The sequence below is a fragment of the Canis lupus genome, chromosome 38 (genome assembly GCF_011100685.1).
Source record: "Canis lupus familiaris isolate Mischka breed German Shepherd chromosome 38, alternate assembly UU_Cfam_GSD_1.0, whole genome shotgun sequence".
In the NCBI taxonomy this organism is placed as follows: Eukaryota; Metazoa; Chordata; class Mammalia; order Carnivora; family Canidae; genus Canis; species Canis lupus.
Genome location: NC_049259.1, coordinates 2,409,656 through 2,537,788, shown reverse-complemented (window position 1 = coordinate 2,537,788; position 128,133 = coordinate 2,409,656). Strand labels below are relative to the sequence as shown.

At 49.3% G+C, this 128,133-nt stretch overlaps 3 protein-coding genes, 2 long non-coding RNA genes and 1 other non-coding gene across 11 annotated transcripts; 4 read left to right on the top strand and 2 right to left on the bottom strand.

Annotated features, from left to right (window-relative positions):
* Window positions 1-25,743: 25,743 nt before the first annotated feature.
* On the top strand, window positions 25,744-41,250 carry LOC111094510. Its single transcript, XR_005385590.1, has 4 exons — window positions 25,744-25,820; window positions 30,169-30,674; window positions 34,638-39,114; window positions 41,084-41,250. It is a non-coding gene; the product is annotated as an uncharacterized LOC111094510 (long non-coding RNA).
* MIR135B (microRNA mir-135b) lies at window positions 27,306-27,394 on the top strand. Its single transcript, NR_049427.1, has one exon. It is a non-coding gene; the product is annotated as a microRNA mir-135b (primary transcript).
* On the bottom strand, window positions 30,560-55,427 carry LOC111094509. 5 transcript variants are annotated; one of them, XR_005385587.1, is made up of 11 exons: window positions 55,205-55,427; window positions 50,596-50,740; window positions 49,570-49,745; window positions 47,598-47,714; window positions 36,928-39,520; window positions 36,704-36,826; window positions 35,806-35,959; window positions 34,270-34,421; window positions 32,686-32,788; window positions 31,945-32,015; window positions 30,560-31,766 (listed from the first exon to the last, which is right to left on the bottom strand). It is a non-coding gene; the product is annotated as an uncharacterized LOC111094509 (long non-coding RNA). The 5 variants fall into 5 exon arrangements; XR_005385586.1 differs by having other exon boundaries at window positions 30,560-32,015; window positions 54,912-55,427; XR_005385585.1 differs by having other exon boundaries at window positions 30,560-32,015.
* Window positions 41,319-42,983, bottom strand: LOC102156938 (adenylate kinase 2, mitochondrial-like). Its single transcript, XM_038586027.1, is given in 2 exon segments — window positions 41,319-42,360; window positions 42,362-42,983. Coding segments are annotated over 2 exon segments (705 nt in total). The 5' UTR covers window positions 42,917-42,983; the 3' UTR covers window positions 41,319-42,210.
* Window positions 55,428-55,465: 38 nt separating the features above from the next.
* On the top strand, window positions 55,466-81,867 carry LEMD1 (LEM domain containing 1). Of its 2 annotated transcripts, XM_038586028.1 has the most exons (7): window positions 55,466-55,605; window positions 56,980-57,099; window positions 57,716-57,838; window positions 60,438-60,508; window positions 67,902-67,982; window positions 80,223-80,299; window positions 81,256-81,867. In XM_038586028.1, exons 2-7 carry the CDS (start codon window positions 57,018-57,020, stop codon window positions 81,452-81,454), a joined length of 633 nt encoding a protein of 210 aa, XP_038441956.1. In that variant the 5' UTR covers window positions 55,466-55,605; window positions 56,980-57,017; the 3' UTR covers window positions 81,455-81,867. The 2 variants fall into 2 exon arrangements, with proteins under 2 accessions (XP_038441956.1, XP_038441957.1); XM_038586029.1 differs by lacking the exon at window positions 67,902-67,982 and having other exon boundaries at window positions 55,467-55,605.
* A 33,151-nt stretch (window positions 81,868-115,018) lies between these two features.
* Window positions 115,019-121,331, top strand: KLHDC8A (kelch domain containing 8A). Its single transcript, XM_038586025.1, has 5 exons — window positions 115,019-115,394; window positions 118,141-118,305; window positions 118,509-118,724; window positions 119,327-119,428; window positions 120,354-121,331. The coding sequence occupies exons 1-5, from the start codon at window positions 115,019-115,021 to the stop codon at window positions 120,545-120,547; spliced, it is 1,053 nt and encodes a 350-aa protein (XP_038441953.1). The 3' UTR covers window positions 120,548-121,331.
* Window positions 121,332-128,133: the final 6,802 nt, after the last annotated feature.

Genomic DNA, 128,133 nt, shown 5'->3' with positions numbered 1-128,133 from the left:
GCTCGATCCTGGAGACCCGGGATCGAATCCCACGTCGAGCTCCCGGTGCATGGAGCCTGCTTCTCCCTCTGCCTGTGTCTCTGCCTCTCTCTCTCTCTCTCTCTGTGACTATCATGGAATAAATAAATAAAATCTTTAAAAAAAAAAAAAGAACTGGTCTTATTGCTAATGGACAAGAAAAAGTCTGAAATATTGGATATAGGTGTGGAAGGGTCCCTCTGCTCTGTCAGTGTGCTCAGAATTGGGCTCCTTTTCTCCTCTCAGCCCTCTACCCCTGTGTGGGGGACCAGCCCAGCAATGAACCACTAAGAATGTTGGCCAAGCCTTTGCAGGTAGGACCATCCTGCAAAAGTGACAGTGGTCTGCTTCATGGGCTCAGAGGAGACATGAAGGAGCAAGGAGGCACTCACTGGCTCTCAGCTTTTAGGAGGTGGTCCTCTCTGCTCAGAGCCTTCCGTCACCAAGGACCAGTGATTCCACTGTTAGATTCCTTTTTTTTAAAGATTTATTTATTTATTTATTTATTCATGATAGACAGAGAGAGAGAGGCAGAGGGAGAAGCAGGCTCCATGCCGGGAGCCCGACACAGGACTCGATCCCGGGACTCCAGGACCATGCCCTGGGCCAAAGGCAGGCGCCAAACCGCTGAGCCACCCAGGGATCCCCTCACTGTTAGATTCCTGATGGCTCTTCCATCACAACACACACACACACACACACACACACACTGTGCATACCTACATGCAAACACACACATGCATGCTTCCACACTCACACATGAGCACACCCTCACATGCATACATACTTGCACACACTTGCAAATACACACACCTTTCCCACCCTCAGCATCTTGTGGACACACATATACCATTCTGTTCCTTTCTCACGCTGAGATAAGTCCAAACAGATGTGCCTGTAAGATTTGCCATGATTTGTTCCCAGTGACACATGAGGGGATGGCTGAGGATGAGCTGGGCAGGGCGGGGGGTGGGGGGCAGTTGTAGCTCTGAAGTTGTTTGTGCGATTGTCATCAAGCCTTCCTTTGCAGCTGTTTCTTATTCATCATTCACGTGTATTTCTATATTTATCAAACACCTGTTGTGTGCAGGCACAATCGTAGGTTCTGATGACCTTATGCCAGGTTCCTTAAGAAGTGGCCCTTGAGGAAAGAGCTTTAAAAACATTAAAAAGCTTTATCGGGATAGCATTCATTTACCATACAATTCACCCATTTGCAGTATGTGATTTGGCAATTTTTAGAATATATATGTTTTTCAAGATTTTATTTATTTATTCATGAGAGTCACAGAGAGAGGCAAAGACATAGGCAGAGGAAAAGGCAAGCTCCCTGCAGACAGCCCAACGTAGAACTTGATCCCAGGACCCCGGGATCATGCCCTGAGCCAAAGGCAGATGCTCTACCACTGAGCCACCCAGGTGCCCCTATTTTTAGTATATTTACAGAGTTGTGCAACCATCACTGCACTCAATTTTAGAACATTTTCATCGCCCCCTAAAGAAGTTCCACATCCCTTAGCAGTTTTCCCCCATTGTCCTCTCTCCTTGCACCCCCCGCCCCTGGCAGCCACAAATGTGCTTTATCTAAAGATACACCTATTCTGAACATTTAATATAAATGGAATCATACACTATATGGCCTTTCATGACTGGCTTCTTCCAGTGAGCACAGTGTTTGCAGATCCACCCACGCTATGGCACATGCCAGTATTTCCTTCGTGTTTCCAGGCAAATACTATTCCACTGTATGGATCTACCACATTTTGCTTATCCATTCATCAATTAATGGACACTTAGGTTGTTTCCTGGTCTGACTATTACGGATTATGCTGCTATGAATATGTGTGTACAAGCTTTTGTGTAGACATGTTTTCAATTCTTTTGGAGTCTATACCTAGGAATGGGATTGCTGTGTAATATGGTAACTCACTCCATGTTTGACATTTTGAGAAACTGCCAAACTGTTTTTTTCTAAAGCAGCTGGGCCATTTTACATCCCCACCAGCAGTGTCTGAGTGATCCAATTCGAGATAAGACTTTAACTGTAGGATTCTATCTGGGAAGTGATCCCAGGAAACACCAGTAGGAGACTAGAGGAGGGAGAAAGAGAAGGGAAGGCAGCCAATAAAGGATTATTATCAAGCAAATTACCACGGAGAGTAATTGAAGCTTAAGGCCACTGCCTAACTCTGGGAGTCCGTAAAGAACTTGTACTTCAGAGTCCTCCCATCAGAGGGGAAGGAGGCAAGGGGATGTATAAACCAATTCCCAGCAGCCTTGTTGGAGGGCTTGTGTGTGTGTCTGCGTCTCTGTGTTAATTTCCTGTTAATTCCCTTTTGCCTGGTGCAGATGCAAGCAAAGCCGGCACAGCGGGAGGAAGCCATCATGCAAAGAAATGCAGATGCTCGCAGCTGGAGTCAAATCTGCTGTGCACTGACTGTGGTGGGGCAAAGGAGATGAGCTAGGGTACCAACAACACCTGCTGCCTTGGGGGAACTGAAATTCCTGCCCTCTTGGAGCTTACAGTTCAATGAGACAAATATAAACAAATATATGTAGTACACAGCCAGGTAGTGGCTGCGTAAGGGGTGGAGGGGGATGAGGGCTGCCGCATTAGCTCCGGTGGTCAGGGCAGGCATCTCTCGGAGGAGATGACATTTCAGCTGAGACCTGAACGAAGTGAGACACAGACCATCTGAGTCTGGTTGAATGGGGAATGGGGAACAGCACTGGAATCAGGGCTGTGGGAACAGCAAGTGCTAAGAGGCCGACTGGGAATAACCTTGGGAAGCTAGAGGACCTGCGGGAGGTCTTGGGTAGCTGTGGCACTGCAAACAAGGCAGAGAGTAGGAAAGGACAGAAATACAGCCGGAAGTCGCTCACACCTTGTGTCTGGGCATCAAACCCAGCCCCCAAACATCCGTTCATTCCACTTATCAGTTCTAGCACTGGTCTGGCTCGGGTGCTGGGTGTGCAACAGTGAACCGTGCAATGAAAGCCCTGAGCTCACAGGGCGTTCATTCTGATAGGGGATGAGTAAGCAGCGTAAATACGTACTATAGGTTATTAATATGTAACTTGTTTTAGAAAATGATCGATGCTTTAGACTAGAGAAAAGTGAAGTAGGCACACAGAGTCCAAGAGGGCAAGGAGGCGCTTAGAAATTTCAAGGAGAGGAGTGAGGATGGCTTCTTGAAGGGGCTGACAACACTCAGCACCTCTCAGCCTGGCTGGCTCCCAAAGCCCCCTTCACACCCCCACAGCATGTACCCAGGGATCCTGCAGCCTGGGAAGGAGGGCACGACTGGATCTCCAAAGGACAGAAAAGAGAGCAGGGATCCCGGAGTGGAGGGCTGGGCTTTGTGGGCATCAGCTGGTCCAGACCCATAACCTGGGAAGAGAAGGAGTCAGGGTGGGGGCAGGGGAGGGAGGGGGGCTGGGTCTGCCGAGTCACGGGGGATATTGATGAGTTTTCTGGCAAGAAGTGATGGAACCGGTAGGGATGGTGTAATGAAGACGGATGATCTCAGGCCAGCTCTGCTCATCTTCCTGCTGGAGGAGGGAGAGTCACAACCGGGTGCGTGGTGGGGGACGGCTTGCCCAGAGCCTGGGCGCCCTCTACTCTGGTACCCCCATGTCTGGCCTTCTCCCCTGCCATCTGTCCCTCCTCCATGCTGCTATCATAGGACCCCAGAGGAAAAGGAATGAAATCCCCCCCCCCATTGTATCTTTCTTCCTAATTGTGGTAAAATATACATCACATAAAATTTATCACTAGTGACATTTAGTATACTCACAAGATTGTGCACCGTTGCTACTATTTAGTTCCAGAAATTTCATCTCTGCAGAAGGAAGCTCCATACTCATTAACAGTTACTTCCCCCTCTCCCTCAGACCCTGGCAAGGGTTAATCTGCTTTCTCTGTCTATGGATTTGCCTATCCTGAACATTTCCGCTAAGTGAAAGCATACAATATTTGACTTCTTATGTCTGGCTTCTTTCACTGAACAATGGTTTCAAGGTTCATATGTGTTATCGTATGTATTTGTGCCTCATCCCGTTTTCTGGCTGAATAATATTCCACTGCATGGTTATACCACATTTTGTTCATCCATTCATCCGTTGACGGACACTTGGGTGGTTTAGGCACTGAATTTTTAAGAAGATTTTATTTATTTATTCATGAGAGACAGAGAGAGAGGGGCAGAGACACAGGCAGAGGGAGAAGCAGACTCTACGCAGGGAGCCTGATGCAGAACTCCATCCCCGGACCCCAGGATCATGACCTGAGCCGAAAGCAGACGCTCAACCGCTGAGCCACCCAGGTGTCCCGAGGCACTGAATTCTGAAACAGAAGTCCATCATTGCACCCCATGCCACTTCCACCTCCGTGGCCATTGGCCCCATGTAATGTCTTTGAGCCTTGACAATTCTACCCCTGTACAGTGAAATCATCATCTTTAGTGCCCTTTCAGAGCATAAGAAAAATTGGAAACTGCCTCTCATCTCTCTCTTTCTGTACTCTACTCTCTTCCCATTTGCTATTGAATTTGGGATAGATGCCTGGGTGGCTCAGCAGTTGAGCATACGCCTTTGGCTCAGGGCGTGATCCCGGAATTCCAGGATCCAGTCCGCATTGGGCTCCCCGCAGGGAGCCTGCTTCTCCCTCTGCCTCTCTCTCTCTCTCTCCTCTGTGTGTGTCTCTCATGAACAAATAAATAAAATCTTAAGAAAAAGTGACAGACACTGAGGAGGGCACTTGATGGGATGAGCACTGGGTGTTATACTATATGTTGGCAAATCGAACTTCAATAAAAAAATGAATTTGGACAAATACCCACCATTTGCTTCAACGTGGATGGAACTGGAGGGTTTTATGCTGAGTGAAGTAAGTCAATCGGAGAAGGACAAACATTATATGGGCTCATTCATTTGGGGAATATAAATAATAGTGAAAGGGAATAGAAGGGAAGGGAGAAGAAATGGGTAGGAAATATCAGAAAAGGAGACAGAACATGAAGACTCCTAACTCTGGGAAACGAACTAGGGGTGGTGGAAGGGGAGGAGGGCGGGGGGTGGGGGTGAATGGGTGACGGGCACTGAGGGGGGCACTTGACGGGATGAGCACTGGGTGTTATTCTGTATGTTGGCAAATTGAACACCAATAAAAAATAAATTTATTATTTAAAAAAATGAATTTGGGATAAACATTCAATAAAAAGATTCGTATGCCAAAGCCAGGTGGACTGACGTGTGGTGTTGTGTTCTCTGTCATTTACACCATCTCGTTGATTTTAATATGCATTATTTTTCAAACTTTAGTATCTTTGAAATCTGAAACCAGTGGTTGCATAGTAATTGGCAAAGCTCTTTATTTTCTTGGTGGTTTGTAAAAATAATTGTGCTTTTATTGTATGGTCCAAGGTTTGTGTAGTATGCTAGGCAAGGTTAGTGACTATTACCACGAACACTAGGACAAGTAAAAATTGATTCCCAGGCACCTGGGTGACTCAGTGGTTGAGCGTCTGCGTTTGGCTCAGGTCATGACCCAGGATCCTGGGATCAAGTCCAGCATTGAGTTCCCGGCAGGAAGCTTGCTTCTCCCTCTGCCTATGTCTCTGCCTCTCTTTGTGTGTCTCTCATGAATAAATAAATAAAATTTTTATAAAGAAAACTGATTCCGGGGATCCCTGGGTGGTGCAGCGGTTTGGCGCCTGCCTTTGGCCCAGGGCGTGATCCTGGAAACCCGGGATCGAATCCCACGTCGGGCTCTCGGTGCATGGAGCCTGCTTCTCCCTCTGCCTGTGTCTCTGCCTCTCTGTGTGTGTGTGTGTGTGTGTGTGTGTGACTATCATAAATATTTTTTTTTATTTTTTTATTTTTTATTTTTTTTAAAATTTTTAAAAATTAAAAAAAAAGAAAGTTAATGAAACATTTAAAAAAAAAAGAAAAAAGAAAACTGATTCCCTATTGAAACATTTGTGATGGTAGGATGAGTTAACCCATATCCTGGTATGTGAACTCCCAGCTAAATGAGTCAGTTGAAATGAAAATACAGATTTACTTGAACCGACATAGTGTAAAATCATCATAAAGCCATGGAGGCACACCTTGCTGGCACAAACAGTTCTAAAATGCAGGGCCCTGGTGATAGGACAGCAGAGTTGCTGAGAATGGAGAGGCTTGTGGAAGTGAGCAGTGAGGTTATTACTCTTCCATTCTCCCAAAGAACCGCCTCCCTGCCCTGCCTTTTCCAACCCTCTCCAACACAGAAGAAGCCACATACAAAAACTGAATATGTTTGCCTTCATTAAAACAGGCCAGAGAGTGTAATTATGTCCCACAGAGCAGAGGGCTCCATCTGGAGGGAGGAGGATGGGGGTGGATGAAAGCCAGTTTAGCTGGGCAGGATTCATGAGTGTGGCGAATTGAGCACCTCCACGATGGAGCGTATCTTTGCTCCTTGGGGAGGAAAACAGTACCTGACTGTCCCAGCCCTGCTTGAACCTTGCCTCTTTCCCAGAGCTTTCTCTGACTGAGCCAGCCCTTTACTGGATTCTCACAGCACCATGACATCTGTCAGGACCTTAGCACTAATTGCTCCTGTGGGTGTCTTCTTTTTTTTTTTAATATTTTATTTATTTATTCATGAGAGAGAGAGAAAGAGAGGCAGAGACACAGGCAGAGGGAGAAGCAGGCTCCATGCAGGGAGCCTGACCTGGGACTCAATCCTGGAACTCCAGGATCAGGCCCTGGGCCAAAGGCAGCACTAAACTGCTGAGACACCCAGGCTGCCCCTGTGGGTGTCTTCTTTCTCCTGCTGGACTATGAACTCTTTGTGGGTGGGGAATTTTGTAAATTCTTTATTAGGATTTTATTTTGTAATTAGTCTCTACACCCAATGTGGGACTCAAACTCCCAACCCCCAGATCAAGAGCCATATGTTCCACCGACTGAGTCAACAAGTTGCCCCGAGGGTGGAGCATTTTGTAAGCTTCCTATGTTTAGCCCATAGGTCCAGGTATACAATAGGAATACAGGCAGGAATCCCCAATCAAAGCAGTGTTTCTCAAAACGTCTGCCATACATACACCATATGTATCCACGCATACACCACCACTGGCTGGAGCTGGTTATAAACGACAATTCCAGCTATGCATCCAAGAGAATGTATTTCAACTGGACTGGGGTTGGGCCTGGGAATCTGAATTTTAACTAGCTCCCCAAGTAATTCTATGCTCAGTAAAATAAAGTTCTATTTATTTGTTTTAGAAAGAGAGAGATCGCAAGTGGAGGGACAGGCAGAGGGGGGGGAGAGAGAGAGAGAATCCCAAGCAGACTCTTTGCTGAGTGTGGAGCCCAATGTGAGGCTCAGTCTCATGACCCTGAGATCATAACCTGACCCGAAATCAAGAGGCAAACACAGCCCACTGAGCCACCCAGGCGCTCCTATGCTCGATATTTTTAGAAAAACCACTGATGCTAAGGATTAAACATGCAGTCTCCACCCTCCTTTTTGTTGAAATCCAACCCTGTGTCTTGATGTTGCCTGTGTAGGAGACTGATGCTCAGCTTGGGCTCAGGGAAAGAGCCAAAGAGGAGACTAGCATCCGTGTGCCTGCTCCCACAGAGAGAGCAGGGATGGTGGGGGAAGGGGCAAGATAGGGCAATGAACTGGGGAGGAGGAGACAGAAGACAGAGGGGCTGAGTAGGCAAGCACGGGGTGCACCTAGACCTGGCAGTCTCAGGGCCCCTGCTGGTCCCCTGCCGTCTGCTGCCCTACCACTCAACCAGCCTGCCAGCAGAGCGGGGAGCGATGTCATCTAGACACCTTTCTGCTTTAATCATCAAAAAGGGCCTGCCAGGCCACCAAGAATGGGTGTTGAGTTTTCATAAGACTAAGGTCAAAGGACAAGGAACAAGACCCAGAGCCAGCCCCCAAAGCTAATGAGTCTGGACAGACAGATGACACAGAGAGCCCTGTCCTTGGCCTCCACTGTGCCTCTGAAGGCTGCCCTTGTCTAGGGTGAACAAGCTCAGTGTGGAAGAGCAGCGAGTCCGGCTGGCAGGTGTGTGTCAGGCCCTGGGCTGAGCACTGTGCACGCATCACCTTGCGGATGCCATGTATGCCAATTCTACTATCAAACCCCTTTGACAGACGAGAAAACAGAATCTGTCCTATGCGACAGAACCCACCCAGGTTCACTCAGCTCTTCCTTTCAGCTAGTGAGTGTTTCACCTCTTCCCAAATGGTCATCTTGGTCCCAGACGCTCTCCTCTGAGCCCTGCCCTGCCTGGTGCACATCCAGGGGGCATGGAACAATCCAGAAGGGTGTTCCGGGGAGTTTCCACCTCTTTGGTTTAAGACTCTGCCCTTCTGTTGATGCTGCTCTGTGGTGGCCTCATTTGGATGCCTCACTGGTGACTCAACTTGAGCTTGCTGTCAGGTCAAACTCTTAATTTACTGCTTTTTGGTAAATTAATGCCCTCCCCTCATTCTTTTCTTTTCCTTTTTTTTTTTTTTTTAAGATTTTATTCATTTATGCATGAGAGACAGAGAGAGAGAGAGGCAGAGACACAGGCAGAGGGAGAAGCAGGTTCTATGCAAGGAGCCCGATGTGGGACTCAATCTGGCGACTCCAGGATCAAGCCCTGGGCCAAAGGCAGGCGCCAAACTGCTGAGCCACCCAGGGACCCCATCATTCTTTTCTTTTTAAAAAGATCTTTTTTTTTTTTTTTTTTTAAAGATCTTATTTATTTAAGAGAGAGAGAGAGAGAGACAGGCAAAATCAGGGAGGGGGGCAAAGGCAGAGGGAAAAGCAGGCTCCCTGCCAATCAGGGAGCACAATGCAGGGCTCAAATCCAGGACCCTGAGAACATGACCTGAGCCTAAGGCAAACACTTAAACAACTGAGCCACCCAGTCACCTGTCTTCCCATTCTTATATAATAAGGATTCTGTGTCCTGCATATAACAGTTTACACTCATTCCGGGACACCTGGGTGGCTCATCGGTTGAGCATCTGCCTTAGGCCCAGGGCGTGATCCTGGAATCCTGGGATTGAGTCCCACATTGGGCTCCCTGCAGGGAGCCTGCTTCTCCCTCTGCCTGTGTCTCTGCCTCTCTTTCTGTATGTCTCATTAATAAATAAATAAAATCTTTAAAAAGAAAAAGAGTTTACACTCACTCCTATTGAATATTTTCACCTATATGCTCTGTGATTCTGTCTGCCACATTGTACATCCCCTAGAGACAGACAGACGAACATGCACACACACCTCTCCTCTGGAAGACAGGCATGCATTTTAGACAGTTCAGTCCTTGGGGATCATCTGTCTTCTATTCCCTTCCTTTAAAGTGGAGAAGCGCTGTGTACATGCTTCTTCCAGGGTTCTGGTCACAGCGCATACACAGGCCAGATGGCTTTGTGCCCAAGAAGGCAAGCTCTGGGCCGAATGGCTGGGCTGGAATCCCAGCTTGAGCTGGGACCTTGGGACATTAATTCAGCCCCTGTGCCTCAGTGTTCTTCCCTGCAGAATGGGGAAAACTATATCTACCTTACTTGTTATTTTAAGGATTAAATGTGATAGCACTCGGTCAGTAAATACTTCCTCTTCCTCCTTGCTTCTGGCTTCTCTGAGTCCCCAAGTTCTGCTTTCTTGCCCTGATATCTCCCATATCTGCGTGATCGCGCTTGACCTTAGTTACAAAGTAGACCACAGAATTTCAGTGATGAAAGGGCTCTGGGTACAGTATAATCCAGCCCCTTTGTTGTACAGATGAAAAAAAAAGCACAGTCTCTCCTGCCATTCCTCTGTTGTTTCATTTTGTTCCAAAGTGGTTGTATTTCCAGCACTCCAGTTACCACCTTTTCTCTCTCCGGCTCACATAGCAATCAGATCGGCCACTTTTCCCCCAGTGCAATCAGTGAGCTCCCAGCTCCAGCTTGCCGGATTTATGGTTCTCTGCCGTCCCGCAGGGTCCTTCGGGGTCTGGGAGGCTCAGGAGTTATGGGCGCACAGAGACAAGGCTTTCAATGCACTTGGCCCAACTTGTCAGTCACCTCCTCGGGGCCCGCTGCATGGAAAAAAAAAATTACCAGGGCCAATATGCTGACCACATGTTTATACTCCTCCTTCAAATCCCAAAATTTCCCTGTGAGATATGCTGGGAACTATTTAGAGTGAAAAGGCAGAGACTATTCTCTAACTGGCTGGGGAAGGACCACATGGGGACGGTGTGCAGGAGGGATGCAGCCTGTCTGAGCGCTTTGGTGTTATTTCTCAGAAGATGGGATGCAGTGTGCTTCAGTGACTGGGGGTGGATGGGTGGGGCTCTAATTTCTCTGATATCTCTGTGAATTCTTCCAAACCAAGGTGAATAGTTAAGCAACCAGGTTCAAGGCAATTCATGCCCCTCCTCCTTCCAACCAAACCAACTTTTGCCCCTCTAATGCAAAGGTCCTGGGGCCAGCTCTCTGCCAAAAGGACCTGAGTGGCGGCCTACATAGGGATATTTGAGGCAGTTTTATAATAGCAGAGATAGATGTTGTTTAGCTAGCTTTGTTTCCAAGTAAGGAAAAAAATATGTCATTTTTTCAGATAAAGGACATTCTAACACTAAAGGAGAGAGAAAGAGGACGAAATGCCAGACTGAAGGACAATCCTTTAAACTGAATTAATTTGGCCTTATTAAAAAGTCAGTAGACTGTCTTTATGTTTGCTTTTCCCTGCAATGCAAAGAGCCCTGGGCCTGGAGTCAGAGATCTGGGATTTAATTTGGGGTCTGCCACTTAACAGGGTGTGACTTTGTGTGAATTAACCAATAGACTCAAACATCAATAGACTTGCCTTCAGCTTCTCCATTGTAAACCAGAATGAAACATTTTTCTTGGGGGGTAGGCAGCAGGGGTGGGGGTAGGCTGGGGAGAGAAGGGAATGAAACATTTAATTTTTTAAAGATTTTATTTTATTTATTCGTAAAAGACACAGAGGGAGGCACAGGAAGCAAGCTCCCTGCCACCAGGCCGATGTGGGACTCGATTCCAGGAATCTGGGATCACAATCTGAGCCAAAGGCAGGTGCTCAACTGCTGAGCCACTCAAGTGCCCCGGGAATAAAACATCTCGTGAGTATCTACGAAAAGGCAGGTATGTGACAGAGGATGTTCATTTCTCAGGACAGGGACACCTGGGTGGCTCGGCAGTTGAGCGCCTGCCTTTGGTCCAGAGTGTGATCCTGGGGTCCTGGGATCAAGTCCTGCATTGGGCTCCCTGCATGGAGCCTGCTTCTCTCTCTGCCTATGTCTCTGCCTCTCTCTCTCTCTGTCTCTCATGAGCAAATAAAATCTTTAAAAAATAATCATAATTCTCAGGACAACCTAATGAGGCTGGTGTTATCATGACCATTTTACAGAGGAAGAAACTGAGACTCAGAGGTTAAGTAATTTGATATATCTCCCTGAACACAAAGCCCACGCTCTTTCCAGAAGGGCAGACAGGAGGAAGAGACAAAAAGGAAATAAAAGGTAGGCTCAGGAGTTCCTGGTCTAGACCTTAATTTTCTCTGTGAAATAGAAAACAAGATCATCTCCTGAGATGAGGAGGCAGGGAAATGTCAAGAGTGGTCTACACCACTCGACTTGTCACTAGTTGTCGAATCCCCAGACCCTGGTACTATGCCCGGCACCTAGTAATAAGTTTATTTATTTAATAAACATTATGGTACGTTTATTTTTTTTAAAGACTTTATTTATTCATGAAAGACACACAGAGAGAGGCAGAGACACAGGCAGAGGGAAAAGCAGGCTCCTCCAGGGGAGCCTGATGCAGGACTCAATCCCAGGACCCCGGAATCACACCCTGAGCCAAAGGCAGAAGCTCAACCACTGAGCCACCCAGGTGCCCCTGTTATGCAGCATTTATGATGTACTGGCTCTGTTGTAGATGCTGGGGATTCAGTAGTGGCAAAAGCAGATTAGAGGCACCTGGCTGGTTCAGTCAGTACAACACATGACTCTCGATCTCAAGGGTCATGAGTTCAAGCCCCATGTTGGGCGTAGAGCTTACATAAAAAAGCTAAATAAATAAAAATGAAATTGAAAAAAAAAAAAGAGACAGATGATGGCATTATGGCATTTGCAGTCTGATACGAGCCTGACAGTAAACACAAGAACTAACACACAGTAATAAAGTTATGAATATAAAAAAATAGAATAATAAGAGAGACAGTGCCTGTCACAGTGGGGGCATCTTCTCAGGAGGTGGCATTTGAGATATGACTGGAATGAGAGAAGAAGTTGTTCCTGCCAAGATGGGGGAAGGGTGTTCTGGACCAAAGGAACAGCAAATGCAAAGCCCTGAGGCAGGAACAAGCTTGGAATGTTCCGGGGAGACAGAAGGAAGACTGTTGCAGTTGGAGAGGAGGCGAGAGTGGGAGAGAGTGGCAGGAAATGAGAGAAGAGGGGTCAGATCCTATAAAACCTCATAAGCCAAGTTAAGAAGCTTGGATTTTATGCTAATTCCAGTAAGAAGTCTTTGGAAGGTTTTAAGCAGTGGGAGGGATGTGATCTGATTTATGTTCTGAAACAATCACTCTGGCTTTTCGATAGAAAGTGGACTGTGGCGGGGGGGGGGGGTGCTGGAGGGCAATGAGTGGAACAGGAGGCTAGAGCAGCAGCCCAGGAGAGAGGGGACATTCCTAGACTCATGTGGTAGCAGGGAAGATGGAGAAGGACTTCGATTTGAGCAGTGGGTTTTGCTGGTAAGTGTAGGAAGTGAGGAAAAGAAAGGAAGTAAGCCTGTTCTCTAGGCTTTTGGGGAGAGCTGATGGTGCTGTAAATTGATGGGAGAAAGCAGAGGAGGAATCAGGCTGGGGACAAGAGGTAAAGAAATCAAGAATTCCACTGGGGACATGTTAAGTTAGAAATATCTAGTCACCTATTATGAGTTGACTTATGTCCCCCCAAAAACATACATTGAAATCCCAATCCCCAAAACCATTGAAAATATTGGATATAGGGTCTTTGCAGATGTAATCAAGTTAAGATGAAGTCATTAGGGTGGCCCTAACCCAATATGACTAGTGTCCTTAAAGGAAAAAGAAAGGGGCACCTGGCTGGCTCTGTCAGTAAAGCAAAGCACGCGACTCCTGATCCCGAGGTCGTGAGTTTGAGCCCCCACGATGGGTGTAGAGATTACCTAAAAAAATAAGATCCTAAAAAAAGTAAAATAAGAGGAAAATTTGGGACTCACACATAAAGAATACTGTGACATGGAGGGAGGATGGCCATGTGAGGATGGAGGTAGAGATTGGAGTAGTGCTGCCACAAGCCAAAGAACATCTGGGGTTCCCAGAAGCTAGAAGAAGCAAAAAAAGGATCTTCCCTTAGAGTCCTCACAAGGAGGGTGGCCCTGCAGGCAAATTGATTGGGAATTTCTGGTCTCTGCAACTGTGAGACGATAAATTCCTGTTGTTTTAAGCCATCCAGCTTGTGGTCCTTCGTTACAGAAGTCCTAGGAGACAAATACAGCATCCAGGTGGAGAGGTCAGGTTTGGATATGCAGGCCTAGAACTCAGGGGAGAGGCTGGTCTTTAGAGCCACAGGACTGGACGAGATTGCCTAGAAAGAAAGTTAGAGAATATTGAGAGGAGAGAGCCCTTCTATTTCAAGGGAAGAGTATTTCAAGGGAAGAGTGTTTCAAGGAGGAAATAATAGTCAATTCTGTCAAACACTGATGATAAGTAAGTCAGACTGACTTTGGCCCTTGGATTTGGTAAGAGAGAAGCTGTTAAAAAAAAGAGGGAGGTTGCTGATGATCTTGGCAGGAGGTGTCAGCAGGTGGTGGAGAGAGAAGTCAAAGTGGAGCGAGTTGAGGAGAGACTGTAGGTCAGGAAGTAAAGAATAATTATAGAGAACTGTTTTGAGGCTCAGTACATAACAGCAAAGAAATGGAAACTTACCTGGAAAAAGATGCAGGGGTCAAGGGAAGGTTTTTTAAAAGGTGGGCAATGTGAAGGCATATTTTTTTATGTTAGTGGGTATATCTAAGGAGAGACCAATGACTCAGGAGAGAGGGGGGTTAATTGCAAGGAGCAAAGTCATGAAAGAAGTAGGAACCGATGGGGTCCAGTGCACAAATGGGGGTACTGGCCCCAGAGAAGAACGGAGCCTCTTCATCTGCAGGGAGGGCAGAGGATATGAATAGAGATCATGCAGATGGGCTGGTGGGAAGATGAAATAACTCTCATTCGTTTGCATTTCTTTGTATTTATTGTATCAGTGAAGCAGGAGGAGGGATGATGCTGGAGGGTTGAAAAGAGAAGGAGGAGAGAGGAAGCATGAAATAGTCCTTTGAGAGGGAAGAAAGGGGAATCCACCACAAAGTGTAGAGGGTTGTTAGGTAGAGCTCAGTGCTCTCATGAGATTTAAAGTTGCAAGTTTAGAACGAGACCAGTGGATGAGCTTGGTTGTAAGATCTGAGTCCTGGGACCAAGCCTCATGTTGGGCTCTGCACTCAGTGGGGAGTCTGCTTGAGATTTTCACTCTCCCTCTCCTTCTGCCCCTCCCCTCTGCTCCACTGCAATCTCTTTCTCTCAAATTAATAAATAAATTGGGATGCCTGGGTGGCTCAGTGGTTGAGCATCTGCCTTCGGTCCAGAGCATGATCCTGGAGTCCTGGGATTGAGTCCCACATTGGGCTCCTTGTGGGGAGCCTGATTCTCCCTCTCCCTATGTCTCTCTCTCTCTGTGTCTCTCATGAATAAATAAACAACATCTAAAAAAATTAATAAATAAATCTTTGAAAAAACTGCATATAGTTGATGCTCTGGTGATTGTAATAGGGCAGGTAATAACCTAGTGCACTGCATACAACAGGTACTCAGAATCCTGGGGGTGATGAAAATCTCTACGTACCTTTTATTGCTTCATATATAAATAGCTTGCACTTTGTCCCTTCCGATCAAAATCATTCTTGTGTTCAAGACTGAGCAGGGATGGGACTGTGGCTGTGTTCTGCCTTAATTAGGAAGAGATGGACAAGAGGCAAAGGTGGGGACCAGAAAAGTGACCTGTTTAAGTCCTCTGTGCCCTACCTCAGATGCTCAGCCCAGGCCCTTCTCTGGAAACTCACAGCAGAAAAGAGAACAGCCACATCCTTCCCTTGGGCCAAAAGATGGCTATTCTAGCCCTGAGTCTTCCTTTTCTTCCTTACCTGTTGTTCCTCCAGAAGTGATCTCTGTTTCTTTTGACTCTAATTTTTCTAGCTTTTTCTGATTCCGTTTGCTCCCCCTTTGTTTCACTCAGGCTAGGGCTACTTTTTCTTTCCCTCTCCAGAATCTCCCATGACATGCTTCCTTCCTGTCCTAATCCCTCCCCCAATACTACTAGATGTGGGAGTACAAAGCTTTTTTATAGAGGCCTCTAAGGTTCCCACTGATGTTATGCCCCAGTGTCTGAGGTGACCTGGCCTGGTCTCCGTGCAGCTGAGAAAGTATCTCTTTGTGTTGGCTGATGAATGGCTGCCCTGTCCTGCCCCAGGACCTCAATACCTGGAGGGTAACAGGAGAAAGCCCACTCCCCTCCTTAGGCTCTGCACCTGCTGCTCTCAGCTTTCCTTGGGGGCCACAGGTTACCTGGGTAGGTAGCTTGGTTGCTAAGCCCTGGAAGAGCAACTCTAAAGTGGCAGGTCCAGGATCCCTTCCTGGCCTAGCGTCTCTGGACAGCACAGTGCCTGCTGAGGAGCTGCCCACACCCATAGCTTTTCCTTCGGCATCACCTCTGCTCCATCCCGTTCCATCTCCTGTTACTTCCTGGAGTTGGGCCTCAGAATAGAACAATGAGACTTCTAGGATGCTGTTTTCTTCTGTGACTAAAGGTTCAAACTGTAAAATTTCTGGGCTGGAAAATACCTCACCTGGTTAGACATCTTTGCCTTTGCCTGTAGACAGGGCAATGTGCAAATCTTCAGGCCAGAGTCATCCTGGCGTTTCAAACGGCAAAACTGAGTTCAGTTCAACAAATGCGTACAGAGTGTTGTTTTTATTGTTGTTGTTATGTTGCTGTGTATATTACCCATTAAAATATTTTATTACTCACTTTAGTTCCTCAGGTAATACAGGCACATGGTACATCCCAAGTACTAGAGGGTAAATCATGGGAAGTGGGTTTCTCTATATATCCCTGTGCCACATCCACTTGGCTCCTCCTTCCAGAAGTCATTGCGGTGACTGATGTCTTGGGTATTTTTCCAGAGATATTCCACACATACATAATTTCACTTACTCTTCATAGGGGCCTTCTTGGGTGGGTTTTGTAAATCCGTTTGAAAGACAGGGGAACTGTGGCCCAGAAAGGCTAAATAAAGTGCATGCACCGTGTGTTAGTATGTTAGCAACCGTGGCGATTCCAACGGAGGTATGTGTAAGTCCAAAACGGATACGGTTTCTTTCTTTTTTTTTTTTTTCTGATACAGTTTCTGCTATAATTTGTTTCCAGTCGGCTGTGTCAGCATCCCCCCCCCGCCCCGCCCCCCCCCCCCCCCCATCCCACAGGCACTCCCTTAGCACTCCAGGGCCTAGGAGTGCGGGCCCTGTCCTAGGTGCTGAAGGGCCTTGTGGAGGCAGGGGATCACTGAGCCCCGACCCTTGTGGGGCTCACCAAAGAGCTGGGAGACTGGCAAATCCTGAAGTCTGGTAGAGAGGAGGCAGGGAGCCACAAACTGCTTGGCCACAGCATTTGTAAGTGGCACCAGGCAGGACACTCTCTTTTTTTGACTCTCAGTTTCCTCATCTGTCTGATGGAGATAAACTTAACTCACGGGGCCATCGTGAAAATCTAGGAATTATTAATGCAGAACTGCTTGGGAAGCATCCAATCCCAGCATATGGAAAGGAGTCTAGACCAGTCCTGTGGACAGCCTCCCCGTGTGAGGAAGCCAGGGTCACTGAATCACTGAATGACAGAGGAAACAGTGGTCCAAGCTTCTGGGAAGTGATACATTGAGGCAGGATTACCCTCCTCTATGATCTCTGTTTTCGGGTTGTCTTTTGAAGGCACAGAATTGGTCTGGTTGCAAAAGACAGGGATTAGAAGTAAAATGGGGGTGGAGTATGGGGTTGGCCTAGAATAAGACCCAACACACAAGTGATTCTCTTCCAGAACATTAGGCTATAGGACATGGAGAAGTCTGCCCTGTAAATACTACTTTGGGCAGCTCCCCTAGTTCTTTTTTTTTTTTTTTTATTTTTTTATGATTGTCACACACACAGAGAGAGAGAGAGAGGCAGAGACACAGGCAGAGGGAGAAGCAGGCTCCATGCACTGGGAGCCTGACGTGGGATTCGATCCCAGGTCTCCAGGATCGCGCCCTAGGCCAAAGGCAGGCGCTAAACCGCTGCGCCACCCAGGGATCCCTGATCCCCTAGTTCTTCCCAGGCCACCTCCCTCTCTGCAAAGTGGCCAATAACTTGCCATCTAATGAACCAGCTACCAGCAGCTCAAGGGCCTTTCTAAAAAGGCCCTTTCCTTCTGCCCAGAACTCTTCCCTTGCCCCTCCCCATTCCAGCTTCACTTAGCTATCTCTTTTCTTTTTTTTCTAATTTTTTATTTATGATAGTCAGAGAGAGGGAGAGAGAGGCAGAGACACAGGCAGAGGGAGAAGCAGGCTCCATGCACCGGGAGCCTGACGTGGGATTTGATCCCAGGTCTCCAGGATTGCGCCCTGGGCCAAAGGCAGGCGCTAAACCGCTGCGCCACCCAGGGATCCCTAGCTATCTCTTTTCCATCTTCGAGGGCTTGACTTAGATCTCCTTTCCTCAGAGAAGCCTTTCTGGGCTCCCCAAAGTAGATTAAGAGCCTCTACTATTTGCTCCACGCCCATAGCTCTGATTAGCTCCTCCGACCACCAGTCAGTGCCCATCTTGTCCAGCAGACTGTCTGCTCCAGGGGGGTGGGCACCAAGCCCAGCAGCTCAGCACAGAGCCTGGCACTTAAGGCATGCTAAGCTATGCGTTGAATGAATGGCTGAAGTTAGTCGCTCCAGCCTCTGGGTTCAAAGTTGCCTGCGTATTGATATAGCACCTCTTGGACCGTTGCTATTTTACTTTTACTGGGCTGTGTCACCTGAATCCTTTCCCTTTGTAATCCTGGTGCCTGGCCCTTGCACAACACAGGGGTGGTTCTGCATATTGCTGGATGGATGGATGGATGGATGGATGGATGGATGGATGGATGAATTCTTGGCAGGAAGCTCCTTTGAACTAGAGAGCACTTCCTTTGCCGGCAGGGCAGTCCGTGGACTATCTTCCGGGGTGGGCCACGGAAAGGCTGGGGAGCAAGACTGTGCTGGAGCTAGAGGGGCTGGAGGGAGGAGAAAGCAAAAGAGCCTGAGTGCCATCTCTTTGTCGTTGCTGCCACGCAGAGGGCAGGAGATGACCCCAGAGGAGGGGACTTGGTCCCGGGAGGGTGGGGGGGGATCCTCTCCGAGGTTCTCAAAGTCACAGAGGCGTGAGTGAGGTAGGCTTGGCTCAGGTAGACCGACCCCGGCTGCTTCCCGCTCCGCCCCCCGCCCCCCGCCCCGTCATTCTCCTTGGAAAAGGGGTGAAACGAGCCGGGGGTGTGCGGGAGAGAGGGAGGGACTCTGAGATTGCCATCCTCGGGCTTCTCTCGGTCCCCAGGGCAGCGGGCCGGGCGGGAGGGGGCGCGGGCAGGGGCAGGGGCAGGCGGGGCCGGGCGGCGGGGGAGGGGCGGGCGGCGAGTGTCCTCCGGCGTCTGCAGGCGCGGCCCGGAGCTCGCGGCCCCCGCGGCCCCCGCGAAGCGAGGCGAGGCGAGCCGGCGCTGTGCGGTGCATGCAAAGAGCCGGGCGAGCTCCCAGCCCCGCGCCGCCGACGGCGTCCTCAGCCGCAGCCCAATGAGAAGAGAGCAGATAATTTATTCTCTAATCCCGGTCCGGGGGCCCGGCGCTGGCGAGCGGCGGGGCCCGGGAGGGGGTGGGTCTCGCGCCCCCTCCCCCCTCCCCTCCCCTCCCCCCCGCCCCGCCCCGCCCCGCCCCCGCGGGCTCCCGGCGCGCACACACACAGTTCCTGACAATTAGCGAGCACACCTTGGCCGCGCGGCCTCCGGCGGCGCCGCAGCTTTTGTCTCCCGCCCGCCGGGGCTGCGAGGCGCGGGCGCCCGGGCGCGAAGTTGCGGCCCCGACGCGCTGCCCCGGAGCGCCGGCCGCCGCCGCCGTCGGGCGGCCGCGGAGGGCGGGGGGGGCCGGGCACGCCGGCCCGGGGCTGGGGGGCTGCCAAAGAGAGCAGAAGAGAGAGAAAAGTAAGGCAGCGCTGGCCCCTCTTCCTTTGTTGCAGCCCTGAGTGTGAGCGCGCGCGGGAGTGCCTGTGTGTGCACCTGCGAGAGCGTGCCTGCGTGTGCGCGCGCGTGTGCAAACGGTGCCTGTGTGTGCGGCGCGGGCGGCGGGGGCGGCGTGGCCGGGGCGCGAGGAGAGCGGCGTCCCGGGCCCGGGCGTGCGGGCAGGTGGCCGTCCCGCTGGAGTTTGTGCGCCGACGGCGCGTGCTGGGGGGCGCGGGGCGGCGCGGCGGCCTGCGGGTCGGGGAGGGCCGGGCGCCCGCCCCAGGTCTGCCCCGGCCGCACGGGGCGCACGAGGGGGGGCTCCCTGCCGCGGCTACGCGGCCCGCTTCCACCCGGGTAGGAGCCCGCTAGGGCCCCTGCGAGCCCGGGAGGGCGCAAGGCGGTGGAGGTGGCTCGCGCGGCCCTGGAGGGAGCGGGGGGCGGGCGGGGGGGCGGCGAGACGAAGTCTGTCTAAATGCCAATTCCCTGAAGTTCAGCGCATCGGTTGTCATTTCATACCTTAATGCATATTTATGCTGCGCCGAAATAGGCTTCATAATTAACTCCCGGAGTCATCCGCAGAGGTTAAAGGGACCCCGAAGATTTGTGCATTGATTGGGTACCACGGCCGTGTGTGTGTGCGCGCGCGTGTGTGCGTGCGCCCCGTGCGAACCCATTGAGAAGAATAATTATTTTTCTCCACTGGAAGCTACAGCAGAGAATCAGACAAGGAGGGAAGAGAGAGAGAGAGAGAGAGAGAGAGAGAGAGAGGTTGGAGAGGGAGAGAGAGAAAGAGACAAAGGAAGTGAGTGCGAGAGGAGACGGCTCAGCATCCGAACTGTGAGTACTGAGCGAGACCACATAGGCAGAAAGTGCTGCGAGTCGGGGACCCCTCGGCCGGGTTGACGGCCAGGAGCTGCTGAGGAGGACTCGCCTCGTCGCCAGGGGGGTTGGCGGGGCGATGAAGGGTCCTGGAGGCAGGGGCAGACTCCGGGATGCGGGTTCAGGCGCTCACCTGAAAGCCAGCGGTGACCGGCCGCGGGCTGCGTCAACCGCAGCTCCAGGTCCGCCACAGGGAAGCCCCCCTCCCCGCCCCCATTGCCTTTGTTCCTTTTAGAGGGTTTTGCAGCTGGTAGGATTCAGGGGGGAGTAGGAGAGGGAGCTGGAGAGAAACCCGCATTAGGTGCCTCTCCCCCTCTCCCTTATCTCCCCCCCCCATGATGTGGGGTGGGTGGGGGAAGGGGCTATAAATGAGACAGGGATCAGGACTTTGTGACACCTGTGCATTTGTTTAGCACTAAGAAGGGAAAAGCGGAGGTGTCCGTGCTCCTGGGACAGTGGTCTTCAGGAGCCCCCAGCTTAGAAGGCCGAGAGAAGCCATTTCTATGAGCAAAAGCACCAACTCTTGGCCCTGGGTCCTCCGCCCACTTCTCTCCTCAACCCTTGGGCCCTTGCACACCTGACACTGGCTCGGGCTGGAGGCCTGCCAGGGAGCTGGAGCCTTGGATGGGTGGGGGTGGGGGTGGGGGTGGGGGAGGCAACTCTGGAAAGGATAGCTGCTCCCTTTTCTGAGAAAGGGTCGGTGACAGGGTGCCCACCAGCCCCTGGCTCTACCAAACCTGTCAGGAGAGGGCGCCTGGGTGCCCGAGGGAGAGCCCGCCCTTCCTGACCGACATTCCTGCAGCCTCCCTTTGAAAGCATAGTCTCCTGCCCTCCTCCCCTCAACCCTCATTAACAAATTCCTCTTCAGGTCTGATTTTACTCTTTCCTGGGTGGTTTTTAAAATTTTTTATTTATTTATTCATGAGAGACACAAAGAGAGAGGCAGAGACACAGGCAGACGGAGAAGCAGGCTCCGTGCAGGGAGCTTGATGCAGGACTCGATCCCAGGACCCCGGGATCATGCCCTGAGCCAAAGGCAGACACTCACCACTGAGCTACCCAGGTGCTCCTCTCCTGGTGATTTTTCAATGTACCTTCATCTGCCAGTGAACAACTTGGCCCACCTTAAGCGTTAAGAAGGGCTAATCTCGGAGGGAAATTCAGTTCTTCTGAGGCTGGGTTGGGAGCCCTAGGATCACAGAGCTCCGAATTGGTTGTCCTCTAAGAAGCCCCCATGGGGGATGGTTTTGGTGGCCCTAAAGCCCTGCTGGCATCCTCCAGGAGAACAAAGCTGAGGCTTGGGACTGGGAACAGCTCCTGTGTGTTTACTCAATTCCAGCTATCCATCACCCCCCCCCCCCCGGGGGGGCCTATCACAATTAGGAAAAAGAGGAAGATTGCTCTTGCACACACCCATACACACATACAGAAGAGTATATCCAGCTAGGGCCAATCCTAAAGGCATTAAGAGGAAGGAGGAATCCTCAAATGGGAGAACCAAGTTTAGTGTAACCCCCAGGAGATGGTGCAACGGCTCTAGGTGGTGGGGGAGACAGGGATTAGGGTGGTAGGACTTTGCCTCTGAATGCAATCATATGCATAGGGGCTTGTCTTCCCTCTGGACGGCCTGCTGTGGCCGCACCTCACTGAGTGCTGTCTGCCAGTGCCTAGCACAGTGCCTGTCCCATTGTATGAGCTCGGTGCACGGTTGCTAGATGAGCGGCTGCCCCTGCGGACCTTCTCCCCATCCCTGATTTCTGCCTGCCTCTTCCTCTGAGAGGTACTCCTTTAGGGCTTGGGAGAGCCCAGCTGTGTAGTTCTTTAGACTGAGCTGCCATTGCCTACCCTGTGTGGGCTTAGGGGGGCAGGGGAGGCAAGGAATGGGAGAGGAATCAGGCCTGGACAGAACATCAGAATATTGTGGTATTCATGAATTGCTCAGGTTGAAATGCATCGAGTTTGTGAATGACCTGTTATTGTATTTTTCTTTAACAGCATAACTGCTCAGAGGCAAAACTGTGGCCCCTGTTTGGGGAGGCTGGATTCTGGTGACACAAGCACTTCCCTGGGTTCTCCTTCCCACAGCCCAGTCCTGGAGCTTATTAGAAATGCAGCGGCAGGAAGTGTCAAGGCTGGAGGGACCCCCCCCCCCCATCCCCACCCCATCTCCCCAGCTCCTGTCTTTGCATTTTCCTTCCCCTTAGACTTCCTCTGCCTTAATCACCTGAGGCATTGTTAGGCCTCTCTTCTCTCCCCTCCCCTAAGAGTCCAGGGACCCTGCCAGGCTGGAGCTCCTTGGTGGTCTGGGAGGGCTCAGAGCTGAGCCCTCTTGAGACAATGAGAGAAAGCCCTGGGAAAAAGAAAATTCATGCCTGACCTCTCTGTGCTTTCTTGCTTAGTGGAGCCAGTGACTGAGGGAGCCTGAGCTGGTCAAGCTCTGGAGTAGAGATGGAGCCAGGAGCAGTGGGAGTTCCAGCCATGGGGAAGGCTACCAAGGGGTCCAGAAATAGGGCGTTCGTGCTGTTTCAGCAACACGCACACTGCTAGCTTGGTTCAGGTCTGGAAGACCACGTGTGGGAGACTGGCAGATCCATCTGGAACTAGTCCTCTCCTGGGTCAGTTCTGGGCCAGGAACTGTACCCATTGATCCATCCTAATTACAACTCCAAATCTAGACATCTGTTTGGGACAGAAGCAGCAGAGCCAAATCCCCGAGGCTCAGACGTGCCTCCCTTCTCACGGTGAGTGGAGTCGGGTGCCAGGGTGTGTTCTGCACCCTCATTCGTAACCTGCTGCAGCACAGGGACCAGAAAGTGTAGGCATGAGAGAGCTCCAGACGCACCTAGCCTGGAATATGGGAGAACCTAGATCTCTTGTCCTTGTTTCCAGGTTCATCAGCCATTCATTCATTCATTCAGCAAATGCATACCTATATCATTCAGCTAACATCCTTAGAATAATGTACTTCCAATTTAATCTCCTCCAGGTTAGTGTGGGCTGGTGAGAGCCTCCTATTCAGAATCTTCCTAATAGCCTGGTTTCCTGCCCCTGTGGGCAAAGATGCAGGGTTGCTGGACTCCAAGCTTCCCCTAAAGGGACATAAGTATGAAAAGCTCTGAGAGGAGAAGTCAGCTCCAAAGCACTCATAAAATCTTGAAGTTGATGGGACTTTGGATTTGATCTCTCTAACTTCCTTCCGGGTGCAATGATCCCTTCTACACTAGTAGACCATTTGGGGGCACCTACTGTGTGCCTGGTAGTGGGTCTGAGACGTGGTCGTGTATCCTGTGTTTCACTTCTGGGGGCAGGAAGCGTACTGGCTCCTTTCAGAGCAGTGCTAGGGCTTCAGTTCTTTCTGGAGCTGAGCCCAGTCTGTGCCCCTGGCCCCCTCCATCTGTGGGTCCCTCTCCTCCTCCATCTGTGGCTTGCTCTCCTCTGAAGGGCAAGGCCAATGGCTCGCTACCCCTCCCCACTCCTCTTCTTGCAGAGGAGTGCTCCCCCTCCTGGCTTAGCCTCAGCTCCAACCATCTCCAGCCCCAGTGGTGACTTAGGCCGACTAAGGCTGAGGTTCAGGGTGACTGTGTGCCCTCAGAGGGAATGGGGGGCACCGGAGGCTCCTAGAAAGGGAGTTGCTGCAGCCTGTTCCCCAGTGGAAGAGGCTTCAGTGTCCAGGCTGGCCCCCCATTCTCCGGAAGGTGTGGGCACGGAGGAGAGGGACGGCACCCAGTAGTGTCTGCTGATCTCTGGTCGGCCTGCAGGCAGACCCCCAGGAGGGTGGCAGGAGTCAGGGATACCTCTTTAAGAGCAATGCTGCCCACCGGCCTCCGTAAGCCTCTGTTTTCTCATCTACTAAATGGGAATAAGAATGAGAGGGTTTGCGTTCCTGAATGGTCAGAATTAACGGGGCCTCATGCGTGCATGACACACAGTTTTCGCTCAAATATTCATCCCTGTCCCTTTCTCCTCTGTAATTTCCTCTTACTGTGTCCATCTGCTGTCATCTCCTTGCCCCGTTCGGGTTTCTTTCGGCGTCTGGGCCGGTCCCTGCCAGTTCCTGCCCAGCCTCCGTTTGGTCCCGGCTTCCTTTCCCCGCCTCCTGGTGGCCCCGCCCCTCCCGCTGCTGGCGGAGCCCGGGCTGCCCCGACCACGGGACAGGGCGGGAAGGTGGCAGTCTCAGCTTCTCATTAGAGGCCCAGGAATGTGTGGAGTCATGAGGGACAATGAGAGCCAGCGACAGGAAGAATGGGGCCTCTGTCGGGGCAAGAGAACTTTCCCCCATCCTCAGCCCAGGTGAATGGGAGCACCTGAGGGCGGGAGGGGTGGGGAGGAGGCCACAGGTGGTAGGCATGGGGGAGCAGCAGAGCTCCCTGGAGCCGGCCACCATGGGAATGCTTAGCATCTGTCGGCTTTTCTCGGGAGAGCTCAGACCTCAAAGGTGACCGCCTGTCTCCCTGGGGACAGGGTCAGGGAAGCTATAGAGAGAATGTGCCAGTGGGCCGCCCTGGGCCCCAGCAGAGCTGCAGAAGATTCAGGGGTGAGCACAGAGGAGACAGGAATAGTGGGGCCCCAGCTTGAGGGTGAGTCCTGAGGGTCCCCACCAAGTGGTGAATTTTCACTAGAAAGCGGATGCTTAATACTGGAGGAAGCAGAGAAGGAGGCCAGGGGAGCTGACCTGCTTCTCCTTCTCCACATTCCAACGAGGTCTGGATGGGCCACCGCCTGAGACCTGACAGATGTTCTTTCCCCTCACCGCCCCTCACCCCACGTCTCTGGCCCCAGAAATACCTTGGAGACACATTGCCCTTTCTGGAGCTTACTTGGGGCTTGTCGGGTGGGCTGGGCTGGCCAGAGCTGAGGCTTTCATGTGCCCAGGGCCAGGAATCTGAGGGGATGGCCAGGTGAGGGTGGACCGCGGGGCCAGATCTAGCTGCTGTGTGGATCTTCCAACTACATGGACAGGCAAGTGCAGGAGCGGAGGAGGTGGAGGGACACAGGGTGGGGGCCGCAGAGATGGGGAGGGGCAGCCAAGCAGGAGAGGGGGCCTCTAGGGAGCCGCCTCAGGTCTCCTGCCAAAAATTGAACCATAAAAAAGCTGGAGGGGAGCAGCAGGGGAAGGAAGGAGAGAAAGGAGATGGGGAGGCAGGGAGGGAGGAACAGCCCCTCCACACCAATAGCCCGGCAGGGGGACGTGAGTAATACATGGCTGGTTCAGAGGGAGTGAGATCAAAAGCGAGTAGATACAAGAGGTTTGTGCTTCACCGACCAGACAGCCAGAGGCTCAATGAGACCTTTGTTACCCAGGCCCAAGTCAGGGTTGAAGGAATACCTGACCTCCCCCGCCCGCCCGGCCCACCCCCACCCCTACCCCACTGGCCACCGGGCTGGGGGAGGGGCGGGCCAGGCCTTCTCAGTGAGTCAAGTTGAGTTGGGCACAGCTCAGGCCGGGCTGGTGGGCGGGAAGAGGGAGGAGGCCTGCCCTAGCTGGGCGTGGAGCTTCTGGGGTAAGTGGGGGAGTGAGTGGCTGCCTGGAAGGCAGGAAGTGGCTCTGCAGGAATTCTGAGGGAGACTTCCAGGGCGAGGGGGCCTGCCAGGTGAGCCATCCCTTGGACCCCAGCCCCTGGCCCCGGTGTCACTTGGGAGGGGACTGAGGGTATTCTGCTTGGAGTCCATGGGTTCTTTTACAGGTCCTGAGTCTGGGAGGTGGGGACCCATGGGAAGGAAGGCAAGGAGAACCAGAGGTTTCTGGGGTTGGGGCAAATGCCCAGAAGTTCATGTGGGAAGTTAAAGGATGTCCAGCAGTTTGGCTCCCAGGTTGGTTAAGATGTGTGTGTCTCTGTGTGTGTGTGTGTGCGCGCGTGTGTGTGCGCGCGTGCATGCCCTGTGGCTGCTGGAGTGTGGGAAGCCCAGTTAAAGGGGGTCAGTCCAGCCAGGGTCCTGAAGAGAACCAGTGAGCTTGTCCCCTGAGGTGACCGTGGCAGCTACTCCTTGGCAGATGGTCAGGGTCTTGCCTGGTCCTAAGGCCTCTTACTTTCCTGTTGGAGTCTGAATTCCCTGAGGTTTCCCTAAACATGGAGTTCCTATCCTCGGAGGCTGATGCTTGCCCACAAGTGACCCATCACGGGAGAGGAGATGAGGAGATAGTCCTGTGTTTAGAACACATCTTTTCCAAGGTTTGAGACCTTGGTTCCTCCCTGTCTCCCCCAGCTCTTCTTGAGTCCTGGAGTTGCATGTGCCAACCACTGTGTCTTACGAGAGAGAGAGAGAGAGAGAGAGAGAGAGAGAGAGAGAGAGAGAACCAAGCACAGCATCACCCAGGGATGGGTCTGAAGCTAGCTGCCCTCAGCTGCTGGGGATTTCAAGCTCAGGCTCTCTTTTTTGCCTCCACCTGGGTCTGGAAACAAGCCCCACTTTCCTCTAAACCACATAAGAAGGAGTATAGCTGGTAGGCAGCCCAACTTGTCTGGGAATTGTGGGCCAGCCCCCAACCTTGGGGGTGCTCAAGCCACACGACACTTGTTCACTCCTCTAAAGAATAGAACCTCTGGTTCTTCCTTGCCTTCCATCCCACACTCAGGTCCTTCTCTCAGCCTTCCTTTACCCAGACCCTCCCTGGCCCTCTCTGTGTCATGTGGCTGGACTCCGAAGGGTTAAGTGTAGTAAGGAGAGCATCTAATATGGGGCCAGCCCTGGGCGCTGGCAGCAGTGCCATTGAAAAGATCCGGCCTTGCTCTGTCCGGGAGGGGGTGGTTAAGGACGCAGAGCAGGGGGCTGGAGACTAATTATAGGAATTTGAGGAGGTCCTTTATGGCCAGGAAGCCACCCCTCCTCATACCCCGGAGTGCAGCCCATTGTGTGGGGGACTTTGTGGGGCCAGAACTGGAAACTCATTACTGGGAAGGCTTTCATGCTGGAGCCAGGGCAGGTGGTGGGGGATGGTGAGAGAATGTAACCTGGAGGCCCAGTACCTGGAGGGTGGAAGGGTGGGTGGGGAGGGTGGGTGGGAAAGGGGAGTGAGGACTCCCAGGCACCCCCAGCTCCCCACATCCTTTTGAGATTCCCACCGCTGGACCCCCTCAGCTCTGCTGTGGCCTATGGCTTTTCATTCCTATGTGATTGCTGTTTCTAATTCATGTAGGGCTAAAAGCCATGGGCTACAGTGAGGGGCGTGCTCCTTCTCCTGAGATCTGCACCTCCCTCCCCACAGGACCATGCTGGAAGCCAGGCACAAAGGGGGCACCAGGAGGGGTTTCCATTTGGGGATGGGGCGTGTGGGGGACCTGGTAACGGAGGGCCTGGGGCCAGGCTCTGTGACCTTGGCCAAGTCACTTCCCCTCTCTGGGCTTGGTCCCTCACTCTGAAATGAAGAGGCTGGACTGATGATTTCCAAGGGAGATTCCCTCTGAGAATGAAGACACATTCAGAGGGTGTTGAGGTCTGTAAGTCGGTGCCTCGCTGCACCCCCTTTTGCCAAGTTACTGAGGACTGGCAGGACTGAGCAGAGATTTGGGGGCTGGAGTCAGGGTCATGGGGTTACACAGCACTCAGGCCTTCACACAGTGTTCTCAGGACATCCCATGCTTCCCGGCCTCACTCACTCACTCTGTGGTCGGCTAGGAATCCACAGCCTTCTCTGCCTAGAGAGACCTCAGGGTCTCTGTCAGTGGCAGAAATGGGCATGCTCAGGCTGGCCACTTAGGGAGAGAGGGTTCAGCAGGGGGTAATGAGGACGGCATCTCTCCCTAGGGGCTGCAAGGTGGGCTAGGGAGGGGGCTTCCTAGCCCCCTGTCTGCTACCCTGTCCTCCCAGTCTGTGACTAGTATCCATTCTCCCTGCTTCCTGCTGCCTGCAACTGATCTTGCCTGACTCCCCATGCCCCTTCCTACTCTCACATTCCTGCCCTAGCCCTCAACCCCCATGCAAATCTGCCTAACTCCATCCTAGGCATCCTGGAATGTTCCAGCAGTTGGAAATAAGGCAGGGCAGTCTGGCTGGAGCAGTAGAGGAAGCAGCCTCCCCTTCCCTCCCTTTCCAGCCCCCAATCTGTCTAAGACAGACCACCACTAAAGAATCAGAGAGTACTGTATTTGGTATTGAGAATCAGAAGGCAAGTTACGTATAATGTCTGGGAGCTCTTAATCTCCCTGACCAACATCTATCTTGCTAGGTACCAGACAAGATTCTATCCATCTTACCTGTACTCATTTCATCCTGGAAACAAACCTAAGAAAAAAGTACTATTATTATCCCATTTTACTTTGGGAAGTCTGAGGCACAAGGGAGCTAAGGAACTGGCCCAAGTTTATACGGCTAGTAAGGGACAGAGCTGGGATTTGAACCTGGGCTCTCCCTACCCCACCATGCTGGATACGGAAGAAAGTTAACAAGCCAGCACATGGGAAAGCACTCTGGAAGATGGAAATTGCGGGATGCATATCCACAAACTGGCCCCATGGCCCAGCTCTAACCACCTTGCCCCTCACTGGTTTTCCTTTTCCAGCAAGAGCACAGGGGGAAAACATCAAAACAATAGAAGAAGCAAAGAAAGTGCAAGCCGTTGGGTTTTTGCTGGGACTGCTCCAGACACTTCCCCACTTGCTCTGGCTTGGGTGGTGCAAGGCACAGGGATGAGATCTGCTAGGCTTTGTCACTTTCCGTCTGGGTCCTCTTTTCCAGAGATCAGAGGTGGCTAGAACCTTCGCCCACCTTCCTCCTTGTCCAGCTGCCCCCAGCTCAGAACAAGCCTATCCTGTATTCCTTCCTCGGCTCAGTGGACATCCAGGCACCTAATTTACTCCCTTGGGCTCCCCGATCTGTTCTAATCGCCAGGTCAGGTTGGAGCGGCGCCCCCTTCCTGCTGCTGCAGCTGGGTCCCTAACAGGAATCCCAGTGCACAGTTTGCCTAGAAGTCCCCCATCCCCCCACCCCACACACAACCTGGAGCCTGGGAGGGGCCTGGACGAGGGGTGCAGATGACCAAGCCAGTTTCTGCCTCTATAAAGCTCCAGCAAGCCAAGGCTCTGAGGAGGGCTTGCTGGGTAGGTAGTCGGTTGAATGAATTGTGAACTGGGAGGAAAGAGCAGCGGGGGTAAAAGCAGCGAGTTGCCATAAACAGGAACCCAGAGCAAGCCCACCCTCGCTGGGCCCCGGGCCTAGGGCGCTTCTGGGGCTACCAGGTTGCAGCTTCTCTCGGGGCTTTGTCTCTTGGCCACTGCCAGTGTTGCAGGCCTGGAGGAGATATGTAATTATTTATTTCACATAATTGTTCAACTGAATTGAATAGGCAAGCTGGCCTCATGCCCTTGGTCTCTGGAGGATTCACGGATCAGAGGGCTGCGTCTATCCTGGTCCCTGCCTGCAGACGACTGAAACCTCAAAACTGTTCTGAACCTCCGTCTTTGTCACGGTCTGCAGAGATACCCAGCATCTGACCTCCCTTGAGAGAGCGGCCCCGTGTTTAACAACACAGAGTTTCAAGTGGATCTCTGGTTGTGTGTGTCCCATTTTTTAGTGGAAGTGGAGTTTCACTGCTAAAACTCTGCTCCTTTCAAATGCAAAGACTATTTAAAACAAAACAAAAAGCCCTTCCCATTGTTAGAAGGGGTTGGCACTAACGTTTGACCTCTGGAAGCCCTTCTGGCACCACCAGTCTGGACCACTGTGTTTGTTCCCAGCTCCTGCTGCATGTCAAGCTGACAACCCTAGTCACACTTAGGAGGACTCTTAGGATGGGCCAGCCTCAGCCAAGCGGTAGACCTCCTGGGAGGCCCCGGAGGTCAGGGTCTAATGACATCTCAAGACTGCTAGTGGTCTGACCTTGCAGTTCCTGTGGCCCCCAAGTCTCTCAGAACCTCTGGCCAATGCTTGTTTGTCCTCAGTAGTCTTGAAAGGTGGGAGGAGCTTCCTCTCTCTCTCTCTCTCTCTCTCTCTCTCTCTCTTTAGGTGGGCAAGCAAGAAATAAGCGGGGCTGGAAGCCATCAAAGGCAGAGAGGACCTTGGCTCCAGATCCCAAGGAGCTCAGTAAGCCAGAGGCTGGAAGTCAGTCTCAAGCAGGCCAAGAAGGAGTTAATCTCCAAGGAGAATGAGGGCTTCTCCCAGACTGGAGGCCGATGCCCAGCTTTGCTGCTGCCAACTCTGGGAAGAAGTCCTGGGATCTGTAGTTTGTGTCACCACCCACCTCTGGCCTGCCTGTTTATCAACACAGTCTTGGAGACTACAGTTCCCAGAAACCTGCAGAGGCCAGGCTTTGGGGGAAGGGGTGGGGTGTGAGGCTTGGTGGCAGCAGGAGGGAGAGGGAGGAGGTGGGGAGAGAAAACCCAATTCACCCCCTTCCTTTTTAATTCTTTCTCCTGGTGTGTCTGCTCCACCGCCCGAGCTAATCCCCCAAATCCGGTCTTCTAAGCCGCAGCTGCTTCCCTTCGCAGTGATGAATGGCTCGGGGAGGGAAGGTGAATTCATATTTTAATTACTGAGGCGCGGTGCTAAGGGGAGCTGGGGAGGGGGCGGAGGGCTCAGCATTGTTCTGGAGGCGTGAGGCTCCCCTCCTCACTGGGTCACTTCTCTTTTGCCCTTTACCTGGGGTGGGGGGGTGCAGAGTGAGGCTGGCAGTGGGGGGGTGGGGGGGACGCCTCCTTGGAAGCTACTCTGCTGCTTTGCGAGGTGAGGGGATGGGGGTGGGTGTGAGGGGAAATCTCCTTTTTTTTTTTGTTTGCTTGTCAAAGGATTCCGGGCATGTCCCAACACTTATGAATATCTCCCTACCCTTCCAAGCCCCCTACCGCCATCCACTTTGGTGGAGGACACTGCCAAAATTTGAGGCACCTAGGAGTTTGTGGTCCGCCAGCAGTGAAGCCCTGGCTGTCTCCTCTCTTAGTTTCTAGCCCTCTCTGAGACCCTCTTCCTCTTGATCCCACCATGTGTCCAAGCGGTCTCTAGCCCACTGCTCCCTTTTGGCTGGAGGTACTAGGGCTGGGGAACCCTTAGAGGGTACCTGGTATAGAGAGAAGATGCGGGGTGGAGGGCCAGGGGAAGGAGTCAACAGGGAGCCCAGGAACCCCCTGATGGTTGGGGATGATGAGCTGTGGGTTGGCAGCTCCTCTGCTTGGGCTCCCACAACGCTGGCCAAGCTGAGGATCCTTCTCGCCCCCATACCCTAGATCATCTCAGACCTGAGCTGGGCAAAGGCCAGAGAGGAGGATGGGGAAGAAATCTGGGCCACCAGCTTGCAGTCCCATGCAGCCAACTGTGAGCTAACAGAGGTTGGTCCAGTGGCCGCCTTCTTTCCCTTCCTATTCTGAGTTGATGGGGCTGATCTTTCCATCCCTTGGCCCCTTGGGGTAGAGGCACGAAAGCTGAGGGCAGAGGGTAAGTTTCCATCACCAACGCAGATTAAGTGGGGGGCCCCTCCAGGCGCTGGTCCACTTGCTGCATGGAAACCCTGACTCCGTCATTTCCAACATTCAAACACCTTCCTCCTCAAGTAGACCTAGCAAGAGGAGGACCTGACTCCCAGGGAGCCCCCGAGTTGGTGCTGGAACACTCTGCAAAGTATAAAGGGATAAAGGCAGGGTGAGCACAGCGTGGAGGAGCAGAGGCGTGGCTCTAGCCGAGGGGCATCCCAAGGCGGTGCAGAGGCATGCTGACGATGAGTGGGACCCAGCGAGGGCAGGAGGGACACGGAGATTGGGGGAGGGGGGGCTCTCTTCCAGGGCTCCTCACTTCAAGGGCTGGCCCAGGGACCTGCATCGCACACAGGGCCCAGACTGCTTCCAGGCCTGGGAGTCGTGCACCTAACAGTGAAGAAACCCGTGTCAGGCCCCACTAGGGAAGGGGGAGGACAACCAGAGCCCTTTATATGAAGACCTGAGCAGGATAACCAGACTCTCATGCCACCTCTGCCTGAGGAGAAAGGCTCCAGGAATCTCCCTGAGATGTCCGCTTCCAGGACAGCTCTCAGGGGCCGGGTTGTAGGCTCTCTAGCCTAGCGTCAGTTCACTTCAACCCTCCTAAGTTGGATGTGCAGGTCCTGGTTCCTCCACTCTCTGCCCCCAAACACTCTACAGTGGGCAAAAAAGCCAGGATTTTCTCCTCTTTGCCAAAGGAGCTTGGGGAGGAACAGTCCCTTCACAGGTACACTTTGCTATTTTTTTTTTAGAACAAGCAGACATCAGAGGGGAGGTAGGGTGGCAAGGGAAGAGGATCTGTGCACCATGGGATCAGAGGACCCAGAGCTGCTCCTAGACCCAGGCTTGGGGTGGGAGGGGCATGGTCAGAGCCACTTGGCTGGCTTGTTTTAATTATGAATTCCTTCCGCAGATGAGCCTTGTCGTGCCTACCGATTTCTCCCCACAGTTCATTTTTCCTGTGATCATGGAAATGCTTTGTTGATAGTTCCCTTGGTGTACATCCCCCGGCAGAGAAAGTGTATGTGTCACCATGACTGATTACAAGGAAACCCACCTGTTCTCCCGCCCTTCTTCCTCATCAGACAGGATCCCTGGTGCCCTTCCAGCCCCTTGGGTTTGGAGGCTACGTGTTAAACTTCGATTCACCTCTTGGTACGCTGAAATGAGGAAATGAAAGCCCAGAGAGGTACAGCCACTCCGCCAGGGTGACACAGCATGCCAGCGTCAAAGCCCAGAATAGAACCCAGGCCATCTAAGCCCCAGTTTAGATCCCCGTCTCTCTAGGTTTGTCACGGGAGGAATCCAGAGATAGCTGCTGTAGATAGATCTAGAAATATAGTAGTTGTGTCTCGGCTCTGTCTATATATATCCTGGAGATTGCTCTCCGCTCTCTATATATACGCCAGGAGAGTGGGTGTGTGGAGATGCCGCAAAGTGGGTGATTAAATAACCAGTCTACCTACCCATGCTGACTCAAGCTGGGCCTCCTGCCCACCCAGCTGGCCATTGGAAATGCATTGCACCTATTAATTACAGTCATCAGCTGTGTTTACCAGGACACTTGGAGGGTACAGGAGGGGAGGATCCTGACAGGACCCGGCTCCACTGTGGCTACTGTGCTGGGTGAGGGCCTGCCAGCCGGGCCCCCAGTCTGCCTGGAGAACCATGAAGCTTGTCCAAAAGAGCAAGGTTGGCCAGACCTGCAGAACTGTCCAGAGAGCCAGCACCTGGGCTTGGCCGGGTTCCTCAAATACAGTGGAACCGCTCGCAGGTGTGTTTGGCCTGGGGACCCAGGCCATCTGATGCAATCTCTCACCCAGGAGGCTAGGCCGGGGACATGCCTCACACTTCCTTATTCCAGACTTCAGCGTTACCCCACACCTCCTTCCTCTGCATTTGGGCTGCCCTCGACCTTCTTTCTAGAGGGAGAAGTGATTCAAATTGGCCTAAGATGTGGGCCTGACCTCCAGGCAAGATGCCCTCCTTGAGTCCAGCTGCTCTGCCCAAGCCGACCTGCATGTACGACCTGCATGTACGTGTGCTCCCTCCAGGGCAGGCCAGGGCAGAGGCAGGGCAGAGAAGTGAGCCAGAGGAATCCGCCAACTGCCCATTTCCCAAAGCCCCTCCCACCCTCAGCCGGCCTGCCCCAGCTATACCACAGGGGCCCCTGCCTCCAGGCACCCAGGGCCGCCATCAGCAAGAAGGGTGCTGGATGACACACCCAGCTGGGGCAAATCCAGCTTTAGCTTCTGTCTCAGACTTAGTTTTTTTCTCTGGCACAAAAATTATCTTTGCCCTCTACCTCCCAACCCCTTTGCCCAAGCATAGGTGCTCAATAAAATAGCCTGTTGGCTGAAAGAACTCTCTGTCTGTTCTCTGCATGAGGAGCACTGGGATTCATGTGGCTCTGAGCAGTCAAAGTCCACTCTGTTCTCTATAGATTCCCATAAGGGTCTCAGGCAAACTGGGCCTGCTAGGGAAGTGGGGGGGGGGGGGCACGACCCAGTTCTAGAGGTCAAGGTCAAGGCTGTGTCGGATGCAGGCCCACAAAGCCCTGCATTGGGGTCATTGGACTGTGTGACCTAAAGGGGTGGATAGAAACCCCCACCTCTAGCCCGCGTAGGGTGGCAGAGCTTACTGTGAGACAGCTTGCTTCCTGGTCCCCAGCCACAGGTGCACAGTGGTGAGCTGAGGTGGAGGGGGCAGGAGGGGAACAAAGGCAAGAAGCTGTGGCTTTGTCGTGCCTATCCTGGACTCACCCAGGCTCCAGTTTGAGGGATGACATCAGCTCTACAGAGATCAGGAAACAGTGAGCTCTCACAGAGGCTGTTGTGTGAGGACCCCCCCCCCCCCCCCCCCCAGCCTGTGTGAGAGGTTTGGCAGGGCCTGGGCAACCTCAGGGAGTGACGGTGACTGGGCAGCCCCCGAGGGCTCTGGGAATGTTAACCCCAGCTTCTCTCTCCTGCCTTCCCCCTGCCCCTCTGCCTCCCCCGCCTCTCCCTGCAGATCTTCTCTGGTGAGCGTCCCCCCAGCCTGGCCTAGGGCATGCCCCAGTTCACTTTCGCCTGCTTCTGTGGCCTCCACGGCTTCTGCAAGATGAAGAGGAAGAAGGACGAAGTTCACAGAGAGCGGGAAACGGCAGTGTGAGCAGGACCAGGGCCCTTTCTTGGCCGCCAGCAGGTTCCAGGCCTGAGGGCACCCACTTCTGGCAGGACCTGCCCGGCCCTCCAGAGACCAAGAAGCCCTGCAGCGGCCTCAGGAGACAAACTTCTTTCCTGCCCTGAGGGCTCCGGGCACCCTGCTCAGGGGAACTCCCCGCCTCCAAGGGATGTGCCGCCTTGAGCAGGGAGCATTGCTCCGGGACAGGAAACTGGCTACGCAGCCAGAGGACCCGCCAGCCACCCTGGTCCCCGGGGACATCTCGGGCAGCCCGGACAGGGTGGAAGTGTAAGACGAGCCTCCTCCAAACCCAGGATGGAGTCTTTCCTGGGACCCCAGGGCCTGAGGCAGGAGCCTCTACAGAGCAGCATCCCCAAGAGGGGAGTCCTTTCCTGTCCCCTCCCCGCATTCTCCTGGTCCAGGTGCAGCCAGGCCCCAGGTGGGCAGCCTGGTCATGAGTCAGACGGCAGAGTGGGGACAGTGAGGGACAGGCGATGTCCTTGTGGCAGGAGGCCAGCCATGAGTCCCCTCGGCACCTCCGCTCTTCCTTGCACACCAGTAGGCAGCTTTCCCTCCAGCCCTGGCCCCGTGGACCCTCTCCCACCATACCTCCTTGTGGCAGCCAGATATGGGGGCCTGTTTCCCAGGCCCTGACTCCCCTTCTCAGGAACTGCCTTCCCGGGCCAGACTGTGCGACCCCCCTCCTGGACTAGACCGACTAGACTGTGTCCTCCCTCTATTCTCCTGTCTTCCTGCTTCACCCACCTGCCTTTTCTTTCTCTTCTCAGAACCCATAGAGAGGGAAAGGCTTGCATGTTGTGCCTTTAGGGGACACTGGGCAGAAGGGGCCCTCTAGGACTTGCCTTGACTGTTCCCCTAATCTTCTTGCCCCCCCCCCCCCCCCCGGTCTTCCAGGGTCAGTCTCAGCCCCTCTCTCAGCCTATTTCCAGCTGGTAGGAAGCAAACAAAAACACATTTCCTTCCTTCTTCCCTCCTCCCATTTGCTATAACATACCTTCTGTCACTGTGCCTGAACCTCTCAGGAGCTAGAGGGTCCCACGGACAGCAAGGCCAGTGGCAGAGACACTTCAGGCGGATTCTGTAGCTTTAGCAAGTCTGCCGTCTACATCACTACAGAGCAAGTCAGCCCAGGAACGAAGTCAGATCCCCTGCAACACCCAGGGCCAGAATAACCTTTCTGACAGTTAACAGGTGGCCTGGGTAGAGGAGATGAGGGTCCCTGGACAGAAGGAGGGGCTGTGTGCCCCCTTTCCTTGGAATGTGCCTCTCTGGGCAGTCGGGAGGGCAGAAGATGGCCTCTGCTGGTTCATCCAGAGCCAGGGAGAGGCAAAGGCACATTCCATCCTGGCAACCTTTGCCTGCCCAGTTCATGCCCCGTGCTCAGGGACATTTCCTGAGCTTTCGGCAGGTTTGGTGGGATCCAGGTCCTATTTGTGAAGCCAGAGTGCAGCTTATAATTTCTTTCCTCCCGTCCTGCAACCCCCCTCCTTTGCCCCTACCACCCAGCCCCAGCCTTGTACACAATCTGTTATCTCCTTTTATATCCAAAGAATTATAAACAGAAGTCTTTCCCTCGAGGAAACAGCAATAAAGGCCGGTGGGGTCACAAGGGATGACCGCTTAGACAGTAGCAGCCTTGGATGAGGCTCAGAGATGCGCAGAAACGCTTTCAAGGGTACCTTGATCCCGCGCAGTAGAGCCAGCCTGGAGGGCATGTGTGTCCCTAGCGGTTCCCTGCGAGGCTGCAGCCCCAGAAAAGTTACTCTTGCAGTGGAGGATGAAATTGCATCCCCCGGAGCCTCAGAGGTGTTGGGTGTTAGGTCCTGACCACAGAGGCTTACCCAGAGGAAAGGTCAGGAGGGGTGGTAAAGGAGAGTTTTGCCCCTGCGCACCTCTCAGGCCTTGGCAGGAATTTCAGCTGCAAGGGTTTGGCACTGAGCCTGTTCAGAGAGCTTCTTGCCCGGAGGAGAGAACTCCTTTGGCTCCAAAGGGATACTGGATCTCTGGAGCCCCTGCTGTGGGGACACGGGAGAGGTCCCAAGGTCAAGGCATCTCTGAGCGGAGGCCCAGCTACGCCTGTAGACAGCGGCCGTGGCCCCCAAGCCAGTGGCCCCACCTTCATCAGGGTGAAGGGGGGGGCCGTGCTGATGGGTGGGCGTAGGCCAGGCACGGCCCACGTTCTCTGTCCCTCCGCTTCCTCCTCAGGGAAATGCTGACTTTGCTCCTCTCAGAAGCTCGAGAACCAGTCTGGAGACCTGTGCCCCCCTTCGGCCCCTAGGAGAGCCCAGAGGAGAGGTTTCATTCAAAAAGGCAGAAGCAGCCCCAGTGTCCAGCCCACGCCCCCCCGGCCGCTGACTTGTAGTCCAGGCTTCTCTTCCTTCTGTTCTTTTTTTGAGGGAGAGAGGTCTGGCCACTTCATTTCCTACCCGGCCCTGAGGCGCCCTCGCAGAGGACAGCTTGGACCATTTTGCCCTGCCTGTTTCTAGTTCCCTCCACTCTGGGATTTTCTCCCAAACTCCCCCTTGAGGAAGGGGCTGGGAGCCCCCAGGGGAGGCACAAGTAGATGACTCTGGGAGGGGGCGGGCCGCTGGGTGGCACTGAGTCCTTGTGCCAGAGGCCAGAAGAGGCCAGTCCTTGGGCCAGAGGCCTCGAAGCTGTGGGAGGCCCCGCGCATGCTGCAGGTCACTGAGTGAGGGGATCAAGAAATGTGAGGGGGGCTTGAGGTTCTTGTGCCTCAAATACTGTCTGAGGGCCTGGCCCTCAGGACACCGGCCGGCTTCTTGTCTCAGGGCCAAGTCTTTTTTTTTTTTTTTTAATGTCCTTTCCTTCTCCATTCCCAGGGAAGGGCTTTCTGGATGTTGCGTGTGAGTTGATAGAAATATATAGGAAGATCGTTATTTTTGAAAAAAATAAAAAGAGCAATAATTTAACTGAAATATCGTGAGGCAGCACAGCAAGATGCAAAGCGCACTGAGCTGGGAGCCAGATCTCCTGGGTCCTAGCCCTGATCAGACACTGATGACGGTGTGACCTCAAGTTAATATCATCACATCTTACTTCTGGGACTCAGTCTCTTCCCTGATAATGTCCTCTAAGAACCCCCCTCCAGACGCCAGCACTCTGCGCCCCTGGGAAGTTGAGCCTCAGTGGGGCTCAAGGCCGAAGAAGCAGAGGGGAGGGCAGATGGCAGCAATAATGGTAGATCTAAGAAGGGGTGGGGGCAATGAGATGGAAAGCCAAGGCTCCCAGACCTTCTGCTGGAATCCTGCCTCAGTGCTCTGTGCAGTTCTGCTTCTCCTGCTTCCTATAGCCAGGGACCAGAGAGGCTGCCACAGGTGCCACTGTGCGCTCTCTCTCTCTCTCTCTCTCTCTCTCTCTCATACACACACACACACACACACCACCCCCTGGTGTGCAGATGGGATCTCAGAGCACCAGGTCCCAGCCCCGGTTCTGTAACCCAGGAGCGTTCCTTGGGCCAGCAGGTGCCAAGCCCACCTCATTCCCGGTGGTCACAGGGACATGCCTCGAGCTGCCAGCTGCCCTTGTCTCCTGCGTGAACATGCGTTGCACCCAGTGGTTTGGGATGTGCCATCTCTGGATGGAGAACTGCAGCCCGCAGGGCCCCAGGCTCTGGCACGGCTGCCTCCCAACCTCAGCAACTTGCTTCCTCTCTCCCAGACTCTATAGAAGGTGGTGACAAGACCCATTTCCTCCCTACCTCACAGGAACATGTTATAAGGGGACTTCATATCAGACGTGCTGAGACGTGGCTTGTACTTTTCGAGACAAATACTTGGTTTACAACTGTGAAGAGGGGCTTTCACCAGAGGAGGAACTCTCACTGCTGCATTTGGTGGGCTCCTCTAGGCTGGTGCAGAAAGCCTGGTGTTCACCCTGAAGGTGGCCGCCCTGCCCAACAGGTGATGGGGCTGACAACACCAGCAGAGCCAAGAACCGGAATCTGTTCCCACAGAATGAACACTTCATCCCTCTGGCACAAAAGCAAGAGCATGAGGTAGCTCTCACCATCGTCCCCCCTGTTCCTAACGCAAACAGGCAAACAGCATCGTAAGCCTCTGTGGCTAAACAATGTAGGTGCAGGGAGGCTGGCGGTCCCTGTGAATCCTCTTTCCCCCACGCCACACCCCCAAGTCAGTGCCAACTGCACTGGGCTGTTGTGGCCAGTCCAGCCTGGACTCCTGTAACTTCCCATGGGATCAGAGCCACACATGACAAAGAGGAAACAGCAACCGTGGCTATCCACAGGGGACCCAGGAAGTCAGGACCATCCAGCAGGAGGGTGAGTTTGGGGAGCTCCCCAGGGCATCCCTGGAGAAACTTGTTATACCGAGGAAGGAAATCCAAAAGCCCAAAACCCCCCAAAACTGGGCACCCCGGCTCCGACCAGAACTAGAGGCTCTGAAGTGCAAAGGTTTCCTTGTGGGCTACTGGTCTGTCTCCCTGTCCTTCCGTCCTCACTCAGCTCGTTCTGTGTTCCAGGGGAGAAGAGAGGCAGCAGAAAGGCTGCAGGGGGAGATGGCAGGACCCAGCCAGATCCTCAGGACTCTCCCAGCCTTCGTTGCTATGGCAACACTGCTATTTTTATCTCGTTGTTCATGATGCTCAAAGCTCTGACTTTCTCAGTTCCAGAGAGGCCAGGCGGGCTTCTGCCCTCATCCTTCAATGCAGCACCTTCTCCCAGAGGCCTGAGAAGGAAAAAGAGTTATGGAGGGAAGAGGGAACCCACCGGGTCTTGCCTCAACTAGAGGAACTGCCTGGCGGTGGTTCGCCTCTGCACTTTCGAGCCTTTGGTTTTTCAAGCTGGCTTAGGTGCTCTGTTTCATATTTCCAAGGAGATCAAAACTCCCCATGGTCTCCCAGAGAGGCCACTCCAGAGAAGAAAAAGGAAGAGCTGCCACTCTAGATGAGTTTTTCCCCACACAGCTATGACACTGGTGGTGGTTGGGGGGATGGGGAAGCTGCAGCTCCTCTTGGGAAAATCAGACCTCATTCTGAAGAAAGTCCTATTGGTACAAGTCAACCCCTGGCCCCTTGAAAGAGGGTGGAGGGCTAGGTTTGATTAGTGAGCAATCAGATACACCTAACATCCCTGGAAAACGTAAAGCAATGCCTCCCTTTCCTCTATTCTCCACCAAAGAACCAGAGTGATTGGGCTGCATGTCTTCATCCAGTCTTGATGCCCAAAGCAAGTTAGCATACACCCTCCAGGCTGGAAAGTAGACCCCTGAGTTCCTCTTCTTCCCACCCAGCCGTCCACCCCCCCACACCCCCACCCCCGACCTCCCGCCACCTCCATACAGACGCATTGCTCTCCAGGGGCTTGAGGTCTTAACTTTTGACAATGCCCTTGAAGTCAAGGTTTAAGGAAAGGATTTCTTAGAGCCAATTATACTCTGTCCCTTTTCCCTAGCCCAGCCTCTGGTCCTCTTCCGATATCCCCACTTGCACCGCAGTGGTACCCTGAGAGTCAATGGTGCTAACGTTTCCCACCTACATGCTCTGATGATGAGATTTGCACCTAGGAGCTGGGGTGGTTGGGTTGGGGGGAGCATTTCATGCACATCCTCAAGATCATGACCCTGGAGAGACGGGTCCATGTCTTAACCCAGCCAAGCAGCAATCATACCGTGTTAGATTCCTGCAGTGAGGTTCTACCTCAGCTGAACTGACTTGTGGATGGCTAAGTTTTCTAGGGTGGCTGGGATGCATTTACTAAGCCTCTAATTGGTTTCATTTTGGCTCAAGTTGCACAGTTTCCCGAATCTATGCACCTGGAGTAAGCACTTTTCTGGTTGCCTCTGAAAAGCATGCCGGCAAACTCTGCTCTGTTAATTGCTGTAATAAACAGACTTTATTATATCCCTTTGCAGTAAATGAATTATGCTGTCAGGGTAGATGGGGCATCCGTGTTTATTTCGCACTGTGATATGCTCCAGCAGCAGAAGCTAAACATTTATTTCTACCAACTCTGCTGGGGAGACGAGGGGGAATGGAAACCGGGAGGAAGTCGGGAGTGAGGTGAGGTGATAGGGCTTAGAAGGAGGCTCTGGGAGGCACACTGAGCTCCTAGAGTATGAGCTTCTCTTGTGCTACCTATACATTGAGGGAAGGCAGGCCTCTTGCCTTCTGCAATCCCAGAGAAATAGTAGGATCAAGCTGGCTGGAGGAGGTGGGCTGGGGAACTGGGAAGGTGCTTTAGGATTATAATATGACCCCATAGACTGAAAAGTGCTTTTTATTTTTTACAGAAAGAATAAAGACCTTTAAGTCGGGCTTCTCAGGACTATTGACAGAACAAATGGGAATTTTCAGGCTTACAAGGAGAGCAAGATGCTACAAGACAGCATAATATTAAGAATAAGAAATATTATATAGTATGTGAATTACATATCAATAAAAGTATTTTTTGAAAGAATTCTTTGGGGTGCCTGCTGGCTTCGTCGGTAGACCATGAGACTCTTTTTTTTTATTTTTTATTTTTTACAAATTTTTAACATACTTTATTGATTTAGGGGCCAAACAAGGCAGCATTTGGTCGGTTAAGAAAGGCACCTCATTGAAAATAATACATCACAGTGCTGACGAGTGATCCCACTCACAGGATTTGAGGATGGAAAGGACAATCTTTGGATGATGTTGCTTAGGACGCTTGCTCTTACTAACAAGGGTCCCTTCCCACATCGTGGATGGAAGATGGCAAGAGCGCAGGGATGCTGAGTGGCTGCTGAGAACTGACCCATGAGAACAGGTGGACCAGTACATAATGGTGCATCATTAAGGAGGGAAACCAGCCCCACTTTCCCCACAACTCGAGGAAATTTAATTAGCTGAGCCACTGCCTCCATGAATACGCCCCTCCCCCTCCAATTTCTTTCCAATGTGGAGACAATCTTTTGATCTCATGGTGCAGGGAACTAGGGCCAGGAGTTGAACTCTCCCTGTTCCAAGCTTTAAGAAGGTCAGGACAACAGTTTGATTTCCTGCATTTTTAGGCTGGCAATCCATGAGGCTCTGAGATAAAAACTGAGGTCTTAGGGCATTTGGCTTTAAAAAATATTGTCACCAATCCACAGTAAATGAAACGTGGATCCTTTAGAAACAATACTACACCTCCTTATTTCTATTTACGGCCTCTAATCAGTTTTTTTTTTAATTAATTTCCCCCTTCCTCTGTACTTTTTCAGACTCCTCTATTATGTATAAAAGAGATGGCCTCACTACCACATTGCTGTTCTTTGTTACTCCTTTTGGATCCTCACCACTCCTCCCTCTCCATCCTCACCGTGACCACCCCTCCTCTCTGCCCAGCACCTAAGAGCAGGGATCACGCCGCGGGGTGATGAGCAGTGGTGAGGTCTCGCCTGGCCTTCTGTTACTAGGATGTGGCTTTGGAGAAGGCTGCTAGGATGCTGGCAAACACGACGTCGGGGGTCTGGGTGGCGTCAATGACAGAGTGGATCCCTCGTTTCCTGTAGTAGTCCACCAGTGGGGTGGTCTGAGTGTGGTAGGCCTCCAGGCGGATTTTTTAAGGCCTTCTCATTATCATCTGACCGTCGGACCAAGGGCTCCCCAGTGATATCATCTTTCATGGGTTCCTTTGGAGGATTGAACTCCTCATGGTAGGAACGGCCACTCAGAGGGTGAATCAGCCTTCCTGTGATTCTTTGGATCAGCAGAGAGTCTGGGATGCTGAATTCAATCACAGAGTCAAGCTTCTCTTTCCTCTTCTCCATGAGGTCATCAAGCATTTCTGCCTGCCTCACAGTCCGAGGGAAGCCATCTAGAAGAAAACCATTCTTGCATTGAGGGGTCTCCAAATTCTTCTCAATGAGCTCCACTACCATTTCATCACTCACCAATTTCCCAGCATCCATAGTGGCCTTCAGCTTTTTCCCCAGTTCTGAGCCAGAAGCCACCATGGCCCTCAGCATGTCCCCCGTAGCCAAATGGCAGACACAGAAGTTTTCAGCCAATTTGGGTGCCTGGGTACCCTTGCCCGCCCCGGGAGGCCCCAGCAGCACAGCCCGGATGCCTTTAGGACTCTCTGGGGCCGGTTCAGCCGCGGGGACGTTGGGAGCCATGGCCACCAAGCCTCTCGCCGCTCAACCCGCCAGCGCACACACACACCTCGCAGGTCCAGCGCTTAGACCATGAGACTCTTAATCTCAGGGTTGTGAGTTGGAGCCTCACGTTGGGTGTAGGGATTCCTTGAACATAAAATCTTAAAAAAAAAAAAAAAAAAGAATTCTTGTACCATGACTCTACTTTGATCGGAGGGACAGAGATTGGCTCAGGGAGCTAGAGCCATAATGTCTAAACCCAAAGCCAGCATCCCGTAGGCATGGAGAACGGTTTTGGGCAGGATGAAGCTAATCTATAGTTGAGAGCAGTAGATTTACTGCTCTTGAAAGGGGTGGCTGCCCCTTCTCCTGGTTCGCCACCATGCTGCCTAGCACAGAAGCACTCAATAAGTGTTTTTAAATGGTCTGAGGCAGGGCTCCTGGGTGACTCAGTCAGTTAAGGTCTGCCTTTGGCTCAGGTCATGATCCCAGGGTCCAGGGGTCCTGGGGTCCAAGGATCCTGTGATCAAGCCCCACATCAGGCTACCCACTCCACAAGGAGTCTGCTTCTCCCTCCCCTCTCTGCCCCTCCCCCAGCTCATGCTCTCTCTTTCTCTCAAATAAATAAATAAAAATCTAAAAAAAAAAAAAGAAAAGAAAGAAAGAAATGGTCTGGGGCAGGTAAGTGCCCCATACCCTCTAGTCTTCAGGAATCAGCAGGACACCTGCCCCTAACCCTCCTGCTATCGGCATCGTCCTTACTTCCTTGTGTGGGGAAAGTGCACTGTACTGCTGTCAACTCAAGCCTTCCAATCAAGATCGAGTCCTGACTCTGTGCAAAGTCCTCTGGGAGGAGCTGCAGGAGAAACAAGGAAATAAGACATTGCTCTGCCCCTTGAGGAATTCACAATTTAATAAAAGGCAACATGCCAAGGCTTGAAGGACGCAGGATGCGTTAGGTCGAATATATAGCAAAGTGCCTTAAGGCCGCAGGGGTCTGAGACCGCAGAACTGTTTGGAAGGTGGAGAGGGATCAGGGAAGACTTCACAGAGGAGGAGAATTTCCAGCTGAGCCTTGAAGGATGAAGAGGAAAGAACCTTCAAAGCATGGATCCTGAGGGCCCCTCTCTCCTTGCCAACACCTACAGACATCTGCCTGTGGTCATATGTACAGACACAGCCAGCCTTGACCTTGCAAGCAGATGCCGTACATGGCTTCTTCTGTTGCAGTTAGGCCCTATTGCTCCCAAATTGCTCTCCTCTCCAAGAGTCTGATACCTGAAATTTCATTAGTGCTTCCTCTCTTTTGCGTTAAGCTTTGATCTCCTTGGATTTGTAATCCAGGAAGGAGGCACACTCTGACCAGTTGTCAGGCATTTGCTCTACAGCATCAGTGACTACAGCAGATGCCCTCCTGAGACAGGTTTCTTGTTTGTTTTTGTAATGAAGATTTTATTTATTTATTCATGAGAGACACAGAGAGAGAGGCAGAGACGCAGGCAGAGGGAGATGCTAGCTCCCCAAGGAGAGCCCCATGCAGGACTCAATCCTGGGACTCACGCCCTGAGCCAAAGGCAGATGCTCAACCGCCTGAGCCATCCAGGTGTCTCTGAGGCAGGTTTCATTAGGATTGGGGGAAAATGCATAATAGCACCAATGGGCAACTGGCTGGGGATGACCTGGTGGGAAAAAGGGGACAAAGAAAAGTGTAGCTGGGCAGTCTGACAAGGAACTACCTCTATCTCACAGCTCTGCCCAGCCAGGCTAAGCATGCCTGTGCCTGCTTCTACTCCTTTATTCTCCAGACTTCCTCCCTCCTCTTCCCTTCCCCTTCTTTCTCTCTCCAACTACTTTTTCCTCTATCCTCCTTCCAAGGCTACAGTCAGAAAACCTCACAGACATCATATGATGTCCCATCAAGTCCCAGCGCACTGCTGGGTCCAGAAGGTTGAGGACAGGGGCATGGGCTGGCAGTCCCGAAGCTCCTGTTTTTGTCCTGGCTCTGCTCCAGCTCAGATGCTTGTTGGTGGTCAGACAAACCCATGTCTTTGTCTGTCTGGACCTCGGTTTCCCTACTTCTATGGGTGGATGGAGACCTTCCCTCCTCTGAACTGTCTATAGGGGAAATAGCACCAGACCTGTGTTCTGTTTGTTTTAAAGATTTTATTTATTTATTCATGAGACAGAGAGAGAAAGGCAGAGACATAGACAGAGGGAGAAGGAGGCTCCCCACGGGGAGCCCGATGTGGGACCCAGATCCCAGGACCCCAGGATCACAGACCTGAGCCAAAAGCAGACGCTCAACCACTGAGCCACCCCAGGCATCCCCCCAGTCTCGTGTTCTGATCTCAGTCCTCTCCACTAGCTGTGGCAGTCTGGAGAACTCCCTTAATCTCCCCAAACCTCTGTTTTGCATATGTAAAATGCAGATGATTTTTGTTTTTGTGAGGATCAGATAAGAGGGCATGTGCTGAAGGGCTCACTTAGCTCAGGGGTTAAGGACGAGTTAACCAAAAGGGTCAGCTGAAAGAAGATTTACAGATGGCAAAAGATTTTGCAAATCGCACATCTCCCATCGCCTCCAGCACAGCGTTGGCTGCGGAACAGAGTCAGTAAACACAGGTCAGACTGAATTGGAGACGCACTCGGAGGGGTCAGGAGCTACAAGGTGAGCTCACCTGTATCCTAGGTGGCTTCTCCTTTCTCCAGCGATAGACAAGAAACGGTACATGGATGCGCTTGCCCCTAAATGCAGTGTAGGGGCGGGGCGCGGTGGGAGCGAGCTGGGGATCTTCCACCTGCCGAGGCTCTCCTCCTCCACCCCCACCCCCCACCCCCCCAAGCCGAGCGTTCTCGGACCAGTCTCTTCCCGCCGCTGCGGGCTGGGGCGCGTGCTGCAGGCGGCGCTCTCCCACCACCTCGGCCTCGGCGGAGTAGGGGCTGGGGTAGGGAGCGAGGGAGAGGGGAAGTGTGGAGGAGCAGCAGCCCCACGCGTCGCTCACATATTTACATCTGAACTGTCAAAATAGTTATTTTTAAGTCGAGTTCCGTCTGCTGCGGCTCGGGGAGCGGGGCGGGCGCGGGGGCTGCGGGCCGCGGGGGCCTGTGCGCGGTGGAGCCGCGGCCGCTTGGTGCTGGGGTCCCCCGCCCTCAGCCCTCAGCCCCCCTGGGCCTCCTCCGTAGCTCTTAGCTGCCTCGTGGCCCATTCCAGATCCAGGTCGCGTTTTGCGGCCCAGCCCGCACCTGCACAGCATCCCCACCATCAGCCCTTCCCGCGGGGACAGGAGTTGAAGGGCTCGAACTTCGGGAGTCGGTGCGCATGGGTGGGGGGGGGACGGTGCCTGAAGATCAGGACCCTTGGGGGTTCCCGAAGTGGAGACGATGACTTCGCCCTGAATGTCCGGAGTGGCAGGCATTAATTGTTCTCTGCAAAGTGAGGGACCTGTGGCTTTGACACTCCTGACGCTTCTTTCTGGCTCTCTCGCTCTCTCGGGGGCAGTGGGGTTTGAGACAGACGCTGGCTGGCCCTGCTGCCATCAATATGTGTCCCAGCCCTGTCCAATGTCTGCTCCGTAATGAGTAGTGTTTCGGAATGTCACCTCTGTTAATGGGGAAGCGCCACCTGTGCACAGCCGGAACCACCTCTCCGTCTTCATTAGGCAGTCCGCGGCCTGGCTGCCGGCGGCCCTCGCTGGGTGACAGATGATGGGGACGAGGAGTGAACGCAGTAGCCTCCTGCTGTCCAGGATTCATTCCCAGACAATGACTCTGAATGCCCGTCCCAGCCCTCTCCCCTCCCCCCCAAAAAAGAGCTGAAAAAAATGCCCTTCTAGGGCAAAATGGATAATCGGGTGAAGGAGAGTTGCTGTCATTTCCAGAAACAGACACCTGCCTGGTCACTGTGGTATCCTGTCTAGATTGCATTTGGGGCATCTTCCTCCTCCCCACCCCAGCTATCTTCACAGACCACCTTTTATATCCTTTCTAATTGGTGCACCGTGCAGAAGTCACAGGATTGAAATTCTAATGCCAGGCTTCCCTCTAGCCAGACCTACATACGGCCTCCCAGCAAAATCCTGCTCCTTTTGAATCTCAGCTATCATAACCACCCGAGACAGGGGACATTGAGATAAGCCCCAAAATGGCATGAGGCACAGACATGGTTTCAGAGGACTCCTGCTATGATGATAAAAACATCACCATGGAGACCATATTCCTCTGATTCAGATTAATGTTCCCACCCTCCCCCAGAGGCTGTGGCATCTCCTTCATCTCCTCCACTGCCCAACCAAATTAAGCTGGACCCAGAAGCATCCATCCATATGCTCTATGTGATTGGAAGTGGAGGTGGGTTAGTGTCCCTTTGGAGGGTTAGGGGTGAGGGTAGTGATGGTTTGGATTTTCTCAAGGCAACTGTCTGGTCCACAAGCTACATAGATAGTTGGTTTCTTGACTGGAGCTGGTGGTAGAAGTAGCTTCACTTCGAACAGCTGTGAGGGGCCCCCTGGGAGCCTGAGTTCTACACATGTCTCTTCTCTGTCTCAGTAAAGGTCACCCTTGTCCACCCAGATACTTGAGCCAGAAATCATCCTTCATTTCAAGCCGGAGAGTCATTCTTGACACCCACACTCTCCACCCTACGTTTGACCCATCACCAAATCCTGTTGGCTCTCCCTCCTAAATCTCCCTCAAACATGCTTACCTGCACCTCCGCCGCCAACACCTTCATCGGAGCCATCACCTCTTCTCACCTTGCCTCTCTGGTCTCATCTCTCCCACCCTCTTGCTGATGCTGTTGCAGCCACCTGGCTTTCTTGTTCTGGGCATACAAGCATGACCCTCCCTGACCACCCAATCTGAATTAGCCCCCTGCGCCCCCCCCCCCAAGTCCTTATCTCATTATCACACTCTGAAATGTTCTTGTTCACTTCATGAATTGAAGGGAATTCCTAGGACATGAGCTCTAGGAGGGCAGGAACCCCATTACTTTATTTACTCTTTTTTTTTTAAAGATTTATTTATTTAACACAAAGAAAGTGAGAGAGAGGCAGAGACACAGGCAGAGGGAGAAGCAGGCTCCATGCAGGGAGCCCGTGGGACTCGATCCCAGATCTCCAGGATCACGCCCTGGACTGCAGGCGGCGCCAAACCGCTGCGCCACCGGGGCTGCCCACTTGATTTACTCTTAAATCCAGAACAGTGTCAGGCACGTTCCTGAGGTAGACCTCAGGAATTATTTGTTCAATGAATGAATGATTTGCTGCAACCTAATGATACCCCTGTGTGCAATCCTGCGCCACTCCTACCATCCTCTCTACAGCATCTAAAGGCATCTCTTCTAGACACAAACGTCATCATGTCACTCCCCTGCTCAAAGCCCTGTGCTGACAGGCAAAATGTTCACAACCGTTGAAGCAGAGTGAAGGGTGTGTGTGTGTTTCATTAAACTTTCACTTTACTTGCTTATAATTTCCTTCTGCCTGAAACTGTTTAAAATTAACTGAGTTTAAAAGTTATGGCTGGCTCAGTCAGTGGAGCATGAGACCCCTGATCTTGGGGTTGTGAGTTTGAGCCCCATGTTAGGTATAGAGATTCCTTAAAAAAAAATTTTTTTTTAATCCTAAAAACGTTGTGGAAATTTAAAAAAAATGGCTCCCACTGTCCTCAGGACAGAGCCGAGAGCTCCTTGTGCTCCCTAATTCCTCCCTCACCCCCACTGCCGCCAGTCGTCAGCCTTGCACCTTAGCTGTCACCTCATTGCTCTACACACTCAGGAGATCCCCAGGAAACATCAACATTCCTTAGTACCAGGAACAGGTAGAATTCTCTGGAACAGTTTTGTTTTTATTTTGTGAGTATGGAATGGGCTAGATTTTTGTGTGGCTGTGGAAAGCTAGGTCAAATTGGAAATCCTCCTGCATGCACAGTAACCATATATATGGGCTATTAGGGTTTCCTTCTCTTTTAGCCTTGTTCTTGGTTCCGTTTGCTGCTTCTACTTGTTCTTTTTTATTTTGCTTCCACCTTGATTCTCTTTCCGTGATTGTCCTAAACTCTTGCATAGTTTCTTTTAAATCGCGAGAATTGACCTCTCCTGGGTTTTAAGGGCAGGTCTGGATCTCCCACCATGCCCTCTCCATCTGGGTTGTCTAGCCTTTTTTTTTTTTTTTAAGACTTGATTTTTATTTATGAGAAAGGGGGGGAGGAGTAGAAGGAGGGGGATAAACAGACTCTTAGCTGAACTGGGAGTCTGACTTGGTGCTCCATCCCACAACCTGAGATCATGACCTGAGCCAAAACCAAGAGTCAGATATTTAACCAACTGAGCCACCCAGGCACCGCATGTCTAGTCTTTTATTAAATGTGGCTGCTCCTTAGTGAGTGTTCTGAGTGTTCCTCTCACTGAATGAATACCCTCCCTTTACTGCACTGGAAGTCCGTTCCCTCTCTCTGGAATGTTCCTTGGAGGAAAAGCAGATCCCTGACTGTTCTTTACAGAAGGACAGTTTCCCTGGCCTCAGGACAAAAGGTGGGCTATGATACTGGATGAGGTTGGAAGATGTCCCTGTCATCTCCATGTCCGTCCTCTCCCCATTGAGAGCCCTGGGATATGTCCCTAATGCCATGGCATAGTAATGAGGCTTTACTCACAACTCACACTTTTGAGCACTTACTTGTGGGCACTTATTGAAAATAGTGTTTCGGGATCCCTGGGTGGTGCAGCGGTTTGGCGCCTGCCTTCAGCCCAGGGCGCGATCCTGGAGACCCGGGATTGAATCCCACGTCGGGCTCCCGGTGCATGGAACCTGCTTCTCCCTCTGCCTGTGTCTCTGCCTCTCTCTCTCTGTAACTATCATAAATAAATAAAAATTAAAAAAAAAAAAAGAAAATAGTGTTTCAAACACCTGAGATGCAGTAATTCAGTCCTCAGTAATTCCATGAAACATGTACCGTTATTATATTTCCATTCTGAAGTTGTGAAAGCCAGGGCCCAGGGTAAGAGAGCTTCCAGTATGTCGCAGGTCCAGGATACAAGCAGAGGCAGACAGTCAGGAGATAGTCCTAACCCCTCTGCATTTGCCTCTCAAGGTCCTCTGGTGGCTTTCGAGCTCCTGGCTGGGACTCTGGCAGTCCAAAGCCTCTTTGTGTTCCTCCACTACCATTCATGACCATTTCATGGGGACACTAGGGCCAGGAGCCCATGACATCTCCCTGCTGGTGTCTCTTCCCCTGAAATGCATCTTGCCCTGCACTGTCAGGACAGTCTTCCTGTTGGCCTTGCTGTCAGACTGAGCACCCCATCAGCCGCATGAAGGGGCGACCTAATATTCTCATCAGAGGGCCCCAGAATGGGAGGATCCTGGAGGCAGAGCGGTGCTGGGGGCCTAGACCTAGCCAGGAAATCCTAGGGCTCTTTGGTTCCACCGTATCCATCCACTTCTCTAAGCAAGTGCTTTGCTGAAGCCAGCCTACTCCATTCCTTTGTTCGTGACGTGTCCTCGCCTAGAATGCCCATCCTCCTGCTTCCTGCCTGCCCGGACCTTGCCTGTGCTTTAGCTCCCACTCTGAATTCCTCCTCCTCCAGGAAGCTTTCCCTGAACACTTGCCACTCCCAACCAGCGGGGATGCTTTTCTCTACTTCTGAACCTCTGTGGCACTCACGGGTACTGCTGTGTTGGCGATTATGAACTTTGATTTACCTTTTCCCTTGTGTGTGGTTTGGTTTCTCCATTTAGAACATCGTCCCTTTGAGGACAAAACGCACGTTTCTCGTTATCTGTCACCCATGGATTATACAGAATTTCTTGCAGGCTTATGCACAATGAATCTCCGTATGCAGGACTTCTAGGACACCAGGAAGGAAGACCTCAGGATCAGAACTTGTCAGTATCCTAAGGTTTGATTTGTGCTCATAACAGGACTAGAGGTCATTTTGGTTTTAGGAAGCAGTATAGGGAACAGTCTAGATGAGTAGCTTCCTAACTTTGTGTGGCACTCAAATTTTTCCTTTAAGGGCACCTGGGTGGCTCAGTCAGTTAAGCATCTGCCTTTGGCTCAGGTCATGATCTCAGGGTCCTGGGATCGAGGCTCTGCTCAGCTGGGAGTCTGCTTCTCCCTCTGCCCCCTGCTCTCTCTCTCTCTCTCTCTCAAATAAAATCTTTAAAACTTTTTTTCCTTTAAAGCAGTCTTCTGGGGCACCTGGGGCACTCTTTCAGTTAAACATCCTACTCTTGATTTGCGCTTAGTCATAATCCCAGTATCAGGAGTTTGAGCCCCACATCGGGCTTCACTTTGGTATGGAGTCTGCTTAAAGATTCTCTCTCCCCGTTCCTTCTGCCCCCTGCCCTCGACCCCCTAGTACTCTGAAAGAAAGAAAGAAAGAAAGAAAGAAAGAAAGAAGAAAGAAAGAAAGAAAGAAAGAAAGACAGTCTTCATAGGAGCTCCATATGTAAAGCAGTCAGGGTTGGGCTTGCTCTGGGCCCTCAGCCCTCCATGGCAGCTAAGAGGAAATCTTGGGGCCGAAGTATTATAGCTTAAAAATCACTAGGGAGGATCATGTCTTACTTCACAGAAGAGGAATTTACAAATTTGAGCCACTGAAAGAAGAAACTATATGCACTCATTTTAGTAAAAGCATATTTGCTGGTGTGTTTATAAAACAGCAATTAAGCGACTTTCTCCCTTTGTTTAATACAAATTTGTTTTTGTTTTTTTTCTCCATTAACCTTGTTCATACCTTATTCTCTTGAGAAGATGCTTCTGCCAGAGGCCTGCCTGCATTTGATTAAACGATCTGTTTACTCCTCCGTTGTCCCCAAGAAACAGGCAGCTCCTTGACAGCAGAGACACTGCTGTGTTCTTACCTTCAGGCTGAGCCAGGTGCTCAGCGCATAGTGGGTGCTCAGGGACGAAACTCCCAAGGGATCTGAGTCCCTCTCCATGAGCTAGACCCAGCTCATGCCCACTCCCCACCCCACCTCACCCCCAGCAGATGATTCACCCCGAATTTTAATGTGAAGTGTCTTTCTCCTGCTGCTCAGCCTAAGTCTGAGCAGCTACCCTGCCCTCCCCTTCACTGCTCTCCCCCTCCCCTGCCCAGCTGTTACAGGCTCAGAGAATATTAGTTAATTTTAATATTAGCCTAAGAAAGATTAATTAGGAAGGCAAATTTGCTCTAAAAGGTGTAATTAATTCCAAAGCCAAATAGAAGAGCATTATGGATTATCTGCATCACTGCTGCCTTCAAGTAGTGTTGGATAATCAAGGACTGACTAGACAATACAGAATCATTGCAGTGTCGGTGCAGTGTAGACCAAACCCCATATGGTTCCTTCTGGAAGTGGGCTCATGACGGAAACAAAAGATTTAGATGGAGCTCATGCCTGTGACAGTGAAGTCAAGAGGAAACATCCAATCAGACATCCTGTCCTGACTATTCCAGCTCCTAAATCCTTCAAGAATCAGTCCTCCCTCCACACTGGCCTGGTCCAAGTCTGAATCAACTCTTCTCTGGACTGTTGGAACAGCTCCCCTGAGTATAGCCTCCAGACTCTGCACAACCAGCTTAGTCTCCACACAGAACCAAACTTAGGTTGTATCAAATGCACAAACACAGGAAGCCCCCAGCCAGTGTCAAACAGAAATTTAATCTTGCCAAGTCCCATCTCCAAACTTGCAAATGTGCCCAGAGGTGAAGAGTGAATTCTTTTAACGCGGCCCACAGGCACCTTCCCAAATTAGCCCCAGACTATCCCCCAGCTCATTTCTCTCATTGGTCTTCTATCACCGCACTCCTAGAATGACGGTCCCTAGCCCCCCTTGTTATAGGGCACACTGCTCATTCTGGAAGTCTCAGCCTAAACACATCAACACTTGGGGTTGGGGGTTTCCAAATCTGGGTTCCTTGTAGCACTGTGTTAACAGCTTACCTTATTTTCCTGCCATTATTCTCTTTTTCTTGAAGGAGAAAATGAGCGCCTTACAAGGAGAACTGTATCTTTGTATTCTCCTCTCTACCACTTTATAATTTAGGCCAAGCATGAGTCTGTCTCGTAGGAGATGATCAATAAATATTTGTTGAAAGGGGGATGCCTGAGTGGCTCAGCGATTGAGCATCTACCTTTGGCTCAGGGCGTGATCCCGGGGTCCTGGGATCAAGTCCTGCATCGGGCTCCCTGTGTGGAGCCTGCTTCTCCCTCTCCCTGTGCCCTTACCCCCACTTGTGTGCGTGCTCTCTCTCTCTTTCAATGAATAAATAAATAAAATCTTTAAAAAAAAAAAAAAGAAAAGAAGGGCAGCCCGGGTGTCCCAGCAGTTTAGCACTGCCTTCGGCCCAGGGTGTGATCCTGGAGACCGGGGATCGAGTCCCACGTCGGGCTCCCTGCATGGAGCCTGCTTCTCCCTCTGCCTGTGTCTCTGCCTCTGTCTTCGTGTCTCTCATGAATAAATAAAACCTTTAAAAAATATTTGTTGAAAGGGATGGGTCAGTTAATGACTCCAACGATGATAGCAACAGACTTTGCCCAGGTGAAACCCAAACTTCCTCTTTTCTCCCCTAGTCAATAGTAAATTCAGTTTGAAATATCTGGGGAAAATGCCTCGGTTCTCTGCTTCCTTTTGCTCGCGTCGCTGAGGCTCAGAGACAGGTGCCTTCAGGAGGGAAGTCGAGGATAATGGCAAGTGATGCAGACTTCAGCCTGACAGCTGCTGATCTTTGCTTTAGTTGATTCCCCCCTTTGCAAACGGTTATTGGCAATTGAAACTGCAAATCTACTATCTGCTCCCCTATGTAAATTGCATTTACATTTAAATTGTGCATTCTTCCAGAGGACCGGGTTAGTAAATAACAGCAGATTAAACTTGAGGAGAGGAAATTGTGCCCACGTCAAACCTGAGACCGAAGTGGCATCTGGCTTTTACTATTTCCGTTATTTCGGTTTAATAACAGCATGTGGCATTAAGGGAAAAGAAATTGGATCTACATTTTAATGAAAAGAGGAAGCTCTCAGGGTTTAGATACCTTATCATGTTGAATACCTCCTCGATTGGCAATTAAAACTTACTTCCCTCAAGAAATGGAATAAAATATCTTTGCAGCCATGGAGGGAATAATAAACAAAAAGACTAGTGAATGCCCAGGACTTCACAGATAAAACCGAGGGAAAGGGATGCTGCAAACATCAAAACCAAGTATTTCCAGATCCTGCAGAGTATAGGAATACTTAAACAGAATAACGCTGAGAACAGAATCATGGATATGCTGGTGGGATCTTCAAGAGAATAATTTCAGATAGAATAGTTCGCACATAATAGGAGGCTCAACCCAATCAGATCATCTGATTGAATCCTTTGTCAACCTAGCTTCCTTTAAACTGCAGAGGTCTAAGAAAATATTCTAGAAATGCCTGTTTCATCCTAATAGTCTAACTGTTTAAATGCAAGCAGTTCCACCTGCTGGCTGCTTTTTGTTGAAAGCAATTCTGGGAAATGTAAACAAAATGCTTATGCATCCTAATAACCCAAGCCTATCATTTATTTGCTTTGATTGAAACAAATGTGTCAATTTTCCAAGTCTTTGTTTGGTGAATCCAATGTTTGGGTGTTGGCAAATGTTTGCATTACATGTTTGTTTGGAAACTGATGCTCTATTCAGAAACTCTAGAGCTATAGCCCTCGGAACCACAGCCTGGAATCATTCAATGAGCCTCCCTGAGGATGCGCACAAAGATGCTTAATCTTTTCCCAGAATCTGGGTGGTGATGAAATGGTAGAGTCTTATGGGCAGGTATAAGTGGGATGGGGCCTGTTAGGGAAGAGACTAGATACACCGACTTTGAGGACATGGCTCATGCATAATGAGAATAATGGGAAATATTTATATAGTGCTTACTAGGTGCCAAGTGTTTGATGTATATCATAAACTCATTGCCTCTGAGGAACAGCCCTATGAGGTAGGTCCCATAGTCATCCCAGGTACAGATGAGGAAAAGGAGACCCAGTGAGGTTACTAACTTACCTTACCCGATGTCCCCCAGCTGGTAAGAGATAGAGCTGGGATGTGACTCCAGGCAGGCTGGCTCCCTATCCCCCGAAGCCCTCTGGGTGACTCCCTCCTATCCCTTAATTAAGACAGCGTGTTCTTCCATATTTATATCTCATCTTGTGTAATTTTTTCTCAGGTCTTGGCCTCCTTTTAAAAAGACTCAAGCTAATAGACTGAAGGATCTTCTTATTCTTAGATGAGCAATTCTCTGAGGGAGGTTAATATAGCCTCCCACTCTGCCTAGAGTTCATGGCCAAATTACCCACCTCCTACTGTAGATCTTTTGAGGATGGCCAAGACGCTTGGGTTTGATTTTTTTTCCTTTACCTTCCCCTTTTCCTGGCTCTGCTAGGTTCGGTAGTATCTCTTTCCCCTCGCTTCTTGTGCATAATGATAATGTCTCTGCATCTCTTGACATTTTATCATGGCAGGCTGCCTCTAAAGTCAACCAGTGCCTCCTCCTGTCTGAACTTAGGTTAAATTAATCATCTGGCTTTCACCTCAGTCTGTTGCTATGGGGTTTACTGATGTCACACTGTCCGTATTGTGATTACCATAATATGTAACAGGCAAAAAGGGACTAGTTGCTACTAAAACCCTTAGGTGAAACTCCCCCAGCTTTAGTAACCAATTCAACTGCGTAGACTTTAGACAACCATGTAAAGGGGTAAGTGGATTAATCATCCAGTTGGATTCCATTTGAATATTTTTCTTCCATATGTGTGTTCCCTCTAGGCAATTGTCTAGTGTCACTTGAAATTGATGAGGGTTCTTTTGGAGGTTATTCTGGGGAAGGTGGTGAAACAACAGACAGCTGTTCTCGAGAACAAATGTCACAGGATCTGTCTTAGCCAGCCTCTAATGATAATAGTACTAAAAAAAAATCTGAGGCGCATTGTCTTCTTCCTTTCTATATTAGGTTGTTTACTAGGGGCCAAGAATGGTAATTCAGCTTCCCCCACATAGAAAAGAAGGAAACTTCCATTTACTAAACCCCAACCGTGTGCCAGAATGTGATTCTGGTCCAAGTGTAGCTTTATGGAGGAAAACTGTAAAGCGACGCATTCTCCAACAACCCTGTTATACATGACAACTCACAGCTTCTTCTAGCTTGTATACAATGTTCTTTCTAATTGGACATTGATTGATCACCAATAAAGGCAAAGTCATTACTTAAAAATGGTCCAGATCCTCTTATGCTGAGCGATCGTCTTGTGGTAGTTTTCACCGCAATATTAAAAAGCCTGGAAACATGAGAGAAGTGAGGTACAATAAACTCCTAAATTACAAATCTCCGTTGAAAGATTTGACAAACGCGTCTTTTTTCAAGATTTTTGTTAAGTAGGTAGTGGAGTCCTTTTGAGAGGATAAAGGGATCAAGTGAATAAACCTGATTGAACTTGAGGCTGGTATAGGGCTAGAAAGCCAATCAAGACTTGTGTAAGCCTATATAAATCAATTTATGTGCCAGAGAATGAATAGCTTTTTTTCAAATGCCAATTCAGCAATTACGAAGTCTGCTGGCGGTTAATTAAAAACTACCATCTCGTTATGTTCTGAGTTAAATTACAAGTGTGAAAACTACTAGTGTTTGCAATAACTGAATGCTCTGGACTCTCTGTACTCTCATCAAAAGGAGGGCAGGGATAAATAACTTTTATTTAACTCACTAGAAAATCTCTCTCAGCTCTTTCATATTTAATTAACTTCTTATCTTCTCAGAGTCTGAGTCTTAGAGTTCCTAAGCAGTGATAGAAATATTTGTTCATGTGTTCATTTGGTGCGGAAGACTTTTCTCACATTAGCTGTGTAGAAAAGTTAGAAATAATTCAACCCCAGAGACACTGGGGAATGTGACACCCACCCAAAGCTTTGCATCAAGACAACCTAAACCCAAGAAAGATTTATGGCAGGGAATGGTGATTTGGGGATTAGTCCTCCAAAAATGGAGAGGTGGGGTTGTAAGCACATTTGTGGACTTTTGGGAAAGTTCTTATTTGCAAGGCTACCTTAATGAATTTAATGTTTTTCTCTTTCAAAGATTCCACTGTCTGAAAGAGACCAAACCCCTATCACACCATGGTGGATGTGAAGAGTCTGAGTGATTATGAATTACAGAATGAACTTAATAAGCTTGGATTTTCACCTGGCCCAATATTACGTATGTATGCAGCAAATATTAGAGACGGGTCATTTCTCACTTACAAACTACCTGCAAAGATTTAAAATTATTTACAGTGGAAGGAACATATGCAATAAAAAAAGAAAAACCATCAAAATGGAAATAGAAAAAAAATTCTTTAAACACAGAAAACCATAAAGAGAAAAGAAGTGATAAATATACCTAGATGCTACACACAAATTACTAAGTATGGTGCCATAGAGAAAGGATTTTTTTTTTCCCAACAAGGAAAACCCAGTTACTTTTGATTATATCACCCTGTTGCTTTTTTTTCGTTCCTAGTATATGCACTGTTAACTATTTATGTCCTTACTGTTTATACTCTCAATAGATAGGATGTGCAACTTTGTCAGTCTTACTGTCAGATGTATCCAATGCCCGCCTCCTTGGCTAACCCAAGGAGGCCTCACCTTAAGTGTTTGTGGAAGGAAAGGAATACGTTGAGTAGCTGTGGGGTGGACCTGATTGTCAAAGCCGTAATTAACCAACAATGTAAGGTGCAAGAATAAGGATCTGGGTGGTGAAATACGGCGGAGGCGGAGAGATGGCATTCACAGACGGAATACCTTACTCTGTTCTCCACATTCTTCTTCAGCTTCCACCAGAAAAGTGTATGAAAAAAAGTTAGTGCAATTGTTGGTCTCGCCTCCCTGTGCATCAACTGTGATGAATGGACCCTGCGAGCTGGACAGAGCTCAGGATGATGACGACAGTGAAGGTACCGTCAGATAGTCACTGCGCGCTTATTCATATCTTGTCTGGGATGATCTATGCAGCTTGAAATGCTATGCGGGGTGACCTGTGTAATGTCTGAATGGCCTGTTTGCCCACAAACAGCCTGGAGAATAGGCTCCTGGCCTGCAAAAGGAATCTGTGACTCCATGTCCATATTCATGTCAGTGACTCCCCTGGGCTGTGGGGAGTGGGGGGTCAATTTGCATGTCCTCTTATTAACCAGGTCCAAATCTGTGTTTGATTTCTAAAACCAGAAGTTCCTGCAGGGAATTTCCACATCTCCTTTGAGGCACCAACCTCTGCTTTACCTCTATCAATAAATTTGACAATTATTTTCTTCAGATTAAATGTTTTCAAATCCGTTCAGAAAGATGAGCCAAACTGTACCTCTCTGAACTCCTCTATGCCTCCTGCCCTCCTGGCTCCATGGGAGCTGACCACAACTGGTCTCCTCTGGGCCCCAGGGTAGTTGCAGAGCTGGGGTCTCTGGGATCCAGGAGCTTCTGGTCCAATGGCCTCTGCCCCCTTTATATACACCATTCTCCTGTACAAAGTGGGCTTGAAGATTCCTGCAATCCATCCCAAGGCTGTTTCATTAAATAAATTTTTATTAGGAGTCCTCTATGAGTCACAGTAAAATAACAGGAATTACCATGCATTGATAGTCACCAATGCATTTCCTGCCTAATGTGCAATATCTCATTTAACCCTCACAACACTTTTAGCTGAAGTTCAGAGAGGTCAAGTGACTGGTCCAACATCCAATAGCTAGGAAGCGGGCCCAGAATGTGTCCAGAATGTGCTATGAAGAGCAAGGTCCATTGTCTCTGTCACCACTACATGGCCAACTCCTTGCACAGTACCAGGCATGGAGCGGGAATTCAGGATATGTTTATTGAAAGAAGGTGCCAAAACTGAGATTTGAACCCAGGTCTAGTTCTCATAATTGTGCTCTTCCCATCACATGTCTTAAACTTTTCTCACAATTTCTGTGAGGATGAACACATTAACTTTCTGCCTCTGTTTGACCTGCAAAAAAAAAAAAAAAAAAGACAAAAATGGCAATTTCATACAGTTCAAGTGAATAGTTCAACAAATAAGATAAGTGCCTAGGGCCCTCTGAAAAATCCCCCGTGGTGCCTGGTATTGGAGGGTAGTACAAGTTCTGAGAGCTTTCCCTAAGTCACGCATGGCCGACCTCATTTGAAAGAGCAGCAGGGCTGGGGATGGACCCTACCATCCCCTAAGACCAGACCCTTTCTGGTTGGGGGCTATCTATCTTCAGAGTCCTGTCCCAGACCTGGACTGCATGTGATCCCATGTGATCAGGGACTAGACCAGTCCTCTGATGAAATGAAGTGCCAGGTTGGAAGATTCGAGAGACGAAGGTTTATGTACGTACTGCTCACAGCTGCCCAGGACTGCGAGTCAAAGCTGTACAGCCAAGCTGTTGTGGTCACAGGTCGAGTCCTCCCACTTCCCAGCACGTAGCCCTCCAGAGGGGAAGTTATACCCAGGCTGGGAGAAAATGGGCCCTTCAGTTTGTAAGCTTTGCCATTGCTTTACAGACTGTGTCCACCTGATGTTAGCTCATTCAGGTCAGAGGTGGAAGCTCTGGTTCAGTCGCTGCCTTGTAGTGCAATTCTGCGGTGTCAGTGGATGGTGGTTAGGTCAAGTAGGAAAGGACAGCTTTCTCTGGGTCAGGTCTGAATCATCAGACATTTGAATCTGCTCAGTGGAGGAGCCTCCTAGACCCTGGTGCCATTAGAATGAAGGGATTGCCATAGAACTGATAAGGTCCTGGGGAGATTCAGTGCTGAGCATTTCACAGAAACACCTGGTCCTGGAGTGGGGTCGTGATGGGGACCGTGTGGCCAGGGCCAGTTCAGACCCAAGGCTAAGCTTTAGGTTATTCAGACAATGGGTAGGTTTGATTTTTCTCATTTTCACTCATTGTTTTGGCACCAACTGGACATAGCTTTAATGATTGAACCTCTTTTCAAGCTTCCCAAGTATTTTTGAATCAGAGAGCTCATTTAAAATCCCCTCCTAACATCTCTGCTGAATGTGCAACAGCGCATGATTGCTCCAAGTTTATCAAAATGCTTCTCCACAGGCTGAAGCCAAGGGCTGATGAGCAACCACCTCTCTTGTCCTTGGCATTTGCCTGATTTTAAAGCCTTTTAGCGCAACTCTGGCCTTCCCTCCTCTGGGGGCTTCTTCAGACACAGAAGGAGAAAATCCTCCTGCCCTATCTTGACATTCAGAGGTGCTTGAGGCTTGCGGCTGGTGCAAAGGGGCAAGGACCAGGCTGAAAACAGCCTCCCAGAGGAGCAGCCAGCTTGGGCTCAGCTATGTATTTCTTTCAGAGCCATACCAATACAACAGTCCTCCTGTCGGGGAGCCCTCACAGGTCCCCAGAGGTAGGCCTCAGTACATTGCACAAAGGCCACTGCAGAGATGCCCTCACAAAATTCTTCTGCCCCGCAATGGGGAGAAGTGCCCCCCAAGATTGGTGATGACTTCCTTTTCTAGCTCTTACGTTCTCATGGCCTATTTTCCTTTTGTTTTCCATGATCCAGAGCTTAATGTCACTATCATTTTGAAAGGAAATATCATTCTCTCATCAGAAAAAAACAAGGCACTCAAAAAAGTATGTACAATTCTAATGCATGAATACTTTTACCCATAATATATTAAATATAGGAAATAGTGCTCCTCCTGTGTATTTTTTTTCCTCCTGTGTATTAAGAAAGGAACTAGCAAGTCACTACATTCTGTTCTAGGGGTAAAATCCTAGTTTAAAGCAGCTAATTTTAATGCAGGTTTCTGTTTTGTGGAGCTATTTCCACATTCTGGTCATGACCCAGAGTAACAGGGTCCTCCCAGCCAGCCCTGAAATTGCAGCTACCCCCCAGATGCCATTCCCTTCCCATTTCCCCGACCCAGGGTTTGCATCATAGGGAGCACTGAGCAGTGGAGAATGAACAGCAGCTCCTGTTTCCTTTGTTTTCCCCGACCCTGAGTCCTGGCTTCCACCCTCACTGCCATGTTGAAGCAAGTGGCCAAGTGTGTGAGGGTCACAGGTTTTGCCGTGAGGCCTCGCTGGCTGAGAGACCCTGTCCTTCCCCGTGCTTAGTGCTGGGGCTTTGGGGGAAGTCACTTAACAGACGTAAACTCCTACTGCAACTTAGTAGCAGTACCTACCTTACAGGGTGGCTGCCAGGTGAAAGGCCACCAAGGGAAAGCTCTAGAATGAGGCACATTAGTTCACGTCAACCCCAGGGATTTTTTCTCAGCCTTCTGACCACTGTCCCTCTGTATTTAGAGATGCCTGGGTCTCCTTCCATGGCAACAATACTGTCCTCGCTCAGTTCCTGGTTCTGCACCTCTCACGGTTTTCACTCTGACTCTGTCTTTTGGCTCCTGTGTGAGAGCTGTCTCCAGCCCCAACTCCTGCTCTGCATCATTTCCATTGCCTGCCCCATTCCCTTTACCTCATGTCATCTTCCCACACTGAATCCTCCACATGGGCCCCCTCCCCTGAGGCAGAGGCCTATACATCCAGCCACCTTCTGGAAAGCTCTTTCCTTTTCCTTGTCTTCCCTTCCTCCCCTCCTTCCTGCCATAGCACACAGGGTTACTTATAATGGTGAACATTTCTTAGATTGCCTAAGGGTGTTTATCCTTCTCCCCATGGCAGTCTCTACCTCCCAGCTCCTCACACAGAGGACCTCTAGGACCACGCTCATTTTTGCTTACCCCAAACCTGCCATTTGTGGCTTCTGTCTCCCTTGATGGTTTCACCATTTTCCCACTGCCCCGGCTCATGGCCTCACAAATAAAGAGTTGCCAATGGATTTGAATTATGATTTTTAAAAATCCATTGCTCCTTTCTGCTATCCTAGCTTGCACCCATATCACTTTTTTTTTTTTTTTTAAAGTAGGCTCCACACTGGATAACATGGAGCTTGAACTCAGGACCCTGAGATCAAAGACCTGAGCTGAGGTCATGTCTCACCCTTAACCGACTGAGCCACCCAGGAGCCCCCATATAAGTCTTTATTTTTTTTACTGGAATGATTGTAATATCCTCCTGACCAACCTCCACCTCTAACCTTTCCCAATTCCAGTTCAGATGTACAAGCAGAGTTTGAGTCGCATCATTCCTCTGCCTGGAAACAAGGTGCAAACTTAGCACACACCACGAAGAGACTCCCTCATCATCCTAGAAATTTCTTTCCTGGTTTCCCACTTCTCTCATTTCCTTCCCTGTGTCTTTGCCTCAGTGGTTCCTTATGCCTGGAGTTCTTTTCCTCCCGCCCTCCCTCCCGCAGCCCATTTCTCTTCTGGTTAAAATCCTCTGATTATTTAAGGACTGACTCCAGGGCCATGCCTGTGCATCCCCTTCAGTAGCTGTCATAGGCTCTTGCACAGAGCAGGAGCCCAGAGCTCACCTCATCAAACCACCAAACAGCTCTAGCAACAAACAGGTTAGTTTGCCAATATGGTCTAGTATTTCAACTACTCACTGAGTTTCAAGAAATGAAAAGGAAACCCCAAGTACGCGGTCCTGTAGTAGACTGTAGCTTTAGCTTCCCATTTGAACACAATTCAAATCTGATGAAGTAATTCTGATATCTTATAAAATTTTCTAAAGGAATTTAAAAAATCTTCCAAAGGGCTAATCAAAGGAATCCTCTGCCATTCAGAAAGCCTCATTTTGGCAGAACACCTCTTTGTCTAGTTCCTGCAGACACAGAAGGGGAGAAGAAGCAACCTGAGTATTTAAAATGTATGGGGTGGGACCGATGCCCTTCAGTCTTTGCTTTACATAAACCTGAAATAAAACCACATCAATATTTTGAATTGGCAATAGAATTAAATAGAAAGTTTGTGATGGCCTGAAATGGTTTGATCTGAAGGATTTATATAAGCCATTCTGATTCTCAGAAGGGCCTCAAGACATCTGTTCAACTTTAAATTCTGAAGTAAATGTAAATAAGCATTTAAATTTCCATGTAAAAGGTGCTAAAAGGGGTGTTTAGGAGACACTTGTCTAACACCATAGACTTTAATTACCTAAGAGCAGTGGTGTGTACCTAACTGTCCTCTGAGTACCTGGAGAGGCAGTATTTACATTTCTTTGAAACACCAAGGAACACCCATTTCCCTCTTATCCTAGTAGGGTTTCCAGTGAAATACAGACCACTTTGAGATTTGGATTACATCTATTTCTGGACGCTTTCTCATCCTGCTATGTGTGTCTTTTATCAGATCACATATGCAGCCCACTGCTTTGGAGATTAAGGCCACTTAGAAAGTCAAGCCAATATTTTTTTTTTAATTGGGGATTTATTTTTCATCAGATGGACTCCAGGCACAGCATGTGCTTCCAGTGATGAAGTAGGCAGGAAAGCCAATGTGTGTATCTCAGGCTCAAAGTCCCTTCTACCAAAGAGGGGGAAATGGGACTTGGGGCGTTGGGGAAGCAAAATGATCTGCAATGTCAGGTTGCATAGAGTGACCTCTGAGTAAGGCAAGGCGATCATGTCATTTACACCCCTAACAGGATGTTTTTGAGAATGAAAGGGGACACTCCTGGAAGGGATGCTGGAATCAAACAGGACTGTCTGGCAAACCAGGGCATCTGGGCACCCTGGGCTGTAGAGTGGTTCTGGGGTGGAGGTGTTTGCACGTGCACTCCTGTCTGCACAGGGCTTCCGGCCGTGGGAGCTGTGTGCTCCTGAGTGCTCCTGAGTGCTCCCGGCCCTTTTGGTGTCTCCTTGTTCCCTCCCAGAACATACATGCTCCTCTCTGCCAGAAGCCCGGGCAACTCGCTCATCTCGCCACCTAGTCTACACATTCCGCTAGGAGCTCCTAAAAGTGTGTTCTGTGGGTCTGAGCCTAGCAATCTGCTCCTTCAATCTGCCCCAACTCCCACCCTCTGCCTAAGAGCTTTTGCTGATTCAGGTTGTAAACCTTTGAGGGTGGGCAGCCGGGTGGCTCAGCGGTTTAGGGCCACCTTCAGCCCAGGACCTGATCCTGGAGACCTGGGATCGAGTCCCACATCGGGCTCCCTGCATGGAGCCTGTCTCTCTCTCTTGCTCTCTTTCTCTTTCTCTCTCTCTCTGTGTCTCTTATGAATAAATAAATAAAATCTCTCTAAAAAAAGAAATAAACCTTAGAGGGTGAAAACCTGCAGCTTTGAATCCTCTGCATTGAATTCAGTGCCAGGTGTATGGAGGGAGTTACAGTCATTCAGTCTTTGTTGGTGGAACTGAAGGGAGCCGTTGTCATATATCATGCAGATGACCGCCCCCCCCCCCCCCCCCCGACTTCTTATTCTGTACCATCTCTTTTGTCTCTTAGACATACCTTACCCTATTCTCCCAAGAGACAATGCTTAGGGCACAGCGAATTGATGACCACCCAGGGAATGGTTGCAACAGAGCTTCTACCTCGGGTCTCAGCCTGTGAGCTCACAACTGTTTTATCTCTACTGGGCATTGTTCTAGACCTTTTTTTTTTTAAGAAAATAGATGCGAAAGGAGTCCTAGTTCCTGCCCTGAAGAAATTTAAAAAGGAAGTCTGGAAACAAAGAGAATAGATGTATCAAAAATATGGACTCTAGAGCCAGGCTGCCTAGGTTCAAATCCCAGCTCTGCCACGACTTGGACAAGACACTTGACCTCTCCATGTTTTAGTTTCCTATCTACAAATCAGGATAATAATGGGCCTGACATCACAGATCATTTGGAGGATTAAGTTAAAAAACATGCAAGACGGAGTAGTGATGGCATGTCATAAGGGCCGTACGAGTACAATACGAACTACTATCATCAATACTATCACGTAAAAAAGCATGATACTTAGTTATCTACAAAACAAAGCAAAAATACTTAGTGAAAAATAATACGATGGCAACTGAATCTTCAGTATTGAACTCCTAAGTACTGCAGAGGATTTATCAGCGTGCCCACAAGTATATGTCTATAATTAAATAAACAGATATAATTAAAGACTCTTCTCTGTAAGTGCTATGTGTTGAAGGAGGCAGACCAGCCTTTAAAAAGAAAAAACATCATATATGACTGCCTACTATATAGGACTCCTTCTTAATCTTATGCTAAATCCTTCCCCTGCCTTTTGAAACATTGAAAAAATAATTTATTTTGAAATAACCTCAAACTTAGGGACAGTGGTAAGATTAGCATAAAGAACTCCCAGGGATCCCTGTGTGGCTCAGCGGTTAAGCACCTGCCTTCAGCCCAGGGCGTGATCCTGGAGACCCAGAACCGAATCCCACATCGGACTCCTTGCATGGAGCCTGCTTCTCCCTCTGGTTCTCTCTCTCCCTGTGTCTCTCATGAATAAATAAATAAAATCTTTAAAAAAAAATAAAGAACTCCCATATTACTTTTCACCCAGATTATCCAGCGGTTAGCTTTTACCACATTTGCTCTGCGTGTGTGTGTGTGTGTGTGTGTGTGTGTGCCCCCACACGCACCCTATCATTGTATCTTTGAACCAATTGAGGGCCAACTATAGACAGGAAGTCCCCCAGCTCCCCTGCATGTCTTCTGTCTACCCCCACAGGACACTTTCCTCCATAACTACCATGTGATGATCCAAATAAGGACATTCACATTGATTCAGTGCTACTGCCTAATATTCAGACCCCATTCAAATTTCACCAATTGTCCCCAAAATGTCTTTCTGCTCTCTGGTCCACAACCAATCCAGGAATGCACTTGGCCTCTCCCGCAGCCTTCTTTGGTCTGAAGCAGTGGTGCCTCCATCTTTCCCTGTCATTCATGTCCTTGACTATTTAAAAAAGTACAGGCTTTCATTTTGTAGGGTGATTTTTCCTTTTGACTATTCATAGAGGCCTTGAATTCTGGGCAGAAATTTCTCAGACACAGTGCTATGCTCTTCTCAGAGCATCACACCAGGGAACAATGTCATCCTGTTCCACTGGTGGTGATGGTAACCTAAATCACCTGGAAAAGTTGGTGTCTGTCAGATTTCTCCATAAAACCATCACTTTTCCTTTTGTAACTGAATGATATTTCGTAGGGAATTATTCTGAAATGATACCAACATAGTGTTCCTCATCAAGCCTCATCCATTAGCCCAAGCACCCACAGATGACTGATGGATTCCACTTCCATTATGACGGTGGCCCATTAAGATTTTTTTATATTTAAGGGTACCTGGCTCAGTTGGTAGGGCATGTGACTCTAGATCTCGGGGTTGTGAGTTCAAGCCCCACACTGGGCAGAGAGATTACTTAAAAAATAAATAAAAAGATTTTCTATTTTATTCTTCTTTATTAGTTGACATTCTACTGTAAGGAAGATCTCCCTTTCCCATTTATTCATTCGTTCATATGTGTTAGCGTGGACTTACTGATTCTTTATGATTCAGGAGATTGTATTCATTGATATTATTTTAATGCACAAATTGTTCCAGATTTGGCCAGTAGGAGCTCCTTCAGAATGGATAGTGTGTCCTTTTAACATGTCCTCATTACTCCTTAGGGATTTTCTTAACTTTTGACCCAAGATGTTTAAGCCCCTTCTTGTGCTTTACCTGCCGCAGGAGCATTGGTTTCTTTTATTGGAGATTTGGAAACCAAAGTCAAGGCCTTTAGGGAGCTCATTGCTGCTGGGCAGTCATTGCTTCCAAGGCCCTCTCAATGAATAGAGCTAAAAAATAAACGTCGGTATATGTACACATACGCATAGATGTCTGTAACTATTTTTATCTCTTTCTCTCTATATATGAAGTTAAAAGCCATGAGTCCATGTTCATCTCCATCTCCAGCCCAATATTTCAGTGTTCCTCCTAACCTTTCCCCTTCCTGTGACACTGAGAAACCTGGCTTCCATTATCTTCAGTATATGTACATTTTTGCTCAATTTTTAAATTTTTCTCACTGTAACCAATCTCCCATCGTAATAGCCACCACCTCTTCTGCATAAGCCCCATCACCTCCTCCTTGGCCACTGGACATGCCAACCCCTCCATGTGGCCGTCCCCTCATTGTCTCTCATCCTTGGACACAGGGCATGCTAATGCCTTCATGCTGGCTCCTCTCCTACCGCTCCCATTCTTCAACCACCAGGCACCCCAGTACCCCCTCCATACACGCAGCCTTCTGCACTCCATCTCTTTGGCCTCTGGGCATGCTGACACTCTGCCCCATTTCCAGTACAGGAGACACTGACAACCCAGGGGAGGGAAGGAAGGGAAGGAAAGCTTCATGTCTCTTTTTCCCTTCCAATTCTGAGATCGGTTTCCATATCTGCCAAAACTTTTTTAATTTTTATTTATTTATTTATTTATTTATTTATTTATTTATTTATTTATTTATTTATTTTTATGATAGTCACACACACAGAGAGAGAGAGAGAGAGAGGCAGAGACACAGGCAGAGGGAGAAGCAGGCTCCATGCACCGGGAGCCTGACGTGGGATTCGATCCCAGGTCTCCAGGATCACGCCCTGGGCCAAAGGCAGGCGCCAAACCGCTGTGCCACCCAGGGATCCCCATATCTGCCAAAACTTAATAGGGTTTCACTCTCCTATTATTGCTGATAAGATACCCTGTACACCTAATATTAGCATCTGCATTGCCTACCCCAAGTGCTGCCATCGGAAGGCCCAAGGTGCCAAGGGAATATATATTAAAGGACTACTTAAGTGTGCAGTTTGAGTTGAGTTGTGCTTAGGAGACCTGATGTTAAACATCGCTATAATAGTTTCTTAATCAATTGAAAAACATCCTTATTCCCAGTAGGAGTTGTATATTCCACTTGGGTCAAAGTGAAGAGTAAATTACATATTCTATAACTACTTAATAAGCCCTCTGTTCTTACCTGTAACATGTGCTAATGGGAGCTAAATGCTGTCTTTACAAGGAATATAATTTAACATTCTCCCTATAAAAATACTGACTTCCTGGTAGATGTGCTTAAATATGCTTAATAATCAATGTATCTTTATCTTATTGACTACTTGCTGATTCTTTCTGTGTAATAGAACCCAGTTTTTGAAATACAAGAGCAGCAGGAAGAGATAATGAAATCAAACTCTGATTATAGTGATAACATGATAATAAAGGTAAACTTATTTTCATAGAACTGAATTATGAGCAGTGGTGTTCTCTTTCTATAGGAAAATATGAATTTATTTAGAAAATTCAGCTTCTCTTTTTCACCTCCAAATATAACCATACTGGACTTCAGCTAATTTATCATTTGCATTATGGGTATATAGCTATATGTACCCATTTTAGGGAGAGGAGGTTCCCATTGTACCTCCCATGTGAGAGCCCCAGATTATGTTAGTATGTTGGGATTTGCTCAGGTTTCATAAGCACCAGGCAATATTCGTCTTCATGAGCCCAGGCTTGATTTATTGTAATTACTGACCACGGAATTCCCTATTTCAAAGGCATCTTGAAGGAGGCTGTATGGCTTATTTTACAGATGAGGAAACCGACCGAGAGGGATTATGACTCGCCCAAGACCACACAGATAGGTTGCAGAAAAATAGGGAGTGGACTTCCCAGTCTTCTAATTTCCATTCTACTGCCCTTTCCATTAGATCAGGCTGCCAAAAGGGGAGGAAAAGCAACCAGGCACCTGAGCAGTGAAACAGCTCCTCCCAGTGTCTCTCCCTGGTATCGCAGAAGGACTCCTGGACATCTGTTCTCCCATGGAAGCCAAGGCTTCTTTTTGATGATTGCTTTGTAGTTGGAGCCCACATGAGTCACTCTTTGGTGACCCTTCCACTCACACGTAAAAGCCCTGGTACAGAGCCCAGCGCGGTTCAAATGGGCTGATATAAATGCAGGAGGGTACCTGGAATTTGCCCAAGGGGATGGAAAAAAATTCAAACCTGAAAATATTTTTTGACGACTTATGATAATATATCTTATGCATCTAAAAAGGTATAAAGAATTCCACAATAAGCAGTTAGATTCCCACCCCAGAGATTAAAAAAAATAAATCAATTTCATTGGAGACCAATGTAGACTTCCCTGATCATATTCCCATTCCTTCCTTTCCCCCAAGGTAAACACTATCCTGAATTTTCTTTTCATTCTTTTCCTTTCCTTTATAGTATCCACAAGCTTTAGTTTCTCCTGATTTTAGATTTTATTTAAATGACATCACCATGGGGTGCCTGGGTGGTTCAGGTGATTACACATCCCACTCTTGATTTTCAGCTAGGGTCGTGATCTCTGGGTCGTGAGATTGAGCCCTGCATCAGGTTCTATACAGGGCATGGAGTCTGCTTGGGATTCTCTCTCTCCCTCTCTCCCTCTGCCCCTCCTCCAGCTAAATAAATAAATAATAAATAAATAAATAATAAATAAAATCATGTAAGTAATCTTCTATAACTTCCCTTTATCATTCAGCATTATGCCATGCGTTTCTCCCAATATTTTTGTGCTGGTTCATTCATTTGCATGGCTATATAATTATTGCAAAAATATATTGATCCATTCCTTATTTATTGGACATTTGTATTCTTTCCAAGTTTTTCTAATATGAACAATGCTGCTACAAACATCGTGGTATGTGACCCATTGCATACATGTGCAATAATTTTTTTCTGTTTGAGTGAATACACCTAGGAGTGGAATTGCTAGAAAATCAAGGATACAGACCTCTTCCACGTTAGATATCATGTTAAACTGCCCTACAAAGTGACTGAACCATCTGACAGTCCTACCAGCAGTATAAAGAGCTCCATCACAATCTTCTTCAAAATTTAGTATTGCCATACTTAATGTTTGTCCAAGTAGTAAGTATAAGGTTGTATTTCATTATAATAATTTGCTTATAAGGGTGAGCATCTTCTTATATGTTTGTTGGTCATTTGTGTTTTCTCATCTGTGAAGTGCTGGTTCATGTCTTTTGCCCATTTTTTCTATTAGGTTATCTTTTTCTTGTTAACTTACAGGATCTCTTTATATATTTTGGATACTAATCCTTTGTTGGTCATAAGTTCAGTACATATCTTCTAGTAGTCTGGGCTTTTTTTTAATAGCAGTTTTGGGTTCACAGCAAAATTGAGAGGAAGGTGCAGAGATTTCTTATCTATTCCCTGCACCCACACATGCATAATCTCCCCCATTACCATCCCGCAGTGGGCCTATCTTTTCACTCTTTCCTTGATGCCTTTAAAAAATAGTAATGAGGGTGCCTGGGTGTTCATTCGGTTAGGTATCTGCCTTTGGCTGGGGTCATGATCCCAGGGTCTCGATATCAAGCCCCGCAGTGGGCTCCCTGCTCCATGAGGAGTCTGCTTATCACTTGGCCTCTGCCTCTCCCAGCTCATTCTCTCTCTCTCTCTAATAAATCAATAAAATCTTTTTTAAAAAATTCTGCTAAGATTAAATTCACATACAATTTACTATTTTAAAATGCATGATTCACTGGCATTTAGGACATTCAGAGTGCCAGAAAACCACCACGTCTATCTAGTTTCAAAACATTTTCAGTACCTCAAAATAAAACTCAGTATTCATTAAGCAGTTAGTCCTCAAACCCTTCTTGACAACAACTAATCTCCTTTCTGTTTCAGTGGATCTACCTCTTCTGGATATTTCATATAAATGGAACATTCAGGATGTGATACTTTGTGACTGGCTCCTTCCACCCAGCTGACTGTTTGCAAGCTTCACCCACATCACAGCATGTATTTGTACTAGTGCTTGAGTGAATAACATTCCATTGTATGCATAGACCACAGTTTGCTTATTCATTCATTTGCTGCTGAACATTTAGATTGTTTTCCACCTCTTGCATATTGGGAAAAGTAATACTGTAAAAAATTCAAGGACAAGTATTCCAATACCTGTTTTCAGTTCTTTCAGATATATACTTGGGAGTGGAATGGCTGGATGATATGGTATTTCTGTGTTTGACATTTTTAGTAATGGCTAACCCATTTTCCACAATAACTGCAGCATTGTACATTCACACTAGTGTCCAAGGGATCCGGTATTACCATACCTTGACAACACTTGTCGTTCTACACCAACTTGTTCTTAGTAACCATCTTGGAAGATGTGAAATGGTATCTCAGCGTGGTTTTAATTTGCATTTTCCTAATGACTAATGATACTGAGCATCTTTTCATGATTTACTGGCCATTTGTATATCTTCTTTGAGGAAATGTCTAACCCAGCCCTTTGTCCATTTTTTAACTGGGTTGCTTGTCTTTCTATTGTTGAGTTGTAAGAGTCTTATGTATTCTGAAAGCTACACTGTTATATAAGATTTGCAATTTTTTTTTTCATTCTGTGGATTGCCTTTTCACTTCCTTGGTGATGTCTCTTGATGCACAAAGGTCTTGAGAAGTTTGATTATGATGTATATTTGGCATGGATTTCCTTGCATTTGTCCTGTTTGGAATTCACTCAGTTTCTTCAATCTGTTCATTTATGTCTTTTGCCAAATTTGGGGAATTTTCAGCCATTGTTTCTTCAAATATCTTTTTCAGCCTGACCTCATTCTCGTCTCCTTTAGGGACTCTGATGACACAAATGTTAGATCTTCTATTGTAATTCCCCAAGACTCTGTTTATCTGTATTTTATGCTTCTCCTCCACCTCCATTTTCTCTCTGTGCTTTGTTGTGGGTGATTTATACAGTTCTATCTTCAAGTAGATTGATTCTTTCCTCTGTGTTTCCTATTCTTCTGTCAAGCCCATCTAGTGAGTTTTTACTTTGATGGTTGGATATGTTTTTTTCACTTCTCAACTTACACAGGGCCCTTCTGTATATATTCTACTTCTCTGCAAAGTTAATAATTTTTTCATTTGTTACATACCTTTTTGTATTGTTCCTTGAAGCATTTGATGATGGCTGCTTTAAAATCCTCGTCAGATAATTCCAACATTTGTGTTATCTCAGTTTATTGACATTTATGAGACTCTGGATCTTATTTATTTATTTATTTATTTATTTATTTATTTATTTATTTATATTTGAGAGACAGAGAAAGAGCATGAGTAGTGGAAAGGGAGAAGCCGACTCCTCACTGAGCTAGGAGCCTGATGCGGGGGGGCTTGATCCCAGGACCCAGAGATCATGACCTGAGCTGAAGGCAGACACTTAACCAACTGAGCCACCCAAGGGCTCCTCTGGATCTTATTTAATTTTGCTTTTGCTTAAGCAGGCCTCCTCAGACTCCACACTAGTGCTTTCTCTTTGCTGTCAAGTGGGGCTAGAAGTCCAGGTCCCCCACTGGTCCGCTATCACCACCCTGGTCTGTGCACCCTGTGGGCTCCCAAGTAGCCTCCACTGGTGACCACACCTGGGGGTGGTAGTCCAGGCTTCCCCTGCACCCGGGCCGGTGGGCATAGGGTAGGCTGTCTGGCCAGAGTAGAGTAGCTACTGTCAAAAAGTCTTCTTCTTTTTTTTTCTTTTTAAAGATTTTATTTATTTATTCATGAGAGACACATAGAGAGAGAGGCAGAGGAAGAGGCAGAGGGAGAGCAGGCTCCATGCAGGGAGCCCGACATGGGACTCGATCCCGGGTCTCCAGGATCAGGCCCTGGGTCTAAGGCAGCACTAAACCGCTGAGCCCCCCGGGCTGCCCCAAAAAAGCCTTCTGTCTCACTTGGCTGCCACCTTCTCCTTTCCCATCTTTGACTTTTCTGGGGGCTTTTTTCATTTGCACCCGTTCCCATTTTCAGGTTGCTAGCTTGTCCAGGACTCCCATCTGGGATGTGCGAGGTCAAAAGAAGACCCAAGGCACTCACCATGTGTCATTCCTCGGGTGCCCAGGTCCCTCATCCCTCTGCTTCTTACCACCTTGCAGCGTCGTCTTCTGTCTGCTTGATATATATACTGTCCAGGTTTTGGAGCAATACTCAGCAGGATTGCGAGAAGCATATCTATCCCGTCTTGTTCCCAGTCCCATTTTTGAAGTCTGTCCTTTGGATCTGCAGCGTTAGCCCTTGCCATATGTCAGATTTCCATAATACACGAATGTTTTGAAATGTCCCCAGGATTTGTTTTATTCAGGTATAGTAAGTTGACAGACGTGGAGACTACTATTGAAAGAATTCATGGCATCCAGCACCATGTGGGGGAACTACAGAGTCAGGCAGGGGGCGAGAGTGAGGAGAAAGTATGGGCATCCCACTTTATTGTGGGTTTTGCAGGAAGAAATTGGTCAGGCAAGGTAAGCATTTTAGGATTGGCTCATTTGAACAATTCCAATGAGCTCCAGGCTACAGGGGTGGTTGCTAGTTGGCCAATCTGGCCCTAGGCTGAATTACAGCAGGGGAAATATTGACTCGGTATGGTAGAGACAAAGGAGGTAGTTGGGGATATGGATTTGGGGTTAGTTGACTTGCCTCTGAAAGGCTTGCTCATGTGCATTCTCTCTAGGACTAGCAAGGCTCCAAGATGTCAAAGCATCATAAACCAGAAAACAAGAGCCATGATTGATATGACGGGGTCTCTACTCTGATCAGTTTGTCCAGCCTATGCCCAGAGCAGAATGTTGTAATTACCAGAGCAAGTCCCCATCCTCCTTGTTGTTTTAAAGTAATGTCTCAATTTTACTTGTCCTTTTGTCCTTCCACATAAATTTTTGAATAAGCTTATCGAGTTCCATGAAAAATTCAGATAGGAATTTTGATTGAAATTTTATTGACTTTAAGAATTAATTTGGAAAGAGCTAAATCTTTATTCTGTTGAGTCTTCCTGTTCATGTTCTTTACATTAATTTAAATTTTCTTGTCCTTCAGTAAGATTTTATAATATTTTCAGTGTAGGTCATGTTAATTTTTTGTTAGCTTTAGTAGGTGGCTGTGTTAGGTTTTTAATTTTTGTTCTTATCGGGAACAGTATCTTTTAAAAAATCTGTTTAAATGGTTTGTTGCTAGTATAGAGAAACACAATTGACTTTTTCATATTGACCTTATAACAGTGACTCTTGCGACGCCTGGGTGGCTCAGCAGTTGAGCTTCCACCTTCTTTTTTTTTTTTTAAGATTTTATTTATTTATTCATGAGAGACACACAGAGGCAGAGACACAGGCAGAGGGAGAAGCAGGCTCCCTGTGGGGAGGCCGATGCAGGACTCGATCCCAGGACCCCGGGATCATGACCTGAGCCGAAAGCAGACACTCTAGACACCTGGGTGGCTCAGTGGTTGAGCGCCTGCCTTTGGCTCAGGACATGATCCCAGGGTCCTGGGATCAAGTCGTGCATCAGGGTCCCCGCAGGGAGCCTGCTTCTCCCTCTGCCTGTGTCTCTGCCTCTCTGTTTCTTGTAATGGATGAATAAAATCTTTTTTTTGGATGAATAAAATCTTTAAAAATAATAATAATAATAATAATAATAATAATAATAATTTTTCTGTAAATTTTTTAGTCCAGTTTGTATACTTTTCATTTTTTCTGTTTTGTTTTGTTTTGTTTTGTTTTGTTTCACTGGACTAAGACCCCTATATTACAGTATTAAGTAAGAGTGATAATAAGACTTCTTCCCTTGGTTCTAATTTTAAAAGGAATTCATTTAGCATTTTACCTTTAAGTATGATTTTTGGTATAGGTGTTGGAAGACACTTTTTGTCAAGTTAAAGACGTTCCCATTCTATTCCTGGTTTGCTAGAGGATTCCCTTTATTTTATATATTTTTTAAGATTTTTATTTATTTATTCATGAGACACACAGAGAGGCAGAGACACAGCCAGAGGGAGAAGCAGGCTCCATGCAAGGAGCCGGATATGGGACTCGATCCCAGGACCCCGGGATCATGACATGTGCCAAAGGCAGATGCTCAACCACTGAGCTACCCAGGCGCCCCAAAGATTCCCTTTAACACACACACACACACACACACACACACACAGAAATGGTGATGATCTTCAACCTTTCCTTTGTTAATGTGGTAGAGATTATTTTAGAAGGCTTTTAATTAATTCAAAATCATAACTTAGGTTAACAGAGCACAATGTTGAAAATGAGAGCTTTATTAAATCAAGGATGAGGTAAAAACAATGAAGTAAGAGTCTGAAATTACTGTAGAATCTTTTATTAACTGAATCCTTTTTAGTCAATAAAGGGATTTGAAGTTAATTCAATTTTAAAGAGATCTAAATCAAAAGGTTTTTCCTGCCTGGGAGCAGGTTCACAACTACCAGTTTGTCCAGCCATTGGTAAAAGAATATCTGGTTCTGTAATATAAGCTGCTATTTGAAAAACTGCATCCACCAAATAGAGTGATTAGGAAAGTGTAACACATTGCAGTTAGGAGAGGATTTTGTCCTCTCCCCCAGGAACAGCATTGCCTCCTGCCTCCCCAGAGGCCAACAGTAAGAAATCCTGGGAGAGTAAGAGAAAGGAGTGGGGCAGAAGTCAGACAGCAGGGCACACAGCCCACCGCACAGCCTGGCACCGCTGCTCTGATTGCCTGCAACTGCAGGTGTCAGGCTGTGACATCTCTGGCTAGGTTTGGGTTGACCTTGTAAAACATACACCTTGTGGAAATGCAAACAAACGTATTTCCTCGTGCACAAAAATGAATGGCTTTAGTCAAGGTGGATCATTTTCAAAAACCAAATACATTTTTTTGATGAGTAATGATTGAATGAGAAAACAAAATGATTCTTACTCGTCTGGTTCTGGATATAGCCCAAGGTTTTGTAGTTCACTGTAATACAATAGGACATAATATCTCACACACGCTCCATTTTTGGATTCAATGGATATAATAAGTAGGCCAGAATTAGCACAAAATTAGTCTACCTAGAGAAATCTTGGGAAAAAAAAAACAACTCATCTCAAATATTTAAGAAGAGATCAGATGGCTACAAGTGTTACTCCCACAGGAAATTAATTAATGATTTGATCATTTATTAATGACTGAAAACCGTTTTTAAGATTTTTCTTAAAGATTTTGTTTATTTGAGAAAGAGGGAGAGAGAGAGAATGAGAGAGAGAGAGCATGCGTACAAGCAGGGGGAGGGGCAGAGGAAGAGGGAGAAGCAAACTCCCCACTGAGCAGGGAGCCTGATGTGGGGCTTGATCCCAGGACCCCGGGATCATGACCTGAGCCAAAGCCAGATGCTTAACTTACTGAGCCACCCAGGTGCCCTAGAAATATGTTTTCACTATATTTTTCATGATGAGTTTCCCCAATAGAAATATTACAAGACAAAAATACAGGTCACTGGAGCCAGAAAATGGGGGTTTTAAGTCGTAATTGTGCCTTTTCTGATCGCATAACCTGCACAGATAGTTTTACTCCCATTAAACCTCTATTTTTGGGACTCCCTGGTGGCTCAGCAGTTTAGTGTCTGCCTTTGGCCCAGGGCCTGATCCTGGAGTCCCAGGATCAAGTCCCACATCAGGCTCCCTGCATGGAGCCTGCTTCTCCCTCTGCCTGTGTCTCTGCCTCTGTGTGTGTGTGTGTGTGTGTGTCTCATGAATAAATAAATAGAAATCTTTTAAAAAATAATAAAATAAAAGTTAAAAAAAATAAAATAAACCTCTATTTTCTCATCTAGAAAATGGTTACTACAGAGCTGTTAGAAAGATTACATGGATCCGGGGCATGTTGAATGCCCAAGACAACAGACACTCAGAACTCGGTATTTCTTTTTTTTTTTTTTTTTTTTTTTTTTTAAAGATTTTTTATTTATTTATTCATGATAGTCACAGAGAGAGAGAGAGAGAGAGGCAGAGACACAGGCAGAGGGAGAAGCAGGCTCCATGCACCGGGGGCCCGATGTGGGATTCGATCCCGGGTCTCCAGGATCGCGCCCTGGGCCAAAGGCAGGCGCCAAACCGCTGCGCCACCCAGGGATCCCAGAACTCGGTATTTCTAATTCTCTTCTAGTTAAAGCTGCATTATCCACCCTCTGCAGGACAGCAGGGTGATCAAGAGCAGGGACTCTGAGACTACACTACCTGGTTTGGATTCTGGCTCCACCATCTCACCTGCTGTGTGACCAAGGGCACGTGACTTAAACTCTCCAAGCCTCAGTTTTTGTCATCTGTGAATTAGGCGTAAAAAAAGCACCTTGCTCATAGGGTGGTATCAAGAATTAAATGAGTTGATGTAAAATGCCTAGAGTGGTGCCTGGAAATACTATATAAGTGTCAGCTAGGATAGTATTAACACACTCATTGTTTACTGCATTAGCATATCTCAGAATTATTATGACTACAGCTGTGATCAAAATATGTGGATGGGTGTCATTATCTGACTTGAATGCCAGCGGTGTAGTGAGGAGGGTGGGGAAGCAGAGGCGGCCACATATCCCTCCCACCCCCAGCCGTGAATGCTTTGAAACAGCCAGCTTTGCAGATTCTAGCTCTAGCTAGGAATAGGGAGAAAGGAGCATTATGCTCCCCCATGGGTGCAATTCTTTTTTTTTTTTTAAGATTTTTTATTTATTTATTCATAGAGACAGAGAGAGAGAGAGAAGCAGAGACACAGGCAGAGGGAGAAGCAGGCATCATACAGAGAGCCTGATGTGGGACTCGATCCAGGGTCTCCAGGATCACACCCTGGGCTGCAGGCGGCCCTAAACCGCTGCGCCACCAGGGCTGCCCCCATGGGTGCAATTCACCCCCACTAAGCCATTGCTTTAATGAACACCAATATTTTTTAGTTCCATTGTAAATGGTGTTTATAATGAAAACCATATTTAACAACTTTAAGGGAATTTTTTTAATGAAAAATGAATCAACTACAAACATGCCACCTGACAACAAAAACTGATTTCATTGTTTATATTTCTCCCTAGATCCTGTTTGTGTGTGTGTGGTATGAGTTTAGCCAGTTGCCACCACTGTGTACATGCAATTTCATGCTGTTTACTGTGATCGATAACCCTTTCCCCAACCTTATAATTATAATTATTATTGATGGCTGCACAGTCAAGTTGATAGGCCATGATTACTCTTTTTTTGAAAATCTAAATGTCCACATTTTACATGCTGTAGGAGAACTTTACATGTGGATGATAGTAAAGGAAAGAAATTCTGAAAGAAAAGGCAATCAGAGACCTAAACCTTATGGCAAGAGAGAAGAGAAGGGAGGGAGCATTTGATTGCCTAAGAGCTGTGAAATCCTATAATTTGATTTTGCAAAAGACTTCTACCCCAAATGTTTTATTTAACAGACCTATTTTTACATTTAAGAGAATTAAAAAGAATTTGCATGTGACGGGTACGTGGAGGCTCATTATACTGTTGTCTACTTTTGTATATGCTTGAAACTTTCTGTAATTAAAAAGGTTGAAAAAAAGAATGTGCTTATAAAAGATTTTAACTACGCCCTTGAAAATAGTTTGAAGGGGATCCCTGGGTGGCTCAGCGGTTTGGCGCCTGCCTTCAGCCCAGGGCACAATCCTGGAGTCCTGGGATCAAGTTCTGTGTCGGGCTTCCGGCATGGAGCCTGCTTCTCCCTCTGCCTGTGTCTCTGCCTCTCTCTCTCTCTATGTCTATCATGAATACATAAATAAATAAATCTTAAAAAAAAAAAAAAAGAAAATAGTTTGGAGCATCTCTCAGTAAGCAAACCACCAGTAGCCCACATGCCATCTTGGTGGGAATTTTCAAGAGTCCCCCTCTTCCAGGAAATCGTAGAGGTATGTAATCTGTGACCTCTGCTCTGGGCACAGTGCTTCCTTGGATGGCACCTTGTGCTGTGCACAGCTTCCCACCATCAGCAGAGGCCCTGCTCGGGTATCACTAAAACACTGTTAAGAACATCTTCTTTAAGAAGGCAAGGCCGTAGCTGCTTTGACGCCCATAGCCTATATTGGGAAGCGGGTGACCAGCCTTAAATGACGGTACACCAGGCCATGCCCTCCTCACCCACCGTGGGCTGACATCATCAGACCTGCCGACACAATACACCCAGCCTGGACACTGCAGACATTTGAGGATGCTGAGGCCTGAATCATAAACACAAATGGACAATCAAGGAAAACCAGATGCGGGAGGAAAAACAGCAACACACAATTCATAATAATGACTATGGTCATAATCTTTATTGCTAGCATTCACTGAATGCTGACTATGTGCCAGGAGATCTTTTAATCGTTTTTCATGTGTTAAGTCACTTAATCTTTACAACTCTATTTCATGGGGAGAAACCAAGGCATAGAGAGCTATCCTTTTTTTTACTATATTGGAAATATAACCACACAAAAGAAAGTTTTGGGAAAAGAAAATAAAACGTGATTGGTCCAGATTTCTATCCCTCTTATGAGATGACATTTTCATTTTCAGAAATTACTTTCTTGTTTTTGTCCATAGCCAACTTGCTTTTTATTTTAATTTTATTTTTTAAAAGATTTATTTATTGGGCAGCCCCGGTGGCGCAGCGGTTTGGCGCCGCCTGCAACCTGGGGTGTGATCCTGGAGACCCAGGATCGAGACCCACATCGGGCTTCCTGCACGGAGCCTGCTTCTCCCTCCACCTGTGTCTGCCTCTCTCTTCGCTCTCTCTGAATGAATAAATAAATCTTTAAAAAAAAAAAGATTTATTTATTTATTTATTTATTTATTTATTTATTTGAGAGAGAGCGAGCTTGCAGGGGTGGGAGGAGAGGGAGAGGGATAGAGAGAATCTTTTTTTTTTTTTTTTGGATAGAGAGAATCTTAAGCAGATTCCTTGCTCAGCACAGAGCCCCCTATGGGGCTCAATCTTACAACCCTGAGGTCATGGCCTGAGCTGAAACCAAGAGTCAGTCGTTCAACTGACGGAGCCACCAGGTGCAACTTTTTTTTTTTTAAGATTTTATTGATTTATTCCTGAGAGACACAGAGAAAGAGAGAGAGGCAGAGACACAGGCAGAGGGAGAAGCAGGCTCCATGCAGGAAGCCGGATGTGGGACTCGATCCCGGGTCTCCAGGATCAGGCCCTGGGCCGAAGGCAGATGCTCAACCTCTAAGCCACCTAGACGTCCCGCCAACTTGTTTTTTAAAATATCTTTATTCTTTGTAAATGATGCCTGGTCATAAAAAAAAAATTAAAAAAAAAAACCCTCAAATAAGAGCAAAACAGAGAGTTGATATTTAAGACCAGAATGCTACTCACATCATGTGACCCTAGCTACCAATGTGCCTATTGTTAATGTATGAGTCACTGAAGTAAAATATTACTCCATGGCACTTGAACATTTTTGCTAATTATTGAGTAAAGGAAGCTTAAAGTTTGTGTTATGAGGTGGCTAAATACCTAATGTACCAAAAACTTCCATATCAACCCTCAGATTATATGATTTTTTCTAGAATAAAAAAAATAATAAAGTCTTTTGTACAAGACATTGGAAAAATAAATTCTTCTTGATATTTTCTTTCTGTTCATTAGAGACTCGAGGCTTCCAACACTAACCCAGAAGCCCTAGATATCTACTACCTGGCTTATAAGCATCCTGAGGGAATAAGGTAATGCTTTTCCTAGCATATGAGAGGATGTTGTTGTCTTATATAATTCCTGGGGAAATTTTTGTTATTCAGATTTCTGTGAAGGGCTTACGGCTGAAAAGAATCTGTTGAGAAAGAAGTTTGTTTTTTTTTTTTAAAGATTGTATTTATTTATTCATGAGAGACAGAGAGAGAAGCAGAAATATAGGCAGAAGGAGAAGCAGGCTCCATGCAGGGAGCCCAATGTGGGACTATCGCAGGACTCCAGGATCAGGCCTGAGCCAAGACAGACACCCAACCCCTGAGCCGCCCAGGTGTCCCATGGAGACATTTATTCCTATGTGTGTCCTGGGAAATAGGGAAAGAGGGGGGAAAAAAGGGAAAAGGTAGTTGATAAAAGAGCTCAAGACAGACCATTTTATTTGTTGTTCAGAAAGTAAAGTCTCCTGGAAAGTTCGGTAACTTCTGAATAAAGTTAGGCAGATTTCCAGGATTAGACAAGTGGGTACATAAAAGTCTCCCTAAGAGAGTTCAGAAAGTACCACCTTTTAAACCAACATTAGCAGATTTTAAAAGCACTTCTCATCTCACCCCTGAAGGGCACTCCTTAGTCACATTGGTGAAGAGAGGAAGGAGAGGCTGTGTGTACTGGTATCCCCTATCCACCTGCACCCATTCCCAATGGGGATCAAAGTTTCTGCAGCTCCCTGAATCAGACCTTGGGCCAGCATTGAAAGATGCTATGCAAGTGGGTGGTAATACTAAATAAATGCTTTTTTTGGGTTTTAGGGATCTCATATCCCTGTGATACCTCATTAATCTCACTTGTCGAAATCAGCATAAATTTTAAACAAGTAGAGGGCTGTTCCCTAAAAGCCCCACCATGGTTGCTCCCCGGGGGTGAAGGGTCACATTCTTTAAGGAGGTGCTTGAGTCATCGCTGTACACAACCCTAAGAGCCACTAATGTTTTCACAGGTTTCCTAACAGAGCATCAAACACCAGATTCGAAGGATGGAGTTGCATCAGAGAAACAGACTACTGCCCGGTGAACAGGAGTGTTGAGTTCGGGAACCTAGAAATTCTTCCAGTGGGCCTGAAGCTTGCTGTGTTTGGCATCTTCATCATTGTGATATTTGTCTACATAACAGTGGAAAAGGAGCCGTTCTTTGGCTAAGTGCTTTAGGAACAGAGCAATGAGTGAGCACCTGAGCATGCCTCTAAGCCGTCCTGCTGCAGGGAAGGACAGAAAGGCTGCTTGAAAAAGGGATGCCCAGCCCCATAGCCAGGTAGCTTTCCTCTCTGCTGCTCTCACAAAACCCTACCCAGGCTCATGATTTCAAAGCCAATGGGGCCTTACATACTGTCTAGTTCACCACTTATGTTTCGAGATAAGGGAACAGGCCAGGGAGGTTGAAGGAAATGCCAAAAGTCACAATGAACTGAATCCAGAATCCAAGGTGCAAAGAAACAAGGTAAAGAAGCAGACACTCTCATCAAAGAGCTTGAGGATAAGGAATTCCCCACATGACGGCATGCTGGCCATCATTAAAAGCGCTGCCACATCTGAAGCATACTTCGAAAAGAAAACCATGCCTGGTGTTTTTCTTTTGAACTATGGTGGTGAGCCATAGGTCCTGCCTCGCCTCACGCTTCCAATGATAGAGTGAACTATGGGAAAGGCCCCCAATAGGTGTTGACAAAAAAAGGAATGCATATGGTTTGGCAAACACAAAGCCTTATCCGGCATCACAGGTCATGAAAGGAAAACAATTTAGAACAAGACAGCATTTTCGCCATTGAAATGTAGCAAAGTTTGAAAAAATTAATGCCCAGTGAGGGAATGTTATAGGAACTTGGCCTCTGGGATCATGCAGAGCTGGGGAGGCATCCAGCTCCTCTGTTTCTTAGCTCTGTGACCCTGGGTGAGTTAGTTGTCATTCTCTGTGCTTCAGTTTCAACTTCTGAAAATAGGGGTGGAATAGATCTCTTAGGGGGTGAAGAATTTGAAGAAATAATCCATACAAAGTACTTACTGTGGTCCACACCTGATTGGTAGTAAGCCTTCAAAAAGTACTCAAGCAATGTTATGCTTCAGCACAATATTTCTACTTCTTGAAGGAGCTAATGCTAGATACAGAGAAGTCTCTCCCCACCCCTGCTTTTTAAAGTTTTTATTTAAGTTCCAGGTGGTTAACATACAGTGTAATATTAGTGTCAGATGTACAATAATACAGTGATTCAGCACTTCATACAACACCTGGTGCTCATCACTAGTGCACTCCTTAATCTCCATCACCTTTTTAACCCATCACCCCACTCCCCTCTAGTAACCATCAGTTCATTCTCTCTTTTTTTTTTTTTTTAATTTATTTATTCATGAGAGACACAGAGAGAGAGGCAGAGACACAGGCAGAGGGAGAAGCAGGCTCCACGCAGGGAGCCCGACGTGGGTCCTGATTCCGGGCCTCCAGGATCACACCCCAGGCTGCAGGACGCGCTAAACCACTGCGCCACAGGGGCCGCCCCAGTTCATTCTCTATAGTAAAGAGTGAGAAGTTTTTTTGTTTTTTGTTTTGTTTTGTTTTTTTTAAGTAAACTCTACATGCAACGTGGGGCTTGATGAACTTACGGCCCCAAGATCAAGTTTCATGCTCCTCTGACTGAGCCAGCCATGTGCCCCAAGAGAACTCTTAACTACCAAGAAGTTGACTGTAGCGATTTTTATGGTAACCAAAATGTAAAACCAACCCAAATATCCAACAATAAGGTAGGGAATAGTTTAATAAATTGAAATATAGCCTCTTAATAGATTATACAATTAAAATACTAACTGAATTTATCATAACAGAAAATGCCTATTTATAAACATGTAATAACAGCTTTATTGAGATATAATTTACAAGTCATACAATTCACCTAAAGTGTACATACAATTCAATGATTTTTAGCATATTCATAGAGTTGTACAACCATCACCACAATCAATTTTAGAACATTTCGTCACACCCAATATACTTTTTTTTAAAAGAAAACTCTACATACATATGGGGCTTGAACTCATGACCCCAAGATCCAGAGTTGCACACTCTACTGACTGAGCCAGCCAAGTGCCCCACCCCTAATTTACTTTAAAAAAGTTTTTTTAACGTTTTTTCTAATGGTACACAAAAGACACGGGTTTATCCCAGCTATACAAAACACACCAGAAGAAAATACACAAAAATGTTAACAGTACTTCAGTGATAAGATTCTCCCATTTTATTTTCCCCATTCCTACTTTTCCACATTTTTTTAAAATTTATTTATTCATGAGAGACAAAGAGGCAGAGACACAGGCAGAGGGAGAAGCAGGCTCCATGCAGGGAGCCCGACGTGGGACTCGATCCCTGGTCTCCAGGATCACGCCCTGGGCCAAAGGCAGGCGTTAAACCACTAAGCCACCCAGGGATACCCCTCCATATTTTTCTATAAGCAGGGGGTGTTAATTTGCTAATGAGAGAGAATAAATTTTAATATTTACAAATGGTAATACTGCAAGGAACATAAAACTCTGGTAAGGGGGCTTGAACAAATAAGAATTTATTTTTATCTCATAAAAAGAAATTTGGAGCTTAAGACCTATAACATTGTTAAAAATAACCAAACATAACATGATTCTGATTCAAATAAACCAGCTGTAGAAAAAATTATGATAAAAAAATCTGAAACTGGGGCACCTGGCTCAGTTGGTTAAGCATCTGCCTTCGGCTCAGGAATGGTCCCAGGGTCTTGGGATTCAGTCCCTCATCGGGCTCCCTGCTCAGTGGGGAGTCTGCTTCTCCCTCTCCCTCTGCACCTCCCCCTGCTTGTGCTCTCTCTCTCTCTCACACACACACACACACACTCTCTCTCTCTTTCTCAAATAAATAGAATCTTTAAAAGGAAAGAGATATTTGCTCTTATTGAGCAGCAGCATCTATTTGGTGACCATAAGGTAAAAAGCATATGAGAAAGGCTGAGAATCACAAAGACGTTAGCCTGCTATCTTTGAACTGCTGAAATCAGTTTTGCAGCTTATGCCAGTGCATTAGCATTTTAGGCAGAACACAAGAACCACATCCCATCCGTGTTCTGTGTTTCATCTAGAACAGTAAGGGAGGCTAGAAGAGTGAGCATTTGAGCTTTGGCAGCTTCTGTATGAGACAGACAAGGGAGAAGGGGATTATATATAAGAATAAAAGGAACCAACCTACACTGATAGTCACATGTTCTTTAAAAAGGACACTTCTGTTCTTAATATAATTAAGCATTAAAAAAAAATAAAAATAAAAGCCAAATTTCTTCTAGAAAGACCACTTCAGTACTTTCCTTTTTTGCCAATTGATTTTTATAAGTCAGAATCCTGGAATTTAAGAGATTGCACAAGGCACCTGGTTAGTGCCTTTCCACTCAAGGGGTGGGTCCCTGACCAGCAGCATTAGCACCTCTGGACCTACCCTCACCTACTATGCTGGAACCTGCATTTTCATGGGATCCCAGGATTCGCACACGTATTAAGGTTTCAAGAGCACTGCTATGTCAGAAGAGTCCTGGCTTAAGCCTCAGCGAAGCTGACCCTAAGAGTCAGGTGAGAGGACCAGTGGGGTAGGCCTATCCGGGATCTATGCACTCTGGGGACTGGTTTTCCCTTTGGGAAAAACTTGCCTAAAAGGAAAATATTCAGGCATACAGGTTTGATTTCAGGAAATATTTCCTCATTCATTCATTCAAGAATTTTTTTTAATTTTTTTTTTATTTATTTATGATAGTCACACAGAGAGAGAGAGAGGCAGAGACATAGGCAGAGGGAGAAGCAGGCTCCATGCACTGGGAGCCCCACGTAGATCCCGGGTCCCCAGGATCACGCCCTGGGCCAAAGGCAGGCGCTAAACCACTGTGCCACCCAGGGATCCCTATTCAAGAATTTATTTAACACCTCCTGCATACTCTCAATAAAAAGACAAATAAAAGGGCTCCTGGGTGACTCAGTAGGTTAAGCATCTGCCTCAGGTCATGATCCCAGGACCCTGGGTCCTGGGATTGTGAAGCCCCTCTGAGCACGGAGCCTGCTTCTCCTTCTCCCTCTGCCTGTTGCTCCACCTATTTATGTGCTCTCTCTCCATCTATCAAATAAAATATTTTTAGGGATGCCTGGGTGACTCAGTGGTTGAGTGTCTGCCTTCGGCTCAGGGTGTGATCCTGGGTCCAGGGATTGAGTCCGCATCGGGCTCCCTTTGAGGAACCTGCTTCTCCTTCTATGTCTCTGCCTCTCTCTCTCTCTCTCTCTCTCTGTCTCTCATGAATAAATAAAATAAAAACCTTTAAGCATAAATAAATTCTTTTTTAAAAAATGACAAATAAATCAATATGAAGTATAGTCTTTATTCTCAAGTAATATGCACTTGATATGCAATCTGATAGGAAGACAGGGATGCCAGTAGATATCACAGTGTTAAGCGGTATCTTTGAGATGGTAGGACAAGGTGCCCTGGGAGCTACTAGGAGGGCAACTTTCACAGATGTGGGGAGCACACATGGGTATCTCCTTGGGGAAATATCATTGCTGAATCCTGCATGATGAGCGGAAGATAGTCAAAAGAAGGGGTAGTAAAGGGAGTGAGGCCGAAGAAAACATCTTCAGGCCAAAAGCACAGTATTTACGGAGATGAGGGTTTGGGGAACCACAAGGAAAAGGAAAGGGGGATTGGTGAGAAATGGGGCCAGAAGGAAGGCAGGATTCAGATCACGGTCTTCAGGACCAGATTAAGGAGTCTGAACTTGACTCACAGGCTAACGTGTGAGGACGGCCTCTAAGAATTCCTGCCTCCCTAATTGTCATCTATGTTGGTTCCCATGGCTTCTCTGGTGCTTCTTAAAGAGGCGTCAAACCAAAGAAGCCATTTGTCAAAACCCCCAGGGATGTGGGGAGGGCAGTTCTCAGTGTGTGTTGGGCCCTGGCAGCAACAGGAATGGCGAGTGGGGAGCCCAGCCTTGGTGAGAGGCAGCACCCTGTGACATGCATTCCACCTGTGTGTGCCTGCGGCAAGGGCAGCAAATGTAGCAGTGCTGCTGGAGCAAGAGCGGCAGAGAAGACATCGGGAGAACAGACATGGGGCACCCTCATGGATGCCCAGGGAGAAAAGGGGTGGCCATGGTTGCACATAGGGTGGGGGATGAAAGGGAACAGTTCAAACCCCTAAAAATGCACCTGCCCTATTGTGTGAATATTTGTGATGTGACCCAAGTATTTCATGACCCCTTCGAGGCTCACTTTCCCCTGGTAATGTGGGGGAAGTGTGTTGGGGACTGGGGCTGACTGTCCTCCCAGGACCGGTGTCCTCGGCAGGAAATGCTGTCACCACGCTTACCTCAGCGGGGGCAGGAGCAGAGAAGGCCACTTTTTAAAAAAATATTTTATTTATTTATTTATTCATGAGAGACACACACACACAGAGAGAGAGAGAGAGAGAGAGAGAGAGAGAGGCAGAGACACAGGCACAGGGAGAAGCAGGCTCCATGCAAGGAGCCCGACGTGGGACTCGATCCCGGGCCTCCAGGATCAGGCCCTGGGCTGACCGCGGCGCTAAACCGCTGAGCCATCGGGGCTGCCTGGAAGGCCACTTTCCCTGCTACTGCCCTGCGCCCAAATTGCTCGCAGTACTATAACATGAGCTGTGTAGCGGGCTTGTCTGAAATTTCAGACATAACAAGGAAGCTAAAATGTGGGCAGGAAACAACCGAGCCCATTCGGGTGCTTTCCCAACAGTCACCTACCCACCACCCGCCCTGCCTCAGGCTCCACACAGATCCAGCAGAAGCCACTGACACTGAGGTTTTCTTACCTTGGGCCAAATCAAATTCCGGGGCCGGGCTCCCTCTCCCACCAGTCTCAGGAACAGAAAAGGAATCAGTATAGAGATTTATTCTCCTCTCATCAAGAGCAAACTCCCAGCCATCAGGATGTTGTGTTTTTCCAGTGCTAACTACACGTCTGCCTTCCCTGCAAATCCTGGGGCTCCTTGGGTTGGGAGCTGTATCTTCATCAGCTCTGGATCTCTTCTCAAATTGCCAGCTTCCCTCTATCCAGAACGAGCCCACTTCCTTTTTAAGCCGTTTCCAACCCAAATAGACAAGTGAAACCACAAAACCAATATCCCAGATTTTGCCTCCTTTTTATCCCTGTGAGAAGTTCCTAAAATGAGCAAGCCCCTGCCGTAAGGCATTCCTCATCAACCTCATTATGCAGTGTTTACCCTTATAACAGGCTGTCAGTCCCAGAGCAGCACAGAGCTCATTCCTGCAAATGTCACTGCCTACCTCCGGGGAAGACCTGCCGCCCAGAAAGGGGGCTCTCTCCCCCGATTGCCAAACAGTTCAGCTGGGCGCTGGCTGGCGAAGCAGAATTCAGCTAATTGCGTGTCACAGAGGGCCGCTGGGTTTCATGGGCTTGTGTTCTACATATGGGGTGAGGAGGCCCATTCTAACACATGTGTGCTGTTAAAATCCCTACCCAGCCAACATCCAGGCTGGCAGATGGAAGAAATTCGTAAAGGCTCTATTTCTGGTTTTCAACATTCAAAGAAACACTATGTTACCACCTCTTAAAAATAATTGGTTAAGTACCAAGTTATTTTCATTGCCACAGTCATAAATAAAAGAAGTGCTAGACCACATTATTCATATCTATAGTAGCTGATGATAATTCTTCATGCAAGGAGAAGGATTATTGATGTTTGGGAGGTTGCCTTTTTTTTCTCTCTCTCTCCCCAAACCTCACCTCCACCCCCAGCCAAGAAGTCTTGTCGATTAGAGTAATGTGAAGCGGCTGATGGTTGGGAGTAAAATTAAACTCTACTCTTTCCTGAAGCAAGAAATGATGTCAAGATGAAAATGAGAAAGTGCCTAAGCACCGTAGCATTTACTTGGGAGGAAGGCTCCCCGCAGAAACCTGCGTGGCAGAAAACGAGAGGGAAGCCAATTAGCTTGGGTGAAGCCCCACTGACTTTTAACAAGCTTGCTCAAGAAGGAATGAGCCTGTTAAGAGAGTAGAGAAGGGCAGCGCTGCCGTCACCCCGGCCGCCCAGGGTGGCACCATCCTCCCACTTCCCGCCCTCGGCAGGTGTGTTCTGGCAAAGCAGGTTTGCGCGGGGCAGGTGGTGCGGTGGGAGAGCCCAGGCGTGCTAACCTGCATTGTTACCACGAGCTTCCTCTCCTTCCTCTCCCAGTTAGAGGACCACAGTCTGCAAAATAATGGTTCCTGAGAATGTTCTCCTGTGCGTGGGGGTGGGGGTGGGGGGATGTAACCTCGTAAATCAATCTCCAGAGAGCCAGAAGAGGGTTATTCTAGAAACCCTCAGAATGAATGAGGGTGGCTCTTCTCATTTCCCGGCAATGAGAATGGTGTGACAGCTACAATTTCCTAGAGAGCCATTGTTAAAATCCTCTTTGGAGTTCAAGGATTCACTTGAAAAAAGCATGTGGAGGGGACAGGAGGAGTTTGTCTTTATTTTATTTTTTTTTTTTGGTTGCAACTGTGTTTTGGCCCTTAGGAGGGGAATAGGTTATTAATGTCTATCACCGTCCCGGTTAGAGGGCACTTCTCTCTCCCTTCACAAGACTGATGTTGGAGAAGGGCAGGTTCACCACCCGTATGAACAAGGATGGCTCTGCTGCTGTGAAGAATACATCTTTCCTACTTATTCTACTGAGAAGTTGACATCAGGTCTCATCAGAAGAGCAAAATGGGGCACCTGGGCCACTCAGTTGGCTAAGCATCTGCCTCTGGCTCAGGTCATGATCCCAGGGTCCTGGAATCTAGTCCTGAGTCAGGTTCGTGCTCAGCAGGGAATCTGCCTCTCCCTCTCCCTCTCCCCCTCCCTCCTTTGTGTACCTGCGCTCACTCTCTCTCAAATAAATAAAATATTTTTTAAAAAGAAGGAGAAGGTGAAGGAGAAAAAGAAGAAGGAGGAGGAGGAGAGCAATGTGGAGGAAAGTGCCTTGAGCAGGGTCTGAGAGGATCCAGGTTCCAACCCCAGGTGGGCCCCCAGCTGCTTGTAGGAACAGAGGACTTTCCTGGCTTCAGTTTGATCTGTAAACTGAGCACCAGAATTCTGAGTCAGAAACTAAGCCATGAGGAGTCTTGTAGACGTTGTGCTAAGTGAAGGGAGCCCGCCAGAGAAGGACACACACTACGGGACTTCTTTCTACAAGGCCCCCAGAAGAATCAAATTTATAGAAACGGAAAGTAGAGTGGTGGTTGCCAGGGCGGGCGATGGAGGGGGGTTGTGGTGTGGACAGTTGCTGAACAGGCATAGAGGTTCCATTTTGGAGGATGAAAAATATTTTGGATGTTTTTGGATGGTGGTGATGGTGGCACAGTAGTGTGGGTGTGCTTCGTCACAGAACCATACACTGAAAAACGGTTAAAATGGTAGATTTGGTGTATAGTTTACTACAGTGAAAAAGAAAAAGAAAAAGAAAAAAGAAACAAAGCAATTATCTACAGCATTTGCTCACAGTATCCGGGGTCTCAAACTCACACACCCACAAGGGCCACACAAGGTGTATAAAGGGAAGTGTGAGCCCAGTGACTTGCAGAGCGCACATTGTGCGGGGGAGCAGAGGGGGCAGTGGGTCCCCAACCCAGCCAAGATTTGCCTCGTAGCCAGCTGGGTAGATTTCTCAAGAAAAGAGAAAATTCTGGATATTTAGGTGAAATCTCTGAATTCTTCATTTGGCAACTCATTCAAAATTTGTAAGATAGGGGCACCTGAGGGCTCAGTGGTTGAGCGTCTGCCTTCGGCTCAGGTCGTGATCCCAGGGTCCTGGGATCGAGTCCAGCATCAGTCCCTCCCCTGCAGGGAGCCTGCTTCTCTGTCTCTGTCTCTGCCTCTCTCTGTCTCTCGTGAATAAATAACTAAAATCTTTTTTAAAAATTTGTAAAACAACAACAAAACTGTGAGTCAAACAAAATACATCTGCAGTTTACATTCTACTTACAGACCCTCTAGTTTTCTCCCTTTGAGTAAATGTCAGTCTGTATCACCTGGTGTCCTTTTCTTCTTTCTTTGCCAGCATCTTACCCTAGACAAGCTGTATTTGGGTGAGTCCCTCAACTTCCCACATTGTGACCATGAGTATACACAAGCAAGGTATGCTCAGGTCCTGTAACAGGTTGGGTACCCGGGCATTAACCTTGTGGTGGTTCTAGAAGAGCCCATTTGAGATCTGAGGTACTTGTGTGCATTTTCTAGCCCCCAAATCACTTTCACCACCTGCCAATTCCACTAATTCTTACCATTATTTTGTTTTGTTTTAATGGAGACCTCATGAAATAGCCCATAATAGTCCCATCTCACTTGATGCCTTCCACCTCTTGATTTTTGTTTTGAAACCAATCAACTCCCCCACTGTATGTGGTGCCCATTCTTCTTCTCTTCTTCTTCTTCTTCTTCTTCTTCTTCTTCTTCTTCTTCTTCTTCTTCTTCTTCTTCTTCTTCTTCTTCTTCTTCTCCTTCTTTTTCTTCTTCTTCTTCCTTTTTTTGGAGCCACTTTTATAACAATACTCAGAGGCCAGCCACTATCATGCATCTTTCTTGATTTTTAACAAGTGTGGAAAAGTGAAAGTACATTCCAGTATGTGAGATCCCAGGGTCAAGGGATTTTTCTTTATCAGAGTAGTAGCAGCCATGCAGATTCTAGAGGTCTCCTGTATTTCACTTATAGCTCCAATACTGCAGCTTGGCAAAAGAACGCAGGCAGCTTTCTGTATTTGCTAGCAGCTTTATTTAAAGGTGGGATGTTGCCTGCAAAAGTAGGCCATTTGGAGAGGTGTAGAGAACACATCACTAATCATCTGCCAGTCTACTTCTTGCTTATACCAAATCTGGTAGCAAAAAAGGAGAAAATTGGGCATTTCCTTAGGCTAGGCTTTCTACAATTAATTCTCAGTGACAGCACATATGTCTCCTGCTTGTGAGAAGCCATCAAAAGGTTCTTTTTGATGTGATATGCTCTCCCAAAGTGGAGAAACAGGATTGCTTAGATGAATAGATCTGCATTCTCAGCAAACCCCGCTGGTGATGGAAGTTTGTGGCCTCATATTCAGTAAGTCTTTCTGCCTATCCTCTCCTGAGCTCCAGTGTGGCCCTAAGCCCAGTGATACCTCACTTAACTGGCAATTTTTTCCAGATGACTATAGTTTGCCTCTTTGAAAGCAGTGGCAATTTTCCTCCTGTGAATCATTCTGCTGATATTTACAGAGAGCCTATTATGTGCCAAGCCCTGTGCTAGGAACTGAGATATAATGACATGGAAGCTCACGCTCCAGTGGAGAAAGTAAAGACACAGACAGAGGATTACAACTTGTCCAGAGTATACCATGGATGCTGTTCTGGTGCTCTGCCCAGATTTCCTTCCCTGGCTCAGTGTAACCAGCCCTGTCGTGTGGGTTGGCTGCTAAAAGCTCATGGATGACCCCTCAGCTGCTCAGGGCCTTCTCCTACTCAGATTATACCCACCCTGGGCAGCCCATAGTCAAAGATGAACTGATACAGGAAAATGAAAGGGTAGCCCCCTTGGCATCAAGGTGGGAAGAAGACAACTCTGTGATTTTGTTTATGATCCAGAGGACCCTGCCCACCCACCCACCTAGTGTAAACCTGGCCAGGGTTGCATTTTGCCTCTGACCAAAGCTCCATGTGGTTCTTTCCCTTTGTCCTGTTTCAGAGCCTTATAGATTTTTCTGAAGAACACTTTTTTTTTTTTTTTAAGAAGAGAGGGCAGGGGTAGGGGGTGGGCAGAGGGGAGGTAGAGAGAGTATCTTTTTTTTTTTAAGATTTTATTTATTTATTTGAGAGAGAGAAAGTGAGTGGTGGGGGCCGGGGGAACAGAGGGGAGAGTGATAAGCAGACTTGGCACTGAGCCCAGAGCCCAACGCAGGGCTCAATCCCACAACCCTGAGATCACAACCTGAGCTGAAATCAAGAGTCAGCCAGTCAACCAGCTGAGCCACCCAGGCACCCCAGAGGAACACTTCTTAACAAGTTACAGATCCTAAATGCCTATCTCAGGTTCTGTGCCTGGGGAACCCATCCCATGACGGTGTTATGGGGACAATATTTGGCAGAAGTCTTCCTGACATGTTATACCCTTCTTTGCTTTCTTAAGCAAGGAATCTTAATAAATAAAATGTTGTATATTTGGAATGACTTTTCCTTTTGTTTCCTCCTCAAATGAGGAGGCCTCATTTGATGTCAAATGAGGGCCTCCCTGCCAACTCTTACATGCCTTCGACTTCATAACCGTAAACATCACTTTGGGGACGGGTGGAAAGAAAGATGGACCTGGGTTCAAATTCTGACTTACCCCTGACAGCCGAGGGGCCTTCAGGCTGCAGGGCTGGGCTTCTGTCCTCTGTCTGCCAAGCAGGGAACTGATCATCACACCAGGTTGCTCTGATGGCTAACTAATGCCCTCTAGACCTGAGCAGGTGCTACGGCATCTAGCAATAAGTCATAGCTATTATTTTCACTCATATTTTACTGCCGTATTAAAATAGGGGTGCCCACAGAGGCCTATAAGACAGCTTGCCCTGCAGTAAATGGTCCCAGACTGCGTGCTTTCTGAGTTGTTGGGGTTTTTTTTTTTCTGAGTTGTTGGTTTTGTTTGTTTGTTTGTTTGTTTGTTTGTTTCTCTTCTTTCAGGCTATCAACTACCTGTCACAGTTCTTCCCTATATTTGAATTATCTGACCATAATCTTCTGGAAGTTGGAATGTCGTGGAAGGTCATCAGGAAGATGTGACTCCCAGCTGACGGGTGAACTAGACCCAGGCACTCAGAGGCACCTCACCCTCTCCCTTGTCCCCTTGCCTTTTCTGCTCCCAGAGCCTGCTCCAGGGACGTAGCCATGAGGTGGTGATGTGGTGTTGAGAACACTGGACAGGATACTTGCCTGAACCCAGTTAAGGCCTCTCTACAGATTTCAGATGTGGGGGGTGGCTACGGGGATCTATTCAACTTGCCACTACCCAAGACAAGTCTCCTGTATAGTAAGTTCCCTTCACTTGTTAAAACTGCCACCTGCCAACAGTGGCCTGCCTCTGTCTTGGTCTCTCCCTAAAATCTGAGAGTACAGGATGTGCTTAGTGGGGAGGCTTTGGATTTTACCAGGGAAGCTCCAGAGGAGGTTACAAACATGGAGAAACCCTCTAACCAAACTTATTAGAATTGATTAGGGTATTAATTTTTTAAAGATTTTATTTATTTATTCATGAGACACAGAGAGAGGCAGAGACATAGGCAGAGGGAGAAGCAGGTTCCCCACAGGGAGCCTGATGTGGGACTCGATCCCAGGACTCTGGGATCACACCCTGAGCCAAAGGCAGACGCTCAACCACTGAAGCCACCCAGGTGCCTTATTATTATTATTATTATTATTATTATTATTATTATTATTAATCTTAGTCTCATCTGACTCAATACCTGGTAAGGGCAGATGTGTAACTTTCAAATAGATTGTGAACTCAGAGCCCACGGGCCATGTCTGGATCCTTGATGAATCTCTGATAGAGAGTAACAAGGACATCATGAATAAATAAATAAAATCTTTAAAAAGTCACCAGTATGTGGCTTACAAACAAAAGAGAAATCCCCAGGAAAAGCCACATGGGCTTTTGACTCCCATAGCTTCTGATTATCCTCCTGACCTCCCTGGATGTCTGCCTCCTGTGTTTCCCAAAATGACACAGATTCTCCCAACCTGTGTAGGGGCCAAGTCATCCCTTGCTCTTGGAGGGTTGGAGAGAAGCCAGATGAGAGAGGTAGGATGCTTAATCTGCTTTCCTGTCCAGGCTACCAGGCAGGTGGGGGAGGAGAGCCTGTTTTCCTTGCATCAAATTCCACAAACTGCTGCAGTGGTACATTTTGTTCACACAACTATCAAACTGGTTAAGCAACTGCCTGACCCCGGGATTGCTGGCTCAGAGCCCAGGGTTTAGTCTTCTTATCTAACAGGAGCCTACAGAGCAAGAGTCTTGGCCAGGGTGCCTTTAAGCCTAGTAAGGGAGTATTTTTCTTCTTTATCTTAAAGGCCCAGCAGCTTCTGGGCAAATCTGATCTGGCCACGCGAGTGGAGATGGGGCATCTCCTCAGAGTCCTTCACGATGCAGGTTTGGACGGAAGGCTCAGAATCATGACCACACAGATTCCCCTGATCCAGTGGTCCTCAGCCTGGCTGCCCATTAGAATCACTTGGGAACTTTTTTTTTTTTTTTAAGATTTTATTTATGGTGGGACGCCTGAGTGGCTCAGCAGCTGAACATTTGCCCTCTACTCAGGGCATGATCCTGGAGTCCCAGGATCAAGTCCTGCATTGGGCTCCATGTGGGGAAACTGTTTCTCCCTCTGCCTGTGTCTCTGCCTCTCTGTCTCTCTCATAAATAAATAAATCTTTTTTAAAAAGATTTTATTTATGTATTTATTTGAGAGAGAGAGAGAGAAAGCAAGTGGTGGCAGGGGAGGAGCAGAGGGATTAGGACAAGCAGACTCTAAACTGAGTGCAGAGCCTGATATGGGGCTCGATCCCACGACACCCTCCCCAAATCATGACCAGAGCCAAAACCAAGAGTTGGATGCTCAACCAACTGAACCACACAGGTGCCACACCTGGGGACCTTTTAAGTGCTCTCTGACCCCTGGTTGTACCCTAGACCGATTCCATCAGATTCTCTGGGGGAGGGACACAGGCATGGATGCAGCCAAGTTTGGAAATGAGTTGCCTTAGAAGAAGGCCACTGTGGGGAAGGTTAAAAGGTTTCAAATGATCCAAGCTCAGAGAAGAGGAGGGGGTGTGGCTTTAAGACTCTTCTTTACTGGAGAGCCAGGCCAAGAATATGAGAGGCCCACTGATCGGTGGTAGAAAGCAGAGGAGCTTCTGTATAGTATCAGACTCATGGGGCTCAAGTTTGGTGCAACCACCTCCTACCTCTGTGATCTTGGGAAATTCACTCTCGGCTTCCGTTTTCTCATCTATGAAATGGGAGTTAAAATAATCCCCCCTCCAGGGTTTTGTGCAGTAGATAATAAATGAAAAATCTTTGTACATAGCAGGTATTCAGAAAGCAGTATTTCTGGGGCGACTGGGTGGCTTAGTCGGTTAAGCGTCTGCCTTCAGCTCAGGTCATGATCCCAGGGTCCTGGGATTGAGTCCCACCTCAGACTCCTTGGGTTCCGTGCTCAAGGGGGAGTCTGCTTCTCTCCCTCCCTCTGTTCCTCCTCCTGCTTGTTCTCTTTCATGTGCTTTTGATAGAGCTTTTACTCTATCAAATAAATAAATAAAATCTTAAAATTTAAAAAAGACAGTATTTCTTATTAATGCGGGCAGTGTTTCTTTGCCCCAGGTGAGAGCCTTTTGGTTGCCTGTCTTCTCTACACTTGTAAGCCTTTCCCCATGTAAGTGGGACAAGAGGATGAGAAGAAATTTAAACTGTTTAAGTTGCTACTCCAAATGATTTCTTTTTCGCTCTATGCCTTTTTAAGAAAGATTTATTTTATGTATTCATGAGAGACACAGAGAGAGGGGCAGAGACACAGGCAGAGAGAGAAGCAGGCTCCCTCTGGGGAGCCCGATGCGGACTCGAGACTCGATCCTAGGACTCCAGGATCACACCCCCGGCTGAAGGCAGCGCTAAACCACTGGGCCACCGGGCTGCCCTCACCGTTCACATTTAAATGACGGAAACATAAATGCACGTGGAGGCTAAAGAAACTGTGGTAGAACTTTTCCTTCTGTTCTGGACCTGACTATTACTCTTTTAGCCAATCACATATCTACCAACGAGGTCTTCACTGAATTCCACTCAAAGGTGTGACGTTAACATAAATACCCCTTGCTGAGTTTGCTGTGAAACTCTTTTTTTTTTTTTTTTTAAGATTTTATTGATTTATTTGAGAAAGAGAGGAAATGAGTGGTGGGGAGGGGCAAAGGGAGAGGGAGAAGCAGACTCCCCGCTGAGCACAGAACTCAGGGAGTCTGAGGTGGGACTCGATCCCAGGACTCTGAGATCATGACCTGAGCTGAAGGCAGATGCTTAATCCACTGAGCCAACCTACGTGCCCCTGCTGTGAAACCTTTAACCAAAGTTAAACCATGGGTGTTTTCTGTTTTTGTTTTGTCTTTAAATTTTGAAGATTGTATCTCAGTAATTGAGAAGTATACTTCCTCATTTTGAAATACTACATTGAATGACACAGTCGTGACTTCCTTAAACGTATACACAGGCCCATGAAATTTCCAGAGCATACTTCTATATTAGTTAAGGTCCTAGAATTAAGTGCGGTCTGTAGTCACGCAGAGGTGGTACTCACCCAAACTTAGCGGCATAGGTAACGTTAATTCAAAGCTTATTGTATGCCTGGAATGTGTAAATGATTTACATGCATTATTTCATTTACTTCTCTCAGCAATGCTGTGAAATAGGTACTATAATAATTCTGATTTTACAGATGAAGAAAAATTAAGACCCAGAAAGTTTATTTATTTAAGATAAAGTGGAAAACTGGGATACAAACCCATATCTACATGATGCCAACAGCTTTGTTCTTAAAAAACAATAACTGGGGCATCTGGGCAGCTCGGTAGGTTAAGCCTCTGCCTTTCAGTCAGGTCACGATCTCAGGGTCCTAGGATTGAGCCCCACGATGGGCTCCCTGCTCAGTGGGGAGTCTGCTTCTCCCTCTCCCTCTGCTACTCCCCCTACTAGTGCTCTCTCTCTCTCTCTCTCTCTCTGTCAAATAAATAAATAAAATCTTAACAACAACAAAAGGGCACCTGGGTATCTCAGTGGGTTAACTGTCTGCCTCTTGATTTTGGCTCAGGTCATGGTCTCAGGGTCATGGGATTTAGCCCTGCAATGGGCTTTATGCTCAGCAAGGAGTCTGCTTAAAATTCCCTCTCTAAAAAAAAAAAAAAAAAAATTCCCTCTCTATCTCCCATGCACTGCCCCCACTCCTATTCGTGCCCACACATCACATGTGCATTCTCCGAAATAAATCTTAAAAATAGATAAACAACAAAACCTCACAAACTTTAGAGATATAATTAACATCCCATACAATTCATCTATTTAAAGTGTACGATTCATGGCTTTTACCAAAGTTGTGCAACCATCCCCACAATCAATTTTATTTTTTTTTCACAATCAATTTTAGAACATTTTTACCACCGCCCTCCAAAGAAATCCTATCAACTGATGAATAGATAAAAAGATGTGTCATGTCCATACAATGGAATACTACACCAAAAAAAAAAAGGAAAAGAAAGAAAGAAAAAGAAAAAAGAAATAAAGTATTGATACCAAAGATTTTTTTCTTTTGTTGCTTTTTTTTATAAAGATTTTATTTATTTATTCATAGAGACACAGAGAGAGAGAGGCAGAGACACAGGCAGAGGGAGAAGCAGGCTCCATGCAGGGAGCCTGACACGGGACTCCATCCCAGGTCTCCAGGATCACACCTCGGGCTGCAGGCGGCGCTAAACCACCGGGGCTAAGCCACCGGGGCTGCCCAGTTGCTTCTGTTTCTGATGTTATAGCTAAGAAACCATTGCCTGACTAGTTAACAGTACTGTATTATATACTTGAAAGTTGTTAAGAGAATATATCTTAAGGGATCACTGGGTGACTCAGCGGTTTAGCACCTGCCAAACCATCCGTTTCAGCCCAGGGTGTGATCCTGGAGTCCTAAGATCGAGTCCCACATCGGGCTTCCTGCATGGAGCCTGCTTCTCCCTCTGCCTGTGTCTCTGCCTCTCTCTCTGTGTCTGTCATGAGTGAATAAATAAAATCTTTAAAAAAAGAAAGAATATATCTTAAATGTTATCACCACCAAAAAAAAAAAAATGGTAATTACGTGAGGTGATGGAGGTGTTAACTAACCCTACTGTGGTGATACTTTTGCAATATATACATGTATCAATTATATCATCACTTATACCTCTGACACTTACATATGTTATATGTCAATTATATCTCAGTAAAACTGAAAAAAATTGCCTGCTCCAAGGTCATGAAGATTTATGCCTCTATTTTCTTTTAAGAGTTTATGGTTGCAGCTCTTATATTTAGATCTTTGGAGGTTTCAGATAATTATGATTCCCTCTTTGTCTCCACTCCCAAAGAGCAGACTGATCATATGCCATTCAACACATGTCTCCTTCCACTCTGCAGATATGTGTCCTGTGTTTTATGCCCTCTGAAGCCACAGGCCATACCTGATATGCCACCTCGTGCTTTGTGCTCAGAAGGTACCCTGTTTGTTAAGTGAAAAAAGTGAGACTTGCTTGTCCTAAATCAAAGCTATTTTCTATTTTCATTTACAGAGTGGATCTCCCCTCACACACACACACAGTTAAATCCTGGAATCAGTGGCACACGGGCATCCCTGACAAACGTGGCTTTTAAGAGACTTAAGCTGAAATCTTCCAATTTGGGAGGAAGGGGAGAAATGTTCATCTCTTCCTTCTCTGGACAAACCAACACGAGTTTATGAAAAGGAAAAAAAAAAAAAAAAAAAAGACCGGACATTGGCAAACACCTTACAAAATAAAATAATTATTATAACATTAAATGAAAACATCTCACTGAGAATGAAGTTCTCTTTTCTTGCATGTGCAGACAGACAGATGTATTTCTGCATCTGTTTGGGTAGGTTTGGACTGAAAATGAACAAATGAAATCTCCCAGGTACTATTTGCCAGAAGATTTGCTCCCTTCCTTTGTCTGTTGTGTGAACCCTGGAGTGGCTGAAAACCACCTATTTTGTCTCTGGGTTCACGGAGAAGGGAGAAATCTTTTCCAAAATAGCCCATAAGATGGCTGGGCTCCCTGAGACAGGATTTGGGGGAAGACAAAGGCATCATGTGGGCATTTTAGGAAGGGTGTCTGGATCGGGGGGCTCTGTCGCTTGGAAGGCATCTATCTGCTCTTGCCATTTGCACATCTTAGGGTAATCCTCTCCGGCTGCCTGCCTTGTCTGGTGCTCCCTCTGCCCACTCCGACTGGCCCTCCCCGCCATGCCCTCTGATGTCAGGCCCCGTCTCTTGCTGCTCTAATTCGATGCCTTCTAATTGGATGCTCTGCCTGGCTAATGGCTCCTACCCAACTGCAAGGCTGACATTTACTTACTTGATTTCTACCCCTCCCTGTGCTCTCTGGCCTTCTTTGTGAGCAGAGCTTAAATTAGGCAGGATTTCAGATCCAGCACTTTTTTATATTTCAGCTTGGGCTTCTTTTTGGGAGGGGGCAGGGCTGAGGAGAGAAGAGCCTTGGAAATAGACCCTGGACTGATCATTCCTGACACCTATAGATAAAGCCAGCTTTGTGACTTATCTGTATCCCAGAATCCCATCTGACTCCAGGCTGCTTTCCTTTGTTTGCTTTTTAACCTGGACGCCAGCCTGCTAATTTCAACTGGAGCACGTTTTCTTTACTTCATCACTTAATATCAGATCACAGCCAAGAGTCGTTTTCATCATTGGAAAGGTTCTGGGCTGCACATCAGACCCTCCGGTCCCCAGGATTTCACGTTCAGAACTGTCATTTAGGGCGGCCGTCATCCTAATGCCTACCGTTGCTGTCACGGTCTCGCTTCCTTCCCTTCTCTTCCCTGCCCCTGAATGTGAGCGTCACTGGAGACATGAGGGAAATTATCCTGAAAGGATTTCACATTTGAAACATCTTCATCTATCACCGTCTTTACGTTTGTCTCTCATTCAGTCTTGTAATCCCGAACAAAACGGAGAAGAAATAGGAGCCAGAGCCTCCAAATATTTGCTTAGAATGGACCATCACCAATTGAGTTTCAAATTATTCTCAGATTATGGATCATGGAATTTATTTTATATAGGTATTGCCCCCCTGGACAAACAGGAATCGACAAGCTTCCCTTTGGTCTGGGGCCGTTTGGCAGCATGGCTCCAACCTCCAGCATCATCCAGGCAGTTCTCATTTAGGCAAGCTGTTTGCCTGTGGTCTGTCATCTGTCTCCAGGGATCAGTTTCACTTGATTCTTAATTATATTCTACTTTCCACCCCCTCCAGTGGCTTTATACGCGCGCACACACACACACACACACACACACACACACACACACACACACCTTCTCTTTAATTGGGCTTCAGCAATCTCTCAGCCATTTCTAATGTGGCGCATAGTTCATTCTTGGGCTGTTCTGATGGACAGCTGTCTCCCCGGGCCAACGCTTCATTAGGTGTGACAGCCTGCAGCCAATGGTCACCATGCCACCCTGTGCAGAGGCCAAAGTGCAGCTCCGAGGGGAGTGTGGGAGACAAAGGGATAGTTCTGCCAGCGAGGCAGTGGGGAGGAAATGGCTCCCAGAACAGATGTTGAAAGCAAACTGTAGGGCCACTCGCTCCCTTAGACCAGGTCATGAAATGAGGAGCTGCATTACTGAAGGCAACTCAGGTACCCAGGTGTTCCCCCTGCAGCTGAGAGATTGATGTTCAAGCCTCAGGAAACACCCAGGATATCTTGAGTCTCCATAGGTGGCCCATTATGGACAACATTAATATGGCCGATGTACAAGCACCTCCTCCCTCAACAACCCCCACTCTTTAACTTTTAGTGCTCACTCTCGGTCCTCTCTTCATGGGGAGAAGGCCAGGGCGGAAGGCGGGAGTGAGCACCCCCTTGAAATGCTCATGCTGATGCACCTGGTCACATAGACTCACATAAACACCAGGGTGTCGTTTACATACAATAAAATGCACAGTTGGATGGTTGCAAACAAATGTATAGACCCTTTTAATCACACCATCAAATGTGATCTCATAATTAATCCTCACATTTAACTCCCATGAGACAGATCGGTGTTACAGGCTCAGTCTTAGAGCTGAGGAAACAAGACCCAAAGCCTGATGACAGTAGCAATGACAATGGCAACCACGTGGGACTAGGCACTGTTCTAAGGTCACTACACATATTTCCACATTGAATCCTCTCCACAATCCCACTGGTCCCATTTTATAGGCAAAGAAATTTGCCCAAGGTCTCACAGCTAAATAGTTGGAGTGGATGTCTAGTGTTCAGTTTATATCCTTTTAAAGATTTTTAAATTTTTATGTGTTTGAGAGAGAGAGAGAGAGCATTAGCAGGGGGAGCAGCAGAGGGAGAAGGAGAAGCAGACTCCCCACTGAATGCAGAGCCTGATGCGGGACTCGATCCCAGGATCCTGAGCTAACGGCAGGCGCTTCACTGACTGAGCCACCCAGGTGTCCCTTCAGCTTACGTTCTTACCCCAACATTACCATCTCAGAGAATACAAAACTGTTCCCCTCCTTAACATTTTCTTTTATTCCAGAGAAACAGGGCCCCCAGACAGAACCCAAAGTCCTAGAAGAGAAGCACACGGACCCCATCTCTGTGAGCCCGCACCCGCTTTCTCTCCACCCCAGAAACGGCTCTCACTTCATGGACAGAGGCAGCCAGGCGTAAGAGGCAGCCGTGTTCTGTGATCTTTTGCAACACTGGGCTTTTCCTCTAAGAAATTTCTGTGAGCCACCTCTCCAAGCAAAGTGACCCAAACTGTCCTGAAAGGTTCAACCTGACCTTGTAGGAGGCATCTAGCTTGGCCGGCAGCGCTGAGCATTTCTCAGGGAGGTGCTCACCCTCTCTGAACGCTGGTGCCCCCACCTGAGAATGGAAAGGCAAAGGTATGGGGCGCCGTGGGACTTTAGCACAAAAAGGTCACCCTGCCCCAATGCCTTTTGCCCACAACACCCCACCCTAGAGGGAGAAAACCTGCAATCAGTGGATGGAGGCCGAGGTGGGCTTTTGCCCCAGGCATGAACCCCTCCCCTTTCCCCCTCCCTTCCATTCTCTTCCATCTGGCAGAGGAGTCCAGCTCCCTAAATCTTTTTGTTGGTTAGTTTCCATGGCAGTTATTGTCTGTGTGAGCGCGGCCGCCCCTCACCCTCTCCCCTTCCGAGCGGCCTCGCAGCTGAGGCTCGCAGGCAGCCGGGGAGGCGGGCCAAGACGCCAGGGCTCTGCCAGTGGGCTTGGGTCTTCCTGGGGCTGGGGCTGGGGGTGAGGGTCAGGCCTCCTGGAGCTCGGGGACCCCCAGGCTTCCGTGCATCCGGGTAGGGCCCTCTGCGGTCGGGCCCGGCTGTATCCCGGTTCATGGGTCCGAGGCAGCAGCCGTGGACTTGTGTCAACTGTGGAAGAAGCTCTCAGGACCCCGGGGACCCAGCCACCTCCTAGGAGGAGCCTCTGAGCCGACCCCTGCCCGACCCTCTGCCGCCCCCTCCCCTGCTTTACTTTGGCAGATGATCACCTGATATCCTTTTATCCCCCGGTCAGGTAAGTTTTATTTCAATCTGTCTCTGCCGAGTGTGGTCTGGGCATGGCCAGTGCCTGCTGCCGGGGACGCGGCTGGCGGCCGGGAGAAGGGCTGCTCTGCTCAGACAGGCTGGCAGGAGACGGGGACAGATGAGGGTCTCAACGTGCCTTTCTTCCTCAGCTGGGCCTCTCTGGCTTTGAAGTTAAGGGTTCCTTCCCAGCCGGTTTTAACCCAGATAATTAAATTCAAAGATCGGCATGTAGGGTACAGCCACCATCCAGCACTTCTGGCTTCTGTCTGAATTCAGTTCAATGCATTCGGTATCAACTACATACAAGTTGTCGTGCTCGGCTCCCAAGGAGCTGCATGAATGACCTGCAACACGGTCCCTGCTTGTCGATGCTTACCATCTGGTGAAAAAGATAGAATAGCTCCAACGATGGGTATGCGGGCTCCGGGATCAGACAAGCTGCACTCCATACTCAGTTCTGGCCATGTGACCGCGGCCAAGTCACTTATGCCCCCAAGTCTCAGTGTCCTCCTCTGTAAAGTGTGGATAATGAGAGTGCCTGCCTTGAATGCTAAATTACACACACACACAATCAGTCCATGACATGTAATGATCACTATATGCTTGTCCACCATTATTACTATTATTTAAGTTATAGAAAATGTGTGAAGCCCCCTGAACACCGGTGATGGTTATTATCATGCAAGGCAGTCATTAGGCATGAACAGAGTGGCACTTACAGAAATTTCTGTGGAAACATGAGAAAGCTTCCTGTCACCTCCAGGGACAGTGTGAGCCTCCTGGAGAAGGTGGCATTGAGACTGGGCACAGGAAAATGAATAGGGTATCAGCATGCCCGGAGGAGTATATCCAGCAGAGAGCACCAAGCCAAGGTGAGGAGGCTGGAGAAGAGAGGCCCTCTTGGCTGCCAATTCAGAGAGCAGCTTGGCTGGGGCCCAGGCTGAGGCTGGGCTGCACCTTGGGCTCCCCAGCAACGTGAGGACAAAGGGCCACGCCTGGAGTGTGACACTGTGAATACTTGAGTAACCTAGCTAGCATTGGGAGGAGGGGGAGTGTGATACCTGAAAGACACCCAGGCTGGGAGCCCGGGTTCAAGTCCTGAACCTTCCCAACTGAACTGGGTGCTCTGAAGCCAACCTTTTCACCTGCTTGGGGTTTGTTACTCAACCTAGGAAACAGGAATACTGAAACTCGATTTACCTCTCACAGCTTAACTATCAGTATTAACTACGGCATTGGAATACGACATTGTAAACCAGTGTGTAAAATGCAAAGTGCTCTTCTTCGAGATAAAGGAGAATTAGTGTATCATCTGTACGGCTCTGGGGGAAATGCTGAGGACTAAATCATTTAACAAGGAGGCTTATGAAAATCATCTAGTACAATGCCTGACTCATAAAAGTAGTTGAATCTCTCTCTCTCATAATTGATTGATTAGTCAACTCATTCATTCATTCATTTATTCATTCCATGTTTTTGGAGGCTTGGTGATGGGAAAGAAGGGTAAATCGGACAGGCATAGGTCATGCCCTGAAATGCTTACAAGCAACCCATTGAACCAGCACTGAGAGGTTGTCCCTGTGCCCCACTAGCAGCCTCCATCCCGCTGGCACTCTCCTGCTTCTTATTGCTGTTAGACATTTATTTTTGGTGGATTTTAGTTTCCCACCCCCATGGGTCTTCAGAACACCTCCTCTCTGCCCTCTGCTGGCGGGGAGTTGTAAGGGCTTTGCAGTAAACAGCTCAATATTCATTACTCCCAAATACGGAGCATTCCCTCTGCCTTCCATCACCCCTGAGATGAACTGAAGGGCCTTAATATTTAAAAAGGAATGAATTTGTAATTGGCACCTTAACGTTATATCAGAGGTTTTCTATTTATTTTTTTTAAGATTTTATTTATTTATTCATGAGAATGCACAGAGAGGAGAGAGAGGCAGAGACGCAGGCAGAGGGAGAAGCAGGCTCCAACCACCTGAGAGCCAGACATGGGACTCGATCCCGGGTCTCCAGGATCGCGCCCTGGGCCAAAGGCAGGCGCCAAACCGCTGCGCCACCCAGGGATCCCGAGGTTTTCTATTTAAACGCAAATTGAACCTTCCCAAAGGAAAGCTAATAAGTGATGAAAATAGCAAGAGAAGGGGAAGCAGGCAGGAGGAGGGAGGTGTAGCAGATGTGGAGTTGTCACTGTTGTCGGGTTGTTGCTGCCTGTGGTCCACACTCCCCTCACCCGAAGACCAGGCTCCAAGAGCCTGAACAGGGGTCTAGGTACCTAAAACCTGAGTCTCAATTTCCCCTATCTGTTCGAGGTGTGTTGTGGGGGAGTGGGGAGTGGGGAGTGCGATCTCCAAACCAGTGGCCATTTAAGTGGGCCCTAACTGGGGTAATCACAGGGTCTTGGTGGCCTGGAGAGGATAGTGGCTTGGGCATCAGCCAGACCAAGGGTTTGAATCCAGGATCCTCTTCTGAGCAGCTATAAGAGCTTGGGTGATTTCCTAATCCCTTGGAGCCTCGGTGCCTCCATAATGTAATCAACTATTAGTGCCTGTGCTTCTCACAATTGCTGTAAAGATTATGGGATAAACAAGGGAAAAAAATACCTGGTATATAGTAGGTGCCTAACTAATGTTAGTTTCCTTCCATTGTCTCAAGATATTGCTGTACTAATTTAACCTGTCAAGGTAAGTAAGAAGCAGGTGAGAAGGAAAAAGGTGGTATCCCTCTCTTTCCCCTAAAATAACCTAGGTGAGGGGTGGAGGAACACAAACATTTTCTGTAAAGGGCCAGATAGTAAATATTTTACACTTTGCAGGCCATATGCTCTCTGTTGCAGTGACTCCACTCCTCTGTTGTAGCGGGAAAGCAGCCACAGGCAACACGTAAGTGAAGGAGCGTGGCTGGGTTCCAATATAACTTTATTTAAAGACACTGAAATGTGAATTTCATACAATTTTCACCCATCGCAAAATATTTTTCTTTGGATTTTTTTCCCCCAAACATTTAAAAATGTAGAAACCATTCTTAGATCACTAGCTGTACAAAAACCGGCAGTGGGCTGGGTTTGGCCTGCAGGAAATCGCTTGCTAATGCTTCCCCTAAGATATGACAAAAGACCTTCACCTGTGATCTGAGTGGAATCTGTCCCAAGGAACCTCTCAGAACATAACTCCTGCGGCTAGGACCACAGGGGAGGGATGTCATCCAGGGAAGCAAATAGCCCTTTCTGGGTGGGGACCACAAAGGACCAAAGGACATGCAGGATCCCTGGTGGTGGTCTCTGCTAGGGAGCCAGTCGTTAGGGCAGGGCAGGACTACAGGTATCATTGTACTTCCTAGTGAGGTCCAGGGAAGGACTAATGGCCCTTGGGTGCTATGCAGGCAGACACATTGTCCTGGTGACAAGCCCTAGCCCAGCACCGAGAGGAGGTAGACTGTGACACCTGGAAGAGACCCAGGCTATGGGCCTGAGACCAGGGTTCTAGCAGGATGCTCAAGGGCTCAGACCCTGCTGCGCGTTCCTCAATCAGGAGCACAGTGCTCGTTCCCTGGGCTCCTCAGCCCCCCTGGGGGTGCCTGCTGATGAGGACAGGCAGGCCCCCTGATTCAGCCAAGGCTTGGCCTGCTTCTTCCCTCTCCTGTACTCTCTGACATCTGTTCTTAAACAGGCGCACAGAGCCCACGTGCAGCCAGTCCGTCAGGCCTCCCCAGGCCGTCTCTGTCTCTAGCACAGAGAGAACAGGTCACCACACCAGATGGCAACCTCACTGCGGTGGCAGATTGCCAGTCTCCCAGGGGAGGAGGGGTTAAAGTGGGGCGCTGGATGATGTCCCCACCCCTCCTAACAGGCCTCTGCAGGGTCCCTTCCTCAGAACCTCTGGGGAGGAGGGCTTGTGTGCATGCACATGCGTGTACGTGTCTGTGCATGTGCATGTGTGTGATGGGAAGCACCGGAGCAGAAAGGGAAGGGGTGAAAAGAGACGGTGCCAGGGAGAAAGCTACTCTGTACCTCTGCAGGCCCCTCTTTCCAGCTCGGCCTCCGGCTGGCCCCTCTTTCCAGCTGGAGGCCGAGCTGGGCCTGCCTCTCTGGCACTGGGCAGGGTGGGCTCTTGGAGGTGAGGCTGTGTGGAAAAGAAGGCTGCCCTGTTTTAGAAGCTGCCCCAGGGCCTGGCTAGAAGGGAGAGGCTGAAGTGGGGCCAGGACCTCTGAGGGTGACTGTGCTCACGTCCTGGCTCTCTCACGACAGTGCACCCGTGGGCCCCCACCAACCTCTTCCTAGCCCCATGAAGTGCTCAGAGCCTTGAGCCTTGAGCTTTGAGTCCCATGGACATCAGGCTCAGATGAAATGTGGTACACACCAGCAGGAAGGCCAGGAAGGAGAGAGGGACCACGAGAAAGCCTCCTCCCAATTTACGTGGCAATGACCAAATAGGAGCCCAAGTATATTACTGATCAGGTGAGCAGTATCCAGCTAGAAATAAGGGGAGCCTCTAAGGAATGACCCCTTTCTCTCCTGGGGGGTGGGACAACGGCCTCACAGCCCTGAGCGTTTGTCCTCCAGGTAAGGGGCCCCAGCAGGAGGTAAGCAGGAGAGCCTTTTGTTTAGCCTTCTGTTGGTGGAAGCCTTTACCTCTGGGGCCTGCAGAGATCTATGGGGCTGCGGTGAGGCCCAGCCTGCTCACTCCGAGCCTGTCAGCAGGAAAGCTAGCTCCCCCCACTCACCTCCCCCCCCCCCAGCAGGGGCACACATGCTCCATCCATGACAGGCAGGCTGGCCCATCTGCCAATCAATTTTCCTTGCCGATTTCCTAGCTGGAGCAGCGGGGCTGGTGTGTAAATCATTCAGAGCCCTCTCTCAGCTCTGCCAGGACATGGAACTCTTTTTAATTAAGAAGAATGGAGGACACTGCTGGCTCTGGAAATGGCGATATTAGCTTACTAATGGGCATTTAAAGAGCCGCGTTCGAGGGGTAGTCTGGTGCTGCCTTCCCCAGCCTGCAGCCTCTGCTCCTCTGCAGAGCTGCCCAGGCCCCCACGAAGCCTCTGCTATCGTCTACATGAGAAGAGTTGGAGTATAAGCCCTCCTCACCAGCCCCACTCTCCACCCCCACCCCCGCCCTCCTCCCCCTCAACTGGCCTGAGCACCCAGCAGGGCCAGTGACCTAAGACAAACAGGCAGTTTTGCATTTGGAAAAAGGGCCAGAATCAGGACTACTTGAGCCCTTGAGTCCTCTGCCTCCTGCCCTGGCAACCTGTAGGAGGGCAACAGGCCCCCCAGCAATGTCAGGACCCAACAGGAAGCATGGTTAGGCTTCCAGGTGGGTGTCCAAGGCCCACAGGGAGCCAGCCGTCAGGACTAGCTGTTAGAAATGAGGGTGGTGGCAGCTGCAGGGCCAGGCAAGGGCCCTCAATGCGTCCCTTCCGATGACTGGGCCTTGGGCAGCTGGTGATGCTTTTGAGAGCCAATGGAGCCAGACCCCTGCATTTGTGCCACCTGGGTGAATGTGAGGATGTCCATTCTGGAACCCGCCACTTTGTCACATCGGTTAAATGACTCTTTCTCTAGGGCTTCCCACCCCGTAGACTTCTAGGAGTAAAAAACACTCCAGCTGGGAGAGACCTCAAGCCGCTGTGTTCTTCCTCTTTCTCCCTTCTAATTTTACAGACACCAGAATGGACACGACTGGTCCAGGGGTGCACAGCCCAGTTATGACAAAACATGGCTGGAACAGATGGAGCAGAGGTCCCCTGACTTGCAGGTCCCTGTCTTTCCTATTTCCAGTATCTCCCGGGGCAGGTGACACCATGGCCTCTCCGCTCACCTCAGGCTGCTGTTTTCATTTTCTGATGCTCTTGGCCAGGAAGTTCTTCCTTATTTATAACCTAGATCCTCAGGCAATTTTATTCTAAGTCCCAATTTCCTTTTACAACCTCCTCAGTAAGCACAGGGAAGGGGCCAAGGTCTCTCAGAGAAGGTCACTCTCATCTCTATGCACTAAATAATGCACTAAATGGTACAGCTCCTGAGTCTGAAAACCAAAATGCCCCCCAGCCTGCACTCCACCATCCCATACCCGAGACTCACTTTCCAACAGGTGTACCCCTTAACTGATACCCACTAAGTCTCTCTAAGCCTCAGGCCAGAGCTCTGCTGTGGAAGAGAGGGGGCAGGGCAGGTGGCTGAAGGCATGTGACTAAGTCAACTGTCTAGTCAGGACTGTGGGGCCCCGGGGGCAGGAGGCCATTCCACAGGACCCCGGATTGCCAAGCCAAGGGTGGCAGGGCCAGGGGAACAGATACCATTACGTTTCAGACTGCTGGCACCTGTGTCACACCATCTCCCATCAAGTCCTCTGGAGCCCTAAATCCTTCTTCTGGGCCGATGTTGGGGACTGAGTGGGAAGAGGTCCCAGGGAGGCTTTTCCATGTGGGGGAGGAATCTACCCCTCCCTCAGTCTGCTGGAAGCTTCAGTCCCGATGGGGTGAGCCATCCTCACTTCCACCCCCTGAATGTAGCCACACTTCTGCTGAGAAAGGAGAGGGTGATTCTCTGCAGGAAGGGCACCAGCTGTTCGTTCTCCAGATCAGAATGCCATTTAGGCAGTGGAGGAGATTTCAGCATGCAAGGAGGGAAGAAATCCTGTCCGTGACATAGGCCCAGACGTGGCTGGGCACAGTGGGCTGTGAGCCCTGGTGACATGCCTACTTTGTGAGCCAGGCACCTGCTGTTTGCCCAGAAGGTCAGGGTGCGGGAACTTGCCGTCACACAGGGAGGGAGAAACTACCTCCTGCATGCCCAGGATCTATGCCTGGCATCTCGTTTCTCCCATAACTCTACAAAGTAGATTTCCATATTCCTCATTTTCCAGGTAAGGAACCAAGACTCAGGGACAGAAGTGACCTGTTCGTGGTCACACAGCTAGGGGTGGCCAAGCCAGGATTCAGGCCCAGTCCGTCTGATTCCAGAGTCCAGCCACCTTCCCCCTATGCCACGCTCTGTGGGGCACTGCAGAAAAAGAACCACGGAGAGAAGGTGATCCCAGCCTTGGGGAGCTCCAGGTGTGTCCCACTAGCCCACGTGGCACCCTGAAGAAGGTGTCCACTGACAGGAAGGTCAACTCCATTTCCAAAGAGGGAGAAGCAGCTGCTCCAGCTTCTACTAACTAAAAAACTCTTGCCCACCGCCCCAACACGCCCTGCACCTGCAGCTCTGTCAGTCCCTTGGGCCCTGCACGGCTCCTCCATCCGCAGCCTACCACGCTGGGACCCTGCTAGCTACGGGGAAGCAGCTAGTCTCCCACCCCGCCCCTCCTTTGCCCATGACCTACCCCAAGATAGTGGCTAGGCAGGCCCCTGCTGTACCTAATGAACTCAAATGCTACAATGCATTTTATTATATTTAAAATAGACCTTAAGGGGCACCTGGGTGGCTTAGTCAGTTAAGAGATCTGCTCAGGTCACGCTCTCAGGGTCTGGGATCAAGCCCCACATGGGCTCTGCACTCGGGGGAGCCCGTTTCTCCCTCTCCCTCTGCCGCTCCCCCTGCTTGTGAGCTCTCTCTCACTCTCTCCATCAAATAAATAAAATCTTTTTGAAAAGTAAAAATAAAATAGACCTTAAGAAACCCAAGGTGTGACTTCAGACAAAAAAATACTGAGTGGCTTTCTCTGGAGCTGAGCACCCCTTCAAGTCTGATGCAGCAATGTCACAGTAAGAAAGACTCCAGGGTACCAGAGGCTTTATTGTTAGGGGCGTCCATCCCCACCCTCCCCATGCCATGTAACCAAGGCAGAAAGTCAAACACTTTTTAAGAGACAAGAGCAGCCAGGGCTGATGCAATGCAAGGTCTCAGAGTAAAAAGTGTTTAGGTTTAACATGAGGAAGAAGGTACCGCCGACAGGGAAAGCGGCCACCATTCTAGAGCACGGTGGTGAGGCAGCAAAGGGGTCACTGGACTCCCTGCCTCTGCTCCGCATTCCTTAAGGCCCCAGCTTGGTGCACTCTGCCCAGGCCTGGAAACCGCCCGTGACTCAGGGAATCTTAAGTGGCGGTTGCTAGGTTACAAGTTTCCTCAATGTGCACTCAATGTAAGGATGAAAGGATGTCACCTGGCTGAGAGGAAGAGCCATGGGGGAAGGAGTGGGGGAGATGGAGAAAAGCCAGTACTTCTAGAACAAGCAATTAGGCCATGGTCTGAAAGGCATCCTGTTCCTAGTACTTTTCCAAGGGTCTGAGTCTCTAGATCCCGTGGTCCTCACAAGAGGGTGGTGCCTCCAAAACATGAGCCTTAGGCTAGAGTGAGGCCCATGCGGGGGCCGCGTTCCAGACCTTTCCCAGCGATGCTGCCCAGCACACAGTCTGGCAATGGGTGAGAGCTGGAACCCTTTGGGGGGTTTGGGCTCTTTCCTTCACTGTAATTGGACAAAAGGCCGGAAGCCACGTGTGAATGGAAAAGTTTGGTGTCCTTAATGATACACAATTCTTTCATTTGTGATTTAACTGCTAAAGTGGAAGAGTGTTGGATTTGGAATTCCTAAACCAGACCCTCCCTGGTCCAGAACCTCAGGTGGCCATAAGTCCATTAGTTTATCTCACTAAGTCTCAGATTCCCCATCTGTAATAGTGAGGCACCTTTCCTGGGCCACCTTTCCCAGGATTGTTTTAAAGATTATGAGAAAATGGGGATCCGTGGATGGCTCAGAAGTTTAGTGCCTGCTTTCGGCCCAGGGCATGGTCCTGGAGTCCCGGGATCAAGTCCCACATTGGGCTCCTGCATGGAGCCTGCTTCTCCCTCTGCCTGTGTCTCTGTCTCTGTGTGTGTGTATGTGTGTGTGTCTCAGGAATAAATAAATAAATAAAATACTTTTAAAAATAAAATAAAATAAATAAAAAAGCCACCTTAAAAAAAAAAAAAAAGGTTATGAGAAAATGGATGTGTGAGGGCTTAGGTTAGCTCAACCAGTTCTGCAAATACAAGGTAGTATGGGACACTGCATAAAGGCTTAGTAAAGCTGCCCCAACCAGGGCGGGTGGCGCACAGGGAGCCCTGCCTCAACACTTTGGTAAAAGGCTCAGTAGGCAAGGGGTGCCTGGGTGGTCCAGGTGGTTAAGCATCAGACTCTTGAGTTCATTTCAGATCGTGATTTCAGGGCTGTGAGATCAAGCCCCAGGTCAGGCTCCACGCTCAGTTTGGAGACTGCTGGAGATTCTCTTTCCCTCTTTGTGCAGGCTCTCTGTCTCTAAAATAAATAAATAAATAAATAATTTTTTAAAAAGGGCTCAGTGGGCAAAAGAGGCTGAAGACCCACCCCAACAAGCCCCTCTGAGGAAGGCCTCTGGTTCTCAGTCTTCTTCATCACCCTGTGCTGCTTTTGTGAAGACAGTTCAGGTTTAGAGTTGAAGGTCTGTTCCCGAGTCCCCAGGGGAGATTGTGATTCCCCGGACAGAAGAGAAATGTTTGGTGTTTCCGGTAAAACTTCATTAATTCAGACCACATTCTTTTGGAATTTATGAGTTCTTACTGAATAGAGAAAACAGAACACAACCTTCCTCTGAAGGTTCTAGAGGTGCTTACTTTGTAAGTACAGAGAATTCAAACTAAAAAGAAACCGTGGAATTTCTAAGCCAAAAACCCAAGATATTAAGGTGGGCCTATTGTGAGTCCTGTTTCTCACCAGAATTCATTTCTCAGCAAGGGACAAAATGTTTGTGCTTACTTTCAATTTCTCTTTTTCTGCATTTTATTGACAATAGTTGGTCATAGAGGTATTCATGGCAATTTACCAGGTCCTCACTATGTGTCAGAAACTGAAGTGAGTATTTTACAAACAGTATCTCACTTAATCTTCACAAAAATTTATAAGGATCCATCCACAGAATGGAATATGATTGAGACATAAAAAGGAGTGAACTCTTGGCACACATACAACAACCTGGATGAATCTCCAATGAATTATGCCAGGACGGCTATGGGTAGTCCATCCCCAAAGGTTACATACTGTACCATTCTATTTATATAACATTCTTGAAATGACTGAATTATAGAAATGGAGAACAGATTAGTAGCTGCCAGGGGTTGGAGAGAAAGGGGGGGGGGGGAGTAGGTGTGGGTATAAAGACTCAACATGAAGAATCCTTGCATGGAAATGTTCTGTACCTTCCCTGATCAAGTTCCATAGCCTGGTTGTGATACTACTGTGCTATAAATTTCGCAAGATGTTACCATCTAGGGAAACTGGATAAAGGGCATTATTTCCTACTATTGCATGTAAATCTACAATTTATCTCCAAGTAAAAGATAAAATAATATGAGGGGCACCTGGATGGCTCAGGCGACTGAGCATCTGCCTTCTGCTTGGGTCACAATCTCCAGGTCCTGGAGTTGAGCCCCAAATGGGGCTCCCTCTGCCTCTCCCCCTACTCATGCTTGCTGTCTCTCAAATAAATAAATAAATAAATAAATAAATAAATAAATAAATAAATAAATAAATATTTCTTAAAATAATAATATAAGGAGGGATCCCTGGGTGGTGCAGCGGTTTGGCGCCTGCCTTTGGCCCAGGGCGCGATCCTGGAGACCCGGGATCGAATCCCACGTCGGGCTCCCGGTGCATGGAGCCTGCTTCTCCCTCTGCCTGTGTCTCTGCCTCTCTCTCTCTCTCTCTCTGTGACTATCATAAATAAATAAAAAAATTAAAAAAATAATAATAATATAAGGAAATTGGGTCTCAGCGTAGTTAAATAAGTTCAGAGCCTGAATTCAAGCCCAGGTCTGTCAGACTCCCAAGCCTGAGTGTTTCAAGACCTGACTATATTGAAGGCAGCCGAGGAGAAGGGGGACCCCGCAGGTTTTGCAGCCCACCAGGTCAGGTGGCCCACTGGTGTCACAGGCAACTTTGTTACAGGGGCCTACGGATGAGAAAACTATAAGGCAAGCCCCGGGTGCTGCTGCTGAGTGTCCACATGGACTATCCAGTTTCCCCTTCTCAAGGTGTGTGAAGAAGGGATGGAATTGGGGGGGGGGGGGAGCTTCTGGCTTATGTGTTCGTCTAACTGTTGGTGTCTCTGGTTACGCATCCACATATCTGTGCATCTGTCAGCTACTCCTGTCTGCTTCCAGGTGGGAGAGGGTCGGGTGATGCGTTAGTTAAGTCACGCAGAGGCGTGCAGGACAGTGTCCACCTTATGTTTGGGTGCACCTGTGTCAGGTCTGCGCGTGTCACGCCCATGGAACTTGTTTCCATTCGGTGAAAGCATTTGATCATACCTCCCCCTCCCCACCCCCAGCGAAGCTGGCAGTCGAGCCAGCCTGTCACGAACCGGGTCTGTGTACTGTGGATAAACCGGGTAATTGGACTCTCCGCCTCCTCACTCCTCATCCCAAACAAACACTCACAAACCGCCCACCCGCACGCCGCGGGGAGTCTAGGCCCGTCCGCTGGGTTCCGGCTCCGGCGTCCCGCCTCCCCTGACCCCGCAGACAAGGTGAGCGGCTCCCGGGGCCGGCGCTGCCCGCGCGTCCGCACAGGGTCACGGCCCGGCCCCCGCTCCGCGCCCGGGCGCACGCGGCCTCCCGCACAGGTGTGGCGGCTGCGGGCGGGCGGGCGGGCGGGGCGGGCCTCCTCCCGGGGCGGCTCCGCTTCTCCGCGTCGCTCGTGCCTTCTCTGCCTCTCGTCGCCTGCGAGTGTGACGGCGGCTGCGGGCTGGGGAAGGCCAGCGCGCCCCGGCCCCGCGCCCCGCCGCCCGGGGGCCCCCGCTCCCGGCCGATGCGCTGTGAGCGCCTCGCCGCCGCGCTCCTCGGGCCTGGCTGTGTAAGTGGCGCGGGCGCGGGCGCGGGCGCGGGGGCGCGGGGCGCGGGGCGCGGGGCGCGGGGCGGGGAGCCGGGGGCGCGCAGCGGGGCTCCCTCCTGGCTCCGCGGGGAGGCCGCCGGGCGCCGCGAGCCCCGGAAAGCCCCCGCCCCGCGCGCGCCCCCGGGCCTCCGAGGCGCCCTCCCGGAGGGGCTGGGGTGGGGGGGGACACGGCGCTGCGGGGCGCGATGCCGCCGCGTCCCCGCTTCAAAGTTGGCGAGGACCGGGGAGCCGGGAGCCCGCGGGCGGCGCGAGGAGGCGAGGGCGCGGCCCGACCCCCTTGATGCGCCCCATCCCTCCCGCAGGGCCGGGCGCGGACGCCGCCGGACCGCGCAGTCTGCAGGGCCTGGCGAGCGCTGCCCGGCGTCGGGGCCCCTGCCCGGGGTCGGGCGGGAGCCGGCGCACGCGAGCCAGATGGAGGCGGCGCCAGGGCGCGCGGAGTAGCGGGCGGCCCCCGGCTCGCGCCCCCGGCTCGCACCCCCCGCGGCGCCATGGAGCTGCCGAGCGTCAAGGACTTCCAGTGGAAGCGCCTGGCGCCGCTGCCCAGCCGCCGGGTCTACTGCTCCCTGCTGGAGAGCGGGGGGCAGGTCTATGCCATCGGGGGGTGTGACGACAGCGGCGTCCCCGTGGACTGCTTTGAGGTCTACTCCCCCGAGGCCGACCGGTGGACCGCCCTGCCCCGCCTGCCCACGGCCCGGGCCGGGGTGGCCGCCACCGCCCTGGGGAAGCGGATCATGGTGATCGGGGGTGTGGGCACCAGCCAGCTGCCCCTGAAGGTCGTGGAGATGTACAACATCGATGAGGGCAAGTGGAAGAGGAGGAGCGTGCTGCGCGAGGCCGCCATGGGCATCTCGGTCACCGCCAAAGGCGAGTGGGGCCAGGGCCGGGGGAGGGCGCGGAGAGGGGTGGGGGGTCACGGCGGGGGCGCATGGAAACCAACACTGAGCCGGGGAGCCACTGTCCCGGTTGATCCCTACGATAGATACTGAGCACCGGCCTTGTTTTACAGATGGGAAAACAGACTCAGCAGGGGGAGTGTCTAGTAATTCCATATGATGCCAGAACTCCACTCCACCAGGCTCCTCCCAACAGGCTGGGTGGGCCTGGCCAAAGAGGAGAGCTGGAGGCTTAGTGCAATGTCTCTGCAGACCCCTTCTTTCAGCGGAGTGACAGCCTCCCACTCACAACAGCTCATGCCCTGAAATTTTCCTTTGAGGTGCCACCACCTCCAGACGCGTATTTGGGGTCCTGGGGATGTTCGCTGCCTCCTTGTACCATCCCCAGGCCCCACTAGTGGGGCCATGAGGCCTGACCCCGGGGCCTTTCCCACTATGCTCAACCTCTCCCTCTGCCTCCTAATCTCAAAGATACTAAGAAATGGAGACTGGAATGTTCCAGAGAGTCCTACTCCTGCAGCATCTTTTCCAGATTCACAGATCTTGGGCTGTGCGTGTGCTAACCACAAGGTCATCTGGCCTTCTTTCTCAAAGTGCCCCATTTCTTTCTCACTGGGCCTGGTACAGCCCAGAGCATGGAGGGGGCTCCAAAGCTCTTTTGCTGAAACACAAAGGATTTTATGGGAAATGGTCCAACAGGAATTAGAAGACCCCCAAATGCAACTCAGACAGCTTTGGTGGGATGGAACCCTCACTCCCTCTCTTGCAAAACCATCCCATTTGCCTGTTGAGTCTACTGTAGATCAGGGACCAGTCTTTCTTGAGCACTCGCTCTGTCCCTGGCACAGTTCTAGGTCCCAGGGAAGAAGGAAAGAGGCAGAAGACCTGGCCCCTGCTCTCAGAATGGTCAGTCTGGGTCTGACCGGTGAAGGTGACCAGTGAGAAACTCTAACCCAGAATCCCTCAGGGCAGTGGCCGGTGGGGCCTCCGTGGTGAACTCTCGGTGAGAAGGATGGGAACCCTGGAGGCCCGTGGGGAAAAAGAGAGGGAAAGGGTATTCCTTTGTCTTCAGGCCTCGATAAATGCTGCTGAAAGATTAAGAACAAAGATTTATTGAGTCCTTACCATAGGTGCTTTATATATTTTAGCCCCTCTGATCTCACAACCTGTGTGATGAGGTAAGTGCTATGATTATCCTCATTTAGAAGCAGTGTGGGTCCCAAGGAGTTTGAGTACCTTGCCCAAGGTCACACTGCTAGTGAGTAATGATGGAGCCCGTGCTCTTCACTGTGGCCCTGAATGGGTTTAGCAGTTCGTCTGATAAGCTTTCACATGCCTGTGTGTCGGGCATGGAAACAGATGCTGGTGCCTCAGATTAACAAATTCTCTAACAACCTATTGGAAGAAGCAGACAAGGATTATTTCGGTAACGTTTGGCAAATAGGGTGAAGCCAGTGCCGTGGGAGGCACGGACCCAGTGCTCTCGGCCCAGCTTTGCAGTTGGGGGACACCCAGGCGAATGTGAAGGGATGAGTAGGAGCCAGCATAGGAGCAGTGGTGTGTGGCGTGGACCAAGGGTTCTCCGCTGGAGGTGTGTTTTGGGTGACAAACAGATAGGAGAGGCAGAGCTTGTGTAAGGGAAATCCTTCTAATACTAGCAGGCCCAGTCTCCTGACCTCAGGCTACTGCTGGGATTTTTTTTTTCCTTTTTCAGTAAGACTAGAAGTAGTACTGAATAGAAAGAAGTAGTACTCATCCCTGTAATTCTCTTGAAGAATAAAAGCCTCTTAGAGCCAGAAGCGGTGAGGACTGGCTACTGGAAGACGGATTCCCAGGCAGGGGTGGGTCCCCGGGAAGAAGTGTGGCCTCTGGGGTGGGGGAGCAAGGGCAGCCGTGTCTCTGGTAGGCCATAGGAGGCACTGGGGTGAGGCCCAGGGAAACACGGATGCCTTGCTCATCCTGTCTGATGCAGTGAGTCAGGAATGTACCTTGAAAGGTTCTCAGCACCCCAAGAGCAACAGAAAATGGAAGAGAACTCACCTGTCAGGGTGCCCAGCTTCCTGCCCTGGCAGGGCTCCTTAAAGGGGCTAGCTTTGTGTCCTCAAGGCCTCACCCACATTCACCCCTAACCCTATCCCATCTAAGCACACGATGCCTTCTGGAGCCCAGAAGCCTCCCAGTGTGTGAAGGAGGATGGCAATCCCCCATGGGGGTTGAGGACAGAGAGAACCAGCAGCAGTCCAGCATCCCACAAGGCCAACGACAGCAGGGATGACCTCATTTCCCAAGGCTCCAGCTGGTCTAGAGAGTTCTGACCTGGGAATGCCTAAGGAACAGGCCACTGCTGAAGGGCATTGGAGGAATACCCCCTCCTCTTTGGCATCCCTTCTGGCTGCCATGGAGGGGACAAGGGTGGTCCAGGCCTCAACCCCATCACGGTCCACCCTTTGGGCGGCTCAGCCCAGGGCTGGACACGGAGGGAGATGAAAGGCATGCAGGCCTGACATGGCTTCAGGAAGACCCGGGCTCAACCTGCCAGAGACTTTCCGTGGTTCCATCAACCTCACTCTGGCACAACAGTGGTGGAGAACCTGGCCTGGCCTTGGTGCTGGTGTTCAGGGGGTTAATGGAGCCTGGCCAAGCAGGTGGTTACCGATGGGCCTGTCTCAGAGTGGCCATGAGCTGAGCCAGGGGTTGTGTGTGGCCTTTCTCCTTAGACTACCGAGTGTATGCGGCAGGCGGGATGGGCCTGGACCTCCGTCCACACAACCATCTCCAACACTATGACATGCTCAAGGACATGTGGGTGTCACTAGCACCCATGCCCACCCCAAGATACGCTGCAACCTCCTTCCTCCGAGGCTCCAAGATCTATGTGCTAGGTGAGGATGAGTTATCTGTCTCTCCTTCCCTCCCTTGGGTCAGTCCCCCTGGGAAGCAGTGCCTGTGTGCTGAGCATCTCCTGGGCACTGGGGGGTAATCATGATGCCCCAGCCCTCAGGGAGCTCCCTATCCCATTGGGGGGAATGGGCACAGGGGGAAACCCAGCCTCTTCCACCCCTCCAATCCCAGTTCTGGCCTCCAGGGGGACGACAGTCCAAGTACGCAGTGAACGCCTTTGAGGTCTTTGACATCGAGACTCGCTCCTGGACCAAGTTCCCCAACATCCCCTGCAAGCGGGCCTTCTCCAGCTTTGTGACCTTAGATGACCGGCTGTACAGCCTGGGAGGCCTGAGGCAGGCTCGGCTCTACCGGCAGCCCAAGTTCCTCCGGACGATGGACGTGTTCGACATGGAGCAGGGTGAGCAGGGCACTGGCCTCTGGCTGCCCACCACTCCTCTGGCCGACTCCCCACACACACCTCACCCCCATGCCATCCTCCTGCCCAGGGCCGCTGACCCAGCGGGATGAGTCTTTCAGAGGTCAGGACGGCCCGCACCATCCAGGGCCATTCTTGGGATCTCTTGCTTTCATCTGGACAGGGCTTCTCCTGGCTGCCTGGTTATTTTTCTCCAAGCCTTTCCCATCTCTTTTCACACAACATCCTGGCAGGGCCAGGTGAGGGAGGGCTTTTCCTGCTTTTTACTGATGCAGACAAGGATCCCGACAGCCACGCTCGCTGCCTCTAGTTAGCCTCCTCTCCAGCTCAGAGCCCATGAGAACAGAGGTAGAACAAGGTGATTCACTGCAGGGGATTATGGACTGTAGCAAGCAGAGGAGAGGGGAGAGGCCCCGGAGCACATCATTTCGAACAGCAGGAGGCGTAGTTGATGCCCAGAGCACTAAGGGTAGATGGAATGGATGTCTGCCTCTGGTATGAGCTCGGGGGACTCAGTGTGTATTTGGTGGTGGACGCCAGCATCTAATTCTCTCTGAATTTACCCTGCATGATCCGTGCCTCAGGGGGATGGCTGAAGATGGAACGCTCGTTTTTCCTCAAGAAGCGGCGGGCAGACTTTGTGGCCGGCTCTCTGAGTGGACGGGTCATAGTGGCCGGAGGGCTTGGTAAGGATGGGGCTTCCGGGCTGTTACTGTGGCTCTGGAGCCTGGCGCACGCTTGGCACTCTGCATGAGCAGGAGAAGGTACTGGCTGCTTGCACACAGCCTGCCTACCACTTTGTCCCAAATAATTCAACGCTCTCTCTTACGTGTCCACACACGGGCCCCGATGTGGTCTTTCCATCCTCTTACACTGGGGAACCAGAGGCCAAGAAAGCATGAGGGACATGATGCTAACCATGTAATGCAGGCTTGCAGAACACCGGCCCCTGGGGCCCGATCCAGGAATGCCTGGAGACAAAAGCATGGCAGGGCTTAGCTTGGTCCTCTTTCTCTGGCCAGCTCTATGCCCTGGATACCCAGCTCCATCATGGAATAGGAAAGCAATCTGATTAGATAGACTTGCAAAAATGCATTAGGGACTTGCTGTGTTACTCCTCCCAGAGAGCAGTAGTATCTTGAGGCCAGGACCCCAACTTCAACAGGGGAGAGATCCACGCGCAGTTGGGCTTCCAGGCACCCAGAGTTCACTCGGTGTGGACAGATTCCCACATTGCCCAAGTATGAAAAGAGCTTGATGTGAACCAGACCGTGGGGACAGCTTTTTTAGCAAAAGCCAAAAGAGAGGCAGCAGCAGTGTCTAGAAACTTCTGGCAGAAGCAGAGGGTGGAGAAAAGAAAGCCTTACTCCTGAGGAGATGAGAAGATGGAGAAAAGGCAAGAGAAGTGAAGGAACTCTTGGACAAGAGCTACAGCCCAGGGGAGGAGGGAGGGAGCAGCTCTGCGGCCCAGGAACAGCTCTGTGCCCCAGGAACTCAGGTCCCTTGGCTTCTGCTTGTGGGTTCCAAAGAGAGCAAGGGAGGTGGGGGCACTGTGGCGCATGGATTGGTGGCTGGACTCCTTTGTAAGGATGGTTCCCTTGGCACTTTCAGGGAACCAACCCACTGTCCTGGAGACGGCGGAGGCGTTCCATCCAGGGAAGAACAAATGGGAGGTCCTACCCCCCATGCCCACGCCCCGCTGTGCCTGCTCCAGCATTGTCATCAAGAACTGCCTCCTGGCTGTGGGGGGTGTGAACCAGGGTCTGAGCGACACAGTGGAAGCCCTGTGTGTCTCTGACTCCTAGCTGTCCCTGGGCCCAGCACCTTTGCCCCGAACCAGATCACCCCACTCTCGACAAGAGGAATGGTCGACTCCCAGGATGCCAGCTCCTGCCAGCAGTTCACGGGGTCAGGCCCTGGGGCTCTGAGTGACCTCCCTCCACCTCCAAACTGTACCAATCCCAGGAAACCATAAGAAGTCCAGAATGAGTTCACCAGCCTCCAGCTGGAACCCAGCTGAGCTTTGAGGAGAAACTCCCGTGACTGCTCGGGCAGAGAAAGGCACAGAAGTACCTGCTGTCTCCCTTCACTGTGAGTCCCACCTCCTCCAGTGTCCAGGCTAGGTGGTGCCTAAGGCAGAAGACAGCTGCTATCACTGTCTTCTTCCTGGCTCTGAACTAGTTTGAGGGTCTCTTGGGATGGAAGATGGAGAAGCATTGCATGGAGTCCCAAACCCCTCTTCTCCCCCGTGGTCTTCATCCCTCCCCCACTTGGTGGTCAACGATGGGCCTGCCCTCGCCCTCATCTGCTCACCGAGAGTTGGCCTTGGAGCAGGGCCTGCTGAATTGGAAGGGCAGCCAGGTTCAAATAGACTGGTCCAGGTCGGCAGCCTTGGCCAGGAAGGACCCAGGCCGCTCGGGTGCCTGATGGCAATGTGGTGATGGGGAAGGAGCAGCCACCCAGCCAGCCCAGGCTCTGCTTCCCGCTCCCCTCCTCACTCACGTTCTCCTTCTGCCACCCGTCCCTGGCCCTTTCCTCCCTTACGGCCCGAGAGTGTTTTCTGTGCTAAACCTTCTTATTTACACTGTGGCATCAAAATCCACGAAGCCTGGATTAACTGCATTCCGGTTAACAGCAGCAGCACAATGATTAAAATCTATATTCCTATCCTCTTGGGCACCCAGTGCAGGGGTGGGGTGGATGGGTGTCTTGACAGGTAGAGGGACCCCAGAAAACAGTCCCTCTGACAGTCTCAGACTAAAGAAGACCCCAGGTGACCACCGTTCTTGGCTGTTCCCTCTGGGAAGCCTCCACCTGCAAACTACCAATGGCCTGTCACCTTGCTCCCATGCAGCTGCGGCTCTTCCTTCTCTTCAGCCTTGAAACTCCACTTACCCTTCTCTTCAGCGTTGAGATTCCACTTGCGTGTTCCTTCAGAAAGGCTATGCTCATTAGCTGACGTCTTCACGTCTGGCCTCAGTTCATTCAGCTGAACTTCGCTCCTATCTTAACCCAAGCTGCAAGGGGATTACTCATGGACTTAAAGACTTGACTCTTGTAGAGCACCTCTTTCTGATTCCCAGTTATTTTTATTTAAAAAAAAAGATTTTATTTATTTATTTGACAACAAGAGAGAAAGCACAGCAAGGGGAGTGGCAGGCAGAAGGAGAGGGAGAAGTAGAGTCCCTGCTGAGCAGGGAATCCAATGTAGGGCTCAATCCCAGGACCCCAAGATCGTGGCCTGAGCCGAAGGCAGACACTTAACCAACTGAGCCACCCAGGTGCCCCCCCCACCACCCTAGTTGTTGTTGTTGTTGTTAAGATTTTATTTATTTACTCATGAGAGACACAGAGACAGAAAGAGAGACAGAGACACAGGCAGAGGGAGAAGCAGGCTCCACTCAGGGAGCCCGACATGGGACTCCATCCCGAGTCTCCAGGACCACACCCTGGGCTGAAGGCAGGTGTAAACCGCTGAGCCACCCAGGTGCCCCCCCCACCACCCTAGTTTTGTTGTTGTTAAGATTTTTTTTATTTACTCATGAGAGACACAGAGACAGAAAGAGAGACAGAGACACAGGCAGAGGGAGAAGCAGGCTCCATCCGAGTCTCCAGGACCACACCCTGGGCTGAAGGCAGGTGCTAAACCGCTGAGCCACCCAGGTGCCCCCACCACCACCACCACCCTAGTTATTTTTAAAAATTGTACCAGCACCAGGCATACAAAGAAAACCTGCCCTGGGAAGGGCTGCAGGGGGTCAGACAGCACTTACTATGCGATGGTGTAACTCAGGAACAGAGGCGGACGCCTGGCCTGCCAGGGACTCAGAGCTCAGGGGGAGCCTCCTGGAAGATCCCTTGTGCCTTCCTGGGTCTTTACGGGGCCAGGGCCTTCCTTCCTCCAGCCCAAGAAGGTGCTGCCCCCTGCTGGCCCAGTCTGGCCTTCTCACACAAGCTGGAGGCGACCGGTGACCTCCGGGGCCCTGCTGAGCCGCCTGCAGGGAGGGGGGGCCTTCCCCACTGCTTCTGGACAGCCCGATTTTAGTTCTGTTAGTTGTTGAAGTAACTGTTAGAGGAAGGTGCTGGAAGAGCTACAGATCCTGTGAGGATGAAGCAGCCTGTTAGGGAAGCCACTCCAAGTCCAGCCCTGATTTGGCCTCCCCTTCCCCCTTCCACCCTCCCTGAGAAAGCAGTTTACAAAGAGAAGTCTTGTGTGTGTGTGTGTGTGTGTGTGTGTGTGTGTGTGTGTGTGTGTTGGAGGAAGGGGCTTTCCAAGCACACAAAATGGTACCAGATCCATGGATGGGATTGAGACAGTTTAATGCTGGAGCAGTCAACCTGAAAAAGGTTCTTCCCATTATGAGAATGGGGGACTAGTCACCAGAACCTACAAGGGAGGGATCCCTGGGTGGCTCAGAGGTTTGGCGCCTGCCTTCGGCCCAGGGCATGATCCTGGAGTCCCGGGATGGAGTCCCGCGTTGGGCTCCCTGCATGGAGCCTGCTTCTCCCTCTGCCTGTGTCTCTGCCTCTCTCTCTGTCTCTCATGAATAAACAAATAAAATATTAAAAAAAAAAAAAGTACCTACAAGGAAAACTAAAAGCTGCTTAGGGCTCACCTCTGGGAGGTCCATTCTGGGAAGACTTTGGGGTTGCCTCACTGAGCTAGGGAGACAGGGCATGTCAGTGGTAAACCACAGGGTCTGTACCTCAGGGTGCCATGGAGGCAGCTCAGGGTCTGGGGTGAGATGGCCTGGCTCTAGGCCTCACTCCTTCCCTCCCCCACCTCCCCCTTGCCCCAACAGGCTTTCCTGTCGCCATCCCTTTCTGGAAAGGTCCCTTTCTCATCATCCTCTCTCAATCTGTAGAGCAAGAGCAAGAGTCGTACCATCTGAAAAGGTGGTAAAGCCCTCACTTGGATCCTTAGATCAGCTCCATGAGGTAAGGAGTTCCCCATTTTGCAGATGAGAAAGCTGAGGCTGGAAGAGATTACATAACTTGTCAAAGGTCCTGAGCTAGTAAGTGACTGAGCCATTGTCTGATTTCAAATGTTCGGACCACCGCACCGCTGTGCCTCTGCCACACAGAGGAGGCAAGGAAATAGACTCTGCTCTACTCTGTAAGGGGTTCAAAATGTCAAACTTGGAAAGATGGAGGTTGTTTTCCCAACGAATGAGTTGGAGGATTAGCAGAGATTCAAAAGAGCTCCTTAATGAGAAATGCACATAGAATATTCCTACATTTATGTCCCAGAAAAGCTCCTTTCTAGCCTTTTCATTCCACGGGCTGCTCCAAAGCATTGTTTGACATTGGACACATATTATGTGCCTGGCATTAGACACGACATTCCTGCCCTTGGGGCAGTTGCAATCTTGGGAGAGACCAGGGACTAGATCTGCATTTCCATTTGAGGAGATAAGTGTGAGGCCTTTGCTAGTGCCATCCAGAGGCCCTCCACCCATGGTGTGGACAGAGAGCCGAGAAGAACTGGGGGTGTCAGGGTAGGTTTGCAGAAAACGTCAGACTGCACTTTGGAAGAAGAGGTAGACCAGCCAGGCAGAGGAGGATGATCCCAGGGTTTGAAGCGAGGAGAGAGAGAGAGGAGAGAGAGAGAGAGATGGGTGCAAATCACGATTGCCGCGTGCTATTGACCGTGGGTACATTGGGTACTGAGACCTAAGTCTGAGTCTCTTTATTTGTGAAATGGGCAAAATAAGTCCTCACTAAGGGGTACAAAGATACCCACGATAAGCAAAACGATTCCTGTAAATTAGGTGAGGAGCTGAACTCTACTTTTTCTTGTTGAAGGAGATGTAGGTATTTGCAAGCCACTTGGGGGCAAAGGGTTCGGCTGATTTGGGGTACAGCATGCACATTGCGAAATTCTAGGGGCTGGAAATGCAAGCAGGGCAGATCAAGAAAGGCCTCCCATGCCTTGCTATGGACTTTATCCAGATGGGAGATGGGTGCTTAAGGATCTTAAATGGGCAGGCATCCCGAGCAGATTTGTACCAGTGGAACACGGAATAGCCCGAGTTCGTCTTCTGAGGAAAATGAGGTGAGATCAACAAGGCGCCATCTAAAATGAGAGCCCCAACTGGGGTTGGAGTCCTTGGAAACAACCCCCAGGGCCACACTCTCCAGACCTCCTCTGCTCTGAAGGAAGGTCCCTCTGCTGGGCCACCAAGCACCAGGAGGGTTTGGGACCACAGAGAGTAACCAAGTCCCTCCCGTCCGTTGTTTCACATCCTCCAGACTTTTTCCCTAGTAATCTCTTGCATTTGCATTGAGCCTTCGGGTTGGCCGACACCTTGCACGGGACGTGGGTTAGGGTTTGCCATTTCCAACCCTGGTCTTACAGAAGAAGAAACTGAGACTCAGAGACCCCATGGCTGACCCAGGGGGCTCAGCTCGTAAGTGGTGGGAATTCTAACCCAGCTGGGAAGAGCACAAGACGCCTCCGGGCTCTACAGTAAGAGGCACGGCCCCAAAGGTCAGTCATCTATCCATGCCACCAGGGGGCTAACAGAACGGACCAAACCCTTGAGCTGAAAGGCCTCCAGCTCTAGAGAACAGGACGCGTCCCCTGGATGGGATCATTTGCTTGCGTAGGCAGGAGCTTCCTGTGGGAGTTAAGGAGCTGCAGAATGGCTGGCTCGAGGCAGTACCGGGCGGGCGGGGAGAGCCAGAGGTGGGCACCTCGAGGACCCAGGCAGAGCGGGCAAGATAAAAGTTGCCATTTGCATTCCCTTCCTAAGGCTGCTGAGACCAGATACCATAAACTGGTGGCTTGAAGCAACAGAAATGGACTTTCTCACAATTCTCCTTACCTTTTAGCTCCTAGTGGCTCCCAGCAATTCTTGCGGTTCCTGGGCTTGTGGTCACGTAACTCCAACCTCCACCTCTGTCCCCATTTGGCCTCTCCTGTGCATCTGCGTCCAAATTTCTCTGATTTTCTAAGGACATCAGTCACTGGATCACGGCCGTCCTAATCCCAGCTGACCTGTCTTAACTTGATGACATCTGCAAAGGCCCTAAAAAAAGTCACATTTGCAGATACCAGAGGTTACGACACCAACATATTTTTGGGGGGGGGGGGCACGACTCAACTCATAACACCATGCAATGGGTGGATGAGTGAGGCAGGAAGGGTAAGAGTCCCCGGAGGACTGAGCTAATCTGGGAAGACTTCCTGGAGGAGACTGCTATTATAACTGGGCCTCCAAGGGAGGGAGACGTGGGGTGCCAAGTGCACCCAGGAGTGGGGAATAGTGTGAAAAGAGGTCAGGAGGCAAGTTGGAGTCTGTATAGACCTCGAATAGCAGATTGGTGCCGGGGAAGAAGGGTTTGAGGAAGGTTAAACCAAGTGCTCTGCCTCAACCATCCCCACCCACAGTGAAGGAGTGATGGCGGGAGAGGTGATCTCTGGAGAAAGGGTGACAGGCCAGCTGGCTGCAAGGGCAAAATGCCTCCAGTGTCCTGTGTTAATTCATGCAGAGTTTGCCTTCTCCATCATGATATGACCCTTTGTTTTAATGGCTTAAACTCTCGGCTGTTTTTCTAAATCTTCCAGTTCAGCTGAGCTCCCCAGGCAGCTGCGCGCGCCTGGCTCAGAGTCCCCCCAGGGCCCGTGTTCCTGATGGCGCAGAGCAGGGCACGAAGAAGCCATTGTCCACACCCCGGAGGCCAAAGTGTGCCTCTTCCCAAGAGTGAGCGAGCTCTTTGTGGATCACATGCAGTTGGCATTTCATACCAGATGAGCTGCTTGCTACCGCACCCAGCATGCTCTGGGCCAGCCAGCCCTCACAAGCATGAGCGCACGCTCACCTGCACACACCTTATGCTTACATTTTCTCTGACCACTCACAGCCACACATATTTATCTCACACACCCACATACCCCCCACTCTTGCGCACACTTTGCATGCTCGGTTTCATATTCACACTCACATAATCATCCATGCTCACACAACTCACACACCTCAGCTTTATGCCTCACTCTTGCCTCGTCCCTTGCAACATACCTTCCCTGGGCCCTAAGCTCTTCCATTCACTCACACACTTCAAACCCGCATACCTCACACGTTCACCCAGTCATGTTTCACACCTATATGCACACCTGTTCACATACCTGTTGGTGCTCTTACACACTCACGCTATCACACACACACACGGTGCAGGTGCCCAGGCTCAGGATCCCTCTAAAATGAAAGGTGGGTTACTGCAAGTAAGGCAGTCTTCTCCAGGGCAGGGTCCCCTGTGGCCTGTTCACCTTGTCCCTCCTCCTCAGCCTGCACAGGTGTGCCACAATGGCTGGTGTGCCATGATGGCTGGAGGGCCTCCTGCATCCTTGTATCCGCATGGGTGGGCTTGGGCAAGACTGGGATCGATCTGTCTCACAGATGGGGAAAGAGTGACTTCCACAAGTTATCATGAGCTCCAGGAGTGGGGGAGCCCAGTCTTTCTCTCTTGCCCTCATGTACTTAGCACCCGGTTCATGCCTGGCATGGAGCCAGCACTTGATAAATGTGTGTTGAGTGAGTTTCAAGGATAGTCCCTTTAGGGGAAGAACTGGGAAAAATTCCTAGAGCCCAGTCCCAGTTCCTCATTTAGCCAGATTGGACTCTCCTGGCTCCCGAGAAAATTTCTTTCCTTAATGCAAAATTCCCTCCAAAGAGGAAATATTTGGCAGATGACTCAAAGGGTCAGTGGGGTGAAGGGCCAGGAGGCCAGGAAGTATCTGAAGACTTGACACCTGACGTGACACCTGGAGTTGGTACATTTTCTAGGTGATTCAGAGAGAAATCTGTCTCCTCCCAGCCTCCATCCACCCTTCCCGTTGCTGGAGTGCAGACCTCCAGCCTTGCAACTGGTGGCCTGGCCTACTCAGGCTCTGGCTGGGCCTTCCAGGCTCCTCCTGTGGTCAGCCTTGCAAGGGATGGTGGGGCTGTGCCCTCGAGGCTTTGGACTCCTGAGGCCTCCCTCACTGTCTCCAGAAGGTGACCCACCTGTCCTCCTTATCTGGAGGATGAAAAGGAGGACTTTGGGGCACTCTCCCTCCCATTTAACAGAAAGGGAGGCCTGGTCCTAACCTCAGTTTAGCAACTCACATTCTTAAAAACAAACATTTGTAAGGGAATAGTAATTTACAGATCCCTTTCCCAGATGCCCCTATCCAGATGCAGCATCCCCAGCTATGGGAGAAGGGGACTGGAATGGAGCTACCCTTCCAAATGGGTCTCTGTTAACCTCGGACCTCTGCACCTAACACCTGTGGGAAGCAGGCTCAGCCCTGATGACAAACAACCACCCCACCTTCGTTCTCCTCATCCACGCTGCCCTCCAGCTGGCCCTCCCCCATTCCCACGCCTACCACCTGGGTTCACTTGCTCAT

Coding starts and splice junctions, on each gene's coding strand:
- KLHDC8A (XM_038586025.1), top strand. CDS start 115,019: ATGGAGCTGCCGAGCGTCAAGGACTTCCAGTGGAAGCGCCTGGCGCCG. Junction 115,395..118,140: donor CATCTCGGTCACCGCCAAAG/GCGAGTGGGGCC, acceptor CTTTCTCCTTAG/ACTACCGAGTGTATGCGGCA. Junction 118,725..119,326: donor CGTGTTCGACATGGAGCAGG/GTGAGCAGGGCA, acceptor TCCGTGCCTCAG/GGGGATGGCTGAAGATGGAA.
- LEMD1 (XM_038586028.1), top strand. CDS start 57,018: ATGGTGGATGTGAAGAGTCTGAGTGATTATGAATTACAGAATGAACTT. Junction 67,983..80,222: donor GTGATAACATGATAATAAAG/GTAAACTTATTT, acceptor TCTGTTCATTAG/AGACTCGAGGCTTCCAACAC. Junction 80,300..81,255: donor AAGCATCCTGAGGGAATAAG/GTAATGCTTTTC, acceptor ATGTTTTCACAG/GTTTCCTAACAGAGCATCAA.